The 131,049-nt window shown below is 37.1% G+C and overlaps 5 protein-coding genes and 2 long non-coding RNA genes across 9 annotated transcripts in view; 3 read left to right on the top strand and 4 right to left on the bottom strand.

The window, feature by feature from the left end:
- Window positions 1-18,297: 18,297 nt before the first annotated feature.
- Window positions 18,298-33,756, bottom strand: klhl20 (kelch-like family member 20). The gene is made up of 14 exons (XM_077724325.1): window positions 33,615-33,756; window positions 32,810-32,873; window positions 29,837-30,094; window positions 29,579-29,687; window positions 29,247-29,453; window positions 26,994-27,152; window positions 26,804-26,898; window positions 26,407-26,522; window positions 25,977-26,160; window positions 24,866-25,009; window positions 24,256-24,389; window positions 22,650-22,858; window positions 21,939-22,045; window positions 18,298-21,634 (listed from the first exon to the last, which is right to left on the bottom strand). Exons 2-14 carry the CDS (start codon window positions 32,830-32,832, stop codon window positions 21,550-21,552), a joined length of 1,830 nt encoding a protein of 609 aa, XP_077580451.1. The 5' UTR covers window positions 32,833-32,873; window positions 33,615-33,756; the 3' UTR covers window positions 18,298-21,549.
- Window positions 33,757-34,946: 1,190 nt separating this feature from the next.
- LOC144201557 (LIM/homeobox protein Lhx8-like) lies at window positions 34,947-41,197 on the bottom strand. Of its 2 annotated transcripts, none has more exons than XM_077724286.1 (8): window positions 41,012-41,197; window positions 39,718-39,867; window positions 39,129-39,250; window positions 38,461-38,681; window positions 36,735-36,838; window positions 36,486-36,581; window positions 36,216-36,393; window positions 34,947-35,681 (listed from the first exon to the last, which is right to left on the bottom strand). In XM_077724286.1, the coding sequence occupies exons 1-8, from the start codon at window positions 41,036-41,038 to the stop codon at window positions 35,605-35,607; spliced, it is 975 nt and encodes a 324-aa protein (XP_077580412.1). In that variant the 5' UTR covers window positions 41,039-41,197; the 3' UTR covers window positions 34,947-35,604. The 2 variants fall into 2 exon arrangements, with proteins under 2 accessions (XP_077580412.1, XP_077580411.1); XM_077724285.1 differs by lacking the exon at window positions 41,012-41,197 and adding an exon at window positions 40,154-40,490.
- Window positions 39,769-42,040, top strand: LOC144202205 (uncharacterized). Of its 2 annotated transcripts, none has more exons than XR_013327483.1 (3): window positions 39,769-39,891; window positions 40,166-40,292; window positions 41,445-42,040. It is a non-coding gene; the product is annotated as an uncharacterized LOC144202205 (long non-coding RNA). The 2 variants fall into 2 exon arrangements; XR_013327484.1 differs by having other exon boundaries at window positions 41,449-42,040.
- A 7,010-nt stretch (window positions 42,041-49,050) lies between these two features.
- LOC144201668 (uncharacterized) lies at window positions 49,051-100,770 on the top strand. The gene is made up of 18 exons (XM_077724417.1): window positions 49,051-49,202; window positions 59,386-59,585; window positions 63,531-63,617; window positions 65,429-65,506; window positions 66,066-66,305; window positions 67,719-68,915; window positions 76,044-77,513; window positions 81,007-81,362; window positions 82,512-82,700; window positions 84,673-84,787; window positions 85,562-85,621; window positions 85,741-85,982; window positions 88,647-88,703; window positions 91,953-92,045; window positions 93,085-93,166; window positions 93,268-93,377; window positions 94,099-94,291; window positions 95,682-100,770. Exons 2-18 carry the CDS (start codon window positions 59,396-59,398, stop codon window positions 95,684-95,686), a joined length of 4,764 nt encoding a protein of 1,587 aa, XP_077580543.1. The 5' UTR covers window positions 49,051-49,202; window positions 59,386-59,395; the 3' UTR covers window positions 95,687-100,770.
- A 4,226-nt stretch (window positions 100,771-104,996) lies between these two features.
- On the bottom strand, window positions 104,997-118,153 carry LOC144201669 (myosin-7-like). Its single transcript, XM_077724418.1, has 38 exons — window positions 117,953-118,153; window positions 117,716-117,859; window positions 117,478-117,634; window positions 117,375-117,402; window positions 117,200-117,308; window positions 116,809-116,901; window positions 116,657-116,720; window positions 115,804-115,902; window positions 115,588-115,691; window positions 115,373-115,511; window positions 114,513-114,631; window positions 114,300-114,449; window positions 114,013-114,183; window positions 113,640-113,949; window positions 113,480-113,556; window positions 112,743-112,948; window positions 112,527-112,650; window positions 112,321-112,457; window positions 111,933-112,188; window positions 111,591-111,833; window positions 111,139-111,315; window positions 110,923-111,068; window positions 110,769-110,859; window positions 110,183-110,572; window positions 109,559-109,685; window positions 109,162-109,280; window positions 108,877-109,073; window positions 108,623-108,806; window positions 108,364-108,529; window positions 108,160-108,284; window positions 107,784-108,092; window positions 107,507-107,710; window positions 106,576-106,872; window positions 105,977-106,081; window positions 105,799-105,894; window positions 105,544-105,678; window positions 105,217-105,225; window positions 104,997-105,017 (listed from the first exon to the last, which is right to left on the bottom strand). The coding sequence occupies exons 1-38, from the start codon at window positions 118,151-118,153 to the stop codon at window positions 104,997-104,999; spliced, it is 5,829 nt and encodes a 1,942-aa protein (XP_077580544.1).
- Window positions 118,154-123,056: 4,903 nt separating this feature from the next.
- LOC144201959 (uncharacterized) overlaps window positions 123,057-131,049 on the top strand; it is an 18,309-nt gene continuing 10,316 nt past the window's right edge. The window contains exons 1-3 of the long non-coding RNA XR_013327431.1: window positions 123,057-123,118; window positions 123,205-123,300; window positions 127,764-127,839. This is a non-coding gene — a long non-coding RNA (uncharacterized LOC144201959). The remainder of the gene's footprint in view (window positions 123,119-123,204; window positions 123,301-127,763; window positions 127,840-131,049) is intronic.
- The window catches only part of LOC144201958 (myosin-7-like), an 11,839-nt gene continuing 7,574 nt past the window's right edge, over window positions 126,785-131,049 (bottom strand). The window contains exons 26-38 of the mRNA XM_077724830.1: window positions 130,931-131,049; window positions 130,735-130,853; window positions 130,462-130,658; window positions 130,074-130,257; window positions 129,581-129,746; window positions 129,347-129,471; window positions 128,962-129,270; window positions 128,680-128,883; window positions 128,272-128,568; window positions 128,050-128,154; window positions 127,725-127,820; window positions 127,204-127,338; window positions 126,785-126,880 (exon numbers count right to left, since the gene is read on the bottom strand). The exon at window positions 130,931-131,049 is cut by the window's right edge and continues 8 nt beyond it. Of these exons, the coding sequence (XP_077580956.1) occupies window positions 126,860-126,880; window positions 127,204-127,338; window positions 127,725-127,820; window positions 128,050-128,154; window positions 128,272-128,568; window positions 128,680-128,883; window positions 128,962-129,270; window positions 129,347-129,471; window positions 129,581-129,746; window positions 130,074-130,257; window positions 130,462-130,658; window positions 130,735-130,853; window positions 130,931-131,049 (2,077 nt within the window). The 3' untranslated portion in view covers window positions 126,785-126,859. The remainder of the gene's footprint in view (window positions 126,881-127,203; window positions 127,339-127,724; window positions 127,821-128,049; window positions 128,155-128,271; window positions 128,569-128,679; window positions 128,884-128,961; window positions 129,271-129,346; window positions 129,472-129,580; window positions 129,747-130,073; window positions 130,258-130,461; window positions 130,659-130,734; window positions 130,854-130,930) is intronic.

Genomic DNA, 131,049 nt, shown 5'->3' on the forward strand with positions numbered 1-131,049 from the left:
AGGTACCCCTGTATCTGCATTCTCACCCTCTTGCTACTGTGACAACTAAATTTGCCAAATACGGGATGAATAAAGTTATCCAATCCAACTCGATATAGTTATTTTATACTAAGTATATTGTATTTCTGTAACAAAAAAAAGTTGTACATTTTCGCCAGGGCGAGATGGCTCAAGTGGTATAATGTCCTTCATTTCGATTTTAAACCCACAATTCCCAAAGATGCAAATGCAATACAAGTGTATGCCCTTTCATTTTGTTGTTTCTACGTAGTTGTGGAAATTAATCTATAGAACATAGTAATTTCCACTGTGTCTTGGTGAATAAATAAACATTGCTTGTGAAAACAGGTTTCCCATGTTTATGCAGTACACAAAGATTTCCTTTTCAGCAAAGCAATAGCGATCTTGACAAGACAAGACACAGCGCACAAAAAACAACACGTGCGTTCAATAAAAGCTGACATGCTTGTATATTATTGACTTTACATCCTTGCTAAATCCTGGTTCCATCGTAATACTTTTAGAGAGATGAGAGAGATGTTTTTCTCATTATCTAATAAGATTATTCCCCAAATGTTGAACTTCCCATATTTGCAGAGAGCACAGAACTGCCCTCTTGTAATTTTCATAACTATAATGTATTCATTTATTCTACTTGTGAAAATGAAGGAAGCTTGAAATCAAACTGAAGACTTTTTTTGAGTTTGCATTTCAATCATTGATCTGCAAGGGCCATGAAGAGACATTCTTAACAACACATCACTCCAGGATGAAAGAAAGAGATTATCACCTCTTATTTAAAGTAAGATGTTGAGGTCTTCAATTATTAGGGAACCAATTTGGTCGAGTTATTCTTGAGATGGCGGCGAATATTTTAAGATGTACAAAGCCAAACAGCCATTATTCTGATTAAAGGTTATAATGTCTGTGTCCCTCTTTAGAGAATAAATAAACATTGAGACACTTGTTTATCAACAGCGCTGTTCGTGACTTACGTAAGAACTTCTACTACTATGGTCCGCAATTGCTTTATCACCAGTTTCACGTATGAAAACCCTACGGCGAGCCAGTTAGAAGCACAGGTGTTAAATTGAGCAAAATGTCCTAGTTGTCATCTGCCTGAATTGCATAGCACGGTGAATCATTTCTCCTCTCTAACAACCATGCCTCAATGTCTTTTGCTATACCATAACTTCTTGTTAGTAACCAAAAGGGGGATGTTTGCTGTCGGTTTCATCACACGTTAAAAGGTTCTCGTCAAATGTTCCTCATAGCAGGTACAATGAGTTCTTCGCCAACAGTAAATCACTTTTCAGCTTTACCAATGCATTCTGCATCAAAGAACGATACTTTCGGGGCAGACACGTTTGTCCAAGTGATTGCTTTAATGAATTCTACTGGTCCATCAAGTTGTGTTTTTTTTCTCTACAAAAAAAGTCAAGGGCTTTTATTTCAAATGAGGGTTTTTTTAAGGGTCTCATGGCATAGTGCACGTGTCAAACCGATTCCGCCGAGGGCCGCAGTGGGTCCTGGTCTTTGTTCCAACCGATCCAGTGCCGACATTTTAACCAATCAGGTGTCTTCTACAATAAGTAGAACCTGACTTTATTTAACCGATTACACTTACAAAAGGAATCCTCTTGTTGATTTGGAATGAAAACCTGCACCCACTGCGGCTCTTTGAGGACCGGTTTGACACCCCTGGCATAGTAGATTAGCTGTTCACCTTAAATAACTACTATGAAGACCCGAATAATCATATGCCTACGATTATTTTTTCACCTCAAATTTTCGCATGCCTACGATTCTTATTCGGGTGCCTACAATTATTAATTTTTGCCTGAATTAAGTCCGTGCAGCAGCAACATTGTTCTATGTCATTAACTTTCTACGTGTAAAGCACACCTGCTGTTTTTACTAACGTACTAGTACTAGTGAGAACGTGCAATTGCCACTTGTAGAGTTGCAATATACATAATTACAATGTATTGGTAGGCCTAATATATACGAGAGTTACGTTATACGCAATTCATTGCAGCAATTATTTGCAACTGTAATACAACTTTGCAACACGATTATCCGTCACTAATTATCTCATGCCTACTAATATTCATTATTTTTGGAATTTTCCACTGCCTACTATTATTCCGGTGGCTACTATTATTAATTCATTTGGAATTTTCCACTCCCTACTATTATTCCAGTGCCTACTATCATTCGGGACTTCATAGTAATAGCTGTTGTGGCTCGTGTGTATCAATTTACTTTACTACTTTTTGGGCGACCCCGTGGATTGAGTGGTTAGCACATCGGCCTCACCTTTATGGAGTTTGCATGTTCTTCCTGGGCCTGTGTGGGTTTTCTCTGGGTAATCCAGTCACTCTAAAATTGGCCTTAGGAAAACACTGTATATGCCACCACAGTGTCGTAAAAAGTCCTCAGCAGTGTCCTACACACTCCAAAGGACCGTAGACTCCTCACTAGGTAGAGGCGGCTCTGGCCTCTTTTATACAGGGCATATATGTTTGTGGACAACTCTAGTTTGTTGTCGAGGTGAACACCCAGGTACTTAAAATTCTCCATGATTTCAATGTCTGTACCCTGGATGTCCATCTGAGTGGTCTGTTGAGGATTCCTCTGAAAATCGATGGCCATTTCCTTTGTCTTACTGGAGTTGATGTAGAGGTGGTTTTGCCCACACTAGTCAACTAAGGCTGTGATGACTCTCCTGTACTCTAGGTTGTTCCCGTCCATCACTCGTCCAACAATGGCAGTGTCGTCAGAGAACTTCTGGAGGTGACAGGTGTCTGTATTATGTTTGAAGTCTGATGTGTAGAGGGAGAAGAGGAGTGGGGAGAGCGCTGTGCCTTGTGAGGCCCCCGTGCTGCATGCTACTACATCAGACATATAGTCCTGGAGTCTCACACATTGTGGTCTGTCAGTGAGGAAGTCGATGATCCGTGCGGCTAGGTAGTTCCTTACTCCAGCCTCTTCCAGTTTCCCTCTCAGTAGGACCGGCTGAATGGTGTTGAATGCACTGGAGAGGTAAAAAAAAAAACATCAATCTCACCATGCTTCCTGTGTTCTCCAGGTGTGAAAGAGACCTGTGCATCTGGTAGGTAGTAGCATCTTCCACACCAATGCCTAGAATCCCTAGATGATAGGCGAACTGCAGAGGGTCCAGCTCTGCATTCATCAGGGGGCTGAGGTGATTGATGATGATTCTCTCCAATGTCTTGATCAGGTGACGGGTTAATGCTACCGGCCTGAAGTGGTTTGACTCCCTAGGGTTCACAGTCTTTGGAACTGGGACCACACGGGAAGTTTTCCAAAAGGTGGGGACCTTCTGCAGACTGAGGCTGAGGTTGAAAATATGCAGAATCAAGCTGTGCCAAGCTGAGCCGCACACTCTCTCAGTAGACTGGAGCTGAGGCTCTCTGGACCGGTAGCCTTCCTTGCCTCGACCTTCTTTAGCTGTTTTATCACCTGATCAACAGTAATGCAGAGACCAGTGGAAAAGAAGGAGGAAGAGGAGGAGGAGAAAGATGGATGAGGGGGGGTGCTTCTGGTCTGGAAGGGTCAGGGGAGTGAGGGTATGGCTGAATCTGTTAAAGCACTGATTCAGTTCATTGGCCCACTCCCTGTCTCCGGACTCCGGGTCTCTCTCACTGTTGCCTCCATGGCCCGAAATGGTCCTCAAGCTCCTCCAGACCTCACATAGTCTTTCACTTCCTTATCTCTCTCATCAGCTCCTTCTGGACCATTTTCAGACTCTCTTTCTCCCCAGACCTAAACCTATACACTTTATTTGAATGCTTCTTGTGACAGTGTTATAAGACATTCCATGAATATGAGAGAATGTTTACATGTTTAGTGAATTCAGTCTTTTTTGGTGATGTTTACACTGTTTAAACCTTTTAAGGTTAGAGTTTAGGAACTATGCTAGAGATAGGACACTTAATGACATCAGCAATTACCCACGTTTATGATAGGTGTCATAGTCTTATGAAGCTTTGAGCGAAAGGTTTCAGAACAACAGATTTGTTGAAATTATGACGGTAAGATATAGCCGTTCATTTTGCGTGGATAGCCGAAAATGCTTTCATCTACAAAAACAGGTTAGTTTTGTTGTAAAGGTGCAACAGATTAATTTCACGCCAGCTTAGCATGGGAGAAAGCAACGCAGACAAAATTCTTAGGCGCGTTTCTCCCGACTCAAAATTTAAAAGGAAAAATCTCTTGTGACAGAATAGATGTCACCGTCCTCACATTCTGCTTTTTAGATCAGAAAACAGTGGAAATGGTACTAAAATATTTACACAGCATCACATTCCTGTTTATTGGAGCTGACACATGCGGCAAAGGAAATGAGAATGTGCTCTCCTGCTTTTCTCCATCTGAGAAAATTAAACAGGCTTGTACCACATATTTGAAGATGAAAGTAGATCAGCACCGCTATCACATGCATCAATATGATTTTCTTTGACAGTGATCTTAAAATAGACTATTTGTTATTTGACCCACATAGTTCCTGTATATTTTGACACAAATGTAATAAGGCTGGTTCCTTTAGCAGTATGATGAGACAACAGAGGGTTTAAAAAGCAAAGAAAAACAGCGTCCTAACTCTCTTATTTGGAGGAATATGATAACATTTAATGTTGCATCATTTTGCATTTGTGTCCTATTGTATCAATTGAAGTTTATTCTTAGTAAGATATTTGCAGTAAGATTAAAACATGCAATCAATCATTCATCAATAACTTTTGCTTTCTCTGTCATTATCGTGTTTAGACAGTTTCTGCATGTTGCTTTTATACGTGTGTGTGTGTGTGTGTGTGTGTGTGTGTGTGTGTGTGTGTGTGTGTGTGTGTGTGTGTGTGTGTGTTTCATGGGTGTTTGGTAATTATTAAGGCATGTTCTATTTTTTCCCCTACCTTAGGCTTTGGATGGCCTGTTCTAAAATGCCTGCTAGAGAGCGTGGGAGGGGTCCTTCAGGATTCAATGCATGCATCTTCATCACCAGTGAATTTTCTTCTTTGATCTGCCTAAGGGTTCATCTATCCTCCCCTTACTTGTCTCACATTTAGTTTAAATATTAGCAACGCCTATCAAAAGAGCCCATTGAGCAGATGTTTGCAATTTGTTACAAATCCAGTTTAATCAGGTCAGAGATGGCATCAGAGGGCATAACCCAAACCACCCAGATCAAACAGCCTCATCATTTTATTTGACTTATCTGTATCCAAAATTCCTCCTAACAATTTTTTTTTAGTTTTCCAATATTTTAATGTGGAAAAAAGGAAGAAACCATAAAAAAGACGATTCAATTAACAATAAAATAACATAAAAAGGATTTTACTTTAACTGTTAACTGACTGACTGGCGACTAGTCTTGGGTGCAGTCTCCCTTTCGCCTGAACGGATGCGTTATGCTCCGACAAATTCGAGAATAGGCGGTATGGAAGATGAATGAATGAATAACTGTGAACTGCTATAGAGAGTTGTACTTTTTTTCTTTAAATATAGTAATGTCACGGTTTGAAAATTGCATATATTCTGCACTATAAGTGCCTCTTGAGTTTAGCCACTAGTCAAGAACGTTTCAAGAAAATCCCAAAACATAAAAAAATCGAACAGGACATTAAGTCACATTTTTTGGATAAAAATATATTTCATTTGCCATTTGTCTTTGCCAACCAGTTAACAGTCACCAGTGTTTCTTCAACAATATGGTATCAACACCACCTTCACGCCAGCCACATTGCACAGTCATGCCCCATGCATTGCTAGGTCTAACATAAGCTTCCTTTTGCTTAGCAATCTACAATCTTTCAGTTGCACCCCATTTTTTAGCACACATACACCATTTTACTCATGGTTTTGAATACTAATACTCATAAATAGTCATGTTAGTGGAGGTTACATAATTATCCATCAATCCGTTTCAACTTTTCTAATTTAAAGCAATTATGCTTGTTTAATTTGATAAATTATTGCAGTGGAATATTTATTCTACAGCACTGACGAACCCAAGAGGCTAATGGGAATTGTGCTGTCACCCAACACAACTGTTTATCATCCCCATTTGGCAAGTTGACATGTACCAATATCAAAACAAACCCGTGCTTCTAGTGAGGCCATACAAAAATTGGGAGTAATCATAAGTTAACTAGAAAAAAATCAAGATCATGTTTATGTCAAGTTACTGACAATGTAGTGGTTCAGCCAACTGACTTCTGTGAAGGCGGATGGATTTCTTTCACAGCAGTGATGGCGTGACTGTGAGAGTGAAAGAGTGTTGTTTATTATATGTACCTTAGCCCCTGTGACTGAGTGGTGTCCAGTCTAGGGTGCAACCTGTAATCAGTTAAAGATAGGCTTGGAGTCCTGGAAGTATAGAAAATTGACAGGTTTTAGACGTATATTGATTTTGTTTTTAATAAAGTTAGCCACTGACAGCGTGTCATCGATCTTCTTTGACACAACATCGCGGGATCTTTCCTCACTCAGTGAGTGTGTATTTGAGTACAAATTTTGTCCGTCCCTGTGCTCTGCAACTGATTGGCGAACTCATTTCTCATCAGATTTTTTGAACTGCTAGGGTTTGCGCGGGGTGCTGGAGCCTATCCCAGCTGACTTTGGGCCAGAGGCAGTGTACACCCTGAACTGGTAGCCAGCCAATCGCAGGGCACTAGGAAACAAACAGCTAATCACACTCACACTCATATCTAGGAGCAATTTAGAGTGTCCAATCAGCCTACGAGGCCGACGCGCTAACTGCTCATCCATCGGGCCGTGATTGGCGAATTGATCGCACAAATTCACAATGCTGCTTTAAAGCATTAAAATACTTGGAATTCAAGATCAGAACAAAATTCTCAACTTTCCAAAAGGTACTATCAGTGGGAAGTTTTAAATGGGAAAAAAATGCATGTATAAATGTGTAAAAAAAAGTACAAAACATGGCCAAGGTAAAACCACAAATAACTTTGCAGACAGCAAGTGTAAGGGCTCAATTGGCTTGGGAAGCAGATGTTGTGTTGTTGCCTCAGGCTTGACTTTTCCTTCTCCTCTGTCAACCTCTTAATGAAGCTCAGGCAACGCAAGGCACCTGTTCATGCAGTTACGTCCTCTTGGCTCCTGCCAGTACTTGCTGGGGGTGAAAAGTGCCCTTCCTGCATATGTTTGTAGGGATTTAACTAATCGTTCAACCCCACTAAATGACGCTCTTTTGTCCTTTTGTCCTTGCCAAGCTAAAATTGCAAAAGGGTCATGCCAGTGACATGTGGTGGGGTCTCAACACAGGTAGATTGGTGAACAGCACGTCCTTTTCTGTCTTTAAATTGCCTTTTGGAGTTAATGGGCATTAAAAGAGCGATCTTATTTTTATCAGTCACTCACAGACAAAAGCATTGGTATTTTATCATGCTTTAATAATCTTTATTTCATTCATTTTCTCCTCTGAGTTGAAGAATTTATTACCCTGAGGGGTTGTGTTTATTTTATAGCACTGTTTTTAGTTAAGTAAATGCTTTGCTTCAGTCTATTTGAAAGGGTATTAAGAGTTTTGCTAGCTGTGATGTTTTCATTTTGTTAAGTGGTGCCTTTCGGGAGTCATTTGCTCCATGGGATTACACCATTTTGTTTACTTTGAAAGTGCAGAGGAGAATGTTTCAAACCATGGGTGGGAGAAGTGCTGCCGACAGCTTCAGTCTTCTTCGAATACCAAAGAAGTTAATATTCATGAATTTTAGACAATTTTGTTAATATGGTAGAAACTTAGGGAGGATTTGGACGATATTGCCTCATGCTGGTTTTGAAGTAATGCGTTTAAAGTATTTTTTCATGGATGTGGTTTGTTTTCTTTCTTTTCTATGCCCTTGTCGCATTAGTCATCTTGCTATGTTTGTACATTTCAGGTGGTTGGTCTTCTTTTTTTTTTGCAAAGGTGGAATTTAACCTCTACTCGATGTAAGGAAAGTTGGCCAGTCACTATAAAAACCCTAGACAGACAGATTGACTGAAATTGTTAGTTTACCATTTTCTTTTATACACAGCCTTTTTCCCACCATTAAATTGCTTCCAAATTACCACCAGACACAATTATTGCTGTGCTACTACCATTGTGATCCTACCTCTTTTATTGTCATCGCTTAAAGTAATATGATAGTGTAGCCTGCTTTTCTAGTTCACAACCCATAGGGTTTTATATGCTTTCCTGCATTGAGTCAAATGTCTGAATGATTTATTTAATGGTACCACAGCAAGTGAGGTATACCAATTAACATTTGCATTTTTCAGATTGTTGTTTGTCTAATAATTTATACTAAACCACTTAAGAAGCTATCATTATATTCACATTTAATTACTATGCCATTAAGATAGAGGCTGTACATGAAATTCCTTTCCGAAAGGATTTCATGAAAGGTTAAAAAAAAATACCATGACAACATTGCACTTAGTTGTTATATAACGACAGAATTGTGATTAGATACAAAGACACTAAAAGAAATGAAGGTTTTGCGTAATCATCCTGTGTGCGGTTGAAATTTCATTTGAATTAAGTGACGGCGATTGACTGGACATTGATTTTGGGTGTGGACGTGATTTTCTGTTATTTTTCCCACCTTGTATCTCTCATGGTTAAGGTTTACCAATGTTGACAATTACAGGCCTCTCTAATCTTTTCAAGTCGGAGAACTTGCACAATTGGTGGTTGATTAAATACTGATTTGCCCCACTGTATATCTATATAGTAGGTGTGGAGTTTATGTCCACACATACCTTCTCGTCCCGTCTGCTCAACCACATTTACATATACTTACATGTAAAGCACGTACTTTTCAATTGACTGGAGATGTGATCTATTCCGTGTGCAACCCAAGCCCATCACCGTTGTGCAAGCGTATGAGAGAGAGACAGGTTAGCCCTGCAACGCAAACATACGTACATCCTCCTCCCCCTGGCCCAATGATGCTGAGCAATATGAACAATGGTTATATGAAAGTCAATGTGATTATTATTCAGAGAACAGCATCCAAGGGTGGCAAATGTTTAAAGACATAATATCCCACGTGTTTGGAATCTGAGCATCTTCTGATGGATCCTCAAGAGCCTCCCTTTATAAGTATAAAGCCACTGAAAACAAATTATAAATAGTTTTGTTTTTTCTTCCTCTGCAATTAGTGAAAAGTATCTTGTGTGAATTCACTGTACTCAGGAGCTTTGTGGATTAAATAATGTAGTATGCTAAATTGGATATTGTAAATATAAAAATGTATTTATTAACTGCATAATGGCCTGAGCTTTTGACTTTAGTTAAGTATACATACCTTGTGGCTTAATATTCGTAGCAAAATGTTTATTGTGCCATACATGTTCTATTTCTTTGTATAATGCGTATAAATAACAAAATAAAATAATTTAATACGGTTGCTTTTTAGTGTTTTAGTCATACTGAGAACTGGAATATAATCAGGAGACTGAAATAACAGAATGTGATTGTGTAGTAAGTAATGCTTATCGCTCTTTTTGTGATTATATTTGCCAACAACAACTTTTGTTTTTTGGTATTTGCAGCAAACAATTATCTACTGTATCCTTGGAGTCAATCTGACCCCATGGGCGGCAGTGGGAAAACTGCATTTGAAGAGTTAACCAAGTCAAGTCTGACAGCAGACAAGAGCTTTGGCACATCACACAGCAAATAACTATCAATAGCAACATCCACCTTCGCACGGCTGTACGCTTTGTAGGTAGACGAGAGGTGCGCTACCATGCCAGCAAAGGTCCTTGCCTGATACTTGTGCTGCATCACCCTCATTTTTCCTCTGTATAACCTCCAAACACCTGCAAGAAAACAATGAACTCCAGCCCTCACGCACCGAGCTGAGTTGTTGGCGGCAAATGAATTCATGCTTATTTAAGAAGAAACAATAAGAAATATCTAACAACAAATTTGCTTTCTGATACGCTCTGCGATCAACTGGCCAATGATGTCAACTGGGATATGCTCCAGCACCCTTGTGGGGTTAAAGTGTTTCAGAAAATGAATGACTAATTAGAAATATGGCTCTCTGAAAATGTTAAATTGGCAAATGGCACCCAGCATTTCAAAAAGAATACTTTTTGTGCCACATTAGTAACATTTACATGCACAAGGATAACATTTTTTCCAAGCATTTTTAAAAATGTCTAAAAAAAAATATTATGTATATTTTTGAGTCACCATTCCCCTTTCTACCACCCCATGTAATGGCTGAAAAATGTTTGTACATTTTACAAACGTAATCTATGGACATCTGATCAGGATCTAATGGGGCATATTTGTTATCCAGTTATCCAGTTTCACCAAGACAATGAATTGATTGAGCTCATTGTAAGCCATGCTACCATCAAAATGAATTTTATGAATGTGTAACCTCAAAAAGTACAGCATTGTCGCAGAGGTTTTCTGGCCTACTTGAGTATTCAGATCTTTGTAGTACAATCATAGGGCGCTTGTCTTGCCATGCTGTTGTGAATTCAGTGCGAGCTTTCATGAGAGGAAAAAGGCCCAAGTTGATCGTGACAAAGCTTGACAGTGAGGAAGTAAAACCATGGCCATTAGGCTCAAGAAGCCTCCCGAAATATCATCTCTAAGTATTCAGCAGTAAGTGTTATAAATATAAAAGATTCCATTTGCAGGCGAGATTTTTCTGCTTTCACCAGCATTTCTGCACCACATTCTTTGCGACATGTGCAGTATGTCCGCAGTGCTTTGTATTCTTCACCTTTGAGATTCCCGCTGTGGAGGCCTTCTAAGTTAACATCAATGTTTCTCCAGAGCACTCCGGTCTCTAAACATTCTCTGAACTTTGACAGATGTAGCTTTTTGCAGGTGTATGCGATAAAGCATCTGACACACGCTTGCTAGAAACTTGAGCTGCAAGCCTCACTTTCATCCTCTGTTATTCCCACAGAGTTATTTTCAACTTGTTCTCGGTTTTACTGAAGTTAGTTTCACTCCTGGAAATGCCGGTAACTTATTTTTGTCTGATGGGCTTTAGGAAGCCCTTCACTCAACTTGTAGCTCTGCAGGGACCATTGTTGGAATTAATTCCACTGTTAAACAAGGCCGTTCGTTATTCATCTGTGCTTGCTCATGCGATTCCAGTCTTTAAAATGTGAAAGAATGGCCGAACAATAATGATGACTCTGCAATTTACAGAATCTGCACATCATGAAATGAATAACATTTGTTTACATACCTAGAAATAATTATTTGGAATTGTCATTTTCATATGGGGGCCTGGGGAGTGAGTGGTAATCACGTCATCCTTACAGTTCTGGGGTCATGGGTTTGAATCCAGGTCAGTCCACCTTTGTGGCATTTGATTGTTCTCTCCTGGCCTGCGTGGGTTTTCTCCAGGTACTCCAGTTTGCTCCCACATTCCAAAAACATGCATGGTAGGCTATTTGAATTCTCTAAATTGCACCTATGTATGAATGTGTGCATGTATGGTTGTTTTTCTCTGTGTGATCTGTGATTTGCTGGACACTGATTCAGGTTGTCCCTGCCTCGTGCCTAAAGTCAGCTGGGGTATGCTCCAGCACCCCATACAACCCTTGTAAAGCCGTTCAGAAAATCAATAATTGAATGTAATTTTCATCTGATTTAAAGTTTTAATTCCACAACTACTTATTTGGATGAAACTATATTAGCATTAGATAGACAAATATCCTTAAATAAGTTATTTTCATTATTTTGATTTTATTATTTTTGCTTTGTGAAAAGAAACAAATAGATAAATATTGAGTTACCTTCACAAAAGTTCCTCCAGGAAATGATGGACTAAATGTTCAACTAGTTCTTGAAATAGATCATTGTATCGTCTAAAAAAAACATAGTTTTAGAATCCTTCCATTTAACCTAATTTTTTTGTTTTTGTTTAATTCATAATTTGTGTTGTAACTATTTCAGAATGTACTATGGCCCTCCGGCTCTCTCTACTGGCTCAATGGGAACCTACAGCCAACAATTAGTTTATAGACCTTATAAATCAAGCCTGTGATGAAAAACAATCTGAAATTGGTTTTGAGACTCCATGTGTATACATCCCTAGTCGGCCAAATTTTACTCATACTACTGCTTAAATAACTAAAAAGTTGCAATTATAATTCAGCAATTATTTTATCCAGTTTATTAGCCCAGTAACTCAAAATTGAGTTTTAGGATCAATTTGTATACACTCCTAAAATATTTTTACCAAATTTAATTCTGATCCCCCCCCCCACAATTGTTTGAGTGCCAAGTTAAATTTAGCAATTAATTAATAAGCCCGAGACAAAAAACTATTTAAAAAAAAACTCTGAGGATTGGTGTATTTATTCCTACACTACCCCTTCCAAATTGCATTCAGATTATTTGAGAAATAATAGAATGGAAATTTTATTTACACAACTAATTAAAGTAATTAGTCACCCTAAGACAAAAAAGTTAAATCGGGCTGAATTATTATTTGTATACATCCTGGAATAAACGTATACCTCATTTGAAATTTCATTCTGATCCATCCGCAAATAACAGAAGAAAGCTAGCTTAGTTAATGTCCCAAGAATGAAAGAAGACCCATGTTCGAATTTGATACCCGAAAACAAAACAACATACATTGGCGTGCAGGTATATATATATATATACATATATCAGCGCACGAAGCCAGGGGGTTCCATCTTTTGTTGCAATTTCACATTGAGAGGAAGGGGTGATTTAGTGATAGCATTTTCCAATCCCCCAATAAATGGTAAGGCAGAGAAGAACTGATTCCATTGCACCGACTACACCATTAATGGCTTTTGTTCATATATATAGACCTGTGATGTTTAATGTGCTATTACATATCTAAGTTGAGTGTGTCCTCATTACAACCGGCTAAAAGCCATCTCTTATCATCCTCCTACAGCAAGAGGCCTTGATAATGAATAGCAGATGCAGATGTCTCCTAAAATGCCACCGAACGATCACCATGGAGACTAAGTAAACTGATTGCAGAACAAGCAGCCTAAACAAATGCAATATAGAACACATCAGATTGCTTTTGCTTTTTATAAGAGTAGTTGACATAAGCAGAAAGGAAGGAATTTTCTTGTATTCTACAAAGTTTTTATACTTCTGTGAAAGCTAAATGTCAGTGTTCCTCAGAAGGTGCCAGAGAACTCAGCTGGGCAGTAGGTAGGGTACACTTTGAATTGGTTGATAAACAATCGCAGGACTCAAGGTACAAAAATAAAGATGAACCAATAAGCTGACAGGTGGTAATAAACCTTGAGCAATAGGCTGGAGACAGGCAAGTAGGTATTGGCTAGCCTGTTGGGAGGATTTTTAAACTCAAATATATTTTATCAACAAATAGTCCAATAAATTAAGTCCAGGCAATAGGACGGACAGATTGGTTGTAAAGCGATCTGATCCTACGTTGATCCATGTTGTTGTTACTGTACTGTATCATAAAGTTTTTCATGTTTTTATTTAGAACAGACGTTATCGTAAGATTGCGCCTATTAAATTACACCACAAGTAGCTGTGACGAGTAGCAGGGCTATTGAGGTGAACATCAATCTGTTACCTTATTGAGCAATTAAATAATTCCAAATTGTCTGTTAGCTTCCTTTCATTGCTTTTCCCCCTGGTTGCACAGCTTCCAGAGGTGTGTTTTCATATTGAAGCATTTAACCAATCTCATTTCAGCCATTATTTTTTGCCAGGGTCAAAAATCTGCCTTAAGGCCTTCACAATCAGTTCTGCAGGCTCTGCTGCATTAAACAAGTGTTGATAAGACTGTTGCCTTTACCAATCAGATTTCGAGTTGGCAACACCACAATAGCAAGGATTAGCCAGAGCTACCAAACTGTATCTGGAGCGAGCTACACAAGCAAATTTATTGTTGTGTTGATTTAAAGCTATTTTCAAGACGGACTTTTCAAGAACAAAAATCTGGGCATCATTAAGAAAGATCAGACAACTCCAAAGCAGGCAAGTCTGTCACAACCGGACAGGAACATTTTCAGCACTAAATCGAAAAAAAAAACATGACAGAAAGACAGGACAGGCTCAACTTTCAGCATTAGCTTTGATGGCGATAGAGAAGAAGGAAGAAAGAGGGGAGGATGGATATTGTGGATTTTAAAAAGGATTTTGGTGAGTAAAATATAGCTATATTCCTAAATAATATTATAATTGTACGAGGTTATTATTGATTATTTTTATGTGTCGCAGCTGTAGCTGCAATAGAGGTTTTATGGCCATAAAATGGTTTTGAGGGTTGGATTGATTCAGACATAGTTGAAGGCGTCGCTAGAAAGGTCATGGACCGACACTGTGTTTAGCAAATTATCTTAATCATGTTATATCATGACTTAAATGCTGAGTAACATTCTGTTTAGCCATTGTGGATGACTGTAGCCTGAAGCTTAGGCCAGCCATTTTTAGTGCTTATATGGAATTCATGGAAATGATTGAATAAATGGGACATGCTAGTTTGGGAGCCCAGTTTCTTACCACAGGGAATAGTGGTAAGGTCTTTCCAAATAGACTATGCTTTTCCTTTCGTAAGTTTACATGAATACGCTTTCTATGTTTAGAAAGAAAAAAAAGATGGAATTGAAAAAAATCTGGAAACCTGCTAGGCTAGTGGTTCTTGTGCCTAACTTTAGTGCGGGGAGTCAGAGTTCGATTCCCACTCATTGACGGTGTGATTGTGGGCATGAAGGATTGTCTGTTTCATTGTACACTGCAATTGGCTGGCGACCAATTCAGGGTTGGCTGGGATATGCTCCAGCACCCCTCGTTACCCTTGAGAATAAGTGGGATGAAAATGAAAGAATGAAAAAAAAGAGCATTTTACTTTTTGCCTCTATATTCAGAATAGCAGCTGTGAATAATTTCAGGTATTCCATTCAAAATAGTACAGCTCAAATTTATTCCCTCGAGCCCACCCACTCTATGTGAAGCTCCAGGGCTGCCAGCACCATAGCGGATGATTGTGACAATCCTGTTGAGCTGCAGGCCTACATTATTTTCATTATTTTTAAGTCTCTGTGACACTTGGAGCTTTTTTTAAACTGTCAAATTGGAATGACATGAACTCATATGACCTTCATGGGAGCTTTTCCACAATTAGCATGTTCTTCTGTAAATACTTGTACGAATGGGATTACAATATGGGAGAACAGTCTTTTTTTACCTATTCTGACGATTTGGGATTTTTTTTTTCCTAATGAACACGCTGCTTTGCTGTTGTAATCACTTTAGAGACAAGAAAACCTCGTGGTCTGGTATAATTTGTGTATATTAGTATCTATACATGCAATGCATTTTTGGAGTATTCCATATCCCTTTATTTCTGTACAATAGTGCACATTCATTATAATGTGTAATCATGCTGTTTCCCACTGCCAAATACAAGTCAAAAAAGATTTTCTGGTCTATAATTGAGGCTTGTTAGAGAGGCATTTAGCTCAGTCATTGCCACATGACTGCTTCAGCAATCGATCTTAATCACCAGTGACACTTCTGTCCGTTTCATCAATCAAATGGAGCTAAGTCAAAAGGAACTGAATTTTGGCATTATGTAGTTAGATGTCAAGCAAATCTGAAACACAGATGACCTCGGTATGTTCACATTACAGATCACAGTACAAGATAGCTACAATATGTGCCAACCTAAAATAAAAGCACCATTTTAACTAAAAACGAATTATTTCATCTGAATTGATATTTATTCATATTATTCTAGATTATACATGGAATTAGTTGAAGTGATTTTGTTAGGCAATTTGTGAACACGGTAAGATTTCGACATACGAATCCTGCGAGATACGAGCAATTTGAGATACGAGTAAAATTGAGCAAATATTCATCTTGAAATACATGACAAATTTTGATATACAAGCATACAGCGGACGGATGTGCGAGGCTGCTCATAGGAAAATCATGGGCACTGTCTTTCTGGTCGCAACTCCCTCGTGTAATGTCTCTACAAGCACTGGGCGGAGAAGTAGCATTTTTTCACTGTTTTTTTTTCCAGTTAGTCTGTGCGAATGGCGGAGCTTGTTCACGAATACGAGAGGAGTACTGCAAAAGTTGACAAGTGGTCGTGTGTTATTGTGAGGACATTTGTGTGCATCACTTTGAGAATGTTTTGAAAGGAAGACAAAAGCAAACAACCCTCGATAGGTTGCATTTGAAAGTCAAGGTGTAGGCGGGGCAAGTAGAGCCAACCCGGGGGAAGAAAAGTATAAAAAATTAAAACAAAATTAGAATTAAGTATAGTATAAGGTTAGATCAAATTTATTTTTGAGTGTCTGCATCGTAATCTAAATTCATTTAGATTTGTTTAAGTTGTTACGTGCACATTGCCATGCACAGTCTCTCTTTTTCTCCCCCGTCCCAGTCTCTATCCCTTCTGCGAGATCTGTCTAATTTTAGTACATTAAACACATTTTAGTAATATTAAACCACTAGTTATTTGTTACTTTGTTAATAGATGGCGAATTAGAACAAATAAAAATGTTTTTCCAATCCAATAACCTGTTTTTGGTGTTTTTTCAGAGGTTCGGAACAAATTAATGTGTTTTTAGTTCATTTATATGGGAAACGTTCATTTAACTTACGATTAAATCGACATACGGAGCTCAGTCCCTGAACGCTTTAAGCTCGTATTTCGAGGTACCACTGTATAGAATATCAGAACTTACTCAACAGTTTTATTTTCCCACTCAATGTTTCAACGAAAGTAATTAATATGGGGGATTAGTCTCTATCTTATTAATACTACCATCCTCCAAGGTACAGTTTCTTTTCTTTGCACAGTTTTTACATAGTGTAGCCAGTTGGGATCCACTTACAAAATATGTTGTGAAGACTTAATCTCATTTTCCCCACACAATTATGAGAACTAGGCTAATACCTAAAATCTTGAGGCTAATATTTGACAAAGAACTAATAGAATTAGCGTTAGTCAATATATCATTCCAACGAATGTGTAGATATTTGAGGTGTTGGTTAAAGCTGCCATTCCCTTAAGAAGTTGGTCTCTAAAGGGCAAAAGAAAAACATTATGATAGCAACACTACTTAAATTTTTTTCACAATGTTTTATGTGTCACTTATTTTTTTGTTTCTAAGCCCTAAACCCATTTTTCGTCCAGATGCAGTTTCTGAAGCAAACAAAAATGCATAAAAAGAAATAAGAAGCCCTGAACACAGCTATGGTGATGAATGTTGAAAAATATTCCCAGTGTTTTATTTCTTTTTTGATATGAGCTAGACATAAAAGTTAATGCTAGTGGTGATGCTAACCAGTACAGACTGTGTCTAAAAAAGAAAATAAAACAATCACAGATGAATGGCTTATTTTTATACATGTTTTTTTTATTATTATTATTATTGCATCCTAGCTGTTGCAGCAAAAACTGTTTTGATGGGTGTGGAGTGGGGTGTGGGGCTTAAAATGTGATCAATCTTATATTTAGCATTAAAGAGTTTGTTATCAGTAGTTTCTTTTTTTCTAGGCAAATTTAACACAACAGCTCAAGAGAAATAAGTAAATTAACAACTAGATGACTTCAAAAGAAGAAAATGGTTGCCCAATTACCTCAAATGAGTTGCATGGGTTTATCCTCAAAATAACCTTTCACACCAGATAGTTTTATGAAACTCAATGGTAAAACAAAAAAAACAAAAAAATCTGGTTGTGTCTGGAAATTTTAGGGAAAGATTACTGCTGCCTAAAGGTGCCTTAAACTCAATTAAATCCAAAGGAGCAATGATTTTTTTAGAACATGCTGGTCACAATTTTTATAGATTGCATCCATACAAACCATTATTACTAGTTTATTTATACTGTATTTATTATTACCGTTTATATCGGGCACCCGTGTAACCGCACACCCATAATTTGTGACTAAAAAATGTATTAATTTTTTTCCACTTTTTCTCAGCTCACACCAAGGATTGCACCAGTACTACTGGTAACTGGCAAATGCTGAACACAATATTTATTCACAACAAATTGTATGGAAAGCTGGTAAAACAAACTTCTACCAATATGAACACAATTCTCAAATGGAATTTACCATTGTAAGTCTTTAAGTCTAATTCATCATCATAATACTTAAACATTTTCTAATTCTACATGTCAAAAATGAAAAAAACACACACATACATACATACAAACACCCACACATACAACATGACTTCAGGTAATGTGGATTCTCAAAAGTTAATAGCCCTCATAATTGAATACAATGTAGGCACTTCACCAAAACACATTTTATTCTTTTCATAGAGAACATTTTGGGTGTTCTGACACTAGCTTAAAAATGAAGCTGTGTTAGGAATCTGTTTAGGTCACATGTAAAACAATTTACATTGGTCACTCCAAACAATATGAAAAAGTTCCAACTAATCATTTCAAGAGCTAACTAGCCCCAGGTATCTCCCCTCTCTAGATAGGCCAGTCTGCATGTTAGTTATTTAAAAATTTAAAAAAAAACACACAAAAACTCACGGTGGCCAAGAAAATATTTAAATTAAGGCGGTTTGATGGAAGAAAACAAGTACAAACGCTGCTCAAAAATAAAACTGTGAAGGGAAAAAAAATGATATACTGAATAATTTAGTTTTACTTCATGAGCATCTTTACTCCTTTCACTGTAACATAGCATTTTTGTTGGGTACAATGAAAAATAGAAATTCATTTTCATGGAAATAAAGAGATTAAAACTACATAATGGCAGCGAAAGTGGCATTTCTAAATGCATTACTGAATCAAGAAAAAAGGTTTTCTTCAGCATAAACATTTCCTTTTTCAAAAGCTAGGCGTAACCTTGCATGCCAGTAACATTTTCAAAAAAAAAAATCAAATTGGTTGAAGTACAGCTATTGTGACATATGCATTAGTAGGTAGGCAACAAGACTTGCATAACTATGTAAATAATAGCATGTAGCCTGGATCTTAAATCAAAAGTAAAGTTTCTTGAAAATTAATCCTTGAGTACACCCGTTCCTTCATGAAATGATGAAATCAGATCTCAGCTGCCTTTTAAGATTTAATCAATGTTATGAATTGAAGAACAGAAACAATTCATATCAAGCCAGCATATGTTTCGCACGAATGCAATTAAGAGTTAAGATGTCTGCTCAAAAAAAGGGGACTTAAAAAATATATATTTTGTTGAAAGTTAAAAAAAAAAAGCGTAAACCGTAAGTAAAGAAAGTACGTTGTAAAATCGCAATACATTCAGAGTAGCCAATCTGGGGTTGCCACTAACCGTTTTGGGAAAAATGATGCAATGATTACAAAGGAACAGCTGCACTGTTTCACAGAATCCAGCCTGTGGCACTATTGCACCACAGTGCTTGCCACAATCACTATCACAGAGGGAACAAATGCAGAATTTAATAATAAAATGAGTTTAGATTTAAGTGTATGCATCCGTAGATAAAAAAAAAAAAATACTAAGTTATTTGCATATTCTACTCAAATAGATAAACGGTGTAAAATATTATTAAAAGTACCCAGTGACATCTTGATTTCTGATTTTTTTTTCATTTTAGTTTGCTGAATGGTGCTAATTTAATATCCACATTCTCGCTATGGGGTTGATCTTAACTGATTCACGAGGTTAAGCTGACAATACAAATTCAAAGATGTATTATTCCTTTACTAAAATGAAAATAAATTGCTCCATACCATATATATTAACTCTACTTTAAGATCCAGTTGGTCATAATACCAATTATTCAATCATTCATCGTCCATGCCTCAGACCCTCACGCATAGGGCCAAGATCGAAGGAACCCTGGATCCTATCCCAACTAAGTATGAGGAGTAGGCAGTGTACACCCTGAATTGGTCAGAAACCAATTCTAGGCTACTAATTCATACAGCTTTATATAAAAAAATAATAATAATTAAAAAAAAAATGTTTTTACTTAATGTGCTTGCAAAAACCAAACTAGTATTTTCTGAGGGCCATTAGAATATTTGTCAGCACTGTTCTGTATAATTCCTAAGGCCCCTATTCGTTAGTTATTATTAAGAAAATCTCATATCTCAATTTCTGAACCACTATATCCTCATTAGAGTCACAGGGGGTGCTGGAGCCTATCCCAGCTGACTCTGGGCCAGAGGAGGGGGACACCCTGGATCGGTGGCCGCCAATCGCAGGGCACATGGAGGCCGACAGCCATGCACTCTCAAACTCATACCTAGGGGCAATTTAGAGTGTCCAATCAGCCTAACATGCATGTTTTTGGAATGTGGGAGGAAACCAGAGTAACTGGAAGATAATCCACGCAGGCCCGGGGAGAACATGCAAACTTCACACAGGTGGACATGATCTGGATTTGAGCCCAGGACCCAAGAGCTGTGAGGCCGTAGTGCTAACCGCTCGCACCATCAGGCCGCTATTAAGAAAATCTTGCAAATAATAGAAAAAGAGCAGCATTAATTTTCTCTTGCTTGAAAGCTTTTAATCATTTTGTTATAAATGGTTTGATATTTCAAAGGTTTAAAGTGAGAAAATAAATAATTTATCATGCCGATTGGGTATTTCGCTGAGAAGAAGACGCCTAAGGGATATGCCAAAAATCAGTCATTATTAAATTACAGATATGTTTTTCCGATATCTTCTGAAAAGTCAGAATAAGAGCAAATAATCTGTGAAGGTCACAAAAGGGTTATTTTAAAAAAGTTTTACAAATTTTGTTTACTGCAGCAGTGTAATTAACATCACTAAACTTAAAAGTGATAAAACGCATGTGCAAAATGCAGCTTGTTTAATGTGATTTCATTTTTTTTCCAACTTGATCCGTTTTACTATGTTGGCAAGTATCAAGATGATAAAACGACCTTTAGCTACCGAGAGTTGAGTCTGAGCAATTTCTATGCCTAAAATACACATGAACCCTAAGTGAAATAGTTTAAAGTCTAAAGCTAAGTAGAAACGTGAGTTGAGCAGGTCATGAGCACTCTTTATCAGCTAGCCAGCCAGCCATTTTAAAGAAAGTGGAAAAAAATGATAGCTTGTTTGCTTAGACGGTGTTTTATTTTCTAATGTTTTAGGCCAGTTTTGGAAAAGACCCAAGATCTCATCTTGTATGTTTAACCTTTTGACTTCTTTAAGGTACTGCCAAACCCACATCAACATGTTCGAACATCTGTTTTAAAGATTTAAGCATGGAGGGGAACAGCAAGATGAAGTGAATGATCAAGGTCCTATTAACTGCTTCTCCATTCTTGACCATCCCACGTGTTCTCTCACTGTAAGAATGTTCAATCACTAAGAACAATAGTTTTAAATGATAATTACCTTCCTGAGAGAATGGAGAGGAAGGAAATGCTTTTTTTCCCGTGAGGTGTCCAAACATTTTGCTCGTCCTCACGTAAGCTCTTTTTTCCCGTGTTTTTTTTCCAAATATTTTGCTCGTCCTTCCATGATCAACAGTTCTGGGGGGTATGAGTGTTGCTGACCTTCATTTCGGAATATGCGAATATGGTGACCACTACCATATGTGGGATTCACAGTGAGTCATTTTAATCACGCCAACTCCACCACCTAGTCGTCGGTAATTCATTCCCCCGTACAACCTGTAAAAAAGTTACATGCATTTGAGAGCGTTCTAGATAAAATAAAGAGTTTGAAAATAAATGCATTTCATGTTTTGAATGATGAATCAATTTGTAGGTTAAAACACTAAAGAAAAAATATTTAAAAAATGCCTCTATCCATCAAAACTGCATTATGAACATCTAAAAAAGCCATGTGCGTTGAACAGAGTCAAATATTTTTATAATTAATGGCACATCGCACACAGCAATATATTGAAGAGCACAGGAAATAACTTTGTTGTGATAAACTTTATGCAGAGAGAGACAATAAAAAGGTACTTACCGCCATGTATTGGCATCAGGGTCATAAACTTCTATAGTTTTCAAATAAGTGGTCCCATCAAATCCTCCAACTGCCATCAATTGCCCATTGACCACAGCTAGTCCCACCTAAAGATGGAGTAAAGTTAATATACAAACAAATATTTAAATGCAATTTAATAAAAATAATTCAAAACAAAATTCAAAACCTATACATGCATGCTTTTGCACACCTGTCTTCGCTACCAAAGAACAAAAAAAAAAACATTTTCATGATGCTTGTCTTTATTTTGGAAGTTTTGTGTTCATGTAAAATATATAACGCAATATTCTGTGTCGCTTGAAAGATCACTCGAAATACAGCAATATAAATATATAAAAATGTGTATATATATGTTTATATATACACACAATATAAAATAAATTTCGTGGACAAATATACCAAAAACGCTGGCCACCACAGCAATGAACTAAGCAGATGAGGGCACAGCAGGCTAGGAAGCCTAATTTCTGTTAGCGATTCTGGCCAAGAGCGAAATAAGATTAAAACTATGTTTTGCGCTTTTTGATTTATACAAAGAAAGTGACTAATACAGGTTAAGGCACAGTGGAGGCCAATCTATCGAATTCAGTAAAGTACTCGGACGTGATAGTGGTACTTTATCCAAAGCTAGGTTTTAATAGATCCAAGCGCAACCTGTGCCAGTTGCTTGACATAATTATGATAACATACCCCACTCCGCCTGGATGTCATAGCAACTACAGGAGACCATTGGTTGGTCCTAGGATTGTAACGCTCCGCACTGCTCAGCTCTGTTGTGTCATCCCGGCCTCCAACTGAATAGATCATGTCTTGGTAGACTGCACAGCCAAGGTGTTTTCGTCGTGTACCCATTGGAGATACCGTGTGCCATCGGTTCTCCTGTGGATTGTAACGCTCAACTAAGGAAGAGAAGCAGAAAGCAGAAATGAACAAAATAATAAGAAAAAAATATTTCTAGATGAATACAGTGTTCCCTCGCTTATCGCGGTTAATGGGGACTGGGACCACCCGCAATAAGTGCATTTCCGCAAAGTAGGGATTCCCCTTCAAAAATGCTTAATTTGAATTTAATTCCAAAAAAATATATATATATTTTATTTTTTTATATTTATTCATTTTTACCCCCCTGTATACGGTACACAATATAGAATACAGGTAGAGAGTGAAATTCATGTTATAACAAAAAAACGGTAAAATATGCTGTTTCAATGTAATATTTGTATTATTTTTTTCCCAAAACAAATCTGTGAAGCCCCGAGTCCGCGATAGCTGAACCGCGAAGTAGCGGGGGAACACTGTACTATAATTTGTTGATGTTTAAAACAATACTCATTATGCAGATAAATGATACTATCTAAATTGCAGACACAAAATCAGTTTGTTACATGAGCATAAAAGGTAAGTTATTTTGGAGATGCTGCGACAGCAATCTGCAACAATTTTGTTGCGAATTGGGCTCAAAATTTTGACAGAAAACAAAGACAATTTCTAATGATGGGACCACTTAAGTGCAGAACATAGTAATGGTATGTAGTCAGGACAAGAGGACATTTGATATTGTTTTGCAATATAGAAGCCCAATTAATCATCAGTTCATTAGTTAGCAGTTTCAAAATTGCAACATAAACTGAGGTAAGTGTGATAACTGAGCAATACCTGAAATCAAGGCAGGTTTAATTAATCATTATACATATTTTTACCATCACCACACAGCCCTGTTTTTTACTCCCTGAAAGAGAAAATAACTTCATACTCTTTTCCTAGGTTCGGTGTGATTTATTTGTACGAACACAGAACACAATTTGTACCCCTTCCCCATGTTGACTACTTCTTATTAATTATGCTGACCACTTATCTATCACTACTTATTGATAGTTTATTCATCATTACTATATATTGATTCTCTATGTGTTTGTTGTTTGTTGTCGAGTCCATAGACTCAGCGAGTGGTGCCCTGCCAACAACTTGGCGCTGAATGTCTCCAAAACCATGCTGATCTCACTTGGACTACTTATTTATTCATTTCTTATTTATCTTCGCGGACCAATACCACCCCATTACGATTACAATTGATTATTTAATTTGTCTGATTGTTTGTTGTCGATAGTTGTCCACTACGTGGTGAAAGCTTTAAATCTCATTATACTTGTATAATGACAAATAAAAACATTCAATTCATTGGTTCTTTCAATAATGTAAATGAGAATGCGTTAAAAATGCCTGGCAATTAGCTGATCTGACTTTTTAGCTATTGAGTTACATAAGACTCAGACATTTACATAATTTATAGCAATACCTGTATTTAATGGGGATGTCCCATCAGACCCTCCTACCGCATACAGAAAACCCCCTAGGACAGCAACAGCCACACCCAGTCGTCTGGTGCTCATGGAAGCTACACGAGTCCATTTGTTCTCCTTTGGATCATACCTGCACAGAAAGTGGGTTTTACTCAAAACATCTCAAATTCAGAGGTTCGCAGGCCGCATTAGCGTAAACTTGATTTCACGTGGGCCGGGCCATTTTAGATATAATATTTAGATATTTTTTGTTAATATATGGATTAAAATAACTGGATTAAAAGCCTTGAATATTCAGTTTTTATAGATCTAAAACATTGTTTGGTTTAGCTTTGTTTTTTAAAAAATTTGATTTTACAAAATTATTTTTCAACTAAAAACAGAAAAAAAATGATTAAAAAATTACAATTATTGATTAAGAAGAGGGGAAATCAGAAAATGTAATATACATCTATGCTCTTCCTTTTAATTTCATGATTTACTTTCCCGGGCCACACAAAATGATCCGGTTGGCCAGATTTGGCCCCCGGGCCGCCACTTTGACACGGGATCTAAATACTTTTAATTAGTACCTCACTGGGCGAAAAAAGGGAGGACAATTTGTACCTTTCAACAATGTTAAGACATGATACACCATCCTGTCCTCCTACAGCATACAAATAACCGCCAAGAACAGCCACGCCAACACTGGTCCGACAAGTGCTAGTTGGGGCCACATCACTACTCCACTGGTTGGTCTTTGGATCATATCTGAAAGAAACAAAATGGAAAGTTCCACAGAAAAATGTTGAAAAGAACATAAACATAAAGAAATTAAAAAACAACAAGCCTGGTAGAGTTGGGACTGTGAGGAATTTGTTTATGCGTGTGCCTTCTTAAGATAAATGGAAAAAAAAATGATGATAGTAGGAGTATCAGTGTGATCCTGCAGAATTAACGAATATACAGTACATATGACATATTTTTTGTTTTTTGCTTAGATGGATGAAGGTGTCATGATAGATGTAGAAGTATGTCAATTGAAAATTATTACTATATTGTGTCCTTTTTATGGGGATAAGTTGCACAGATGAGAGATGGTTGGGTGGTTTACATAGAACATATAAAATTTGTAGATGCACTGGGTGCTCAAAGTTGAAAATATGAAACCCCTAATTGTATTGTTAAAATTACACTCGTTTTGTTACGATTTCCTGATTTTGGACAGAAAAGAGACAATTTATGTGAATGTCTCAATTGTAATTATTCAAGAAAAATAATGGGCATCAAAGTGAATTTTTATCTAACTTATCAGGCCATAAATTATACAGGTCGGGTAAAGTTAAGATAGAATTGCCCGAGATGTCCCTGACTTAAATGAGTTTGAGATCTCAAATTTCACATTAAATTGAGACTTCTGTAAAATTTTCTGGATTAATTAAGTCTTCAAACAAATAAATAATTAGAATGTAGTCATTACAGTGGTTGAAAATTAATGTAAAGGTAGACATAGAGGTTGTAAATGTAAATGTATGGAACAAACCCAATGGATAAGATCAATTTGAAAGAAAAGAAAATAAGACATAACGTAATGAATAAGAACATAATATCAACGGATGTTAAAATAAGTTAAGGCATTATTGGTAAGCAGTGGGTTGAAAGAAATGAGTAGAAAATCATAGCATGACAACTGGAGTAGAATAGACCAGAGACAATTGAAACCAATATTTTTGCACACCTTTCTACTGAGTTGAGGTAAGAGGAGCCATCATGACCTCCAACGGCATACAGCAAGTCATCCAGGACACTGACACCCACTCCACAACGCCGTTTACTCATTGATGCCACCATCCGCCACTCGTTGGTTTGAGGATCATAACGTTCCACACTGGATATGGCATCCCCACTGCACCAACCCCCAACTAGCAAAAAAAAGGAAAAAAGATCATAATTTTCTTCAGGAACAGGGTGAATGCTAGGATCTGAATCTATATGTGAAAACGACAAGGCATTTGCAAATGATAGTAGAAATTGGCCATATGTATAAAAAAAATCAACTTTAACCTTCCATTACTTTGGCTATATTTACAATTTAAGCTGTTCAAGTTTTTCTTACATGGTATAAAAATGGTAAATTGTGTTTTTATAAAGGAATTGAAATCACTGACCAGCAAAAAGGACTTCTCCACATCGTATCGGTTTCCTTGGGCGGGTTCTTGGGCCCTGCATTAGTGGCCTCTCTTGTGGCAGCAGCAAGTAGTTCTTGGCCTCATCAACGAGGTCTCTAACAGACACAGAAAACAGTTAACGGCATAAACATTTCTGTGTAAATAACTTGGATTGGATAACTTTATTCATCCCGTATTTGGGAAATTTCCATGTCACAGTAGCAAGAGGGTGAGAATGCAGATACAGGAAAATACATTTTGGACACAAATAGGTAATAGATAAGTTAAAAGGTAAATACATAAATATATAAATAAATAAATAAACAAGTATGTTACTGAGATATATACATTTACACATATTTGTTTGATGAGGATTGAGCCCTATCATTTGAATTACCTGCACTCTTCATCACTCTTGATGAGTGGGTCTGACCCAACAGTGCCCACCAAAAATTTTGGGCTGAGGAGGGGTAGTCTGACATGTTGCAGAACCTATAACACAATGAAATTCAGCATTTCATATACATTTTAAAAATTCACTATAAGGACCAATAATAGTTTAAATGATTTTGGAATCACAAACAAACCTGGGGTAGTTGTGGTCTGCGTTCTTGAATGCTATATTTTACCCAGGCCATCACGGCATTAAAAACTTGCTCCTCACTTCGCACATTAAGTTCATCACTGGAAATTATATCAATCAACTGATTGGCAGGTAGGAGCATAAACTCCTCACTCTCCATTACCTGAGAAGACAACACAACAGAGCACAAGGGAAAACCAAGGAAATCACTTTTAGGATGAATAATATTTTCACAACCCCTTTCAGAACATGCTGGTTTACAATTGGCATAGTAAAATTTTGAAAATCCATATGCATTTTATACCACAATATCGATATGCCACGGTATATTACATTTTTATTCATAAGATTATAAATTATGCAAGAATTGTGACAATTATCCCATTAAAGTAACATTTTTTAAGGGGTGAGCAATTGGAGAAAGGTTAACGCGTTGGCCTCACAATTCCCGTGTTGAGTGTTCAATCTCAGGTCAGTTCTCCTGTGTGGATTTGCATGATCTCTCTGGCCACGCGTGGGTTTCTCCGGGTACTCCAGTTTCCTCCCACATTCCCAAAAAATGCATGCTATGTTGGTTGAATAATCTAAATTGGCTCTAGGTATGAGAGTGAGCATGAATGTTTGTCTCCTTGTGCCCAGCGATTGGCTGGCCACCAATTCTGCGTGACCGGACGTTTGGTCGTTAGTCTTTTGGTCGCCGGTCTTTTGCTCGCCGGTCTTTTGCTCGCCGGTCTTTTGGTCGCCGATCTTTTGGTCGCCGATCTTTTGGTCTCCGATCTTTTGGTCGCCGATCTTTTGGTCGGCGATCTTTTGGTCGCCGATCTTTTGGTCGCCGATCAAATGGTGACAGAGATTTTACTAGTGAAGCCAGCTCCCAAAATTATATTCATTGTAAAATAATATCTAAGAGAGAGAGTGTAATATCTAAGTACCGTTTCATATCTAAGTACCCTTTAATATCTAAGTACCCTTTAATATCTATGTACCCTTTAATATCTAAGTACCCTTTAATATCTAAGTACCCTTTAATATCTAAGTACCCTTTAATATCTAAGTACCCTTTAATATCTAAGTAACGTTTAATATTTAAGTACCGTTTAATATCTAAGTACATTTAACAGGCGACCAAAGGGGACCAAAAGACCGGCGACCAAACGACCGGGGACCAAAAGACCGGCGACCAAAAGACCGGCGACCAAAAGACCGGCGACCAAAAGACCGGCGACCAAAAGACCGGCGACCAAAAGACCGGCGACCAAAAGACCGGCGACCAAAAGATCGGCGACCAAAAGATCGGCGACCAAAAGACCAGCGACCAAAAGACCAGCGACCAAACGTCCGTGCACCCCAATTCAGCGTGTCCCCCGCCTCTGGTCCAAAGTCAGCTGGGATAGGCTCTAACACCCAGTGTGACCCTTTTGGGGATAAGCGGTTCATAAAACGAATGAATAAATTAATTTTTGATTGCATTTTGTGCATTACTCACAAACGATTGGAAGAACGAGGTAATTGGCGAAGTATCGAGTAGAGATGGGAAAATCTCAAAGCTAATTGGGGGTACAAAATGGCAGGTGTCGTGAACGTATGGTTGGCAACCCAAATGCGGCTCTCCGCCGACTCAGCTTGCACTGTCCCGGCTGACATGAACTAGCTGTGGCAGGCTGCTTTTCTTTTTTAATAAATTGATCTTCAAAACATTTATACGCCGCAATAACATGCTATGTAAATTGCACTAAGACAGGCTTTAAGCTCCACTTTCCGAGACCTGGAGCTGTTTAGTGAATGAGCTTGTTAGCCTTTGCATTGATGGTGGCAGGAATGCCCTTTATAACTTAGTGGGAATTTGAGTGTTTTAAAATGTGTGGGGGAGAAAATTAAAGCACAAAAATGTATTGTGGTCCTCCAAATCACATGCGCACAAGAATGCCCAGCGACAGTTTAACTTTTATCAGACAAGACTTTCTGGGATGTCAACTTGCTTCTGGGAGAGGGAGGCAATAAAATGACACATATCTCGTTTACCGACCCGTGTAGTATGACATGAAATCCCAATTATGTTGCAAGTTAACACAAATTGGACATCATCTGCTGGCTAAAATGTGCATTGCAGACAATGGCTGTAATTGTGATACACAGTTACACATTGTTTTGGCGATGTACATATATTCAAATAGTACAGCGTCAATTGGAGCAAATAAAAAGTTAAAGCTTTCTGAATTATTTTAAGAAGGGGTACACGTATAATTCAAAATAGTACCTCTTGAAAATTGTGTTGAGTGAATTTGTCGGCAATGCGAAGCAGCTCCCGGCACGAGTGAGTGTCTGCAAATGCTCTGATACCAAGACAGTTGGAAGGATCCAGCTGCCTCTTGAGGAACTCGCAGCAAGCTTCCTGGATCTCTGCAAGCTGAAGCAGACAGGCTGCGGGAAGCAGAGTCTGAACGTTGCCCTCCTCTACCGTCACCTACAAAAATATGAAGGGGTCAACTAATTTAACTTTTTGGACATTAATATACATACACAGAGTACATATTCTGCAAGCAATTCACAGCCAATCACAGCAAAAAAAAATATTGAAGGCATTATTACCTGTGAAGTGTAAGCAAAGTCGATCAACAGTTCCATTGCTCTCTCATCAATGTCTCGGATAACTACTTCTGTCTGCCTACTTTCAGCAAGCTCCCCAGTAAACATTGCTCTGAAAAGACCAGAAACAAACATTTTGGGTTAAATGTATTTTTACAATTAGCAGCAGAGCAGCCGTGTATAGCGGTAAATCAAACTGATTTACTTTTGAGTTTGGCAAAACTAGCTTTTTATACTAAATTATGCTGTCAACTCTTTTACCTGAAATAGGGGCTGCAGGCTGAAAGGATGACACGATGTGCATATATTTTCTTGGCACCCACCACAAGCACCACGTCACAGAGCTCACGGTGCTTTCTTAGAAGGTTGATCACTTCCAAGGTCTGCCGCGGGTGTTTGTCTGACACATAGGGCATGCGTGCAGGCTGGGGGACGCCTTCGGGAAGTTTGTTAGGGTCCCCCAGAGTACAGCGGCTAGTGATGTCCATTCCAGTTGCGTCTTGCCGTGCACTAGTGGCCCTAGCAATGAACCATAGCATGTTAAACAAGAAGTGGACAAACCCTTGGTGGCAACATCACCCATCATATTAACTTGTCTCTCCACTTTATACTGTTGAGGGGTCCAGCATGGTTTGTCCCACTTTTTACACCCACATTCTGTGAAACTCCAAAGTGGAATATATAACCAAAGGTTTCTGTGCAATATTAAATAAATAAAATAATCAAATTGAAGACATCATCATTAGAAAGCAGACTATTTTCAGTCTCGTGAAAATAAACGATATAAATTCACCTCACATGGCAAATAAATTAAAAACATTTTCATAACATTTGCATAAAACGGGGAAACTCCTTGATTTTAAGTAAGAAAAGAATTACAGGCTGTCTGCAAATGGGAATAGTGGGTTAAAATGGTTTAACACATTTTTAAATCTGGTTGCTGTTTGCGCACTGGTATTTAAGTGGCATTTAAAAAATATAAAAATAAAAGTAAATAAAGAAGAAAAAGAAACCCCTTCCATGTCTTTGTATAGAAGAGGATATGTTGTGGAGGAATGTTGGGGCTCATAAGTACAGAAACAGTACCCAAAAGGGCAACTTCACTTGTATCTTTTGGTGGGTAGGCTTGATGTTGTCCTGCATCACATAATTACAGATTCCTGCTGTGTTACAGATATTTCACTTTCATGCTTTGTGTGCACCCCTATATTACTAATGCTGCTTCTAAATGTTTAGCTGTTCCTCACCATCTTTGTCTACTAATCGTTGGTCTGAAAAAAACATTCATGTACCATCAGCACCCCCGTACTTTGTGGTGTACTCCTGGTTTAATAGCTGTTTAATTTAGTATATAATTTCATCAAAAGTTTTTATGGTTATTGTTGCCAAAGGTTATTTGCTGATAGGCTCCACCACTTTCGGCGACCCTTGTGAGGATAGGTGCCTCAGAAAATGAATTAATAAATGATTTTATGCTTTCAAACTGCTTCAAAGACCATGAGTTGGGACTTTGAATGTCTGACCGTCCCAAGTGAGAGGCCAGACAGAATGAATGAGGACACAGAAAGTTAATTTGGTCAACAATTGAATTATTTATCAAATCAAAACGTTTCTATGTAATCTTTTCCTACATTGAGCATTTAGTCAGGTGTGGGCAGTGGCGGGCCGTCAGGGCCTTCAAGGCCTTCTCAGCTGGCCTAAGAAATATCTGAATCATATGTCATATGTTGTCCATCAAAAAATGTCTGTTAGCTTCCTTTCATTGCTTCTGCCCCTGGTTGCACTGCTTCCAGATGCGCGTTTTCATATTGAAGCATTTAACCAATCACATTTCACCCATTATTTGTTGCCAGGGTCAGAAATCTGCCTCAAGGCCTTCACAATCAGTTCTGCGGGCTCTGCTGCATTAAACAAGCGTTGATAAGACTGTTGCTTTAACCAATCAGAATTCGATTTGGTGACACCAAGGCCATTTCGCAGGCATAGGGATACGTCATTGCTTTCACCAACAATGATTGGCTAGTAGGCGGGCCAAAGTGAGCCAGCCAGAGATCGCAAACTCCTCCCACAATGGCCGACGGAGGAAAACAAATGAATTTGGTTGCAGATTTACTCTCAAAGCTATCTTCCAGACTGACTTTTCCAGAAAAAAATGGACATCATTAAGAAAGAGCGGTCAACTCCGAAGCTAGCAAGCCGGTACAGCCGGGAAAAGGGTATGTCCGCTACTTTCAGTGCGCTAACTGAGAGAGCTACCAAACTGTATGTGGAGCGAGCTGCACAAGTGAATATGTTGTTGTGTTGATGTAAAGCCATTTTCAAGACGGACTATGCCAGAAATACGACAGGACAGGCTCGACTTTCATCATTAGCTTCGAAGGCGATAGAAAAGAAGGAAGAAAGAAAGTTAAAAAGGATTTTTTAATGAGTAAAATTTGGCAGTATTCCTAAATACTAATTCAATTGTGGGTCCGGTTCTGATATCTGAAGAGCTCCAGTGTTTGTATTTAATCACTAAATGCTGCTAGGAAGTGGATTTTACCCAATTTTAGTGCAATTTTTGCCATTTCGCCATTGACGTCCATTCCTTCCCGGGGAAATCACCCCGTATACGTATAAGGACGTATCAACAACGTTCATCGCTGTCTTTTTCCCGGGGAAATGATTCTCCGAGCCTGGTTTTGATTCCTAAAAAGCTCCAGTATTTGTATTTAATCAATAATTGCTGTTTTCGGCTGGCTTTTACCCCATTTTCGGGCAATGACGCCATTGACGTTCACTGCTGTCTTTTCCTGGGAAAATCAGCCCCCTGGCCCGGTTGTAATAGCTGAAAAGCTCCAGTATTTGTATTTAATCATTTAATGCTTCTAGGAAGTGGATTTTACCCCATTTTATGTGTCGCAGCTGTAACTGCAGTAGAGGTTTTATAGCCATAAAATAGTTTTTGAGGGTTGGATTGATTCGTTGAAGGCGCTACGAGAAAATGCACGGACCGCCACTGGGTGTGGGTTAGGGATAGAGTTATACATATGGATTTCTTCTTAAATTGGGAGAGTTAGATAGTGTGGCTTATAGTCAGGTACCCTATATATTGTGAAAATTACAGTAATTATATGTAACACGTGGTAACTGCAGTCCTATTTTTACAGATTTTAAGGTATATCATAATAAAACACCATGTAATTCTAAGGAGTATATCATGCATCCTAAATTCATATCGATTTTACAACATACCTGCGCATCAGTTTTGGGTCCATGCAAGATTGAACAGTGTATAAAAGTACCAAACTTTGAAAGCCTGCAAGAGAAAGAGAGATTAGCGTACAGTAACTAAGACTATGTATGATTAAAATGAACTTTGCGGGGAAATATAAAATACTAAATTCTTTTTAGAATGAATAAACCAGCATTAAGAGATATGTTGCGATTCTGATGAGTCTTACTCTCAATCCACCTGTAACGTTTGAGCTATACTGAAATTTTGAGACCTTCCTCACAATATATTATTACATACTTCTGGCAATTTTTACTTAACTGAAGCGGTCTTAATCGGACAGTCAAAATAGAGGTCGTATCCTTTGAACTCTTTTTAATTGTAACAAATAGATACACATTTAGATATGATCGCCACTGTCAGATGTTTTTTCAACAGGGCAATGGTTTTTCAAAACTATCATGAAAACGATTATCAAAAAAATTAGATTGCTTTGAAGACAACTTGAAATTGGTAAAGAAACTTTCATGTCATCAGTATCTGACTGTCAGGAACCGCTAATAATAGAGCCTCAAAGAGCTTGTTAATACCAAGAAAACCAAAAATAATTGAAAATAATAATCACTGAGCGCATTTAAAAGAGAATTAAGTTTGAAGAAAAAATACGGGATGATAATTCATCGCATTCGCCCATGAAGAAAATTGCTATAATCAGAATGCCATGCTAACTTAAACCATGTTACCAGCTAACATAAACGATCATCGTCGTTATTCAATAATGTTTAAATTAAAAAAGACAATATATTTGTCGTACTGTAATCTTACCTATTTATACATGCCCGAATCAGACGTAGAAACACATTGTCATCTTGGGTGGCTAATGTTTACAAGTTTAAGCGAAGCTTTTCCTCATTGCTGTGATGTGCGCATGTCAAATGCCGTGGATTACATCCGGAGATCGGTGCTTTCAAAATAAAGTAATAGAAACACGTCATCGAGTTAAACGCGCTTGATTTACCCCAATTCAGTAAATATTGCAAAATAATAATAACGTTAGTCAAACGTCAAAGTCTAATATAATATAAAATAATTAATATCATATCATATAATATATAATATAATATGATCTAATAAATATCCTATCCTATCAAAACATATCATATATCATATAAAAAATGATTTATATACACTAATGAGAGTGAGCATCCTTATTGGTTCAAATCCAGGTCAGTCCACCTGTGTGGTTTTTGGGTCTTTTCCCCGGGCCTGCTTGGGTTTTCTCCGGGAACTCCGATTTCCTGCCACATTTCAAAGACGTATGGTAGGCTGATTGGACACTCCAAATTACCCCAAGGTATGAGTGTGAGTGCAAATGGTTGTTTTTCTCCTTATGTCCTGCGAACGGCTGGCCACTAATCCAGGGTGTCCCCCGCCTCTGGCCCGAAGTCAGCTGAGTTGGGTTCCAGCACCCACCCCCTGAGACTCTAGTGAGGATAAAGCGGTTCAGAAAATGAGATGAGAATTTTTTTTCATTGTCTGCAAAAAACAAATTTAAGTTAAAGTTTAAGTTGGAAGATCTAAATCACTTCAAGTTAAATAGTCCAGATTCAGTCTCTAATCGCATAAATATTAACCCTTATGTTCTGTTCGCAATTGATAAAAAGAATCTGTAAAATTTAAAACAATATATTTCATGTGGTATCGGCACAGTTTTGTTATCAGATGATACCATAGCTTTGTGTTAGAATCGATATCAGAAAAAAATGGCACGAAACAACACAAGTTTCGACTGCTGAGCTCAAAACTCCATCTCACTTCAGCAGAACATAAATTGAACTCAAACCCCCCAAGCAGTGAATGTTGAATAATCTCTTCATAATTCGCCAAGGACCGATAAAAACTGAGGCAAGCGCCACAGTTTTTCCATGGGCCAAAATTTGGACACACCTGGAATGACCATTCTCGCTGTTATCGGATCAAATTTCCACAGTAGAAAGAATTGTTTAGCTTACCGCAAAACACAGATTCATAAATTAATAGGTGATGAATTGTTGAGCAGCCTAAATGCTAAATGTACATCACAAACTAAACATAAATGAAGATATTTCAAGCGAGATTATTAAACAACTGAGGTCAAAGGGACAGGGCAAAACCAAATGTTCTGCTTTGAACTTTAATCAGGATACATTTTATTCTCCCTAAAAGAGTACAATTTTTGGTTCCTGCATTCCATCTTTTGAATTTGAAGCTATGTTTGCATTGTTTTACATCTTGTTAAGGCATCCTTGTGAATACATGCAAAATTCATTATTGCAAGCAAGCAATTTCATTTTGCTTAATGATAATTTTTCTCACTAGTGAATTCAGTGGAGGCAAAGAAAACTACTGTTCCCAGTATTCATTCACAGCTAACTCATTTTCATCTCAAGGAGGCATAATTTTACATCCCATAAATATAAATGTGATGACTGATATGTCATAGTATTAAATTCAACTTAAATCATCTATTTTCTTGTTCGTTTTTCCATCATACGTTCCAAATAAATACATGTGTAACATCCATTTCCAACATAGAATTCCACTAAACTAATACAAACACCTGACATTTCCTAAACCCCCAATTTAATAAGTGTATGGCCATTCACCGTGAGCAAAAATTATTCTTGGTGTGTGGTGACTCTGTGATTGACTGGAGACAAGGCCATTTTATTACCCGCCTCTTGCCCAAAGTCAGCTGGCATAGGCTCCAATTCAACGGCCTCCCAAATATGGACACGTTGTGTGTGGTGAGCTTCTCCGGAGTTAGATGGCTTTCTTAAGCATGGCTTACTGGCAGCTGTGTCAGCGGATGGGATATGATCGGCTGAAGCAGAAGGGAGTCTGGAGGTTGCACTGTAAATTTTACAAATAGTATAAGTAAAACCATAATCTGCAAATAGTATAAGTAAAACCATAATCTGCAAATAGTTTTGTAAATTGTCATAAATGACCTTTAAAGTGCATACTAGTAAATGTTACATTGTCGACATCTACGGGTGAAATAGAGTATAGCAAGTCTTGTGCGCATATATGCCGTAACCTTGATTCAGTCATCATTTTTACAAATACGGCTTGTATTCGAGAAAATACAGTAAATGTAGTTGCAACAAGTAGCTTCTGACAAAGCATGTGTCTTAATCTGTCATTCATTCATTCATTTTCTGAACCGCTTTATCCTCACTCGGGTCGCTGGGGATGCTGGAGCCTATCCCAGCTGAATTGGGGCCAGAGGCGAGGGACACCATGGATCGGTGGCAAGCCAATCGCAGGGCACAAGGAGACGGACAACCATGCACTTTCACACTCATACCTATGGGCAATTTAGAGTGTCCAATGCCTTAATCTTTTTTTATTGGATTTTTCTTTTTTTAAACGAGGGTTCTTTACCATTCATATAGGTCATTGTAGTGAGAAGAGGTACATCAGAGTTGATAAAGGCTGTGTAATGCAAATCATCCATCAGTGGTGGCGTCAGTTGACCAGTAGGAAGTGGCCTCATCGTTTTGGGGATAGAATTTGGGTTGATGTGTTTTTTTTGACGAGCTCTGCAGTTCTGAAACCAAACCTGCAGTTGAAAGACAGTGAAAAGAAAAATAAAGAAGATATTCAACCACAGTAAAATTGCAGTAGTGGAGATTTATCTATGAGTTGGTCCACCTGAATAACCCTGCGGCTTAGACCAGTCCTCTCAGACAGTTTCTGGAGGGTCTGAGCATCTGGGTTGTTGTCCTGGGAAAACTGGGTTTGCATTACCTGAAAAAAGAGTTAAGTCCATGAAGGCACATTTAATCAAGATCTCTGAATAACTACCCCTTCTTGACCCACATTTTATTACTATATGTAAACATTCTACAGTCAAAGTAAAACTTTAGTCTAATGGCTTGAGATGTCAAACAGATGCAATACCTGTAATTGGTCAAGAGTAAAACTGGTTCTGGCCCTCTTAGAAGGTCTGGATGTACTGCTGGCGCCATCTTTCTCTGTTTGCTCTCTACTCATTTTGGATTGCTCTACAGACACAACACACTATGTCAGTCTTTTAGACTCCGTAAGAACAAACTGGGAACTGATGAGTGAACTGATGTCACTCTTTTTCCTCTCATCTTTCCTGGGGCCCATATTTGGGAACTCAAATGTGCTGACAATATAAAGATTCACAGAGATACTCAAAATGCTCGTGGCCCAAGCCACCTCGTTTACTTTTTTTTGCAATACAGATTCCATTTTAGTAATACTGGGAACAAAATTAACCCCATTAGAGATAAGAAGTATAGTTCAGTAATCCTCACGATAAATTGACCTTGATAACGAAAAATGATGATAAATTCGCTTAAGTAAATAATTTAAAAATCCAAATAAATGCATGAAAGACAAAAGCTTTTCCCCTTAATTTATTTACCAGCTGTCAGCTTAACATTTAAAAAAAAAAGTACATTCAGTGTAATCATTGTAGTATATGAAAGTATAAAAATCTCTGGTAAACTAGTGCTCCCCAGGTTTATCTTAGCACAGACACGTAAAGCTCTTCATATTTTCTCACGGACGTATATAGACAAAAGCGGGGGCCCTCGATGATGGGTAAAGACAAAAAGCGGGAGCTGCATGAAAGCTAAACACAGAGGTCAGGAACCGAACATTACAGCCGAAGCATCAAGTCCCAATCACAATTGCATTTATTTTTCACAGTTTTACAAGAAATATTCTACTTCTGTAAATTCAAGTGGGACAGCAGATTGAAATGTCTTTACTCGTAGTTTGGCAAAAACATTGCGTGAAGCCGACTTTTCAGGGATCCTAAAGTTTGGGAAACCTCAAGAAAACGCATATATGTAATGGCCCGACTGACCTACAGATTAAATGGGTTTCTGTGCTAAAAAGTTGCACTGGTGTAGCCTAAAAGTAAGGTGCCACATCCAGCAGAAGCAAGGCAGCTTATTGGATTCGGCAGTGGGCTGGCTGTTTACCGGCTGACGCCAGGAGTCGGCAACCTTGTCCTCGGCCGTGCCAGTAGGCACCACCCGGGGAACAACGACCGCGATACTCTGGCCCAGTACCTCATTAGCGTCTCAGTGGCGCTGGATCTCAGTGCCCGCTCCCCCCCCCCCCCGCGCATGGCCGAGAAAGCTTTTGATTCAGTCACCACTAAGTGCAGCTACGAGGGTGACTCGGACCTTGAGGAGGACCAGCTGAGGTGGGAGGACATTGAGCAGCAACACCCCAAAATCTCGACAGTGTACCATTTTTCTTTTATAACGAATGAATGAGTATGCATGTGCGTAGCTGCATTAGTGTAGATAGATTGGACAATATAGCCCTTGATGCCAACGTTCTTCTGTTTGTTTGATTTTCTGATAGCCACGTGACTTCACATATAAGCCCATTGCTGTCCCTTCTTAAAGTGGGATTAGCATATCCTAACAACCCACAGTCAAAGTGGGACTTTTTAAAGTTTGAACAGACTTATTTTGTGGGTGAAAATCAGGCAGTGGAGTGTCAATGTAATGCAATGTATTTATTCCAGCGAATAGATCCATTGCCTGTCAAATTGTCATATCTTTAATAACAATGTTGGAAAACATAAATCTCTGAGCCTCTGATTTATATTTACATTATATCTTTATGGTTTACTCACCATCCTCTTTGGATCGTTTGATAGCTTCCATCACAATATCATAGTGGGGTCGGCAGAAGACTCTGCTTTCAAATAGTCCGCATTCTTCCCCAGTGGACAGCACTCGCTTACAGGTAGCACAGGAGAAACAAGCCAGGTGGAAAGTGTTGCCTTTTGCCTGTCGGACCCACTCACTGGAGTGGATGGTACGGCCACAACGAGCACAGCGGGTCCCATACTTCCTGATACAGAATTTAAAAAAAAAAGTTGGTCCAATTAGTACTATTTTGTGCCATGCTTCTTTGTGTTTTTTATAGTCAACAACTGATCTACCAACATATAACAAAAGCATGAATCATCACATTTTCCCAAAATATTTGATAATGCAAACGTCAAAGTGAGACTTCAGTTTTTTGCAAACGAGGAAAGACATGGCTTTAAGAATTTCAAGTCAATACATTTTCTTTTTTCATGCTTACCTTACCAAATTTGCAAATTCAGTGTTTATTCATCACCTCTGAATGATGAGTGAGGTTTAGTTTAGTAGTCTGAAGAAATGTTTATTTTGTTGAAACCTCTGAAAATCGATGTAGTTGCCTAGTGGTAACTTTCCTTCTCAGAGTTCATACAATACAGTAAGTATTCGAAAGTACACCACCAATTTTCTGATGATAAAAAAACAGACTAACCTGAAGTAGTCCAGTTTGCAGAAAACTTGTCTCTCTTTTATATAGCAGCTCACGTGTCTCCCTAAAGATGTCTTGCACACACAACATGACAGGCAGTGGACATGCCAGCACACATTGTTCACCTAAAGCAGGGGTGGCAAACAAGTTAGACACAAAGAGCCAAGATTTTAAACAAAAAGAGAGTCCAAGAGCCACCACAGTTTAAATCAGAAGCAGCCTAAAAAAAATCAGTCTGCAAAATTATTTTAAAATATAATTTATTATTTGTTTTTGATGGGGGCTGATGCATTTGATTGTGTTTTAAGAGAGAATAAAATAAGAGCAACATGAAACGAGGCAAAGAGCCACCGTAGATACAAAAATATGACAAGAAGCAAAGAGCAGGGAGACACATGTGGCTCGAGAGCCACATGTTCGTCACCCCTGACCTAAGGGGAGAACATATTTTAAAATGTAATAGTATTTCAAATGACCACAGAACTCTTCCACTGATCCTCTTCATTAAATACTGGAGGACTAGCAATATTCATTTCTGCCTGACATTGAGGTAAACCCTAAATATGATTTAAATGCCATTATAAAACCATACCTTAAGGAGATATCGGTCCACTATCTCCATAGAGCAGGAGGAGCAGAAGACTTTTCCCTGCTGAGAGGCTACAGAGAGGTTGGAGGTAGAGGACGACAGATTGCATGGGGAATGGGAGTCCTCTATAATGTCTTCAGAGCCGGAGGAACTCTGCCATAAGAAGAAATTGCATAAGTAACAACTGATTGTTTCCAAAACTTATCGCGCTTAATTCAACTATGCGTTTATGTCATCGTAGTTAAATACAATTTGACCCCCCAAAAAAAATATTTCATCATTTGCGCCGCGAGCACAATACTTTTTGGCGTTTGATACGGCGGCACTTTGATGTGCGCGCTTATTCACTAGAGCGCATTTTTCGGCGTTTCAACAATTCACTTCTTGTATTTAGGTGACATAACCCGGAAATTGATTATTGAATTAAGTAACTACTTACAATGTCCACTAGAACATTTCCTTGTTGGACAAAAGTGACCGGAGGTCCTACGTCTGTCTCCGTCATGTTTCCGTCCCAAATATACTGACCGATTGACGGACGCTCACTCCAGTGACAAGCCCAAGTTCACATTACCATGGTAACCAGTTTCATTACTTTACGGAACAAAACTTATATTTATGTCTTCATTTGAAACAAGTGACGTACGGTTATCCTCACATATCTACTGAATAATCGGGTATAGATGTTATTGTTACTATAATTATTATTTTAAACAAGGTGATCTCATAGATCCAAAGCAATTGTCATGCAGACGCTTGCACAGCTGAACGCAATCCTGCATTACGGCTTCACAGGTGCACTTAATAGATAAGCGGCTGCTCCATATAATACCACTCAATTTTGTTGAAAATCGAACTATCCAGCTATTTGTTGCAATATAATGATTTTGCACAAAAGCAAAAAAAATCGATGAATTTTCTTATGAAATGTTATATCTAGAAAATTATTTACATTGTTTGGTTTACTATGTTAAATTAATCGATAAAGCAAAAACTGCATAGATGTTTGGTTTGCTTTCTCTTTAGAAAAACCTGCATGTCCATTCTATGCGCAAGAATTACCTATAAGAATAACTATTACATCCTAAAACACTGCCCTAAAAATGAAAGAAAACTAATTCTTCAGCCAAATCTTAACTTGAATTCAATTAAAAACTAATTAGTTCATCCAAATGTATATTAGTGAAATTCTGCATTTAATCGTTATTATTATTTAAAAAACTTTATTTCAAGTTTTACATCTTTCAAAGACATCTGTCTAATGTGGGTAGCATTTGGCCATACGAGTGGAACTTACCACACTCTTGGAGATAGAGTTGAACATTTCCTCTCAAAATCATCTGACAGCTCCAGTTTCCCCTTTCACCACTTGATTTTCCCAGTGTTTCTTGTCAACCAACTTCTTTCAATACTTGTTTCAATATGCTACTCAGTTATCTGCTTGGGGAAAAAAAATCACCTCCCATTCTGCAATACGACCCGCCTGCTGTAGCATAATTAAAACAAATACCCCTCCCCACTATATATTATGTAAATGTATATGTATGCGAGGAAAAAAAAAGTTGAATGGGAAACTATTTCGCACCCTGACAGAGAGGGCCCGCAGATTGTCCAATATCTTGGAAGACTGTGATTTAAAGTTCAATTTATGTTATAAATATATTTATTCATTCATCTTCTGTAACCCAATCAACCATCCTACCATGCATGTTTTTTTTGGGATGTGGAAGGAAGCTGGAGTACCCGGAGAAGACACATTCAAGTCCAGGGAGAATATGCAAACATCACACAGGAACGTCGGACCCCACCAGCGATTGAACCCTCACCCTCAGAACTCTATTGCAGATGTTTTAACCAGTTTACACCAAGTCGCAAGTCGTAATTTATGTCAACAATTACTTGTAGGTCCCATTTTATTTGAAATGGAAAAACATTTTTTAAATGACTTTTAATCAGGCTTTTAACACCCCTAACACACACCCTACACCTCCACTCAATATCATGTATAAATCTCATTTAGGATAAAGTTTGGTAGGACACTCAGTGTGAAAAATATATGATGAGATTATGTCCGTTCCTTATGATCACAATGGTTGTCATCTTTTTCCTTCTTCATCAGTCTTGTAGGAGATGACTGTTTGTCTGTCACTCAGTGGGTTTGGCTTCCCCTCTTCGACTGAAAACAACTTGGCATCTCATAAACATTGAGTTGTTATGTTTTTCGGCAAGAGTTGCTCGTGGTTTTAAATGTGTTATTGTTAGTACAGTGGTACCTCGAAATACGAGCAGTTCTACCTATGGGATGCTCGAGATACGAGGAAAAGTTCTATCAAATAATTTTCCCTAGATACGAGACAAAATTCGAGATGCAAGAAAGCCAGGTGGCAATGACATGAATGGCTGTTTATCATTGTAGCACACTGTCTTTTTTACCGCATCTCTTTCGTGTATAACAGATATCTATGAGCACTGAACGATTTATTCAGACGAGTTTCTGCTACACCTGGAGGAAATCCACGCAGGCCCCGGGAGAACATGCAGGACCAACGAGCTGTGAGGCCGACACGCTAACCACTCACTCAACCAGGCCGCCACTGTCAGTACATTTTAGCAGTAAATTATAACTCCGTCCACTCTTGCTCGTTTTGTGTTTTTGCTGCTTTCTGTCTTGATGATTTGATTTGGTAATTCTCGGTGATTCCATTTACTATGATTTGCTTTGTCCTTTTGCAACAATGAAATTTTCCGAATACGGGATGAATAAAGTTATCGAATCCAATCCAATCCAAAAATTGCTGCCCATTATTGTAATGTCTATTTCTGAACTGCTTTATCCTCACTAGGGTCGCGGGGAGTGCTGGAGCCCATCCTAGTTAATTTAGGGCCAGAGGCAGGGGACATCCTGAATTTTAGAGTGTCCAATCATCTTACCATGCATGTCTTTGGGATGTGGGAGGAAGCTGGAATACCCAGAGAAAACCCACAAAGGCCCGGGGAGAACTCCACACAGGTGAACCAACCTGGATTTGAACCCAGACCCCCCCCCCCCCCCCCCCCCCCCCATTGTGAGGCCAACACGCTAACCACTGGCTTCACCGGGCCTCCCTATTGTAGTGTTCAAATTTACACTTAATTTTAGAACGAATCATTTGTTTCATGAGATGGATCAGAGTCCCAGCAGTTTACGTCGGTCAACTGAAGAACATGAAACCAAAAGATTTGAGCTTGTTTTGTTATTATGTAGGTTTCAACACTTAATCTGTATGCTCACACACACGCACACACCAAACACAATTGTTTACCCAATTGCATGATAAGCAGGTCTATAAATGAATTTCAAAGGTAAAGTTGGAATATTTTTGATGTTTTTAATTTTCTTTTGTCCTGCCTTCATGAATGGACTTTCCTTCCTCTTGATATTTCTTTTTGCTTGTTTTGCTCTTTTTTCCCATCAAACACATTTGCCAACCCTACTTCAATTCCTTTTACCCTTCCGCCTTCCTTCTTGTATCGCTCCTCCATCTCTCCTACTTTTCCCTGACATGTATCTTAAGTTTCCTGTTCTTTGTGAAACCCACTTCACAGTCACATCTTGTTATTCTGCTTCTATCCTGTTTTAATTGAGTTCCCGCCCCCAGATATAGTGGAGTCACGCTACTGGAGGAAATGGGTGAACAGTGGCTGTAGAGTGACAGGTTATTCTGGGCAATGTGTGGAGATAAACATAGATGGGTAATGGAGGTAAATGTCTGTTCTGCTGGATGGGTGTTATGAAAACAATGAACCGGTAGGATCTGATATGAAGGGAACAAAACTCATTGTAGCCCACTGTGGTATGGTATCAGTAGTCCTGCAAACCTCCATAATAGTTAACAGTTTATTCTAAATGAATTTGATTAAGTTGTAAAACTAGGTAATTGTGCTCGTAAAATGACTCTAGCACTTCAAGGTTGAATGCCCACGGATATAATCCAGAGACAATGCAGCAGATTATCACAGGATATAAATTGCTGGTCGAAAAAGTAAAATTGAGCGGGTTTGAGGTCCCTGTGTCTTCTAAACTTTCAAAGAAGGGTTAAGAAAAATACAGAGCAATAAAAAATGTTATACATAAAATAGTGATACAATTTAAAGTCTTATAAATTAAAATTAATAACACCTGTGTCTAAGTGGCGGGCCCGGGCCCGAATCTGGCCCGTCCCATCATTTTCGGTGGCCCAGCAAAGTAAATGATAAGTGCCGACTTTCTGTTTTAGGATCAAATTACGATGAAAAGTACAGATGTATATTAAATTTCCTGATTTTCCCCCTTTTAAATCAATAATTGTAATTTTTAATCAATTTTTTTCTCAGTTTTTAGTTAAAAATGTATATATAAAATATATATTTTTAAAAAAAGCTAAAATAAACATTGTTTTAGATCTATAAAAAAATTCACCACTACATTGCAATTGTTTCTTCCAAACAGGTATAATGTTCTTTCAAGATAAAACAACTTCAAACTGTAATAAAATAACTGTGACAAAAGATCACATTAAAAACAATATTTTTAAACGGTGAAGTATATGATGCATTGTCATTTATGTATGTATTGTGTATCTGTGCTTTGTTTACTCCTGAAAAATATATCAAATAAAAGCAATGAGTTGCATTAATTTATTACTGTGGAAACATCCAATACTAGATATTTTTTGTGAAGAATTTAAATCGCTTTGGAAAAGATCCTATTAGAATCAGTTGCATCGTGTGGGAATGCAAAGTCATACAACTTGTGTCGTTTCTAATTTGTACAAACTCTTTTTGTCCACAAGAGGGTAGTAAGTATCTAAATTATTTTAAGAAGGGCTTCGTTTTTTGTTGTTGTTGTTGTTGTTGTTGTTGTTGTTGTTGTTGTTTTAGTTGGTCACAATAAATCTGATGCTTCACAAAATGCTTCACACGGAGAATTAGGTTCTAGATGTGTTTTATTTTATTTTATTTTTTTTTTATAAGAAAATTGCTGACGAGTAGATATCTAACTCGTTACAACTCAAAATGTTCATCATGACCTTTGGTAAAACGGCATTTTTTTTAATGATTACATAATTGCGAAAGAATTAATTGTTAAATAGTTTTATCACAAACAACTAAAGACACAAAAAGAAATCTCACACTTAAGCAAATTTTGTAAAGTTCGTAAAATTAAACAGACAAAGATTTCTTATTAAACACCTATTATTTTTAGTTATTTACCCCTCCTCCATGAATAAATAAAAAAATGAACAGAAAATGTTTGAACCTTTTGAGAGTTCTAACTTGAATAATGATATTCATCTGAAGGGCTAAGACTTCAATAAACCCTTCTGAGCCTGCTTGAGGTTCATTAACAGTGCATTTTTCATTATAAAAAGATCATTAGTCAGGTAAGATCTCTGACTACTTATTGATTAAATAATTAATTTTAACCGCTTCGTTAAGATATATAAAAAACAAAGTATTGTGATTTATTCGACTGTTTCAGTTTTTGATTCGCGATGATAGATTTACCAATAAGTACTCCCAAGTTCAACTTTCAATAATGGAGGCATCTGAGATCATATCCTTTTTTTCTTGCAAGAAGAGAATCCTTTAACACGCGCCTCCGGTCAGATGATTCTGAAGACACCGGTGTCACTTTTGCTAATATCTCAAAACTATTGTAGGTCTGTCGAATCTTCCCGAGAGAGAGATGATGCGGACCATCTTGAGAAGCCACGTTTCCCAAAACAAATCCACAGTTCCCAAGAGCTTGTTGTTGAACCATAGTCTCGAGAAGTCCAGGTTTGAAGGAGAAGTGACCTCCAAAGGTGTTTTGGTTAACTGCCTTGTATTAATGTCACATTTATAATAATGATGCCTAATAATCAAAGTGTTCATATATATAATATTTAATATCCAAAATAAGCAAAGCATATAGCGGACTCAGAGCTTCGCAGATTTTTTTTGGAAAAAAAATATACAAATATTACATTGAAACAACATATTTTACAGTTTTTTTGTTATAACATGAATTTTACTCTCCCTACCCGTATTTTATATAGTGTCCTGTATACAGGGGTTAAAAAAAAAAAAAATGGAATTAAATTCAAATTAAGCATTGGTGGTCCCTGTCCCCATTAACCGCGATAAGCGAGGGAACACTGTATATAATGATTATATTTCAAGCAAATTTATAATAATGATAAACACCCTAACACAAGAATTATTATTTAATATAATAACTGTAACTGAAGAATGCTTATATTACCCTTTCTTTACCATTAAATGATATCTTTTTATAAATATTTTGAAAAATTCCAATTCGTTACCAATGTCTCATCCTATAGCCTAGCCCAGACACCCCCTGCACAGCCTCGCTCTAAATCCCCCCCAAATTTCCACACTTTCCCCCCCAAATCTTTCCTTTAGCCAGACCCCCTGGGTTGCACAAACATCCAACATCACAAGGCACTTGAAAATCTCCCTATCCTTGTTAGATTTTTTTAACAGTTCTTATTTGGGCACACGTGATGGGAATATCATGGTATTTGTCTTTTACCTAAAAATGTGTTTGAACTCCCAGCCCCATACAATGACATATTTATTTTGAGGGGTGTTTGAGGGTTTTTCTATTTTTAAATTAAGAAACATGCTAAATAATTACTGTGTCAATCTCTAAACTAAGCTCCAGCACTGCAGGGGTTCATTCCTTATTTAGGTCATCATCACATGGATGAGGTCCACTGGAAACTCCCCTGAATTGGTTCACAGATTGCCAACATCTGGCCCCCGTGGCCCACTTTATATTATAATGTATGGTTTAACACAATACTTTAGGAAGTACACAAATGCAGTTAAAACACACTGATAAAATTATGGATGTCATTTTTAAAAATGAGCATCTAAACATCATTGAGATGAAACATAACACAATCCTTTCTTCATTACAATGTCAAGGATGAGGTTACATCTTGTAGGAAATTATAAATATTGTTATTTGTAAAATATATTTTGAGGATTTTTGCAAACCACAATTAAATAGCATGTTGTAGAGCATTTGTCTTTTTGGCAAGTCAACAATCGGGGTCAATTTTGACCAAACAATTGTTATGTAAACTGTTCATTGTCCATGGCCAAAATGCTAAGTTACAGCCAGACAACTAAACAATGAGCTCATTACATACCCTTTGTGACTCATTGCAAAATGTACTAAAGCAGTAGGAGACAGTAGAGAGAGAGATACTACTCAGTTTACGTAATAGATATTGAGTCCCCCCCAAAAATTATATTTATATTCGTTTTTCCAAAGTCTCTGCTTCAAGTGGTCATTCATTCATTCATTCCCTCGCTCGTTCAGTCATACATTGATTAATTTTGCGAGCTTCTTATCCTCATGATGGTTTACAGTGTTCCCTCAGTTATCGCGGTTAATGGGGACCGGAACCACCCGCGATAAGTGAATTTTCGTGAAGTAGGGATGCCCCTTCAAAAATGCTAATTTAAATTATTATTATTTTTTTAATTTATTTATTTTTATTTTATTTTTTACCCCCTTGTATACAGTACACCATATAGAATGCGGGTAGAGAGAGTGAAATTCATGTTATAACAAAAAAAATGGAAAATATGTTGTCTCAATGTAATATTTGTATTTTTATTTATTTTTTCTCCAAAAAGCAAACTGCGAAGCTCTGAATCCGCAGTGGCTGAACCGCGAAGTAGCGAGGGAACACTGTACTTTTTTTTAATTTTTTGGTACTTTTGGAAGGTGAAGATGTTTGTTCATCAAATCTGAAATCAATGTGTACATTTTTCCCCATTTGCCTGCCTGGTGTTTATTAGTTCCCAGTAAATCATAAATAAAAAAATCAATACAATTAAAAGAATATTAATAAAAATATTTGCACTTAGTATGTCGATGTAAAATAGTGTTGAAAAATATCACGGAAATACATTTATGGCTTGATGAGAGATGGGAGACTGTCAGCAGAATTATGTCAGATATGGCTTTATGAACACCATACTAGTATTAATACTGTGACTATTTGCTTTGTGAACATCCTTTCCTCCTGTAGAAAATGTGCTCGAGCATGTGAGAGATCGCAATGTCACCTCCGTAATCCTAGATAATCCTATAGAAAGATTCTCCTCTATAAAAAACTCTCATGAATCAGCACGGAGTCTGTTACGTGCTTAAAATATATGTAGTACAATGATTACCTGTTGTCATATGTTAGGCTGCAATGAGAGTTAATTTCAGAAAAATGATTTTGATGATAAACTACATCAGGTCGTTCACTAATACAAGTCATTTTTCACAATAGCTCTGAACATGATTTGCAGCTCTCAGAGCGGCTTTGTGTTTTTATTAAAACAATACATTATAACCTCAGCGCTTAAACCAGGGTGTCAAACCATATCTGCAACGGGCCTATAGTGGGTCCTGGTCTTTGTTCCAACTGATCCAATCCCGACAATTTAACCAAGGAGGTGTTTTCTAAAATAATTAGCATCTGACTGCAATCAACTGATTTCTCCTCTTGTTTTGAAGGTTTTCCAGTTTGGACACCCTTGTACATTAGTTTTGATAATAACATTATCGGAAATAATGTTTCAAAATCCTACCGTTTTGACCAAAACCAATGTACTTTTGCTAGTGTATCCAAGTGACCATTGTGATAGTTACTATTAGATGTTTGGACAGATGATGAAATGGTGTAGGAGAACCTTAATTTTGCAGACCAGTGCAACCTCGGTAAGGTCGCATTTTCTGTCTACGCATACATGCTGTCATGTCAAATTTATTCATATCATACTTAGAACAGTAAGATTTTCAAAGGGGTTCACAGTTCTACAGTTGACAGAATACAATGACATGCCTACATCGACTATGGGGTGGTGTTTGTAAAGATTTTCTCATATTTAACAACAGACAATGTTTCAAATATGGCGTGAAAATTCTTCCTCACAAGGTTCACAGGGGGGCGTGGACTGGGGGCCCTAAATGAGATTGCACCACAAGAGTAATCAGAACTTATTTATAAAAGAGTTATCTTTTAAAATATGTTTTAAGTGAATAAAGATGGGGGGTGAAGCTTTAAAAAGTCCTTGTTTCTTTGTGTAAGAGATATTATACATTTTAAATGTGGTATACTTTATCTATGGGTTTTGTTCAACAAAAGGCATTTTTTCCCATTTAAATTGTGTTTTATTTGATTAAAAAACATAGATTTTAGACATTTCATAAATTATTGTCCTATACATTTGGGGAAATTGCCGTCTTTCCGATAGCACGTGAAGGCAACAGTACCCGAAGAGCCTGCAGACGAGCTTCCTCTTCGATGCTTTTCATTGGCTTAACCGGCCACTGTGGGAGTGTCTAATTTCTGAGTCTTCGCACCAGTTTTTTCCCCCCAGAGAAAGGTACAGAGATATTTTAATTCTATTCTGACTGACAGCCACATTTACAGAAAACAAGACACACCTGCACCGTGAGTGATTTAATTTCTACAATTTACACCAGCCGTGCTGTTACGTCATTGTGTGCGAAAGCTTGTTTTGCGGCTCCGCTGTGCACCATCATTTGAAACGTAGGATGAAATGCGTGTCCCATTGATGGCAACACAGTAAGTAGGTCTGGTGCTTTAGGAATGGATGTGGCCTATTTCTTTTTTTTACCTCATTACGAGTTGGAGTCTTAATATGTAATTGTAGTATACAGTTTTACTCCGTCCACAATGGCAGTGGGAGGTGGGCGTGTAGTGGGGGGTGGGAGGTTCTGTCTGTCTCCTGCAGAGATCCGTGTATTCGTGCCTCTTTGTTACTGTGATGCCGCAATCTCACATGGTGAAAATGACCAGGCCGTGGAGCTTCTCATCTATTTTCTAATATCCGTGGACCCAAACTACCTAAATAATTATAAAATTGCTTTACATACGTGTATGGGCCAGATACCAAACCTTAACATGAAAGATACTTGACTGCATTTCTATTTTTCTTTTGTGGACATAACGCTTCTAAAAGAAGGCAGGCTGAAAGGCCTTGTTATATAAAACGCAATTTTCTGGTCCTGTAGAGGTTGAGTGTGTGCTATAGTCAATTAATCTAAATTTTGCTTTTATACAATAATATACACACAAAGACATGCAGTCAAATCCTGTATCCCTTTTTGTGAGGATTAGTAGGTTTTCAATTGCATGACTGATGTCCCATTAAGAGACATTGTGAGCTTTGGTACAGTTGATCCAATATTGCCTTGTTTAATGAATAAAAATGAAGCTTTTAGCGTACGCATCATTTTCACACTGCAATTACTACATGGATGCTGGAAAAAAAGGTTGGACCAAATGGCCATACAAATTATCAATGGAGACAAAGTCGTGTACCTTCCATCTAACACTGGGGATAAGAATGTGTTCAGAATTAAACACCACCCTGATTATGTCATTTAAAATTCGAGTATGGTAAACAATGTAGTTGTGTAATGATTCATTCACTAAATTATAATGATGATCAGTACGTTAGCCATCATGAACAACATCCATTTGAAATTCTCATCTCATCTCATTTTCTGAACCGCTTTATCCTCACTAAGATTGCTGAGGGTGCTGGAAGCTATCCCAGCTGATTTTGGGCCAGAGGCGGGGGACAACGCTTAATTGATGGCCAGTCATTCGAAGGGCACGAGAAGATTGACAACCATTCAATCTCACAATCATACCTAGGGGGAATTTAGTGTCCAATCAGCCTACCATGCATGTCTTTGGAATGTGGGAGGAAACTGGAGTACCCGGAGAAAACCCACACAGGCCTGGGTAGAACATGCAAACGCCTTACAGGTGAACGGACCCAGATTTGAACCCAGCACCCCAGAGCTGTGGGGCCAACAAGCCAATTGTTTTCACAAACAATCACTGGATTGCATCGGTTGCATGAAAATTTCCAAAGCAAATAATACATTGGGTGCAAGTGCAAGGATTTTATATTGAGTTGGTCATGTGTTATATTTTCCAACAAACACACTTTTAATTCCTTTTATTTAGCTTTAGGCTTCCTTGTAAATTCTATAGTCTGAGCCATAGCTTCTTCTGTTTATGGACTGATATACTACACTACAGTATGTGGGTGTAGACACCCTTTTGATTTCATGTATAATTGACTTCCCAGCAGGCTGCTAAAAAGTAAATAAAAATATATTTGTTGATTAATGCCTCAATTATTACAACAGCATAATGTTTGAGTGAGGCACATGACTTTCAACTTCCAGTATTGTTGCATATGATTTTTGATATTATATGACCAGAGAAACTAACAAAAAAGAACAGAGGTATAACAGCAAAAACTGAGCTTATGAATATCTCATCTCATTTTCTTAACCGCTTTATCCTCAGTAGAATTGCAGGGGTGTGCTGGAGCCTATCCCAGCTGACTACAGGCCAGAGGCCCTGTATTGGTTGCCAGCCGATCGGATGGCAAAAGTAGACAGACGGACAACCATCCACATTCACATCCATACATAGGGGCAATTTAGATTGTCCAGCCTACCATGCATGTTTTTGGAATGTGGGTGGAAACTGGAGTATCCGGAGGAAACCCACGTAGGCCCGTGGACGACATGCAAACTCCACACAGGTGGATGTGACCTGATTTGAACCCAGGACCCTAGAGCTGTGTGGCTGACGTGCTAACCACTGGGTTCACCGGGCCGGGAGTAACTTTTGAAAAGTCTTATTCAATTAATTGTTTTATAATCTTTATCATTTGATACTCTTACTGTTTTAAAATGTGTCAATATACTTTTTGTATGAGACTGTTTTTCATATTTTTTATTTTTATTTTGGATGCTGAGTAACTGGACTGCAATATTTTTCATTTAACAAAATGAAAATGCAAAAGTGTTTCCAGGAGTTTATTGTGTAGTATACTTGTACAAATTAGCATTCCGACTTTTCAAAAATTACTAGAAAGAAGAATGAAAAAAACCCTATTTGGAATCCAGTTAAGTGAACAGATTCTGTGGGATTTTTATTGTTGGAAAAAAAATTGTCAGTAATATTCGTTAAGATGATGGTTGTTTCTTCATTCTTTTATTCATTCTTTTATTTATTTTCAACATTGCTTATTCTTGTCAGAGAGCCAATCCCAGAGGAATTTTAGCAAAGGCGGACTACACCATAAACTCAGAAGTCTTGTTTATTTATTTACAAAACCATTAAGTAATTTTACTGATGCTCCGTATTGGCGTCATGAATTTATGATCGAAGCATCGCTACATTAAATGGCTATAATCGGTAGGTCTCATCTTTTATGTTTCCACCATCCACTAGAAGTGAAACAAACAACATAATGTAATGCAATTGTAATGTTATTTAATGTATTTATTTTTTGATAGCAAACTTTCTATAAACATAAAATCATCAAATTTCACTTTTCAAATGCATGTTTTTAATGATATATGATTTTGTACTGTGGGGATTGGTGAGATTACATTCAATCCCTCTCAGATTACCATTTAAGCGGGTAGGCTGCTAGGTTTGGGGTCACAGAGTACAGCTGGAACAAGCCACAATTTCTGACCATCCATAGATTCTGAGTCATGTATACCGTTAACCGTTGTCTGGTACAAAGGCAGTAGGTCTATAGTTTAGCATTTTAAGATAAAGGCTGCTTTGTCTGTTTTACTAGGCTCTTTATTCAGTACAGCAGTGTATCAGGTAGGGACAGGCAGTACAACAGGGATGCGACCAAACAGCCGTATTGTCCTTGCAAGTCAATTTCTATTCTCCAATGGTAGCTGGTAAAAAAAAAAACAACCAATATGCTCATCAAATAACCATTCATCAAAAATAACTATCACAACAAAATCTCATTTTATCTAATTTTCTGAACAGCTTTATCGTCATTAAGGTCGCGGAGGGTGCTAGAGCCTATCCCAGCTGACTGCGGGCCAGAGGCGGGGAACACCCTGAATCGGTGGCCAGCCAATCACAGAGCACAAGGAGACGGACAACCATGCACACTCACACCCATACATCGGGGCAATTAGGTCCAAACAGCCTACCATGCATGTTTTTGTAATGTGTGTGTGTGTGTGGGGAGGGGGGGGGGGTCCTGAGTACCCAGAGGAAACCCACATAGGCCCGGGGAAAACATACAAACTCCACACAGGTGGACCGACCTGGATTTGAACCCAGGTCCCCCACTGTGAGGCTGCTTATAACTCGCTCTACCGGGCGCCCTGAAAAGTAGACCATGAAGCAAAATAGTTTGAACACCTGTGCAGTAAATCATGTCTGATACCTTTCCACAAATGTGGTGTGTTAGAAGTGCAAATAGTGGATTGTATCCAGGTCCTTCTCATTTGAACACAACCCTCATTGGTTGAAGTGTCTGTGGAACAAAAAGCTGCACCCGCAGCGACCCTCCAGGACCACTTTGCCCACCCCTGGAATTCAACCCTAACAACAAAGTAAATCACTGGAGGGTGGCACATTGAAAAGTTGATCTTGGAGCATAGAAAAGCGAACGCCCCTTCACGAAAAGATCCAAGTGAATTATCCCTGGCATTTTCTTTCTTTCTTTTTTAATGCCTCGTAAATAAATACTTATACACAAAGAGCAGCCGTATTGAAAATGTATTTTACCCGCTGTCCTCTTTTGAGGACATGCTGTAATATTTTCTTATGTGAATGGTCTGAGAACGTTTTTAGATCTAAAACGTGTTATCTTTGGTTAAAATAGTTCATCGAAACTTTTTAATTCTATTTTTTTGTAAATGGCCACATGTAAAATAAATGTACAGTTTATTTTTCTGAGGGTGAAAATAGTTGTAAAAATAATGACCCCTGTCAAAGTTTTATTCTTTACTTTTCATAATGAAAGGACGGAGTTGTTATTGCTTAACAGAACAACAAAAATACTTTTAAAAATCATATTTCATCATCTCTTTTCTTATAATGTAAGTTAAAATAGTTACTTTTATATTTGAATGAGGAGGAAAATAATTTACTTACTTATTCACAAAGTTTTAAACTAAAAAAATGATAGTTATTTTGATAATTATCCATATCGACTGATAATTTCTTTTATCGTGATAACAATTTTCGACATATAGCCCAGCTCTAGTTAGACTAATTAGGATACCTTTATTATTGAACCTTTTCACTCCTTATGGATTTTATCGAAGATATTGCCATTTTAAAATAGATTGTAGTATTTTATAGCACTGTAAAATAGTTTTGGAAAATTGATCGTGTGCATCGCTGTCTGTTGTTTTAGCCACATAAAAATATATCAGGAAAAAAATTGCTAGAAAACTTTAAAAATGCTGGTTTCTAATTTTGTTGATGGCACAGCTGTATGTGTGCATTTGTCTAAGGTGACAGTGTGTTGTCAGCACGAATCAAAAATTCTGCTCTTCAGAAGCACATACTTTTTGTGTGGCGGTGTGCGTGCGACCGTGTGTGCGTGTCTCAAAGCTTTTGCCTGTCAAAAGGACACCATGATGAGCTGCTGAGTCACCCTGGTAACTGACTGCCTGCACACTCATGCACAGTTTTGTTGAACTCATTCAATGCACTAGCGTTGAAAAAGTTGGACTGTCCCCTTTGTCCGTACATTTCAATTGATTGTTTTCAATGTCAGAATCAAAGGACTTATCATAGGACTCAACACCACAAAAAAAACATAGAGAGAGAAAGGTGGAAAGAAGTCATTATGCTACAAGGCCATTAGCTTTGTTGTTTAAGAAATCTGTATCACATTTTAGTAGGGGTGGCCCGGTGGAGCAGGTGGTTAGCATGTTGGCTTCATAGTTCTGGGGTCCTGGGTTCGAATCCAGTTACCGTCCGTCTACGTGGAGTTTGCATGTGGTTCCTGGGCCTGTGTGGGTTTCTTCTGGGTACTCTGGTTTCTTACGACGTTCCAAAAACGTACAGGGTAGGCTAATTGGACACTCTAAATTGCTCCTAGGTATGGGTGTGAGTGTGCATGGTTGTCTGTCTGCCCTGCATTTGGATGTTTCCCTGAGAGTCAGCTGGGATAGGCTCCAACCCTACAACCCTAATAAGGATAAAGTGGTTCAGAAAATGAGATAAAACATTTTATCAAGCGATTTGTTCATTCATTCATTTTGAACATTGTTTATACTGGTCGGCGCCACAGGGCGCTAGAGCCTATCCCAGATAACTTCGTGCGAAAGGCGGACAAAACTCTAGACTGGTAGGCAATATATTGTCCGACAAATTATTGCACACAAACACAAATAATATCAATAAATACGTACATATTTTTAAATGACAATGCATTACTTTTGTCGCATCATTTGGAAGCAACCCTAGAGAGGAATAAGAAATAAGGGAGAAACCCTACGCTATTTTTGTTCTCTGTCAATAAAATTTGATTTGATTGTCATCAAAGTGCTCTTATTTTCTCATTTTCTGAACCGCTTTATCCTCACTAGGGTCGCGGGTGGGTGCTGGAGCCTTTCCCAGCTGACTTCGGGCTAGAGGCGAGGGACACCCTAAATTGGTGTCCATCCAATCGCAGGGTACTTCAGCAGTGAGTTGTCTAACATAAATTAAATACGGCTCATCATTAGTATTAGTGACATGGTTCTTTATTGCCCTTGAAAGAAATATACGTAATCCTATGAAAGCAGGAAAGAGTTTTCCTCAGGGTCACTAGATTCTCCATTCATGGCTCTTATGTCATTCATTGCACCCAGTGATGTTGTGCAATGACTCATCACTAAGTCTTCCTAACTTATGGTGAGTCTGTTTTCATACATAAGGTGCCAAACATAATGCTGTCAGGATATATGATATTTTTTGTGTGTACTGAAACTGTCATCAAATGAATGAAAAAATACAAATTCAGAAGAAAAAAATGTCCCTTTTGTTTTATTATAACAGTGGAATATTTTCTCCTGTAAAGCTTGTAGGCTGTGTTTGTTTAAGAGAGCTTGTGCGTAGTTAGCGTGAGAGCTCTCGGTGCATTGGAGGTTGAGATTATTACGTAGCCAGCGGATGGATTCAGAAAAGGATAGGTGGCGAATGCTGGAAGCCAGGGATTGTCAATGCAGAGATGGTTTTTAATCTCTCAGAGCTCAACAGCTGTACCACAAAACCCTGCCCCCCTCTTTAATAGACATGCAGAGGTTTTGCTTGCCACCAGTTACATCATAATGCTGTGTCCTAAAGGGAGCAACTATTATAACTTGGCTTGGTAATATAGACAGACACGGTAGAATAATGTAATATAAATAATTTGCTTATAACACAACCTTGTGACATTATATTTACTCTTACATAGGTGCTTGTCCACAAGTTTATCAGTAATTGGGTTTTCTGGCTGTTAGTCTGTATTTATTTGTGAGTGGAATCAGTCAAATAAATTCACATTTGGCTCTGATTCAGAATGTTGCACCAATTAAAGGTGTTGGATGCCAAAAATAAGGAGCAAAAGAATTTGGAAGGAATGGTTTTTAACTTATTAATTATTAATTTTTCTGACAATACACTTGAGAGTGGCAGTGGTGCACATCATATCTTCTTTTAAACAAAGACACGAAATGGATTTCATTTTCTATTTTTATTTCTAAATGCCTCTTAAATACCTGTGCAAAATAGTAGCCTTATTGAAAATGTCATTAACCCATTTTAATTCTTGCTTAATACCAAGTTTTACCCATTTTACACAAATCTTTTGAAAACGTTGCCAAGATCTAAAACTTGTTAACTTGGGTTAAAATGGACTAAGTTCGTCCAACTTTAAAAAAAATAATAAATAATAGCCACATGTGAGGTAAATTTACATAGTTTCGTTTTGTGAGGTTGAAAATAAATTATTTTATACATTTCTTATTGCACAGCAACATCTGGTTTGAAGGCAAATGTATAAAAATAGTGATGCTTTATTTATGCAGGGTTTATTATTTATTACTTTTCAAAGTTTAAGAAGGGAGTTTATTTTTGTAATACTTTATTGCACAATAGAAAACAGAGACACTTTTTGAAATCATATTTTATATTTTCTTTTCTTTGAACTAAGGTGACATAGTAGTTACTTTTATAATTGAATAAAGATGAAAATAATTTATTTTGTATTCACAGAAGTTTAAAGTTTCAAATTTGAAAGACATAGGTGTGATAGTAATTGTGATGGGGTTAGGGTTAGGGTATATAGACGGATATATATTTTATCGTGATAACAATTTTTGTCATAAAGCCATGCCTTAAACTTGCTACTCTTATCTGGCGGTCATTGAACAAGTAATGCTGTTCTCAAGGCCACAAACATGTGTACATTGAATCAACAACCCCACCCCTGGCTACAGACAAACATCAAACTATCAAAAATATAATAAAAAGTAATTTATTCACTGAGTAATAACAACAATACCATTTTTTTAAAGTCAGAATTTGAGTTGCTGTTTCTTTTTATTTGACCCAGAATGTGCTGAGTACCTAAATGTTAAGATTAAAAAGTCAGTTATTACTTATGGTTCTACAGTATAGATACAGTCGTAAGTATTTACGTTAATATTTTCCCAAGATTAACGTGATGTGTGAGGTAGGAAACATCAGAGGCTAAAAGCCATACATGTTATTTTTCACCTTTCTTCCACTATGAGTAAATGTCCTAAAATCTTATTTTTTATTAACATAACACACACGCAAATTTCACTTGTACTATTTTTTCGTTGCTGTGGAAAAAACCTGCAAAATAGATGAGAGAGAGAGAGGTCCACATTCAGGCCAATGAATATTTTGGCTTATGAAACTGTTCCAACGGGCTGATGCATTATTAGAGATTAATGCAGTGAAAGCGTTAGGGGGTTTGGAACAGTCTATTCAGGGCTACCTCCTTTAGATGTTAGAATAATGAAATGGTTTACTGAGCAATTAATTCATTCTTTGCTGAAGAAGACTAAAGGGGTGGAAAGGATCAATTGAAAAATTGTCTCCACAGAAATGCACTATTTCCCTGAAACAATGGCTTACAGTTCCCTGCTTACACTACTCCATGCACTCTGGCTGCTAGCCATTGTGTGTCTTTGGTAGTCAAGACAATAACAACTTGTTGTGCTTGGAGGCTAGGCATGAAACAAAAACAGAAGTTTGAAAGAATTAGGAGTTTCTACTGAGGTCATCGTGTCAAATTGTCAGAGCACCAGTTATACACAATTTATCCATTCATTCATTTTCATCACCGCATATTCTCTTCCGGGTCATGGGGTGTTGGAGCTTATCCAATCTGACTTTGGCTAAAAGGCAAACTACACCCTAAACTGGTCACCAGTGACTCATTAGGCGATCTGTTTTAGCTCTCCATCTTTATACATTACACTCTGTGACACCATATTTCACAGCCGTCTTGCAATTGTTTGAAGACTGTCTCATTTTTCTCCATTATCTTGCATCATAACTTCTCAGCTGCCGGTTTACCTGCCCGATCTTAGACCCACTTCTCTCCTGATTGTCGCTACATTTCACCATATATCTCTTCTCTTATTTTTCTCTCTTTTCTTTCTTACTGCGATTTTGCATTGTTTTTCTTTGTGCTACCACTCTCTTTATTTTTCTTCTTCGTGATGGGTTTGATCTTGCCTTGAGAGTTAAGTTCAGCTTTGCCTTTAAAGACATCTACCCCATCTAGTGCTGTGAATGAGTGTGATGTCTAGACCCCGGAAATAGAAAAAAAGCCCACTTTTTCAGCTGTACTGCAATGCAATAATCATCATCTTAAAATTAGGCCAATACGGTAATAACCGTTTATATAGATTACTTTGTGCTGAGAAGAATTATACCAAAATACACTAAGGCAAGGGTGTCAGACTCGGGTTGGTTCGCGGGCCGCTTTAACGTCAACTTGATTTCTTGTGGGCCGGACCATTTTAGATATACTATTTAGATTTTTTTTTTATATAAATGGATTAAAAGAACTGGATTAAAATCCCTGAATATTCACTTTTTTATAGATCAAAAACAATGTTTATTTTAGCTTTTTATATATATATATATTATATATATATTTTTATATATTTAGATTTTTAAAAAATGAACTAAAAACAAACAGAAATTGATTAAAAAATTACAATAATCGATTTAAAAGGGGAAAAATCGGGAAATATACACACATCTATACTCTTGATTTTAATTTGATCCTAAAACAGAAAGTCGGCAGTCATGATTTACTTTACCGGGCCACACAAAATAATGCGGTAGGCCAGATTTGGCCCCCGGGCCGCCACTTTCACACGAGTCCTAAGGCAGTTAAGCATATTTACATGCTGAGTAAAGAAAAGAAAATGTAATGATAAAAAACTGACAAAAACACCAATTTCGTTATACGCAGCTGTGTAAGATGACAACAAAGGCTTTTGATGATTTGATGATAATGATAAAGCTTATGTCTGAACAAAGCCAAAAACCATAGAAAAATGTATGTAGTCTATTACAATTAAAACCAATGACCAATTTTGAAGTCAAATTGAAATTTTTGTCAATCGGATTTTTCATGTGAAAGCTATTTTAGAGTAGAATCTGAAATATGTAGGAGAAACAGCAGACATCTGTACTTCTGTCAAACAAGATTTGCAACATTTTATGACTGAAAAAGAATGTAACATAATTCTGAGTGATAAAAACGTGTGTTTCTATGTTATTTCTCCAGTTAGGAGACTATGGACCTGAGCCTGCGAGATGCTCTGGGTGGGGGTGGAGGCGGAGTCCCAGGTGGGGCCCCTGCTGAGGCTCTTATGAAGAGAGACTTCATGAGTGCACTGGAGAAAGAAAGCTATGACGACAAGGTGGGAGAGACAATGACCAAGAGTGATTACCGACCTTTACTGGATGGCAAAGATGCTAAAAGTGGTGAGTCACTGCAAATATTTCATTCTAAGACTCAAACAGGAAGTTGTGTTTTTGTTTTGGTCAATAATTCCTGACAGTTTATGCTGGCACCTTTTCTTTAATTGATTTTCCCAAAAAATCATAGCACTGACAAGCGTAAACAAGAGGCTTTAGTAAATGTATCACCATGTTTTGGGGGATGTCATGTGGGATTTTGAGGACAGTGTCGTTGTGTTGTCATTTTCAGTCCACGGCTTTACGACTTATCTACGTGGGCTCATGTTTTTTTTCTTCGACCTATTTTAATGCCCTAAAGTGTATCTTGGTGATGTTCATCCCTCAGCACAACTACAAATTTAACAATAAAAAAGGTAGAAAGCAATATACAGCATTAAATTGGTAACATAAAGTTTATTTTTTATTTGTATTTCAGTGAATAGGAAAAACATAGAAATTAATGACCAATAAATCAGATTGACTGTATGCACTATTACCCTTGATGCGTGGAAGCATAAAAGCACATTTTTGATTACTCCAAAGACTTTTCAAACAATTATATTAACGTAGCTCATTTTCAAGAAATAACCTTGCATTGTTCTGATTGTTTTTTTAAATGGTGTTTGAAATGGTGAGGAAATGTACTTATCCACAACTGATAAACACGCAGTCTTCTTTGGCGTTCTGAAAGTCTGGATTGGGGTATTTTTAATTTTTTTTTTAATTTTTGAGCTTGTAAACCGCCCACCCTTACTTCAACATCAGCACTCTCACATCAAGGCTGACTTTGTTTGGTCACCCACTCAAACACATCCCAGCACACACAGGCATATACACACCTTGTCCTTAACTGTCAAAGCTCATAACTTAGATGGCTCTGAAAATGTGCAGAGTCCAGCAGATGTGTTAAGGTGACTATGATGCACTTTAAATGAACCTTTTAACCATGGGCGGGTTTCAAATTCTCTACCAATGAGGCTTATGATAGGTTAAACCTAACTCCACAAAACTCCCACATCTGAAGAATTTTTGTAAATAAATTTAAGTTGGGCATAAAGATAAGAAATCCCGGGGGGGTTACTTGCTGGCGCTTTGGCCTCACAGTGGGGGACTTGGGTTCAAATCCAGGTCGGTCCACCTGTGTGGAGTTTACTTGCCTATGTGGGTTTTCACCGGGTGCTTCCTCCCACATTCAAAAGACATGCGTGGTAGGCTGATTGGACACTAAATTGCCTCTAGGTATAGGTGTGGGCGTGAATTGTTGTTTGTCGTGCCCTGTGATTGACTGGCCACCAATTCAGGGTGTCCCACGCCTCTGACTCAAAGTCAGCTGGAATAGGGTCCAGCACCCCCAGCAACTCTGGTGAGGATGATGCGGTTCAGAAAATTAGATGAGATGACTTGAAACAATTAAAGAAGCATGCTCCACTTTTCTGAAATGTTCCAAAAATATAGTGTATAAATTGACCAATCTAATTGTACTATTGGTGTTGTACATGCACGTGCATCATTTAATCATATAGATACTATGACTTGTATTCTGCGACAGCGCCGTGTGTGACAGGGACACCTGGCGTGACTCGGTTTGTATTTTTTCCACAATAGCTGACTTCCAGGCTCTTTGAGAAGTACATATATGTGTACCTGCACAATAAACTTAACAAGAAAATTTCATCTTACTGTGTTATGAAATACTGCAGTATATGAAGTTGACTTTGAAGCACTCAATCTCATGCAGTAGGTGTCTATTTTTGTGGTGGTACCCCACTTTGGAAGCTTTTACTTGCATGACAAATGTAGGGACAGCTTTCAGTTTAGTGATGCAGAAATTCTGTTTGGCTCTGGAGAAGAGGTTTGACCTTGTGCCTTCAGAATGACTACAGGCCTTGGGGCCTGACAAGATTTAAGCTGTTCTGGCTTCACATTCAATGTTTGTGCACTGTGTGATGTGAGTAGGAAAACATCAGCTTTGGATTCCATATTACAAAATTTTCATAAGTAGAGGTTTACTTTATATGTAAATTCTATCATTTGTTTCACGGTCCTCACACAACTACCAACTAAACCTTTTTAAAATTGGTCAGTGTCCCAATTTTGTATGAAAGTTGTGGAAACACAAAAAAAGTTGTTGTGAGACAGCCAATTGAATTGAATGCTTTTATTGTAATTATTTGAGATAGAATGAAAATGGTGAAATGAGAGCACAGTAGAGGGTAGCAATGTTCTATAGTCAGAAAAATAACGGATAAGGAAATGCATTTACTTTTGGAGGGATTTCGTGTAGTGGATCTTTTTTGTATCTCGAGTCACTCATTTCCATATAAAACAGATTCATAACCTGAAACTTTCGTACCTAGAGGCATTTGTATGTAGAGGTATGAGTGTATTTGTGCAACAGTGTGCGTGACCACAGTGTGAGTGTTAAGTGTATAACCTCTTATAGCACAGATACTAAATCTGTAAATAGGATCGTTTCTAAGACCGTACTGCCAAGAGCAAGTGTGGTTGATGCAGCCGCAGATGCTTTCATCTTCTTCTGGTGCAACCATGGCAATAGATAGACCCTTCAGCGACATGTTTTGTCTGCATGTATCATTGTCAAAGATGCGCAAATACTTGCACACTTTGAGATAGAAAGATCTGTTTGCTGGTGCAGTTTTGGAAATGTTTCAAGTGCAAGCAGTAGATTGACAACAGGGATAAAAAGTATTTGAGGATTGCATTCATGTACAGTATCCCTCAACCCCAATAATCTTAACATAAATGACGTAAACACAATAGATGGTATTTATTCCCCTTCTCATTTCTGGAGTTACTCACAAAATAAACAAAACAAGCTCCATAAATAGAGAATACTATAAGCAACAAGAAATGAGGATGCTGACAACATTGAGAATAATTTTATGGTGAACCATACTTTAAAAATTTGTATAATGTAAAACACAAATATTAATTTAAAAACTGATTACCCTATTATCGATAAACTAGTAATCTTTGCCCACAGTAATTTAAGAAATGATCAAAGAAATTACTGCTGCAATAATTTTGAAAGGCTTGTGTTTGTTTGTTGTTGTTTTTTTTTGATAGACCGTGGACTGTGCTAATGAGTGATGGGGTGACTTTAAGTTTAGACAGAAATGCTTTTCCCTTCAATTATTTTTTGTTTCCTAGTTCATAATCTGTAACGGGTTGTGCTCTATTCATTATGGGCTTCCCATGTTCAACAAAATACAAATTTAAGAAAATACAAATATCACGCGTAATACTCAGAGACTTGAAACCTGGTTGTATTAACTGATGGTCACTGCAGGTGAATGAAAAAAACACAAATATATCACAAAAGTATTAATTAAAAAAATAGAACAAAACATTAGATGACATCTGTGTTTAGCCCCTATAAGTTGAGACTTTGCATTGGCAGAGGCCTGGCATCGTGTCTTCATTGGAGCACACCTCAGTCCCTCTGTTTTTGTAAACTGAAAGGTTAGTCAAAATGTGTATAAATTCCACTTGCAATTGTTACATATGGTGGTAGTATTTCCATGGCAAAAACATTTCTCCAATGCAAATAAAATGGTAAAAATAGGGTAATTGGTGGTCAGACTGCATGAGAATGATGATTCTATTTTGGTCAATCAACCAAAGGCCTGTTTAGGTCAAAGGCATGGTCTCAAGTTGGCCCTTATGAAAAAAACATGGATGAACAGTAGATGAAAAATGCTCATAGTTAAAATCCACAACTTAGCAATGGAAATGTTTCAAGTGTTAATGTTATATTCTGTATTTCCGCTGAAAACAGGGAGAAATAATCACGATAGTGATTTGTTGTTCTTTCCTCAATGCCTTTTCCCTATCTGAACATGTTAACATGTCACATTATACTGTCTTGCAACAAGGCAATTTGGTACTATGACTGACTTTTTTGCTCATAATTTGATTTTAATTTGTTTTTTTCTTCTCGTCTGGCAGGACTTGGAATTACTCCATCAGTGATGTTATCAGGTGGACGCCAAGACCCACCAGGACAACACACATTCACTTCTGACTACTTGTCTGGTAAAAGTTTATATGTGGAAAGTATTAATGAATGACTGTTTTCTTTAAATTAAGTTTATACATACACCAATTTAGCTCCGACTTTGTAGTTTCATTCTAAAGTAGTTTTGGTTAGTCAGCGTCACTAAAAATCACTAGATGCTCAAATATTGGATTATTATGCTCATCAAATTTCCTGTATACTGTTTGGCAGTGATTTCCTGATGTTAAAATGGATTTATTTTGTGTTCGAATAATTAGGTTTAACGTACAAAATAACAAACTCATTCTTCACCCTTGGTTGTAAGTGTCCAGCAATGCTTCGGTGTCGCGTTGCTGACTTGGTTAGACAAGTCAAATGTACAACGGCAGTATTTCTCCAAACACCATGTCAATCTGTAGCAAATAATCCACTTTTCCCACTAATACAATGAGCCTGTGAGCTAGGGATACCGCTCCGTAGTTAGTGAACTGAAAGTGGCGGACAAATACTTTTCCTGGTTGTGACAAGCTTTTTCGATTCGGAGGTTTTCTATAGCTGCTCTTAAGTAGTCCGTCTTGAGAATGACTTTGATAGTAAATCTGCAAACCAATTCTATTTCATCTCTTCCTTCAGCCATTGTGGGTCAACAAAACCACTCTTAAATCAACACAATAATATATTTGCTCGCAACAGATGAAGTTTGCTTGTACTAAAATCTCTCACTATCCCATCACAGGTTGTAAAAACGCTGAATGTTTACACACACCTTCTAGAACAGTGTTTCTGTTTTTTTGAGGTGCAGGACACTTTTTACATTGAAAAAATCTCAAGGGATGCCACCATCTGATAGTCTTGATTTAAAACGTTGTCGCCTATATTAAAAATAGTCATTCTCATCAAAGTTTTATCTGCAGGAATCACATAAACCTCCAAAATTATCCCAAAATCTAATTTTTCACACCAAAAGTTGATGTCTGCGGACCGTGATCTAGTTCCGGTTCTATTGATGCAAAAATAAGTAATGTACTGTTTTAATTGCATAACTTTATGACTTTTCTCCAGACATTACTTGAATCTTCTCATATTACACAAAAAAAATTGTGCTCACACTGACTTTACGTCGCCAAAAGTTAATGCCCTCGAAACCAAACAACTTCCGGTTCATGTTAGAGAAAAATAAGCAACAAAAGGACGGTTTCACAATTTGAATCTTGTAATAGTATAATATATATTTTAACGTTCATCATGTTTTGATTTTGACCTTGTTCAATTTTAATCTCATTATGTCCATATGAATTTTTCTCTCTGTATATTACATTGTATGACTTCTTGTAATTTCACGTGGCACACCTGACCATTGCTCATGGCACACCAGTGTGCCGCATCACAGTGGTTGGGAAACACTGTTCTTGAAGGCCTTGGTGTCATTAACTCGAATTCTGATAGGTTAAAGCAACTACCTGACGGACACTCATTCGATGGGACGGGGCTCGCAGATCTCGATATGAAGGCCTCCAGGTAGATTTCTGACCCTGGTAACAAATAATGGCTGAAATTTAATTGGTTAAATGCTGAAATATAAAATCACATTCTGGAAGCAGCGCAACCAGGAGAAAAGCAATGAACGGAAGCTGACGGATAATTCAGAATTATTTAATAATTATTCAGGATCATAATATAATCAGCATCAGTTTATGATTTATAAATTGTTTTAGCCCAGCAGAGAAGGCCTTGCAGGCCATGACAGTCCATCACTACTGTATGTTGTGATTTCAAGAATTGCAAACCACAAATCCATGAGTGTGCACTGCATTGTTAATGACTGTCTACCTCACTTCTGATTTCCAAGGTCCAATGATGAGTGGAATGAACGACCAGTGGAGCCAAAATAAAGCAAAGGACACCAGCATGCCTGATTCTTTTCTAGGTTCTCTTATTTGTATCCTTTTTGTATACAGTAACTTCATTTTGTTGGTATATATATATATATATATATATATATATATATATATATATATATATATATATATATATATATATATATATATATATATATATATATATATATATATATATATATATATATATATATATATATATATATATATATATATATATATATATATATATATATATATATATATATATATATATATATATATATATATATATATATATATATATATATATATGTATATGTATATGTATATGTATATATATATATATATATATATATATATATATATATATATATATATATATATATATATATATATATATATATTTTTTTTTTTTTCATTTTTTATTTTGTTGGTATACATTATAAAGGCAGTTGTTTTGTACCAGATATTATCTCATGGGAGTAAGATCCCAAACTTCAATTGCCAATATATAGATATTTAAGATATTGTTAATTTGGTATTTCAAGTAATGATTTAAGGAAGTTAAGCTGGGCACCTAATATACTTGCTTTTTTTTTTATTCAGGATTCTCGCAGTCTGGAATGAGTGGAAATGTGGGGTCCAGCATGCCACCAATGCAGACCAACCTGAATTCCAATTTAAGCCAAATGGGGGTTGGAAAAGCTACAGAAGCACAGAAAGGTTCCAGTCTCTTTGGTTCAGAACCCCACACCATCAGTAACACAAGTGGAAGCAACCCATTCAAACCAAGTGATCCATTTTCTTCTGGTGGTCCTGGAATCCCAACCTTGGATCGCAGTCCAGGTAACAAAGTGGCTTGATGGCATGTGTGATATGATTATATGGTTGTATTCAAATGCATGCGCTCTATAAATTTTTCCTTAAATGTGCCTAGCCGGGAATTCTTTTACAAAGAATCAAATTAAAAATAAAAATTACATATATAATGGCCTCTTGTGGTGTTGAAGACCCACTGTGTTCTGAGTTATAATGAAAGGGACGTACTTTCAGCAGTAGAGGGCAGCCTTTTCGTGCGACTGAGCAGTTTGAGTGCTGTTAATGTCACATAAGCTCTCATCTTTAGTTTCCCTAAATCTTATTTATTCATTGGAACTACACAACCCAGTAGTTTCCCATAGGCTAAGGAATAGAAGAAAATAAACACGATACAAACAAGCTGGCCTGTTTATATTAGATTCACAGAATGTTGGCACAATTCTTATTTCCACCTGAATAATATTATAAAAATATAATATATTACTGCGCAATATTTTGATGGACCGTGTGTTTGGTCAAAAATACATCCATTGATACTGTGCCAAACTCCTGTTTCAGCTCGTCTTAACAGAAGAATTGCACGCTACCGGATAATAAACAGTATCAACTAAACAGTATTTATAGTGAAAAGAAAAAGTAGACTTAGACTGACTGCAATGTACCATTTCCTAGATTTAGACATACTCAAAATGAACATAAGGAGACCAGGTTATGGATTCATTTTTTTTCATTGGTTTATACTGACAGGTAGATACAATATGTATGAAAAATAACAGAAAAAAAATGATTGCCTCATTTGACTGTTATATAGATCATTGTTTAATTTTCTAATACTTTGCATGCAGTTTGTTGTGTTCTTTTTCTTTGTATCATTGTTGGTGCATGCCTAGCAATGTCTTTATATTTTTCCCAACATGCCTGAATCTGTTGTGAATCATGCATCTAATACTGTATATACAGTGCACGGTGTTAATTATTTTATATGGTGGTCAGTGTTTTTGTATGTTAAATTGTCTTTTACTGTGTTTTATGCACCCGCTTCATAAAAACACAATCAGATTTAAATCAAATTGTAATTCAACGTCTTCCTTAATGAATAGGCTATTGAAATGTGCTTTGTAGGTCATTTTAAAATGGCATACACACATTTTTCTGCATATTTGGTCCAGCATTCTCTTTCTTAGCAAGTTTACCACAAATCCCCAATAAGACCAAATGGCCAAATTACTAATTGGCTAGGGAAAAGTGTCTTGTCGTATAAAGGAGACATATCTTCTGAAATTGATTTTGAAACCTCAATTGTCCTGCCACACTGATATTAGAAACAACACATAACAATATTCTAAAGAATACATCCCAGAAAGGTTCATCAGTGGTTGATTTTCTGAGACACTATGTAACTGGTTCCTCCTCTTATAAAATATTCCCCCCCCTCGGCAGCTCCTACCCTCTCTCCTAGCGGCTCAGTGGATGACAGCAGCCCTACCTCCTCCACTTCTGAACCACTCAGTCCTGAGCGATCGCAGTGTGAGGCTGGCAAGCAACAACAGAGAAGGAAGAAGAAGAAGAGAAAGGGGCGTGATGAAGTGTACAACTTTTTGGATAGCCAGGAGCGCAATGGCAATGCCCACAAACATGACTTGCAAGTTAAGGGTGCAGTGGAGGTAGAAGATGATGAGGACGAAGACAATTGGGAGTGGGAAATCAGAGAAAGTGGCGCAGGAGGAAGAGTAAAAGGCAAGAAGATGAAAAGTCGGGCAAGACTTCCAGAAGAGTGGGGAGCCCCTCAGCAACCAGTGTCCCCGATCCCGGCAGAAGTTGCTCCGACCTTGGCGTCAGCACCAAATTTTGACCATTTCAACTCAAACTCTCTAAAATCCAACCCAACTCAAGGGGTACCGACAAGTTTGACCGATGGCTCCCACGATAGACTTTCAGCAGATTCATCACCTCAATATATTAGCTCAACCATCAACACTAACAACAAGAGTAGTGCAGTTGGAAGTATGACAGGGAATTTCGGATTGACGACAGGAGATAACCTGAGCCCAGTGTCTCAGACATTCTCTTTTTTGGATTCAGTCCTACAGACGCCACCAGGTTCTACTCCTGACTCTCAGAGCGCCACTCCTATTACGAACACAACGTCACTAGCCTCAGATGCCTTTCCCACACCAGCAGATGTAATTACCCCTTCTTTGCAAACCTCATCTGGCTACTCCCCCTCTGAGACCTATTCAGGTGTCCCTCTAACCTTTGCTGTATCTTCAAAGCCCTCGCCCTCATCTGTAAAAGAAACCCAATATCCGAAAACAGTTCTTGAATCAGTCCTCAACGTTGACGCTAAGCCCTTTGTACCTTTGGCCTCACGTGTGGCCCCCACAATTGCACCCAGTCCAAATGCCCCCATTGCTGTTTTCAAAGCAGCAACAACCCCCTCCGAAATACTTGGTGGCGCTGTAGTCATACAACCTGACTGTCCTCCATCCAACATCAGTGAAGTTGTAAAGCCAGCATCGGCAAACACCAAAGCTGCAGCCACCCCCACTCTTTTCACCACACCTGCAGTCCATACCTCTCTCTTTACACACTCAGAGCACCAGAAGTCCCCATCGCCACTGCTACCCCCACTGGAAGGTTGGTGAACTACAGGAAAGAGTATAACTAACTTGGGTGCTAACCATCTAAAATATTTCTTGCTTGTATAGCAGAAAGCTGCTAATATTTGTATTGTGCTATGCATGCCTTTTTGATTGTGGGTTAGGTACCAAGCTTGCTTGGTCCTAAATCCATAATTTCGATTACCAGGTGACCAGAAAAAGCCACTCAAACCAATAATTTTAAAGAAACTACATTAGTCAAATGCTTATGAGCAGGAATACTTATTCCTGTATGCGTGCTCAGATGCAGCATATTTTATTTCATAATTTGTTTCAGTTTCATTTAAAATTGGTGGTTCCACTTGGCTTTGCTGCTTTATATATACGTGCAACCTGATCCATAACTTCTCTATTACTAAATCAGAATGCTGAATTGCTTTCTCATTGTCCTTCCTCATAAGGCCAGCTGGCTGAATAACTTTCTACTGTGCCCTCTAACCATAAACTCAGTGACATTACCACAGTCTTTGCAGCCTGAAGCAAACTGGTAGTAAAATGTCACTGTCAAAGTCTCCACACTGAATTGTTTTGATGTTGTTGGAATTCGATATAACTGCAATTAAAATACAAATCCTATTAAAACACGTGTTACTACAGTTGAAATAAAAAAAAATATACTTCTTTCAAGTTCCAGGTTTTTGTCAAATAGAAAAAGTAAATCGAGACGGTTTTACCGGCATCAAGTTAAAAAAATAAAAATAAAATATGTTTTAAAAAACTAAGGTAATGTAGCGCACCTTTTTCTGAGGTGTCTATGATTTATTCCAATTAATGCACAATTATTCAAGTAGCCTTTTCCTGACAGTTTCTGTATATTTTCCAGCACATGCCTCATAAAAAAAGCCATTGTAACAGGGGTGTGAATACTTTCACATGTATGTATATGCTGCACTTCTTATATGCATATATATTGATAATTTGTATACTTGCCCCACTCTAATTTTATGACCTTTGACAAGTAATGATAATATTTAGTATAGCTCGGTCTTTGAATAAACTGTCATGTTTTCTCATTTATTTTTTACCTTATTTATTTATATAATGTATTGGATCTGTACATATGCTGGCTAGATCTGCCAGCATTATCACCAACCAAGGTTTTATTGTACGTATTCACTCATATAATGCTGCTGTTTTTAACTTTCGCTATGTTTTTTTGTGTTCATGAAGCCATATTTTATGATATACTGCACTGTATATTTTTTATCTTGATAACTTAACCAGTAAGTGGCAGCATGTGTTTAAATTTTTAGCTGTGCTAAAGCTATTTTCCCTCAATCAAATTAGACATGAAAAATATTCTAAATTCATGTAGCATTGCTGTCTATTTATGCTATATTTTTTAAAACAAAATAGGCTTGGAGTGTAATTGGGTCCAATTTGAATGCTGCACTGGTAAACTGCAACATCTTACTGGACATGTTTTTGGACTTCCTTAAAAATGTATGTATATATTGTTGCAAGAGCTTGTTTTAACAGTTAACATTTAATTATATATACAAATTATTTTATAATAGTTTTGTTTTAAGAATGACTTTTAATCATGTCTTTCTCTTTTCTTCTTTCTCTTGCTACCACAATGCTGTTGAAAAAGTAGCATCAGGTAAGTCCTTTTTCATTATCATTATCATATTTGTGCCATGCTCCTATCATGCTTTCACCTATGAAGCAAAGAAAAGAAAAAAATCCCCAAATATTGTTTTCAGATCTAAAGTCACAGTCTATTCATTCAACCAGCCATCATTTTGTTGTTATTTGACTTGCAAAGAACTATTCAGCCACAGAAATAGCAGAAGTAGTTTACATGTGTATTATTTATCTTAACTATGCTCACTTTTTTTTTTGTAGTGGCAAGTTTTTGGAAATGTTTTCCATGGCAGTTTCAGAAGGGTTTATTGTGTTGGTGTTTTAGCAGATGTGCCAATGTGCCCCAAAAATATTTAACTTTAATCAAAAAACCCAACACAATATTTGGCAAACCTTACTTTTTGAATCGTGCCTTTAGATGTCTTCTTTATCATCATTCAATGTGCCCTCACAGCCTTGTCTTACATATTAAATGTGAACATTTTGCCCCGGTCTTGCGTGGGTTTTCCGGGTACTACGTTTCCTCCCACATTCCTAAAACACGATTGGACACTCTAAATTGCCCCTAGGTATGGGTGTGAGTGTGCATCGTTGTCTGTCTCCTTGTGCCCTGTGATTGTCTGGCCACCGATTCAGGGTGTCCCCTGCCTCTGGCCTTAAGTCAGCTGGGATAGGCTACGGCACCCCCCACGATCTTAGTGAGGATGAAGCGGTTCTGAAAATGAGATGAGATGAGACCTTGTCCATCTGCAGTCACTACAAATTTAGGCGCTCTAACTCTTCCAGAAAATTGCAATAAATTAAAATTCCAGATTCATTGGTCAGTTTTTTACAGTCTATCCGGTATTTTTCATGTGACATTTTATTCCATATGGTCTATATTCACTCATCCAGCAATAATTCCACACTGTACTTTTATACTTTATGTAATCTAGAAGGCCATGGGAAAACAAATCTTCAAATGTTGTCTGCAGATGCTGTTGATCAGTTGTTTTCAAAATGTGTTATATTTCCCATGACTGCCATCAGGTGCACTCGTTACAAAACCCTTTTGATATTTGTACTAGTAGGAACAACACATTATTCCCTAGTCCATAGGCCTTTTTTTGTTTTGAACTTAGGAGAGAAAAAATGAACTGCTAAAGAGAAGATTAAAATGTATTTCTGCATTTAACAAAAGACTGATGATTGGTTGAAATTGTCAAATTGAAATTTTGTCATGTTAATACAATCACAGCCAAGTGGTCAAGTTATTTGATTACGCCCAGAACATGCAATTAGCTGCCAACATCAGCTAAAAACTGACTAATTAAACTAACCTTGCAAAATGTTGTTTGAAAAAATAATTGCTCAACAGTTCTCTCCAGGTATGTGGGTTGTCTACCAAAAACCCAAAACATTCATTTTAGGTCAGTCTAAATTGTCTCTTGGTGTGAACAGGAGTGTGAACGGTAGTCTCTGTGCTCTGTGATTGGCTGGCAACAAGTTTTTCCATGATTGATGCAACATTGCGTACATTACAATGTGGTAAACAGACATATATTGTATTTTGAGCTTGTCTTCTGTTTGCGTGCAATCTGGCTGCTTCACTCTGTCCACAATGTGCCTCATTACTTTGATTGGTCTGTCTGCTGAATATACTCATCAGATCAAAGGTCAGTAGCTGTTTTGTGGAATCTGACATCTAGTAGCATATAATCATTCTTTCCATTGATATTACTCTATTTTAGCCTCTATTTCAGCACTGCTTTTGTTAATAGTATTCACAGTTATCTCACGTCTGCTCTCTTCTGCATATTGAGAAAATCATTCCTGCCCAGGACATCCAGAAGCCTGGGCAGCAATAGAGACAGTCCATGAGGAATGACCCTTTTAATTGGCTTTGCTCCTAATAGTGTGGTTTACTCTTGAGTCATTTTTTTCAATTAGAGCCATTATGTATAAACTATAATTCTACAGCACAGAAGGGAAGGGCATAGTTGATTTTTGGATTACAATGGCATGATGATGTAACAACTTTGTTAATATTTGGTAGTTTCTTCAATCTTTTTAATTGAAGTGTTGTAATGAGTTCTTAATGTGAGCTGTGCTGGAGGATATGGTAATTGCTTATTTTATACAACACCAGCAACTTTTTTAAGGGAGCTATCTGGGCATAGTGATGTTTTTAATCACTCTAGTTGTTTGTGACTGCTAGTTTGTGTTCAAACAAGTGAGAATAAAGGAGAGAGTCTAAATATTTTTGTTTACAATGATCAATGTGCACCTCAACATTGCAAGTTTGTTTAATAGTTTAATAGAACAAATAGAAGGCATGTAGTGTACCTAGCTGTTACATGCCCCTTGCTTGTGGAAGACTTGTACTCTGTAAAAGTTTATTGAATGTGTAAATTTATTGTAATCCATTGTTTTTAAATCTACTACAGTAATCTATTTGAAGATCATTTCCCATGTTGTTTGATTTTTTTTAAACATGATTTAAATACACATCTTTAAATCCACACAAATTCATATCTAAATACAAAATAATCTGATCACTCTTCAGCCTAATTTCTATTTTTTAAATTTAATTGTTGTCCTTCCTCGATTGAATTTTTTGCATGATTTGTCCATCCTTTTTTCCATTTGGTCCACATTTGCCTTTTTCGTCCTTCTGTGTCTTTTCATTTTTCTCTTTCTCTCCCAATCACCAAATCCTGGCTTTCCATTGGCTGCCCAGATTCTCTCTCTCGTACAATCTAATAATCATTGCATCTGCACTGCAGGGGTGGGGTGGGCAATTTAGGCCACTGGTGGAGAGAGGAAGGCGTTGTCGGGGAGATGTGGGAGGCGGTTGTCATAGTAACTAAGCCTCTCTGAAAGTGAGGGATGGAGGAGGAATAGAGGAGGAGTGGACTGGGCGTGACAGTCAGTAAGGTTGAAGATTAAAAATAGAATTGCTGTGACAAGATCCCCAACCCTCTATCTTGCCTACACCCCCCATTATGTTTCTTCCCATCACTACAGGCAGGCAGCTGTATTATCCTCAGTTTTTTGGCTTCTTTGTCTTCAGCTATTCACAGTTATCTGACCTTCAGAGCTCAACCATTTACAATAACCTTTATGAGTCGGCCTGCATAAAAAAACAATCTAAAAATCAAAATAAAACCAACTTTCCAATCTGATCTGAAAATGATCTTTAAATTAATTATTTAAAAATAATTAATTCAAAGACTGGACCATATGTCAGTCTAGTCAAGTGCAGTGACATGGTGAGACAGTAACAGCACATGCAAAATGATAATAATAGACTGAGGATGATAATAGAGTCAGGAGACATTTGGAAAGGCAGTTGCACAAAATGAGGAAGTCACTCGAAACAAGCGTGGACACTGTCTCCTTTACTGGAACATGTCTTACTGCAAGACTTATTAAACCATGCAGTGGTGTTTACAATAACATTTTAACACTCCAACGACATTAAGAGCATTGAAGATACCAACACTTCACTGGAATCAACAACTAGTTAGTCAATGTTGCAAATTTGCTGTGGTGCATGAAAATGTACAATGACATTTTACACCAGTTGTGTAGTCAGTCACATGCATGCCCATTTGAAAAGGAAAAGCCTCACAGCTGTCGGGTCCTGGGTTCAAATCCAGGTCGGCGCACCTGTGTGGAATTTGCATGTTCTCCCCGGGCCTCCGTGGGTTTCCTCCGGGTACTCCGGTTTCCTCCCACATTCCAAAGACATGTGTGGTAGGCTGATTGGACACTCTAAATTGCTCCTTGGTATGGGCATGAGTGTGAATGGTTGTCCGTCTCCTCGTCCCCTGCGATTGGGTGGCCACCAATTAGATTATGGGTGTCCCCCAACTCTGGCCCGAAGTCAGCTGGGTTAGGCTCTAGCACCCTCCTTGACCCTAGTTAGGATAAAGCAGTTCAGAAAATGAATGAATGAATAGCTGACTCACAGCTGATAAAATGAAATTCATACAAAAGACAGCAGAAAATATAGTGTTGCGTCCTATAGACCTGTCACTCCATTTTTCTCCCTGCTTTGCTAATTTGTACTGTACATGTGCAGGCACAAAAAAGATTTGTATTATAAGCATTGTAGTTTGGGAATATGTATACTTTTTCAACTAGGTAAATGTCATTCCAATAAACAATAAACACAAATAAAGCATACCGTATTTTAACACCTATAGGGCCCACATCCCAAAAAATATGCAGGCTAGTCTCCCTATTGCGTTGGCCTTACAATGGGGGACCTGGGTTCAAGTACAGGCCGGTCCACCTGTGTGGAGTTTGCCTAATCTCACCAGGCCTGCGCAGGTTTTCTCCAGATACTCCAATTTCCTCCCACATTCCAAAAACATGCACGGTAGGCTGATTGGACACTTTAAATTGCCCCTAAAAATGAGCGTGATCGTGAATGGTTGTCTGTCTCCTTGTACCCTGCGATTGGCTGGCCACCAATTCAGGCTGTCTCCCGCCTAGTGCCCGTAGTTAGCTGGGAAAGGCTCAGCACCCCTGGCCTCCCTTGTAAGCATAAGCAATTCGAAAGATGAATGAATAAATGAATACATTAATATATTTAAACATCTATAGATCGTGCCGCGAAAGTATTTGGCTTGTTGCAGCAGCCTTATCCAGAACCAGAAAGTGGCTTGTACAGATACTTGCGTAAATAAATTTCAAATCTGGTTATTTGCAAGACGATAGCAATTTAAAGAAAATCACAGCTGACATAAGTGATCTACATTACACACTGATTTTCATCTATATTATGCAGTAGACGTCAAGGAAAAAAAGAAACATTTGATCCGCTTGTCAGGTGAATGGCAGGTTTAAAGGCTTTACGTTAGTCAGATATGTTTTCACCTCCGTTGCCAATTGAAGAAGAGAAACGTCCTCATCAAACTTGTCAGGGTAAATGCACTGTTGGCTATGCCTGCATCTTCCAGTTTTAACCATCAAGTAAATGCCATTTGTCATATACAAGCTGTACAATCATGATATCCAATTATCTATATTTGAACATGGATGAATAGTAGATGAGACTGTAGGTGTTTGTGGTCTTACGTATGCTTGTGTATGTTTGTCGCTAGGGACTTGAGAAATTTGGCATCAGCGAATGAGGCAATATTTCTGGTTGTCATGTGACCGTGTGATGTCAGGAGAGAGAGAGTAAGGGAGAGCGAGATAGCAAGGTGTAATTTATCCCCACAGCTGATCTGTGCAGTGTTCAGAGAGGACGCAAGACAAACAGATGCACGTTTGCCCTTAAAGGAGTCATCTTGGCTCACTGGTTAAGATATGCACATACATTAGCTGGGCACATTTCCGCACAAAAGCCCACAGAAACTTCTTCAAGGAATCATAAGGATGTTTTTTTCCTCTTCTTTATGCTCTAAGACGTAGAGCATTTCTCTTCAATGGATACAACCGTGATGACCTTATCTGGATACTAAAACGGAAGAAGACGCAGAGAAAGAAGTTTAGAAAAACTGAAAAGAACCGGACGGATTAAAAGGTGTTAAAAAGCAAAACTGGACATTTATAACAACAGAAAATTTTCAAAAAATGTCATTTTTGTCTGGCTCTCAGTGGCAGCAGCCAGCCATTCTTGCTGGCAACAATGGGTGCAGACAACCTTCCAGTGGGCATCAGACGCCACAACAGAAACCGGCAGTTACCCTCTCAGCTATAAACAGCTCTGCCATCTCGGCCTCTGCCCATCGTAGTGGTTTGCATGACTCAGGCCAGATGCCAACTAACGGGAAGGTTGCTACCTTTCCAGAGGGGATGTTAAATGTGAGTTTAACAGAAGAGGAATTACATTTAAAGTGTGTCACAACATCCGCAGAAATTACACCAGAAGGCGTGGGTTTAAATATGCCGTTGCTGAAGGTAGATGGAAACAAACCAACGGGTGGGAGCAAAAGGGAAGGGGTTTCACTCGGGAGTGCTGGACAAACTTCCAGTAGCTCCTCTTTGGCCAATTCCTCCCTTTCCTCTTCATTAACATCTCGCTCCATCTCACCGGTGAAATTTATCAACACTGTACTTGAACCCAAGACTGGATCAAATGTTAACTTTGGACCAATCCTTTTAGAGCAAAATTGTAACTGGTCTCCTCTAAGCAGTGATGACCATTACATTCAAGCCCAAGATGTTAAGAAAGCATATGGCACACCTATTTCTCCTAATCATGGTTCTATGTTTGAGGAAGCAAGAACCAGTTTATGCTCAGGGGACAACATTAATCAGGGGAATACTGCTTCCTCTGCTTCATTTAAACACCTTGTTGGAGTAAAAAGTACTGGTTGCCTAGGTGGAGATTCAGGTCTCAAGCCACATTTAAGAGTGGAAAATCATGATAAACAACCTTATGCTGACTCCACATCTCAACTAACAGCATTTCCAATGCTCCCTGGAGTCGCTGCTTCATCTAATGAGGTCAACATCACCAGTGAGGCTATTGTGATGGGAAAAGGAAATATAGACAATACTGAAAAGGTGAGGTTGTGTGCCCCACCTTGCTCAAGTGGAACAGAAAGTAAGAATCTAATGTCAAATTGCAATGAAGACTGGAAAGTGGCATCAGGTGTTACTGTAAATAGTGGAACAAAAAATGGTCACGCCAGCGAGTTGTCTCAGCGAAGTGTGGTCAGACGAGCAATGTCTGATTGCTCTCACCTATCTGTTCCTACTTTAAATGACGAAATGTATCACAACAGTACGGGAGATTCATCAGTGACAACACCTCATTTTACCAACTTTACCATGATGGGGACAGCATGTCCAAACAGAGCGCCCTATCCGCACATGGGGGTCCGTCGCTCGCTCACAGTGACAGATGCCACGGAAGCCTCAGCTGCAATGGCCTCAATATCATCATCTCCATTTATGACATCGCATGTGTTGCCATCATCTCCCCCACCTAAGAGACATCATGGGAGTTGTGAGACCAATCTTTTAATTTCTGTGCCAACCCAAGCTGGTACGTATGTACACCAAATCAACATTTATTGGAAACATACATGCTATATAGTGTTATTCACATTTTTACAAACAGAAAGTTTGCCTTTTGAAAATCTATTAATCTCTCAATGATGATATTGTTTCTGTTATAAACATCAACTCAACTAAACATAATATTTATATAGTACAAAACTGCGTTTCCCAACCAGTGTGCCCTGAGCGATGCTCAGGTGTGCCGTGGGAAATTACAAGAAGTCATACATCGTAATAATCCAAGAGAGAAATCTAAATATTAAGAGATTAAAATTGTTATGGTTAAGGAAGTAGAGGAGGGAGATATGTAAAACAGACTTGGTGACCCCTGTTTTAGATGGTTAGCATAGAGAATAGCTGCTCGGGAACCAAAATAACAAAGCTTTGGGCCGCCGAAAACACACCAGTACAAAGATATCTGGTTTTATTTTACATTATAAACTATTATATTTTTAATCACCAGGTTTGCTTGCAAATTCGGGCGTTGTAAATCTAAGATATTTAAACTCTGTGAATGGAGCCTAGCATGAATCCCTCTGACTGTGTCTTTCCCTTTCTGAATCAGAAGCTAATGTCAGAGTGCTTCAGCATCCAGTTTGAACTGATTTGGTAGAATTTCATGTTCCTCTGAACTTATGCCAAACTTTCAATGTTGGATTCCATTATAAAACCAAGTTTAGCGACAAACTCTGTTTATGTTGAGACATATTTTTGACAGGATTATATGACTTAATTGGTGCATAAAAATCTGTTATTTAAACAATTTTTTAACTTTTTGAAATTCCTCATTGAGTAATTCTTGGAGCATTTATACATTTTTATGGGATACAAACAGAAAAAAATGGTCTTAAGCATTTATCTAGAAAAGATAAGTCATTAAAATATATAATGAAGGCAGAGGTCCCAGAATTGTTCCTTGGGCGAGTATAGATCAGAAAGTTTTTATTTTATTTTAAGTTTACAGTATGTTCAAGATAATCTAGACCAGGGGTGTCAAACATGCGGCCCGCTGGCCGGATCCGGCCCATCTGGTGGTTTGGTACGGCCCAGGGAAGAAAGCTGCATTGTATAAAAAAATATATATTATTTTTCTTTAAAATGTGTAGTTCTTGTATTATCCGTTAGGGGACGCAGTGTTTTAGTACATGCAGACAACATGAATTGACATTTATTTATGTTCTTATGTTATTCGCTTGTTCATAATATATTGTTCATAATGTAAAAGAAACATTCTGTTAATACACATTTTGATAATTTACTCATTCTTTGCACTAATTATTAGTATTAGTGACTAATACAAAGGAAAAAAGTGGGCTTATTATTAGTTCTATGTAATTTTGCAATGAGTTTACTGGTCCGGCCCGCTTGATCTCAAATTAAGCTGTATTCGGCCCGCAGACCGAAGGGAGTTTGACACCCCTGATCTAGACAGTATTTTCTAATTGTTAAAAAAAAAAATACTGACTCCTTTTGAGCCGGTCATCTCATTCAACAGTGGTGAAGTTTCCCCAATAATAGAAAGGGCTAGCTGCACCACATCATTACCTTCATCTGTAGTTTCGTGATGTTTTTCTACTAAGTTTTTGATTGCCATATACTATATGTGCTTTTTCTGCAAGCCTGTCACGAGCTAATGAGCCCTGTCATTTCTGGATTATAAGGCATATCTGACAATGAGATTCACCCAAGCAATTTTACAAGAAAACTATGTGTTCAAATATTAATTTTAATTCAGGCCTGCCTGCTGCCCGTACTTGACTGGGATAGGTCATAGCACCTCCATAAACTTTGTGAGGATAAGCACGATGGAAAATGAATGACTGAATTATATACAATTATATTTGATTTTGAGATAATCCGTACATGCATGCTTATTTCCTCATTTTTTGTTTTTGCCATTACTCTGATTTTAAATAGAATAGAGTTGTCCGTTCTGTTAGGAGAGTAATTATCTTCGAAAACCTAGAACATTGATTAGACACTGATTGCACTCATTCAGATGTAGAGCAGTTTTTTTTTGTGCTGTGTCTGTGCTTGAACACACACACTGATAGAGACAAGGTGCAGTATGTGTATCAAAATGAAGAGCTTTTAATTATGTGATCTTCATGTTTTTAAAGATGCAGTGGCATAGACAGCAGGCACTCTACTTTTGACTTTTAGAGGAGCATTTGAGCTAATAAGGTTTTCACCATTCTCACTAATAATAACATAATGATGCTGATCTTTTTTGTTGTTGTGAATGTTTGACGTACTTGAAGGTCTTCATCTTAATAAAAAACGAACATGAATATAATTGCTTGCTAATGAATTTTGTTCAAGATTTGTGAATTGAATACATTTAATTTGGGGATTTTTTTAAAATATCACTCTTTTCTTTCACACATTTATATTTTTATCATCAGTGACGTGTTCAGCTTCCCGTTATGTTTTTACTTCCCTTGTTATATTCAACTTTTGAATGGTATTACTCTTTGAATTTTTAATGACATCAAGAATTTTATTACATGCTCCATGTCCCTCCAACAACAGTGCAGCAGTGTTCAGCTAACATCGACTGGAATTTAAAAATCTTTCAGCTGGCATAGGCTCCAGCACCACCCACGACCCTTGTCAGGATAAAGTGATTCAGAAAATGAATGAATGAATGAATCAAAAACATTCAAGTTAATTTTAAGAATGTGGCTAACAATTCACATTTTCTCAAATTTTCTGGCCACTAATTCACCAATTTGCTGGGATAGCCTCCAGCACTCTTGTGAGGATAAGCGGGACAGAAAATGAATGAATGATGCCATAAGCAGAGAGCCAGGCTCCTTCTGTCTAAGTAGGTATGATTAGTATAATAGCACAGATGTCAAGTAAATGTGTATGAAATGTAAATATTCCCGATTAGTCTTACAGTTGTATTTAAAAATGTACATCATTTTCTCCACATTATTTTCTATTTCAGAACATTGTTCAAACTTCTGCACCAATTACTTTATATATTTTTTTTAGAATATCTTTGTGTTTTCCTTATGTGTGAAGTGTATCTTAGAAAAAGAATGCTTAAAGTCATAAAAACTTGAATTCAAAGAACATTTTTATCAAAGTGAACATAAATGTATTTTCCATTATCATTACAAAATTTTGACCGGGCCAATTAATGACTTCCAAGAACAAAATAATTGTTTATTATTGAGAATAGCCCTTCTATTCAATCATTCATTATCTTTACCATTGGTTGCGTGGGTTGCTGGAGACTATCCTAGCTCTCTTCGGTGAAAGGCAGACTAAGCCCTAGACTGGTCACCAGTCAACCGTAGGTAACAAAGAGAGACAAACAACCATCTGCACTCACAATCATACTGTCACCGAGCAATCCCACGCTTAAATGCACCGGAGTCAGTCAAGCCCTTTCTATGTATGTGTAAATTCTGTCTTTAGAAATAGAGTAAAATAGACTGACACTAATTTTATTGTCCTTACTGTCTCAGTGAAATCTGACAAGGACAAGCAAGAGAAGACAGACATCTCACCCAGCAAGACAGAAAAGATAGAAGCCTTTGACAAGAAGGGGACAACCGAAAAGCAGAACAAAGACAGCTGCCCTGATAAGAACCAGAAGTCTGAAAAGATTCTCAAAGATGAGGAAAAGACAGACAAGAAGAATTCTGACAAAAACAACAAGATCGTTGAGAAGACAGAGAAGACAGATAAGCCAGAGAAGATAAACAAAGAAGATGAAAAGAAGTCGAGTGAGAAGAAGGATGACAAAGGAGGAAAAGAAGTGGGAAAATCTCCAACGGGTAATGGCAATAAGACGCTGCCAAGCCCGGACAACAAGAGCAAGGTAGATCTTACACAAACATAAGAAGCACAGCATTTTCTTACAAGGGTGTCATATCTTGAAATAGAAAGATACAAACACTTGTTTTCACACAAATACACACTTGACCTGATTTACATCTAATTGCTAGTCCCTCAAGAAGGTGAAGATAAAAACGTTTAAATCTAAGACACCTTTACAAAATCATGAAACATGTTACATATTATATCTAAGACTCTACTCATATAGAGCCAATTAAATGGAAGTACATTGTAATGCTAATGGAATCAAACATACACATATAATTATAATTGTTAAAAGGACTACAACATTTCTTTCAATGGTTAAATCATATAGGTTTTTTTTTTTTTTCAAAATAAGGGCTATGACTCCATAAATTGTTAAACATGAAAGCTAATAGAAACAGTAGACAGAGCTTTGATTCTCCCCTTGATTCCTCTGTCACATTTTTTATTAAACTTGTACCCAAGTACCTTACATATCCACAATTAAGAATTTTTTTTTTAAATAAAGAAATCCTCATCACTGCTTTTAAATTTTAGAAGAGGAAGATTACATGTCCATTCTTCATAAAAAAGATTGGAAAACCCCTTAGGCCCCCTTCCTTCTCTAGAGATCATGAATTGTTAGTTAAAATAAAATGAATAACAATAAGAAGAAATACATCAAAACCTCATTATAACAATCTTTTAAAAGTTACTTAGATGAAATATTTAAAAACATATTTACTTAACTGCCAACTCCACTTTGACCTGACTAAATACAATCTTCAAAACTGTTCATGACTATTAGCCCTACATTTTCTAATTGGAATTAACACAATGTAGTTGATGAACTTATCAACAACAATATACCAACAATAGAGTTATATATAATTTGCTACACATCAATTCATACAAGTACTGTAGGGACTGTTTAATTCGCTTTGGTTGTGGTTGGTTGTGGACCGACCTCTTTGTTAAATCAATATAAAAGATTGATAGACTATTTAGTTTTAATGTGCTACCTGTGCTATGACATTGCTAACTCCATTTCTGCTTGTTCTTTTTCTCTCCTTGTTTTACTTGATCCAAAATTATTTATTTCTTCCCTTTATCTTTTTCCCCTTTCATTTAATATTATGTTTTGTTATTACGTTAATTGAACCATTAGACTGAGGTGGTTTCGACCAAAACAAACTCATCCAAATCTCGCCCATCCACCCTTCATACCAATGGCGAAGCCACTTCAGTCAAACGCCATTCCCCAACTACGGCCCAAGCTAATAAAAAAAGCCCTCTGCCTAAGGCAGCAACGCCCACTGCTGCTAAGAGGCCGCCACTGGCACCTGGATCTGCAAAAGTAAGAACGAAATAAATATTTCGAGTGTCGTAATATTTACCGTGGATCAGAAAAGCATTTACAAGGCAGTACTTCACACTGTTACAGCTTTATTCCAAAATGCAATTCCCCTTGCCCTGGAAAACTTTGACAGACAACAGAAATAGTTTCAGATTTGACTATGCAGCTTCTGTTAAGATCAAAAAGGTTAGACTTGGAGCAACAAATTTCAGCTATTTTTTTAGATCTGTTAAAAATATTTAATTATGACAAGATTCTAGAAGTACATTCACAATGTTGTCCTGAAGCTACTTTCTTTAAAGTGTTTTTTCTCCAAATTGATGAACCGTTACATCGGCGTGAGTGAAGGAAGCCTTTGGAGCAGCTTTTACTGTTGTCTATTGTCTTCATCGCATGATGCTGCCACCACAAGGTTTAGCTCTTGAAATGGTATTAGCCAGGTGTTGTCCTTTCCCCTCCTGAATATGATGTTGGAAAAACGTTAAAAACAAAAGTTTCTAATTTCTTCAAATAAGGGGAATACCAATGCTGTGGTTTAGGAGTCCTTCAGCTAGCTGCCTATGAACATATGCAATTCAGGTTCCTGGGATGGTTGTCCTACTGAAAGGTTTTGTACTCAATCTGATAGAATCAATCAGAATCGATGAGGACCCTCCTTCCCTCATTGCTCAGTTTAGACAGGTGATCTGCTCTAAGATTTCCGGTGGTTTCAGACATCTTACTCCATTATAGACCAACCAAACTATAAAAATCAGGGATGCTTCTATCTGGGTTTTGTGCTGGCGATCTATGAGTGAGTGGCGTCTGCTGATCAAAAGGATTAAATAACCATAGTTCTTTTTATTTGAAATTTTCCAATTATGCATGCTGGTAGTGGAATAAAAAAATTGAATCACTTGAACCAACACAAAAAGAATTTAAAACAGAAGTTACTTGCATTCCAGTATGAACGGGTACCGTGGGTATGCGCAAGGCAGCGGGCATAGCCACACCGAGCAAGTAGGACCGCTATCATCTCATGCACAATGGCATGCATTTGTCTTTGTTGCACAAGAAAGACATGTTTTTTTTCTTATTTTAATGAGGAAAGGGAGGTTATAGGGCTAGCTAAGGCAAGACAGTGGAAAAGTATAAGGTCATTATCATCGCGCAAACCAGCATTCCTGTCACAAGACCATCCGCCATAGTTAGGTATCTTCGAGGGTGTACGTACATATAAATGTAATGCCAGGTTATCATGTTTTGGAGAAATACAATCAAAAATTGCATAGTGAATGGATCCAAATTGCACAAATGATGACATCTCTGTACAATGGGCCAAATGGCTAGTAGCAAATGACCTGTTAGATTAAAAGAATTTACTAAAGTGTCATCTAAATTAGAATAACTCAAGTCGACTATCAAAAGGCAAAGTAGGAAAGTGATTCAAGGGCATAGTAACACTGAACAGTCTTGTTCGTTCTGTAGCAGCCGTTATTTATTTTGATCAACAGAAAAGCTGGGGATTGGCGATTACCAATCAGACGGAAATGGACTCATTCTGAACTGTGGTTGATTATTAAAATAGTATGCAAAATCCTCCTAGAAATAAATTGTAATTTTGGCGGGGTCTGTGGAATAATCGATTCACTCTACTTTGGATTACTTGCTGTAACATACAACTGCCTATTATTCTTTTGTAAAATTGCATGCATAATTATGAGTTGGAAACAATTTTCAAATATTTCTGTTTTCTGGTGGTTTTCTTTGCTTTATGTCTGCAAACATTGCTTGGAGGCACATTTTTTCTCGCCACCTGAGTCCTTTTTCCACCTCCAGTCAGCACACTTTTTCTCTTTACCATCCTTCTGTGCGCACGGATGACTTTTGAAAATAAAGCTGCGCACATACTGACTTTTTTAATCCTTTTAGACAGACCTGACATACATACAGCCACACACATGAATTTTCATTATGTTGGTTTGGCTTTCAGACTCCAGAAAGTGGCGCAGCAGAGAAACGCCCAACTGTACAAAAGACTACTCCCACATCTCGTTCAGTTGCCAATAAGAACGATTCCTCTACTTCTACTGGGACCAAAATTATGGGTAAATCAAACCATTTGTAGTTAATTAACAGAAAAAAATATAATGTGTAAAGGTTTTTGGCTCCATAACGTGACTCACGAGCCATCTATTTTGCTTTTATTTGTATCTATTCAGTAAGATTCAGTAAGGACTTAATGCTTTTTCAGTCAATATGCTAAAAAGAAAAAAAACAATAGCCTCCTTTATCCCACCGCTCTTGTTAAGAGCAGCTTATCTACAAGGTATCTTAATGACAGTTTTACATTACAATTTTAACTATTTGTGCTAGGGTGGAGGGTTAATTTGGGAAAAAACAGCTGTTTTCTCACCAAACCTCAGACTAGTGCTGTCCTAGCTAAGCTTTGCTTTATGAACCAATTTTTAGATGAAAGACAAAAACTTATTAAACAGCAAGAACAGTCCAATGTGATCAATTCAATGCATTGAGAATAGAATCATGATACATGTGTTCTCATCTTGAGAACAACCATGAAACGACTGGTGTTTTTTTTTAGGTAACATCGAGAACATACCTGGGTGAATATGTGGCCCCTTTTTCTTTATGGCGCCAGCATTCAACTTACAGAGTGTACTGAAAACAAATAGACTGAAATTAATCCTATTATTATGTTTTATTAAGCAGTGTAACAATGCACAAGCTTTAGCCTCCGAGTTTGAATTATGAGTGTCAGATCACATGCGACTGAGTGAAGATAAGCTCTATAACCCTCAACATTTTAAAAGGTTATCCTTTGTCAAAATTCTGTTGTGAGTCTGTTACTTTCTTTCCTACAGCAAACAAGAATGACAAAAATGAGAACAAGTCTGGGGAAACCAAGAAGACTAAGCCGATTGGTAAGAAAATCCAATTCTACGAATACAAAACCAAATATAAACATCCTGTGGACGGTCCGTTACTAGTTTCAAATGTATCCACAATGGATGAATAAATTTTTATATTTGTGTCTCTGCAGCTCGTCCACGTCCAACCTCCACCACCACTAATACAACCAATGGTGAAGCAGCTACGGCTCAACGCCGCCGAGTCATAACCAAGCCTCCTGTACCTAAGCAAAGCACTCTGGAAAAGAAGCCAGCAGTGCCCCGTGCTCCTCGGACCCTGCGACCCATCAACGCGCCAACACCAGACTTGAAGAATGTCCGTTCTAAGATTGGGTCCACTGACAATATTAAGTACCAGCCTGGCAGAGGGAAGGTAAGATTAACAGAGGTGCTCCATTTTTGTTCTTTGAAAAATCATTACGCTGATTTGTTCTCAAATTGATCATCAAAAGATGTGTTTCTCATTTGGCCCCAAATCTGCTGATATTCTTAAAATGGGAAAGCTCTTTGCGAGTGTGTGTCCTGCACTTTTTTAATTTTTAAGATAAGATTTTATCAGTTAGGTCTGTAGATTTGAATACTTCAATTTCGACAGGAAAAAGCTTAATGGGGTTAAAATACGGTAAGCTCCCATTTAGTACACCTTTCTTACATTTTTTTCAACATACAGAATCTGAAGTTCATTCATAATTGTCATATTTGCAATCTTTTCTGGTCTCAACTTCTTAATTGTAATGTTGTCGCACTGTTGAGTCATCAAACTTAACCTTCTTTGTGCAGTTTTACCCATCATCGTGTAAGTTGCGCTTTACATTATCACACCTTCAGTAGCACTTTCACTCATTTTCTATGCATGTATGCTATTTTTACATTGAAAATTTGGCACTGCTATTCCACTGTGAACATGCTTCCTGCACACCTTGTTTTGTGTTGTTTCTTGGGAACATATTGGTAGTTTCTTTCTTTTTATCATGCCCTTCCCATCACATTTTACATATAGATCGCCAGAATTGATTACCACAGATATTTGTGCAGCTGGTAATGTTTTAGGCCTTATTTTTTCTCATTTTTAGTTCAGGTAGACAGGAAGTTGTTCTAAAACACAATGACTGACTAAATATCAGTTTTGGGTGTATGTATGTAGTCTGTATGATGAATATGTAAAGGATGTTCTTATATTTGAGTATTATGTTTATACTGAATTTCTGCACAAAACAACAATTCCCCAATTATAATTTTATTTTAATATTGCCCCTCCAAACAAAATTGTAATTGTCAATATTTTCCAAAACATTTTGGTCAAATTTCAATCAAATTCAGTTATTTCAACAAATGTGAAACTGGGAATCCAACTTGCATGATTAGGTTAAAATTAGATAACGTTTTATATTAATTTATGCCAAATCTTCACCAACAAGCAATTGGACTCTATTGGTGTTGGTAATGTAGCAGTGGAATATTTGGCTTTAACATCTATTTGACTTTTTTCATTAATATACATTTCCTGATATCAGTGTTTTGAAACACTGACTTCATGATTGCCATGATTTTAAAATGAAACAATGACATCTATTAACATCTATTTGACTTTTTTCGTTAATATACTTTTCCTGATATCCGTGTTTTGAAACACTGACTTCATGATCTCCATGATTTTAAAATGAAACAATGGCAATTTGTCTTTGTTTTATGTGACAAAAATACATTTCATTTACTTCGAGGTCAATAAAAAGGAGAACATTCTGACATTTATACAGTGAGTTGAGCTGGCGTTTTGTTTGATTTGAGATACGAGTAAATTGACGTACCAGCTTGGTACCGGAACGCATTAAGCTCATATCTCAAAGTATTACTGTAGTCAAAATGGGAACTGTGTGCCTGTCCACAGTTGAATGTCTCTTTATGTGGGAGTGGGAGTGTTAGGGTTGTGTTTGTTTCAAATATTGGGATTATCATGTTGGTGCAAAGAGGCAGTATTTTGTATTGCTTTTGCCATGATCATTCACCTATTTATTTCTAGCCAATGAGCAGTCCCCTTCACCTTCCCTTTACACTCGGAGAGCGCTTTGCAAGTCTTTGACATGATGGGTTAAAAAAATGAATAAATCCGGGAGGGCAAACACAAAAAGTATGAGAAACACCAAGCAGGCTTTCACAGTAGGATCGTGTGTAATTTACTGGAGGATATGAGAAATTTAGTGAGTGTGGACCCTTAGAGTTTTGCCTTCTTCCTGGTTGATCATGTTTGTTTGAAAACCCCATCCACACCTTATCCAGCAATCTACCATAATTTAAAAAGTTCAATGTACATCGTTCACAAATCCGTTTATCTTCCATACCCTGTATCCTTGTAACGGTTGCGGGTGTTGCTGGAGACTATCCTAGCTGCCATCGAGTGAAAGGCAGACTACACCCTAGACTGGTCACCAGTCAGCCAGAGGGAAAACAGAGAGACAAACGACCATTCTCACTCACAATCATACCGCCACCAGCGGGAGTTGAGCACATGCCTGCCCAAAACCGTTAGGCGAGGAAACCACTACACCATCAGGCAGCTTTGATCACAAAATCATGAATAAAATCTGCCTCAAACGTCAGGGGGACTCGTGTTTCTGTTTTCATTGTGTTTCAACCCACCAAAATTGTGTTTGATGTTGGTTACCCAGCACCAAAACCAATGGGAGTTTGAAGAGGCATAAATTCGGACCAACTGTCAGATGTCAAATTGTCAGTAATATAGAGCATTTTCATGGAAAGTTTGGTGTATTTTTTTCTGCCAAAGGATATTAATGGCACAAATCAAGATGTGCTGGTTTTCACAATTGAACTTTGATGTCAACAAAAATAGAACCCAATAATTCTGTAGTTGCTGTTGTTTTTGTTAAAAAGGTATAACTGTTGAATGAGTTTTTGAATGTATTTAAAAAATGCCGCAAAACGGCTGACCATTTTTATAATTAAGATAAACGTCCTATGGTCTAAATACCTACAATAGAAATTATGCCATTTATTGACCAGGTTGTGGGTGTCTCCCCAGGTTTCTTCCATACAGAACAACAAGACAACAGACCCCTCCAATCCTTCCAAGGCAAGAGTGAGTCCCCGCCAAGCCACATATTCATTTATACATGTCAATAATCCCCTCCTACTACTTTTTTTCAATGCTAACATAAAAAGAAGCAGTAAGGTAGAGCACTGCTTAAGAAACACTGCATTGAAAGAATACGAGTCTTGACACATTGTGCAGTGTTGCAAATGAAGCAAGAAAGATTTCTTGAAAATGTCTAACCACTATTCCTCTCACTACAATGAAGTGTTTGTGGCACCTATTAGGAGTTTTCAGGAACAAGTTGCTTATCGGTTTTAGCATAAAAGGCATCATGTTTTATTTAGCCCGAAAATAGTGTTAAATCAACAGTGCAACTGCCAGTCAAAACTTAAAGGGATAGACACATGATCATGTGCATCCCAGCACAAAGAGCCTTGTAAAAAGATACAGAATTTCATTGTTCTAATATGTTACAATGGATAAAAAAACATGAATAAAAGCCAATTCTACCCGGAAGTTAGGTATGTCAAAATGCAAGTAGTATTTTAACCAATCAAGTCAGTCTATCTCAGATTTTCCTGCCTATTTGATACCCATTGTCCATCCGCTATGCCACACATTGTTATTGGGACACAAGCTTTTATGGACCGAGAGACGGAAGCGGACTTTGTCTGAGTGAAATTAGAATGACAGCAACATACTGGTACAGAAACTATAAAAGGTGTGCACCTAATTTCTTAGCTATTTTTCTGCTATTTCGAGTATCAACGTTTTGGTGCTATACAGATGAGGAGTGACGGACGTCACTTTCGTCGCACATTGGCTGAACAGATGACATATTTTAAGTCTTTTTTTTATTAGACTGGTCACCAAAGCCATAACCCAAATTGTTGTTTTATTTTTCTGGAACTATTTGAATATTCGTGGGTAAAGGTGCCAGTCAGTGTTAACACCATGTAGTATGTACTCTGCTTACATAGTTGTTTGTGTTTATTGTCTTTCACCGTTATGACAGAATAACATGTAGCTTTATTTAATACTATCTTTCATAACTAGAACATATAATGTTTACTGTGTGGATAACATAACATTCATTCTTTCAATTTTCAACCCACAGATTCTCTCTAAAGCCGCGGGGATAACATAATAAAAGAGAATTAATTTACAGATCCCAATTGATTATCTTAGACAGTCTACTTTTAGGCCAAACCCGGTTAACTCACGATGGGCCATGTGGTTAAGTGGAAGCGTAATTGGTTCCCAACCTGAAGTTTGCAGACCCCATTCCTCGCCCAGGTGACATTTTTGAGTGAGATAGTGAACCCTAAAAGGTGTGTTTTCAGTAAGTGAATGACGACATAGTGTCAAAGTGCTTTAAGTCCGATAAAGGTGGAAAGGTACTACCTGAAAGTCTATTTACCACTAATACATTTGGTTGACCATTTCACTTTTTTTAAACATGATTGGTTAAAGGATTGGATGTTTATGAGTGGCCTTTTCAAATTAAGATGGATATTAGTATTAGTGGTGAGGAGTTGTATTGTCCGTGAACTAAATAGAGCGTTGGTAAAGGGAATTCCGTACAATAATTAACCAATATTGTTCCATATATAAGACTCATTGGATTATAAAGCCCACGGCCAGCTTTTGAGGAAATTTAAGTCTTTTAGTTGTGCCTTATAGTGCAGAGAATACGGCATATTGGTAGATGAAATCCAACAATTGTCGGAAGGTTGAAGTAGAAATACCTGGTTAAATTGATCATTTGCATTTAAATGGAGGAATGAAGCCAAAAAAAAAAAACATAGGTAAATATGTGTGGGGAAACTGCACCTTACCTTTAATTGCAACCAGCATGGAGAGTTACAGGTAGTAGTATGTTTGATGGCTCTTTTGGAGAATATTTAATACTCTGACCTCAGCTATAGGTTTTTAATTTTAGTGAGAAATGAGAGTCTGTGGGGGCATGCGTGTGATTGGGTTAACAGTGAGTCATGCTTTGATGTTGCCACGCCACTCGTGGCAGCATTCCAGTTTATTTCTAGTGAAAGAGATGAAGACAGAGAATGAGAGCAGGCATTTCATGCCTGCCTGCCTGCATTGGTGCTCTAAAGATAACTATAGCTATTGTGAATGTGGGTTTTACGGAGACACTCATTAGAGGTCAAGTAAAAGTCAATGGATTTTCTTGTATAGTTGCTTCTAAGACCCAGAAAAGACTGAGTATTCAGTTCAGTTCTCATAAAAGCAACTCAAATCATCTGGGTTTTTTTTTTAGGTTTCATGAATGTATTTTCTTTTTTAAGTCCCCTATCAAAAGGTGACTAAGCACCATCATATACAGCAGACCACAGCTGATACCCAGCCCTAAATGCAGGTCACTTATGAATAATAATAATGAATAATCAGACATAGGATTTGTCGTCATCATCAACAACAAAAGCCTAATTGTCATCATACCCAGAAACTGTGTATGACGAAACTGGTAGTGCTTCTCCATAATGTGCGTTTTCTCGGCAAAAGACCCAAAATAGGGGATAATTTCGGTTTCGTAATTTTGCATTCTGCCGTTATGAATACATTGCATCACCCCCCGAGCGTATCAATTACCTCACTGTCTTTCACTTACCTTCAGTCAGACGCCAGTAGGAAGGAGCTCACTGCCCAACGTCATTTCATATTATCTGACCCCGAAGTTATTACACAGAAGGGATTGTGTGTTGTGTTACCGCAAGTTTAGAGCAGGGGTTAGCTTCAATGTTGGTGGGGGATCTGCGCTTAATCAAAAATGGTGGTATTTTCCTCACAAACCTGGTGAAAGTATTTGTTGTTGTTTTCTATGTAGATTGGAATTTGTTGACACAACCCCCCTGAATGTGTTGTGCAGTACAGTATTGTGTTGCATGTGCTCTGTCTCACCTGTCTTTTGCTACCTTTATCTTATGCTGTCAATGGAAGCACTCTGTTATTAAGTAATCTTATCAGATTTTGACATGTTATCCAGATGTCAAAATTCTTATTTTTTTGTCTATTCTATTCTATTCAATTTAAAACGTCTCGTGGATTAGCTCCATTTGTCTGATATTCCAACACCGAGCTAATTTTACAGAAAGCATTTGACATGACAGAAACACTTCCATAACAGTGCAAGTTTCCCGTGAACTTAAAGCTGCCAGCTCATCTGCTCTTTTCTGCTGCTCTCATCTCTTTCTTATTCTATTCTCTCTTCCTCACACCTCTATCTGATACCTCTCCTTTTCTTGCTTGCCTATGTGTCTCCCTGCTTGTCTTTAGGTTCAGATAGTGCACAAAAAGCTGGACTTCAGCCATGTCACGTCTCGCTGTGGCTCCAAGGACAATATCAAACATGTCCCTGGAGGTGGCAATGTAAGTAAAGCTGCTGATGCTGGTGAGAGTAGACTGTTTTGGCATGAGACTTAAGTAACAATTAGAAAAATTCCAAATTGTTTTGAACATCTATTTCATCTTGGAGCAGCTACAAATAAATCTACATTCTTTCTTCTTCAGAAAAAATGTGATAGCAGTGTAAGTTTTATAATGCAATATGACTGCAAGCAAATTTGATTGTGTAGACCTGACTGGGCTGTATTTACACCAAAATTATGCACTTCAAAAGACAAATCTTCACCTTAGTGTATAGCATCAAGGTATGTTTTCTGTCATTGCTTATGGTTGTTCTGCCTTTCACTCCTAGTGATGAATGTGGACATTTAACATTCATCTTTAATCAGTACTTTAACTCTAATGCATGTCCAGAAGCATGATTTGTACTTTTTCAACTAGTTTTCAACCAATACTTGCAACAACAATGTTTACCAGTCTGATATATATATATATATATATATATATATATATATATATATATATATATATATATATATATATATATATATATATATATATATATATATATATATATATATATATATATATATATATATATATATATATATATATATATATATATATATATATATATATATATATATATATATATATATATATAAGAGAGAGAGAGAGAGTTCTCTTCTCTCATTTTCTGAACCGCTCTATCCTCAATGGTGTCGCGAGGGGTGCTGGAGCAAATCCCAGCTGTCTCCAGGTCGGAGGCGGCCGACGTGCTATCCACTCAATCCACCGGGCCGCCTACCTTATAGCTAAGAAATGAAAAGAGGTCAACCAATATCTTTTTACGCAGTTGACCACACGGATGATGCTTGTCGACGCTATCCACTCAGGTAGACATTACACTTTAACAGACTGATTCTTATGACAATCATAAGACTGTCATAATTTCGTGACATCTGTCGTGAATATGAATGAATACGGTGTCATGGTCCGCAGGAAGAGGCGTTTGGTCGGAGTACAGGTGGAATTTCCATTCATTTCTTTCTCTGCTTAGCAGGTGCAGATCCTGAACAAGAAGGTCGACTTGAGCAAGGTCACATCTAAGTGTGGCTCCAAGGACAATATCAAGCACAAGCCAGGTTGTCCTTCTTTCCTGCGTGTGTGCATGCATGTGTGACTACCAACCAATCAAACTACATTTTTGTTTTGAGATTGTCTCAAATTAACACATTTGAAACAGGTGGTGGGGATGTCAAGATTGAGTCTCATAAAATTAACATTAAGGCAAAATCTAAAATTGGCTCACTGGACAACGTGGGACAAGGCAATGGACAGACAAATGGACACAAGGTACAATTTTCATTTGATGTATTCTCAGTAAATGTAGAATAAAATCCTATTAGGGTAATTGTAAACAAAGTTGCCACATTGACCACAAAATGAAGTCAATTATGTGAATGCATATGGTTATTCATTTAATTGGTTTTTGGTATAAACTAGATCACATGTGTAAAAGTGGCGGCCCGGGGGCCAAATCTGGCCCGCCGCATCATTTTGTGTGTCCCGGGAAAGTAAATCATAAGTGCCAACTTTCTGTTTTAGGATCACATTAAAATGGAGATCATAGATGTATATTAAATTTCGTGATTTTCCCCCTTTTAAATCAATAATTGTCATTTTTAATCAATTTGTTCTGTTCTTAGTTCAAAAATCATTTTGTAAAATCGAAAAATATATTTAAAAAAAGCTAAAATAAACCTTGTTTTAGATTATTCGAATATTCAGGGCTTTTAATCCAGTTCTTTTAATCCATTTATTTAAAAAAATATAAATATATCTAAAATCGTCCGGCCCATGTGAAATCAAGTTGTCGTTAAAGTGGACCGCGAACCAACCCGAGTGTGACACCCCTAAACTAGACCCTGGTTGGATACGCCTGTTATTCTTCTACTGATTCAATTTGCTTTTATTTCATCACCATTAGGTGGAGTAGTTGCATGATTTGTTACATGGAGTTAAACATGTCATGTTTATGTTTGTGTCCTTACCTGCCATGTATATTGGGCAACAGGAGGAGAGAGGAGAGGAAAAGACACCCTCACCCCCAAACAGCACTCCAAGCACTGGCCCAGCAAGTGTTGCCAAGGCAACAGCACCAGCGGGTGCTGCAAAGGAAAACGGGGTTAAACAGCCCACGCCTACCCCTTTTGGAAGGGACGGCTTGTGGGAACCCCTGAGTATGGACAAGCCCATTGCTGAGAAAAGTAACTATAAACTCATATCATAGCATAGAAAATCGTCCTATTTTCAGATAATTAGTGTGCCTTTCTTTGTGCTCTTTTTATGGTGTCCTTTAAAGGTCTGAAAAAGGTCATTTAGGTCTAAAAGATGTCATTTAGGCAAAGGAATGCTATTTTGTTGATTTCTATTGCTGCCTGGATTGCACTATACTTACTATACATTTCAAAAGATATAAGATTTTACAAAAGTGGTGTGTATATTCTTATATATATATATATATATATATATATATATATATATATATATATATATATATATATATATATATATATATATATATATATATATATATATATATATATATATATATATATATATATATATATATATATATATATATATATATATATATATATATATATATATATATATATATATATATATATATATATATATATACATAATTTTTGTAAAATTATGAATTAATAAATCAATTGACGCATCTAATCTAGTACAAAAACTAGATAGTTCATGTATATAGAGAAAAATGATTTTATTAAATCTATTTTAATTTATTATTTTTCTAACTGTATATATAATTTTTTTTATCTTGTTTTATTTATTTATATATTTATATATTCATAGCATATTCCAGCTACTTACAGGGACCACGTGGCATCACCCTGAATTGGTGATCAACCAATTGCAGGGCACAAGGAGACGGAGTACTATTCGTGCTCACACCCTTATATCGGGGCAATGTAGGCGACATACAAACTCCCCAATGTAAGGACTGACCTGGAATTGAACCCTTGACTCCAGAACAGTGAAGCGTCCGTACAATTATTAAATATTTTTTAAACTTAATCCTTACAAGACATTCCTAAAAACCTGTCGAAAGTTGCTAAAAATAAAAAAATCTGATTAGAACATACCATAAAAGAACAAATTGACTGATGCGACTAAAAAAAGGGGTTTAAAAACATGAACACATAGTTGCTAAAACAAAAATGAAAAAAATATTTCTTTTATTCATTATTGTTCATAAAATCCTCAAAAATTGCATATAGGCGACATGGTTAAATTACGACATTAATTTTATAAAGACACGGGGGTCATGAACACTTTAGAAAAACATTTCTGGTCAACAGAGTCAATCTCGAAATGCAAATTAAAAATCTCTACTCTGGAGTGCAAAATCTATAGGTCAGAATCACGTCTCATCATGCTGTATCATTTGCATTTCATGGGTACTAAAAATTGAACCGTATTCTTTTTATTGTCAATATACAACTATGATAAGCTTTAAAGCTTCGCCACGCAGTGCACAAATTAGTTATTTATTAAATACTGTATGTCTGAAAGGTTTATGGACTGTATAACAACTTCAATATTGATTCTTCTTTCTCACAGATTGAATCTCAGCAGGGAATGCTTGGTGTGATGCGCCTAGCGCTCACCGGCTCACCAACCAACCTTCCATGGTCACTTCCTTTTGGCCCTGTCCTTCACGTCTTGCAACACCAAACTCAACGTCCGCCTCTTAATGTCTCTCTGGGCTTCACTGCCTGTCAGTTCTCCAACCCTGACCTCTGATGCTAGTCGGGTGACGTCTGCCTCTCCCCCTATAGAGAAGAGCACTTGTTGTTTGTCTGTGAAACTTCTGTCTTATAGTACTCCTTATGAGCACTGGCATAGAGGATGTAAATGCAAATCTAAAATCCCATTACTCTTCACCCAAACACATACTGAAACTATATTTAATTGAACATTTTTTCTCTATAAAGTAACTTTACCTACTTTAGTTACTTACTCACGATCCCACTAATGCTCCAACATGTAGCAAACAGCTTCATCTGCATCTCCATTTCTACAGTAATCCCACGTCTACTTTAAATGCACTTGTCTTTTTATCCAATTTTTTTTATGTTCATGGTAATTACAGCACAGCACTGTTTCATTATAGGTAAATAGAGCTTGTTTAGCATTGTCTCCTATGGATCCTTTAGATCTGCAATTGCTCATTAGTAGCAGTATCATGGTAATGAGAACTAGGGTCAATGATAAGGAAGATGATTGAACTAGTTTTTAAAATTCAGAAGTCGTCACAGGGTGGAGGTGATAAAGCAATAGTTAAGTCTCTTTTCAAATGTCTTTGGTCATTATGCTTTTTACGTTTCAAAATTGTATCAGACCTTGGTCTTTAAAAATTCAACCTGACTTCTGTGTCTCCCGACTTCAAATGGCTTTTGACTGATCTTTAACCTCGGAGTTGAACTGCTAGTTTTCCCAGCTTTTAGAATTCCGTTACGTAAATCGCAGCGTGGGAACCATTGATATTCATTAAGCTGTATGTGACAATTGTCTACCATTAGACAGACAAACCATTCTGTAGACAGCTTTGGTGTTTGGCAAGTGTGTCAGAACGGTTAAGTTTGTGATCATATGTACTCGAAACGTGTTAGGAACACATGGACTCTGTGCTCATGTGGTTTTGACGAACGTTTTTGTGACCTGGCAGGAATGTTTAGCTCAGTGCTCGTTCAAAGATTTTTTTTTGTTGGTCTAAATTCTCCTCTGGACCAGATAAAGCTATTAAGGGTAAAACAGATTTGGCATAGATTCATTCTTTAAATTTCCATATTGCACATCCTGCTTTTGATCTCAATCACTTAATCAACTATTTTTACAAGTGATTGACCAACAACGGTTGTTTTGCACTTTGAGGACCCCACACATGGCCGTGACACAAAACGACTTCAGTCCTTCAAAATATTTAACATTTTTAATGTATTTCACAGGGGCAAAGTGAGACACAGATTGCTTACCAGCTAAGTTGTGTTAGATTTGAACACATAATTTCAAGATTTTTCAGCCATCAAACTGAAATTTCCATTATGCATGTGCAAGTAGCTTAACAGGAATGGTTAAAGACAAACTTTGAACTAAAAATATTTTTATTGTAGTCGTAAATTGTAATGATTTGATGATAATGAGTATTATTATTATAATACAGGAGAGTTTACTCCGTTGGAAACCTCAAAACCCAATATAGGTTCACAGTTTTTCCATTGCTACAATAAAGTAGACGTGCACTAACTTTAATTTTTACGCTTTGGCCCTTTAGGGATGAAACGTAAAAGGAAACCTATTGCTGGTTTGAAAAATTGGCTTTTGGAACCACTTAAATTGATTTATTCATTTATGAAGCACAGTATTCCAAGTATACATGCAAGCACACTCACACAAATAAAAATACCCACACATCACTGCCAAAGAACATATTCGTTTAAGCAAGTGTCAAATAATAACAAAATTACATTGCACAGGCACAAAGGCTGATTTTTGCAGGGTTACAGGAATGTTCATTCTTAACTGTTATTACAGTTAAAACAAAAAATACTAGAAAAAGAAGACATATGGATTCTATTTTGCTAGTTCAAAACTCTGAAAAATATCCATACAAAGAGATTCAATACATATTACCAATTGAGCTCAAATCTAATTCATTTACTTTACTTTCACCTAGATTTATATTGTAAATACAAGGAAGTTGGTAGGTTGTTGTTTTTTTGTAGGTGCTTTTTTCAAACATTCTTCTCAACTTTGCGTAGTCATCGTTTGTGTAGCTCGTTAAAACACATCAGACATTAATTTTAATATTTTCTTTTATTACTACTAAAAGTACTATTATGAAATCACTGACAACTACTATAGTTGACTCCACTGGACTGCACATTATGAATGCCATCAATGCAGCAGTATTCCAGCATTTGGGCAGTTTCAAATAAGATCAGAATATTAATTCTATGATATACTCAGTAGAGGTATTAAGGGAATAAAACACATTTTTGATGAAGCATTATATATATGTGCTGAACCTTAAGAGTTGCCTCTATTGGCAACCTTATATTTGCATTTTACACTGTGATGTACCCATTTCCAAACAGAATGTTTTGTTTGAGATTCAAGAATGGTCCTATAGTTCACAAATGTCCACTCATATGACCTGTTCTTTAACGTGGAAGGTTCTGTAAGGTCATTGTGGCAGTGAACGTCAGATGTGTGAAGTGTTGCTGCCACGCCCATCTTGTAGAGTGCTGCTTAGCCTCTGAAACACTGATAGTCTGGCTCGGAAATCTTAAGGCTGAGCTATGTCTCGTGCTATTTATAGTTGTGATGCTCGCAACATTTGCCTATCTGGAACAATACATAGGGTACTAAAGAATTCATATTCATTGTGTACAGCTCTCACCAAAATCCCAAACCTCTTGTGCACATTGAACACAGTCCTGTTCATCTCTTGATAGCAAATTTGTTTAACAGTATATGGGTAACGTGTACTCTGCATCTGTGCTAACAAGTCTTGTTAGTTAGATTTATGATCATCAAAGTAACAAGAAAAATTAGACAATAAAAGCACCGTTAAATCATATTTGATATTGTACTGTACCCTGCAGTCATATCCATGAGATGCCTATAAGTACAATACTGTATGTGCGTTAAACATGCGTAAAAACTAAATTGTAGCTGTCAATCACAAACTGAAGAATGGGATATAAGCACTTTGACGTGAATAGTAAGTTGTTCATGTTTATGACAATATGAACTTGTTGTAGTTTTAATGTGTTGATTTTGAGTGAAGAAAATGTGAACATGGCTTTGAGCTGTATATTGGAGACACCGTCTGGTGAAATGTTGGTCATTGGTGTTGTGCTACTGGTCCTAACAACTTTTTAAAAACAGCGCTGCAGTGTGCCGTCACCTAATCTCTATTTCGGTGATTATCTTTTTTTCCTATCTTTCACCATATGTATGATTTCCAAACATTATCTAATAATAGAATCCTCATTTGAAGGACCATGATTTATATTACATATTTTCAGCCTTGAAATGATAAAGCCAACTGCAAGATTATTTTACAGTCCTACAAATTATTATTAACACCAGATTGTCATCATAAGCATCCAGTTATAATAAACATAATGATGATTATGACATTTTAAGAAGCAAAGTTTTGACTTTCGGCTCGACTCTCCCCAGCTAAGTTTTAGAGGCCTTGTGGATCTCAGTCAACATCAACTATAAGATCTCTGACCACTAGGTTGCAGTAAATTGTATAATGGCAGCATTAATTTACAGGCAAGGTACACAAAATTGTTTCAGAGTTCAGGAACAAAAGTTGTTGGTCCCTCAACAGACAAGGCATTGTCCAGTAAAAGGAGCTTAACCAATAGTAAAGTACAACAGTCGCTTACCTCTTAACAAGAGATTCTACAAAGAATATATGATTTAACAATAATTTTTGCTATGGGGAATCAGGAGTTGTTTCATTTGAGGTGGACAAAGTTAGTGTTGTAGCACGACAACTTGCTCGATAATTATATTTATGACACACTACTGGATAATAAATGTTTCCAATGATATTACTGCAAAGCTACCTTTCGTGCTAGGATTTCACTATCCCCTGTATATACATTATATATAGTGACACATTTTTATCACACCTGATGTAATATTAAAAATAACAATAATAATAAATCATATCGCTTCACATGATGCTGTGGATGGTGATTGATAACGTTCATAAACCTAGGACAACTACTAATGGTATTGTTATTAAATAAGGCGAGAAAGGAAACCTTACTTCTTGTTTTCAGAGTCCATATTCTGGGTTTTCTGATATTTGAAGAATGTTTTAAAATGTAAGCTTCAGAATTCATGTGTGACATTTGTTCTTGTTGTGGCCTAGAAGGTAGATGAAAATATTTAATTGAATGACATGTTGAAAGGGCAGAGAAGTCTGGTGTTTTACATGATGTAATTAACTTAGAACAAGATGTGAAATAATTTGAACCTGTAATCAAAGTTATCTTGAACATGTTTTCTATATGTTAGCCGACATTTTGTCATTTTGTGCAGGAAACTATGGCATATAATTCCCTTAAGTAAACTCGGAATGAAGTAATTAAAAGTTTTGCTCTTTATTAAACCTGTAAAAACGGGAATATCAAAATACTCAATTAGGAAAAATAGTAGCACACAACCTAGATATCGGATTGTTTTGGACCAATTTCTACTATTTGGTAAATGAAAAACTTCTCAGCACTGAATTGTAGTTTTTGAATTCCAATCAGATAAAAGCAAGTGTTATTTAAAACTACGAAAAGTGCGGCAAATTCACTGACACCTTTCCATATCTTATGTAATGATATAGTGTATCAGTGGTCAATTGTGTGCAAGATTCATGAGAAACTATTTTTCAGTGCTGTCAAGTGGGCCCACTGTAGTGTCTGCAGTTATTTTGTAAGCAGGACACAACACCAGAGCAAGCGCATGCAGAAGATCACAAAGTAACTACGGGTTGTCATAGAAATCTATCTTTTAGCTAGCGCTCATCATCCCTCTGCAATTCTGAATATTTGGTATGAAAGAGATGTTCTTTGTGTTTGTCAACCAGTGATGTGAATATTCATGAAATAAAAAGATGAAGAAAAAAGCAGATGTCAAAGCAATGCTCTTTTCATTGTCAACCTTTTCGGTAACATTCATGGCCTGAAATATATTTTATGTAGAAGATGAGCTAAAATATTCATTATATTTTACATTGTCAATTGTGCACACAAAACGAGACATTTTGGTGGGCTAGGTATTCAAATTCAAGGAGAACACAGTTCTTGTTCAACCTTTATCAGTTGTTTTATCCTAAATTTGGCATGCCCAGTTACCATATGTAACTCTGGGAAAACTCTATTTTCAGAACCCGGCTAGTGCACGGAAGCTAGTATACCCACGGCCATAAATAGAAATCAAGATGTGGTTTTATTGGCTTCATCAAGCCGTGATCTTCAACTCTTCATTTTATTTATTCATTTATTCGTTAATTTGTTTTTCATCATTTGTTTAGTTATTTGTAATCATTTATTTATTCATTTATTTATTTTCTTCATTCATTTGTTTTCTTCATTCATTTATTCATTTTTTCATTCATTTATTTATTTATTATTTTATTATCTATTTATTTATTTATTATTTTATTATCTATTTATTTATTTATTTATTTATTTATTATTTTATTATCTATTTATTTATTATTTTATTATCTATTCATTTATTTATTTATTATTTTATTATCTATTCATGTATTTATTTTTTTATTTTATTATCTATTCATTTATTTATTTATAATTTTATTATCTATTCATGTATTTATTTTTTTATTTTATTATCTATTCATTTATTTATTTTTTATTTTATTATCTATTCATTTATTTATTTTTTATTTATTTATTACCTATTTATTTATGTCTGAAATGTCTTTCCCTGTGTCTGTATTCTCACCCTCTTGCTACTGTGACAGTGACATTTCCCCAAAACGGGCTAAATAAAGTTATCTAATCTAATCTGATCTAATCTCATGGGAGCAGTTCAAAGGCAAGTGTGAAGAAGACGGCAAGAGAATCAGGACTTCAAAATTTTGGACTGATGCTCAGAGAAGGAGGAATAGCTACTCCTCAATCAATTACTTCCGCAAGTGGAGTATTTCAAGTGTCTTGGGATCTCGTGTACCATAATGGGCCAAGAGCTTGACTGGCAAATTAGTGCAATGTTCTCAATGATATGGACTTGGGGTCGCTCTAATGTGATAAAGAAGGAACCTAACCGATATGCGTAGCTCTTAATTTGAGAGTCGATCCAGAACATAGATAGGCAAAACTGCCAACCACTCTGGAATTTCAGGAGTCTACCCGGAAAAGGCAAACTCCGGTACTCAGGACAACCTCCCTAAACTAAAATGCCTCGAAATTCACACCATCGCTACAGCTTCCGCCATCTTGATTCAACTGCACTGTAAACCGGAAGATTTCGGTCACAAGAGTGCATTGTAAATCATCCGAGTTACAAGTTCTGACGAATTCGTCTTGTGCGACTTCAGCGCATATTGATTTTGCGTGTATCGCATTCACTCCGGACAAACTCCGGAAATGGGACTAAGTTACTCCTGAAATGGTTGGCAGCTCTGTATAAGTTAGCAACTTATCAGTTACAATCACATCTATGGCAGAATTTTGAGTGTTCACTCAACCTACCATGTATGTTGAAAAGAAGTAAACTGGAGTGCGTGATGAACATGCAAACCAAAAAGTATTATTGTATTATTGTTGTTCTTGTTCAGCATTTATATGTGCTAGACTTCTTAGTTTCTGAACTCCATTACTTATTCGTATTCTAAACCCGGCATCAAGTAAAAGAATGAACTCTAAGCCGCTAATTAAATGTGGCATTCTCAGCTGTCCATAGTCCTTGTATCTTTCCCTTTGCACAAAGGAAACGAGTGAGGAACCATGTGTGTCTTAATTTCAAACGTCAGATGAGGATGGTGCTATTGTTAGAATGCTTATTTACAGATGGTCACTTGAGGAGGTGTTGAGTACAGGACCTTGGCACCATATGTATTTCTTGTCTTGTCCTTCCTTAGGACAATTTATTTGGACCCAGATCTTAAAACACTCAGAACAACTCTGCAGTAGCACTGGACGTTGCATCAGATGGGGAGAGAACATGAAGGTAAGGCATTGCTGTTTTTTTCTGCATGGTTATACAGAAAGAAAGCATGCTCCAAAATATTTTAGATCACAAATCATCCTTATTGTATCTTCATAAAAAAGCATTTTATTGCTTTAAAAATATCTGAAAAATATAAAGTATTTGTGAAATATACTCAATGTAATAATAAAATAATATAGTCAAGTTGTATACTTGGTAAATATAATTGGAATATTTATTCATCAATAACTCCAACAGAAGACGTCGTACATACATACACTAAACAACTTTCTTTTTTTAAATAAATTAATAAAGATTATGGCAACCTCATGGTGTAGAGCACAAGTGTGAAGTTGGCGGCCCGGGGGCCAAATCTGGCCGAGGCATCATTTTGTGTGGCCCGGCAAAGTAAATGATGAATGCCGACTTTCTGGTTCAGGATCAAATTAAAATGAAGAGTATAGATGTTTTTAGTTCAAAAATCTTTTTGTTAAATATAAAAATATATATAAAAAGCTCAAATAAACATTGTTTTAGATCTAAAAAAAAAACTAAATATTCAGGGCTTTTAATCCTGTTCTTTAAATCCATTTATTTAAAAAAAATCTAAATATTATATCTAAAATGATCCGGCTCATGTGAAATCAAGTAAACATTAAAGCGGCCCGCGAACCAACCCGAGTCTGACACCCTTGATGTAGAGGTTCACTTGCCTGACTTCAGTGGGGGCAGGCGCGAACTCGATTCCTGCTAATGATGGTGTGATGGGGAGTGCGGAGTGGGAGTCGTTTCTCTCTCTGTGTGCCCTATAACCGATCGGCGACCAGTCTAGGGTGTACTCTGCCTTTCGCCCGACGACAGCTGGTTTAAGATCCAGCAACCCCCGCCGCAACCCATTCGAGGATGGGCGGTATGGAAGATGAATGAATGAATAAATAAAATGTACATACATTTTCAAATGCGATGCAATGGTGAACCATTGCTATAGCTGTGTTCATTAATGTAATTTCCCGTTTTATTGTGGTGAGTTCCTGTCTTACAGTGCTCACTCTTCTAATCAACTGAGTGTCTACACTTGTGTGTAATTAACCTTGCTCTCACCGTGACCGTTCGTCAGTTTTTGTTGGAAGATAAGCCATCATTATCATCTTTGTTTCATGTTTTTGCGTTTACTGCCCAGTCCATGTATTGGAACTATGGTGTTTTGTGTTGTTTCCTTGAGCTGGCCTGTGTTTATCTCCGGGTGTTTTCCTGTGTCTGTATTCTCCCCCTCTTGCTACTATGACAGTGAAATTTCCCAAATACGGGATGAATAAAGTACCATATATTCACGACTATAAGGCGCACTTAAAAGTTTTAAATTTTCTCCAAAATAGACAGTGCGCCTTATATATGGAAAAAACAGAAAACCAAAAACGAAAACCACCACTGTCCGATATTAAAAAAACACAAACGCCTGAACTGAAACAATACTGTTAAATATGCAGATGCCATCTTAGTTTACAAAATCTTCCATCATATAGCTCCTCCCACACTGCAAGATTTTATACAAAAAAATCCAAAACGTCAACAATGGCTGGCTCTAGAGGTGACTGTGCTTCAAACCTGGAAGTCAATAGCAATTACCGTATTTTTACGACTATAAGGCGCACTTAAGTCTTAAATTTTCTCCAAAATAGACAGTGCGCCTTGAAATACAGTGCGCCTTATATATGTAAAAAAATGTAATTCATTGAGGGTGCGCCTTATAATGCGGGGCGCCTTATAGTCGTGAAAATACGGTAAATAAATCTAATCTAATCTAAATATGTTGCAACCAAATTAAAATGGGCTGAACAGTCCCTTAAATTAAGCTGTTTTATACAGTTTTATGGAGTTGTGGTTGACACCCTTTTGCGTTTTCTATTATAGAATTTTTAAGCTACAGTACACATGTAGTATGTCATATGTGTTTTGTGCATGTTTTTTTTTATTGGAGTTTACTATGCTGAGTCTTATATTGAAGTGGTACTATTGTTAGTATTGCTCTAATAGTTTATGATACAGTACTAAAGCCAAAGAATTTTTGTGGAGTTTAGAAGAAAATAAAAGACACAGAGTGAATATGCAGATACTTTTATTCTACTGAACACACTTAAGGAATCACGAGTGACTCAGAAAAAGGAAGATGACATAGGGGCTTCATTCTTCATTCTGTCCTTTCTACAGAAAAAAGAAAATCAAATTATTCAATCATTTAGGTATTCATTTTCTGCACTGTCAATGCTCATTAGGGTCACGGGGTCCTGTAGCCTATCCTAACTTATTTAGGCCAAAAGGGCTAAACAGGCTAAACTGGTCATTGGGAACATATAGAGACCATTCGCGCTCACAATCCCAAGCCACTGAATGGAACTCAAACCTGAGCAGTCTTTATCATAGACAAGAGAAAGATTCACTGCAGAATGGTGACTGTTCCAACTATATCCTTCAAATTATTATTATTATTTAACCTATCCGTTTCATTTGGTCAAGAATGATCTTTAAAATTCTTACTGTAATAGTCAAACTTAACACAGCGTTTAATAGATTAAAATGTATTTCCCACTATTAAGAAATGTTTTTTAATCTTATAAAAGCAACAATGGGAATTTAGTCAAATGTTTGTCCTATTTTCGAGGATAAGGGAGTTTTCATTATTTAACAAAACATTAACCATTTTTGTTTTTTATAAAAGCCAAAAACTGACCTTTGGCCCGACATCACGACTCTTGGCACGCAGCTTGTTGACTTGAGTCTCAGCGATGTCCGCTCTTTCCTCTGCCTCGTCAAGATCATGCTGAATCTTGCGGAACTTTACCATATTATTGTTGGCTTGTTCCTCCTACAAGACACGATCAATGTATTTTGACACTACTTTTTTTAAGTGCCTCTCTAGCATGATATTAGCTCAATCTGATTATGTTAATCAATAAGATTTCACGATAGAATAGCAAATACTTACAGCTTCCTCAGCACTTCTTTTGTAGGATTTTACTTTTAATTGAAGTTTATCCACCAAGTCTTGAAGACGGGCTAGATTCTTACGATCTTCCTCGGTCTGAAATGTTTGTTTTTAATGAAATGAATCAACCCATCTTTCTCATATCATAATTGACCCTTTTATAACATGGATTTCTTACTTGGTAAGATAGCTCCTTGACACGTCGCTCATACTTTCGCACCCCTTTGACGGCATCACTAGATTTTCTTTGTTCGATTTCCACTTCACTCTCCAGCTCTTTGATCTGTTCAACGATAACGTGAGAAACTGTAATAATTAATGTATATTTAAGTCAATCAAAGGTATGTTGAAGTTGTCACAGAGAAGTCCATCAATGACATATACTGTATATATAGGAAGAACATGGAACAACACTAAATAATCTTAATTGTTTGTCTTAAAGGTCACAAAAAAATCAGGTTGTTGTTTCTTTAAAAAAATAAGATAATCTAAGTGTTTTTATAGGCCGTACAGTTTTAATAATGTGCCACATGAGAGTTTCGTGTATCCCGGTTGTGGTCATTAATATTGTTTTGTTCATTCGGAAAAGGCAGCAGACAGAAAATTGTGTTCTAGCAGAAAGAGAAAGGAAGAACAAACAGGAAGAAAAGAATAACAACCAACAGAAACAAAGAAAAATATATCATTACATACACATGCTGCCTGTTGGATGTAGCGGTGCTATTGCAATGTGAATGTATTGGCTTTGTCAATGAATATCATTTCATTATAACTTACCCTGCCCTCTAGCTTCTGCACTTGCTTTTTTCCCCCTTTCATCGCTATTTGTTCAGCTTCATCCAGACGGTGCTGCAGGTCTTTGATGGTTTGATCCATGTTCTTCTTCATACGCTCCAAGTGAGCACTGGTGTCTTGCTCTTTTTTTAGCTCTTCTGCCATCATAGCAGCATCGGTAATTGCCTTTTTGGCCTTCTCTTCGGCGTTTCTGCACTCTTGGACTGCATCTTCTACCTCACTTTGAAGCTGGGAAGTATCAGCTTCAAGTTTCTTCTTTTGGTTTAGCAAGCTGGTGTTCTAATTAAATGGGTGAAATAAGAAAACTGTGACCAGGTGAGTGATAATTTCAAAATATCTGGTAAATAGATGCATCATTTCAAAGAGCTGTGTCCAGATCACTCCACAAAATGATTAGTGAAAAGTGATGACTACTTCACAGCCACCATGCAAAAACAACAATGGCCTGTTACATTCATAAATGAGAAAAGAAAATCCAAGGAACCACAAAAGTAAAACATTTAAAAACCACAAAATTAACTCATTATCAATATGAACTGGAACACTGTTGAAATTCATGTCAGGAGGAAAGAAAATGGAACTATGACTGCCCTATGTGCAAAAATGTACTGTAGGAGCAAAATCTTAATCGACTATGACCTGGCGTCCACATGTGTGGACATCACATTTTTGGTTGCCAAAGACTACAATGTTCAATGTTGGACTACAGAAGCCTGGCGTCCACTTAACGATGCGGACATCATTTTTCTCCGAAAATAGATTATGTAAAAAGATAATTCTTTGGTTGTTTTTTTTTACACTCATCAAGTCCCAATTAGCCTCAATATATAAGAGAAAATTAAAATGCACGATTTGCAAGAGTTTGAGTTCTTTGGAGGTCAGTAAGTTACAACTGCCATTTCTGCAATCTTACCTGTGAGTGCAGTAGCTGCACCCTCTCACTAACATCAAGCAACTCTTGCTCAGCCAGTTTACGTCCTCTCTCAGTTTGTTCAAGAGCTGACCGAAGTTCTTCCAGTTCAGCCTGAATGAGGTTGTTACGTCTCTCCACAATGGCAATGTTCTCTTTGAGCTCATCGTTAGCACGGAGAGACTCATCAAGATGGAGTTGGGAATCCTTGAAAATGAAAACCCAAATGTTAAAAGTTAATTTCTTTGTGTCTTTATTTTCCAATAATTTCATACAGTACCTTCAAAATTGCATGAAGAGATTTGAGTTGCTTCTGCGCCTCAGCTGCCTGCCTGTTGGACTGACTTAGCTGAATCTCCATTTCGTTGAGGTCTCCCTCCATTTTCTTCTTCAAACGAAGGGCCTCATTTCTACTTCGGGTCTCAGCCTCAAGTGAGCTCTGAAGGTTGTCCACAATTCGCTGTTGGTTTCTCTTGGCTTGTTCCAGCTCTTCATCTTTTTCAGCAAGCTTGCGTTCAATGTCAGCCTTCACCTGACTGAACTCAAGCTGTGCTCTTAGAATCTTTCCTTCCTCGTGCTCTAGGGTGGCCTATAAATATGAAATAAGTTAATTTTATACTTGTTAAAGTCTGAATTAATTTATTAAGATAATTTACCTCTGCCTCTTCCAGAGCAGTTTGAATGTCGGACTTCTCCTGTTCCAACTGCTTTCGTACTTTCTCGAGTTCATGGATACTCTTTCCACTCTCACTGATTTGTTCAGTAAGGTCAGAGATTTCCTCTTTGCAATGAAAGGAACCATATTGAAAATATACCAATGTTTTTACATTGAAATCCATTTTTTTAAGTGCTAAACTGACCTTGTAAATTCTTGTTTTCTCTTTTCATAGTCTCCAAGTGATCTAGAGACTCTTCATAGGAGTTCTTCAGTTTAAAAAGCTCTGTGCTCAAAGTCCTTGCCTCTTTTTGAGAGCTTTCCAACTCTACTTGAGACTCCTCATATTTCTGCTTCCACTCTGCTAAGACCTAAAAGACATTCCATACTTGGTGTATTTCTTAAACCTGTGCCGGCAGTAAGATAACAGGCGCCGCCGACCTTCCGTATATAATTATTCAAACCTTGTCAAAGTTTCTTTGTTTCTTGTCTAGGACAGCAGCGGCGGCATTTGACCTCTCAACATCCACCATGAGATCCTCAATCTCATTTTGCAGTCTGTGCTTAGTCTTTTCCAGTGAGGAACATTTAGCATTCACTGCTTCCACAGCTTCCTCAGCATCCTGTAGACGCTGAGCCAGTTTCTTCCTGAATTATGATCCAAGAGCTTTAGTTTAGTCGGATATTACCAGTGTATCATTCTGTGCAGTTTCCTCACTTGGCATCCTCCAATTCTTCCGTCCTCTGGATGGCATCAGTTTCATACTTAGTTCTCCACTGAGCCACCTCAGAATTGGCCTTGGACATACCACGCTGCAGTTCAGCCTTGGCCTCCTGTTCCTCCTCATACTGCTCTCTAAGCAGGTCACAGTCGTGACGAGAAGATTGCACAGCATGTGCTAATGCGTTTTTGGCCTAAAAGATATTTGAATTAAAATGACTGTTCCACTTGTTGCAATAAGACATGTGTGTTTAGGATTTTCAGAACAAGGACATGTGCAACCTTAATTTCCTCTTCCAGTTGCCTCTTGAGGTCTTCAACTTGTTGAGTGTATGATTGTTTTCCTCTTGTGAGTTGTGACACTAGGGAATCCTTCTCCTCAAGTTGCCTTGTGAGTTCACCTAATTATTTTCAGAGAGATCTTATATATATATATATACATATATATACATATATATATATATATATATATATATATATATATATATATATATATATATATATATATATATATATATATATATATATATATATATATATATATATATATATATATATATATATATATATATATATATATATATATATATATATATATATATATATATATATATATATATATATATATATATATATATATATATATATATATATATAAGGAGAGAGAAATTAAGCATACCATTTTCAGTTTGAAGTTTTGCTTTGTGAGTGGTGAAGTCACTGATCGTACGCTGTCCCTCTTCTGCCTTTGTTCTATATTCAGCCATCTGGTCTTCCAGTGTTCGGCACATTTTCTCCAAATGAGTCTGTATAGAAAAAAAAACGCCACAGATACAGGCATTCATTATCTGTACTGTTTAAGGGAGGGTAATATGGTTGGGCAGAATCAAAATGTATAATTTTTATTTCCTTTTTTGGAAAAAACAACAAGCAAGCAAGAAAGAAAACTTATATATTTAATATACCATCATCCCTTGTTCTTTTATTCTTGTGTTAATCTCTATATTATATATTTATATATATTTGAGGATATTCAAGTCATGTTGATTGTAAGGAGGTAAGCCGAGCTTTGAGATTCTTATAAGCTAGGTTTGATATTACATTGGGCAAAGTACTAAATGGATGAATCTGTGCATACTGGATCACTCATGGAAAGCTATGATAAAAAAAGAAGAATACAAGTGTAAAAGTGAATAATAAATGTACTGAAATGGCATTGATGCCGACAAAAAATACATTATTTAGTGTTATTTATTTTGGAAATATTGGAAATACTATGTCTGTGATGTATAGTGTTCATTACCTTTGACTTAACAATATGTTCCATATTGGAAACGACATCATCCAGTTCTAGTCGGAGTTCGCTCTTCTCCTTCTCCAGTTTCTGCTTGACTCTCTGCAGGTTGTCAATCTGCTCCCCCAGGTCAGCAACACTGTCGGCTTGTTTCTTTCTCAGTGTGGCCGCGGTGGCTTCATGCTGCAGGGTGGCCTCCTCCAGATCTCTGCGGAGTTTCTGGAACTCAGCCTCCCTCTTCTTGTTCATCTCAATCTGGACAGATGTGGCTCCACCTGCCTCCTCCAGCCTCTCACTGATCTCCTCCAGCTCTCTGGCCAAGTCTGCTCTCTGCTTTTCCACCTTGGCTCGGCCAGCTCTTTCTGCCTCAAGCTCTTCCTCCAACTCCTCAATCCTAGCCTATATCCATGTCAAATAAAATCTCAAAATATTCCACACAAAAATTCCCCCCAAAAATGTAACGCTATACAATTCGTCTTCTGGGAATACAGACAACGATTATTCGTAGAATAGCCACCATGATTTAAACTGCAGTAACTGTATTAATTAAGTTTCAACTTGTGAATGAAATGGAGTTTTCAGAGAATTGTATTACCTGTAACTCCTTCAATTTTTTCTGGAGCTGTGCATTGATGGCTTGCTCATCCTCTATTTTGCTCAAAAGCTGGTTCATTTCAAAATCTTTCCTGTGGATGAACAGAAGTATTTGTCTCCTGAAACCATTCCAAAAAAGATTAGGAATCTCTTACTTTTTTAGCCTCTCTTCAAGTTGTTGCTTGTCATTTTCCAGGTCCATAAGACTCTCTTGAGCTAACTTCAAGTCTCCTTCAAGCTTTCGCTTTGCCCGTTCAAGGTCCATTCGCACTTTTTTCTCCTGTTCCAGGGATCCTTCCAGCTATTGGGTATCACACACAACATTAGTTATCATTGATGTTTGGCAAATTGTCATTCATCTTAAATCTCACATCGTCCACTTGCTGCTCCAGTTTGGATTTGGCCTTTGTCAGAGTGTTGACTTTGTCTTCTTCACTCTGAAGGTCGTCCAGCGTTTGCTGATGAGCTTCTTGCAAGGCTTTCTTCTCCTTGGTTAGTTTGGCTATGATTTCATCCAAAGCTCCCATTTCCTCGGTCAAGTTCTTGACCTATTCCCAAACAATTTTCATTCGAAGCTCATGAATGAAGGTCTTAAGTATTCAAGGGTCTATGTGAAGTTGCGTAAAACAGGAGTCACAATAACATGTACATTTCAAAGGACATACTAAGATGTATTGCATTGTTCTATGACAAATTTGCATCCCAAACTTTCCCAACCGCGGTTATATTAAAACGCAGCACAGTCTCTTGCCTCGTTATCCCTTTTTGCACGGTTAGGACCTATGGGGATCTGTAACTTCAGACCCAACAGTCTATGTTGTACCTTGTTTTCAGTGGCATGTTTCTCCTTCTCCACTTTCGCCAGGGTTAATTCCAAGTCGTCAATGTCTTTCTTTAGCTCAGAGCACTCATCCTCTAGTTTTCTTTTCTTAGCTGTTAGCTCAGCATTCATCTCTTCCTCATCCTCGAGTCTTTCAGTTAACTCTTTGGTCTTGGCTTCCATCTGGATTTTGTTTTTAATCAGTCCCTCACATCTTTCTTCTGCATCACAAAGATTATCCTGCTCCTGTTGTTACAAAGATATAGTTTATGTAAAGCTGAGTGGCCACTATTTTATTCATGTTAAACAATAGATATTGAGAAGTGTTAGGGATGGTAGACATACCGACTGAACTTGAAGCTGCAAGTCATTTTTCTCTTGGAGAAGTGTGACCATTTTTTCTTCCAGTTCCTTCTTGCGGGCTTCTGATTTTGCAAAAGCCTCTTTTAGTTTGGTAAACTCTTCCTTCATGTTGGCCATTTCCTTTTCAGTCTCTGCTGACTTTAGCAGAGGTTTGATCTTGAAGTACATCTTCATCCAGGGCCAATTCTTAACTCCCATGAAGGCACGGATGTTCCACTGGATTACAAGTAATGCATCCCTGTCCACAATAAACGGTGATTGATTTTGGGGTACAAACATTATTTTCGTACATCCAAATTTCTTAATTCAATTTCAAACGCTCATCATATTGGGTAAGTGGAAGTTTCTCTTTAATGATTGACTTTTTTACCTCCGTTCAACAATCTTTTGGAATTCAATTCTTGCAAGAAGACCCCTTGACCGAGATTGGATGCCAGTAATGATCAGCGCTAATCGGTCATCTCGCATCTCTTCAAGCTGACCAAGCAGTCCTGCTTTGAAGAACACCTGTTGGGACACATTAATTATAATACACACAAATAATAATAAATAGACTCTCCTTCATAAAATTCTCACCTTAGTGTGCCCAAGTTTGTACTGGTTGTGGTCAATATCCAGAGAACCTAACAGTTTCTCTGCAGCCTTCTTGTTGTCAATGAACTGTCCTTCAGGAATTGCATTCGGATTCAGAATACGATATCTTTAATGGGAATTGAAAATAATATCATTTAAAATGATCTAAATGATAATGTCTACATGTGTATAAATTGATTAATTTTCCCAGAACAAAACCTCTGTTTAAAATCTCCATAAAGGATCCTGTTGGGGAAGCCTTTTCTGCAGATTCGGATCCCTTCCAGCACACCATTACAGCGCAGCTGGTGCATCACCAAAGGGTTCTCCATGGCACCAGGGGTCTTGGTCTCATTGGGGATGATGCAGCGGACAAAGTGGGGGTGAGTAGACCTCAGGTTGGTCATTAGCTTGTTCAGATTTTCCTGCAAGGTTTGACAACTTTGTTTCCTTAGTTTATGTAAATGTTATAAACCATTACCCTATTTTGAAAGAATTTAGTTTTATGGGTGACAAAAGACTATTTTTTTGAGTATTAGTTTATATTGTTATTGGACAATATTCATTTTCTGACCCTAGGTAGCTAAGAGGCACCAGGCGGGGGACACCCTGAATTGGTGGCCAACCAATCGGATTCTAGGGGCCCCATTTTTGTTTAAAAAAAAGAATCACAGCAATGTTGAAACCCGAGCTGTGTGTATGTAGTAACAACATAGTAAATGGGTCAGGTGTGGAGATAAAAATAAATTGACGTGATGAAGAAAAACTGAGAACTTTAGCATGCAGTATTACCAGATATACAAACATGCCTATATGGTTCTTCAGGAAAATCTAGTACTATAGTTCTCCTTCCACAACCACTCCAAATGTCTTTGGACTGAGTATCCTGAACAATGAGTCTGTTGCTATATTCAGTGAAAGTTGCACAACTCTTCCGGAAAGAAATAATTTCTTACCCTGTGTAAAGCAGAGACAGTTTGGAAGGATGACCCTTTCTTCTTAGCACCTTTCGCCTTGCCTCCAGACTCTTGAGCTAAATGAAAGCAATCACATCTAAAGATTTAATTTCTGACACGTTTATTTCATTACCGTGGTTATTCTTAGAAATCAACATACCAGAATCAGCTCCTGCATACCCAGCAAAGAGAATTGATAATAGTTTAAGGTTAGACTTTTGGAAAAGTCCAACAACAGTCTCATTCAGAGGGTCCTTGTTCTTAACCAGCCAGTTGTTGATATTGTAGTCAACAGTTCCAGCGTAGTGAACTAGAGAAAAATGAGCCTCGGCTTTTCCCTTGACAATTCGGGGCTTCTGAAAGTTGTTAGATTTTCCCAAGTGGTTGTCATAAAGCTTAGCTTTAAAAGTTGAATCACTTGCTTTGGGGAACATGCACTCCTCTTCAAGGATGGACATGATACCCATGGGCTAAGGAGAACAGAAGATGGTGTAAGTGTGGAAAATCTGTCAGACATTTTAATTAACTCCCACCTTTTCAATCAGGTCAATGCAAGCTTGTAAATCCATGCCAAAATCTATAAATGTCCATTCGATGCCTTCCTTCTTGTACTCTTCTTGCTCCAGCACAAACATGTGATGGTTGAAAAACTGTTGCAGTTTTTCATTGGTGAAGTTGATGCACAGCTGCTCAAAGGTGTTGAACTGTAATGGAGGTTGGATAGAGAAAAGACCTCTTATTTTCAACTTTTCACCATTTTCCATCGTAAGTAAAAATGAGAAATATCCTTTTACTCCACCAATAAATAAACAGTGCTCACATCGAAGATCTCAAATCCAGCAATATCCAAAACCCCAATGAAGTATTGGCGAGCCTGCTTGGTGTCCAGTGACTGATTAATACGGACCACCATCCACAAAAACATCTTCTCATACACTGACTTGGCCAATGCACCAATCGCATAGTAAACCTGTAAAGGAGTCAATGAACTGAATCCCTCCATTTCCTCCAAGGATTCTCAAAAAATTCTTACCTGGGCAACATTTTGTCCCTTGGTAACCCACTCATTTCCTACTTTTACTCTTGGATGACAGAGACCTTTGCTGAGGTCAGCTGAGTTCAGGCCCATAAGATAAGCAACTTTGTCAGCATCTGAAGAGAGAATATTTGCAGAAAAGCTGTGTTTATTTACATTTTTATAGAATGTCTGAATATCTATAGTCAAATCAAATCAAATCAAAAGCCTTTATTGTCATTATACACGTCTGTGTATAATGAAATTGGTGGTAATAGTCCACAAAGTGCGTTTTCCCAGTAAAAACATAATAAGAAATATAAAAGTATAAAAAGTCACGTCCGGGCAAGGTAAATTCTAAAATATTGCACAATCTAAGATATTTCTTATTGCAGTTATTGATATTATTTTGTTAACAGCTAGAAAGGACAACAAAAAGGGACCCATCCCATTAATCTACCAATAGAACAATAGAACACCGGCCAAAATGAGTAAAAGTAACCAAGCACCAGGTGCTTGGGGACAGAGCATTTTAATAATAGAGACAACCCAACTTCTGCATGGACTGACTGGATTGAGTCCCAAAAAAATCTGACGACTGACATATGGATTTTCGTATGTCTTGAACTGTATAAGGTTGACAAGGACCTTCGTCCGGATCTTACTGGTCATCTGGATGACAACCCTAAAAACTGACCAATTGCCAAATCAACTTAAAATTCAGCGTGTCTCAAGAAGATATGCTACCACCTCTGTGACTATAGATAAAAATTCCAATTTGACACAGACCATCCAGTATGGGACATCAAAACTCCAAGAATAAGCAAACTAAATTGTCAATCCAGGATGTGCTATGCAAACACTCGAGGATTTCTTACCTTCCGTGCCATCGGTTTCTGCCTGTTCCTCTCGCTGCTTCTGCTTAAACTTCATGTTACCGTAGTGCATGATAGCACCTACTAATTTATAAATGCTATTCTTCTCTTCGTTAGTGAAGCCCAATACATCAAATGCCTCCTAGAAATAAAAAACAACAACACAAAAACAGGACTTGAGTTGTTGAATTAAAAACTTCAATTATTTTAAACCTTACATCAGTAGCCATAAGCTCCTCAGAGTCATTGATAGATGCTACAGTTGTCTCTCCTTGGGAGATGAAGGCGTAGTCATAGGGGTTGTTGGTGATGAGCATCATCTCTAAAATTATGTTATACATAAAATTACAAAGGACAGGGAACCATGATTACTTTCTTTGGGCAAGTATTACAGATTTCATTTTTATACCAGGAATCTAATGCTGTGTACTTACCAAGAAGTTCAGGTTTTGCCTGAGATAAGATTTGGTAGAAAATATGGTAGTCTCTCTCAGCTTTTAGCTGGAAGGTGACACGCGACTTTTCCAGAAGATCTGTTGAATGGATGGTCATGGAATATTGTGTTACAGTTTAAAAAGTATGTTCCCATTTTTTTTTGGTTACATAGGTGTGTAAATGAGATGAAAAGAACCAAATACAACAAGAATATGTCTATTTTTTGGGGAGAGTGGACAAATGGTTAGCACTTCTGCGTTGTTGTGTGTTCATGTTCTTTGGATCAAGTTTGTTTGGTCAATTACTTCAGTGGGCGCATTTTTAAAGTACCGATAAAATTTTGTCACTTAACTGCCTCTCTAGCATGGTAGTAGCTCAATCTGTAAATACTTGACGTTGGAGGACGCTGTTCTAGTCCCATCATGGACAGAACCATAAGTTGATGATGGGATAATGCTAGAAATGCAATTGACCGTTGTTGAGGTACTCTTAAAAACAGTATCCTCTCTACTGCAATTAGTACAGCACAGGTTGGGCTGAGTCGTAATCTTTTCTTGAATATGTTCATGTATTCATTCATTTTCCATACTGTTTATTCTTACAAGGATCTGAGGGGGTGCTGGAGCCTATCCCGGCCAACAATAGGCACCAGGTGGTGGACACTCTGAATTGCGGAATTGGTGCCTAGCCAATAAGACAGACAACCATACACTTCGACCCCACTGGCATTGTCCTGTGTGTTCTACTGAAAAGACCCACTCCCCGTACTTTCATATGTATATGTTTCAACACCCCACAAGCATTGAAAATGAGTAAAATTTAAACAAGGTGGTAAGAGAATTTTTTACTTACAGGTCTCAATATCAGCAGAAGATAATTTCCCTCGATTGTCGAAATGAATCCTGATAAATTTTCCCTAAGAACAAATGTGTTACACAGTTGTTATTCAATTGTTAGAAGAGAAATATGCTGAATGGTGACCTGAATTTAATGAATATACTCACAAATCTAGAAGAGTTGTCATTTCTGATAGTTTTGGCATTACCAAAAGCCTCTAGAGCGGGATTAGCCTGGATGATTTGATCTTCCAGAGTCCCCTGCAGACAAAAATATCGGAGTTAGGGTTATATATATATATATATATATATATATATATATATATATATATATATATATATATATATATATATATATATATATATATATATATATATATATATATATATATATATATATATATATATATATATATATATATATATATATATATATATATATATATATATATATATATATATATATATATATATATATATATATATATATATATATATATATATATATATATATATATTCATATTCCATATTTATAGTCCCATTGCATTGAAGTGACACCTTCTTTTCAACAGCTTGATCTTTTTTTCCACTCGGAACAGCAGCGATGCTCGCAAAGTATTGAATGACCCGCTTGGTGTTGACAGTCTTCCCAGCACCAGATTCTCCACTGTGTTTAAAATAAGATAATTGTTGTATTGACAATAACATCAAGTGGTCATGAGTGTTTTCTTACGTGATGAGAATGGACTGATTTTCTCGATCTGTAAATCAAATGAAGCTCTCATTAGTTGCAGGTTTTGTATTTGAACAGCATAACATTTGACTGAACTTTGTACCTGCCAGCATGTATTGGTAAGCATTGTCAGAAATGGAGAAGATGTGAGGGGGTGCTTCACTCCTTTTTTTACCCCTGTAGGCAACAACCACCTCTTGGTTGTAGACTGGTAGCCCCTTGTAGGGGTTGACAGTGACACAGAAGAGCCCAGAGTAGGTCTGGCATAATAACAATTCAAATAAAAAACAATATTCTAAAAAAAAATCAAACAAGACAGGAAATTACAATTAATTTCTTACATAGATCATCCATGCTGCATAGCGTTCTTTGAGGTTGAACAGCACAGCAGGTTCATGAAGGAAAGTGAACATGGCCATGTCTTCAATTTTATCAAACTTTGGTGGGTTCTGAGGATGCACATCGCAGTCCTTCACTGTTACTGTCTGTAGAAATAAAATGATTGATTATTCAAGATGAAAATTTGAACATGATTGTAGGGTTTCAAACAAGTAACTATCATAAGAGTGGTAGACTACCTTTCCAAACTCAGTGTTGACAGTGACTTTGTCACCTTCACGATTAGTGACTGTTGCCTTCACGTACTCAACTTCAGCATCTGGAACAAAGCACTCCTTCTTCATGTCAAATATCCGCGTTTGGGCTTCCAATCGCTCCTTATCTGACTTCCTAAGAAAAGGAGCAGCTGGTCCAAACTCTGCCATTGCTGCGTCACCCATTTTGCTTCTTTTTTCCTGAAAAGAGACAATATAATGTCTGTAGACAAATTTATGTTCCACTTCCTTTTCATCCCACAATTTTTCAAAAAATGATGCCCCAAAATTTGACAAAATGTACTAAATCTGAACATATGAGACATAAAAAGGTATATGAAAAAAATGATACTTTTGTTTAGTTGCTACGTGACAGAAACAAGTATTTCTAACACATAATACAGAATTAAAAGTAAATATGGTCAAAAAGAAATATTTCAAGTCTCAATGGTAAATATGGATCTTAGTGTTATGCTTACCTTAAATTGTCAACCTCTGACAAGCAACAAGACCAGAGATTGCGGATGCCTGATTTCCTCTCCTTTAATACAGGTTGTTACTCCGCCAAATAAGGTGATTGGTGCGACAGAAATGGCATCCCATTTGCATATCAAAAAAAGGAAATCTTCCAAATTGGGTAGAGTCTAGTGCTGCTATTTGTTGCTTTCACCTTGTGCATAACAGAACAATAACATAGCTTGGGCATGACATGGTGAAGGTATGAGATGGGGCGGGGCAAAACTCTCCATCAATTGCAGTGCTATTATGGAAGCAACTTATAATTATCACTGCTTTTCGACTACAGGTTGCAAAGTTGAAGATTTTTTTTTTTACATGCAATATGTGAATAGGAATTTATATGAATATATAATTTCACCTTATATTTTAAATATTGCTAGGTCTCGGAAAATCCCAAAGGAAAACAGCAGGAATATATTTAAAAGTACAAATGTTTTTGTATTATAAAATAATTTCAGAATGAGTTGAATCGACCGACATTGCTACTGTTCCTATTCTAAATTAAGTACTATTGTGAGCTTGTATGCATTGAAACTTATGATACCCCAAACGCAATGAGATTAACAATAGTCTGTTAAGTGATATGGTGTAAAATACATTTGAAGAGGGACGTATAAGAGTTGCAGCTGCTGTCTACAAAGAAACAAGACAAGGCCAAGGTCGCAGCTGTGGCACCTCTTTGTGATCACTCATCACTGTTTACAATTACGATCGATATCTTTGATGCTATGGCTTTTAAAATTGTTCCGCCTGCATGCATTGTATTGCAGGTAAAAGACATTCTTGCGTCATTACGTTTTCTAAAGACAGATAAAAATTTTATATTTGGAAAGTCAAAAAAATTAGTATATTTAACCTTGACTGATCACTCATTTTTTTCAATTTGTTATCTCTTGTGTCATGTTTATTGTTTGTTATATTACTCGGAGCTTCATATATTTTGTCAGGAATGTCCATTTGAACCGAAAAAATGTCCTAAAGACAGATCAATTTTTGTATTTGGACAGACAGGCTTGCACAAAATAGTATTTTTAACCTTAGCTAAACACTCATTTTTTTCAATTTGTTAACTCTTGTGTCAAGTTTATTGTTTGTTATATTACTCGGAGTTTCATATATTTTGTCAGGTATGTCCATTTGAACCCAAAATATGTCCTGTGTTGGAATACTGTGTAATATTATTGTTTTCAAAATCTATTTAGAAAAAATAATCATTTTCCGTTTTTGTTTTCCATGAAAAAAATTGAAATACATTTGAATACTTAAAAAAAAATCTAAATTAAATAATAATTACTACTAAGAGGCCAAGAGGGAAATTATGTAAATCTAAGTAGTATCTAAATGAACGATTAATTGCCAATTAAAATATATTGTCAATTTACTTGATAATGGAATCCAGATTAATTGATAAAAATATTCTCAAAAGAAAAAATGCCTTTAAACAAAATGCTTGTTTTCAAAATATTTGACAAGTTTAACCAGGCTTAATATTAAAACCTATTATCATGTGTAAGCAATATTATTTACTTAACAATGGAGAAAAATGAAATGGTTTAACAGTTAGGAGATTAGAACCTCAGTTAAAAAAAATATGAGAGTGTGCTTCTCTTGTTAAATATGTTATGAATTGTGCATAAGAGGAAAATCTGTTTGTATTTCACCATTTTTTTGGTTACTCTATTGAAAACACTGCACTAGGGCACCTGTGTCAAAGTGGTGGCCCGAGGCCCAAATCTGGCCCACCGCATAATTTTGTGTGGCCTGGGAAAGTAAATCATAAGAGCCGACCTTCTGTTTTTATTAAATTAAAATGAAGTGAATAGATGTGTTTTAAATTTCTTGATTTTCCCGCTTTTAAATCAATAATTGTAATTTTTAATCCATTTTTTCTGTGTTTTTAGTTCAAAAATACTTTTGTAAAATCTAAAAATATATTTTAAAAAAGCTAAAATAAACATTGTTTTATCAATAAATAATCTGAATATTCAGGGCTTTTAATCCAGTTCTTTTAATCCATTTATTTAAAAAAAATCTAAATATTATATATAAAATGGTCCGGCCCATGTGAAATCAAGTTGATGTTAAAGCGGCCCGCGAACCAACCCGAGTCTGATACCCTTGCACTACATAAAAAGCCATTTACACTCTTGTTTTTCAAATATATTTTAATGGGGTTGGAAAGGCTTGCTGATTGATTTCAAGTCATGTTTCCAAATCAGTGTTATACGGTGCAAAATAATTCCACCGAAACTGGAAATTGCAAACGGTTTGACACTGAATTAATGTCAAATGATCACATGATTCACCATAATTTACTACTGCTCCAACAGTAATTGTTTCCATTACAAAAAAATAAATACCATTGTTCAACCTCATTGAATCAAATTTAACAACCAACGTGAGAACCTATTAAAAAGATGGCTTGGTTTTTGGTAACCCTAACTTTAGGCCATTGTTGTCTCCAATGTAACCTTTAATAAAAGGTACTTGTTAAATTCCTTAGTGTTCCCCTGAGACTTTGCTAGCGCACAGTAGTGCTTTTGGATGGAGGTTGCCAGGATATATTTTAATATCTCAATTGATTAACAGTGACAGGTGTCGCAATGAGCAAACAACAATGCACATCGTACATGATCTGACAATATGTTGCAAACCTAAAGATATATCTTGTCAATATTATACATAGCGATTCCAAACAAATGAATTGTTTAAATTGAAACCATGATGCAAAATTTACACACTGAAACGGTGAAACCTTCAAATCTTGATTGGTTTTTTTTGTCTCTATCTTTGTATCCTGAGAGGATGGAAGCATTAATTTCTCATCTCATCTCATTTTCTGAACCACTTTTATCCTCACTAGGGTCACGGGGTGCTGGAGCCTATCCCAGCCGACTTCGGGACAAAGGCGGAGGACACCCTGAATCAGTGATCAGCCAATCGCAGGGGACTCACGCTCAAATTCATAGCTAGGGGCAATTTAGAGTGTCCAATCAGCCTACCATGCATGTCTTTGGAATGTGGGAGGAAACTGGAGTACCTGGAGAAAACCCACGCAGGCCCGGGGAGAACATGTAAACTCCACACTGGTGGACCGACCTGGATTTTATCCCAGGTCCCCTCACTGTGCGGCTGACGCGCTAACCACTCAGGCTGCCTAGCATTAACTTTTCTTTTTTTCAAATTATAATTTTTCCCCAACTCTGTTATTCTGATTACCCTATTTACTCACATATAATCTGCACCCTTAAAATTGCCTTAAAATCGTTGAATTTTACAATTTCTTGCTTGAGAGCCGCCCCGTGATTCACAATTTCCATCTCCATATTCATGGATTTAATAGGGAGTACACATGTTTTACTTTGAAGGCAAAATCTTGAGAAAAATCCTCGCACGTGGTATTTCTGGGATGCTGTATGAATCAAAAGCACATTATTAGGGTCAATATCATAAGGGAAAAAAACATCCAGTAATGGTTGTTTTCTTATTATTAAACAGAAAATAACAAACATACTAAATGTTACTTTGCCGACACCTACAGGTGAAAAAAGTATAGCAAGTCTTGTAAACAAGCAGTGCCCTTGATTCAGTCATCACTTTTTTGAGTTACCAATGTAGCTTATATGCGAGAAGATACCGTAATGATTTTTCTTCATCAATGGACCCCAGTAACTGAGGCCAACGCGTTAACCACTCATCCCACCAGGCCGCTATGGTCATTATCATAAGGAATTAATTCATCCAGTAATGGTTGTTTTCTGCAAAACAGAAAATAACCAACAAATAGTAATTGTTACTTGGCTGCCATTCATTGGTTAAAAAGAGTATTCCAAGTCTTGTGTACTCTGAATTCAGTCATCATTTTTAGGTACAGATATGGCTTAAAAGCAAGTAAATACGGTAAAAAAAATAGGCTTGTGTTTTGAATTATTTTGTTTTTGTTATTAGTATTTTATTTAGAGTATTTTTTTAAAATATTTTTGAAATCCAATTTTTTGAGTAATTTATTTTGAAAGTTATTTTTTGAATTATTTTCTCCCATTTGTGGCCAGGCTCAGCAAAAAAATAAAGAAATAAAAAATAACCTCGGGAAAAAAAATTCAAAAAATTCAAAAAACAACCTAAATTACTCAGAAAAATCAAAGTTAATAATTAAAAAAACAGAAATAAATTAAACAGATAAATAGAGTAGGGCTAAAAAATAATTCATAAAACAACCTCTGAAAATAAATTATTTAGAAAAACCATCGGTGTTTTTTATTTTATTTTTAAAGTCAATGCAATACACTTCTTTTTCAAAGCACTACATTTGACCAGCTTTGTAATAAAAAGTATAGCAGCATTGCTTATATCAGAATTTAGCTGAAGGTCTCATACTGTCAAGTCAGATTTTTAAAATAACACCATAAAGCAAAATGTGGGGCACCTTCCCTCACTTGACCATGAAACTTTAGACGACAAGACATTAATAGTATCTGCTCTTCACAATTATGAAAAGTCATTCAAGGGTGTGTTGAAATCAGGTGTAGGCTCGCTGCAGTTGATTGGTCTTTTGACTTGTCTTTTTCTTCTCACTCACTCAGTGTGTGGACGTCGGTACAGAGACATGCGTCAAGGACAGGAGAGCACAAAGTAAGATCATGTATTATTTTATTATCATGTGTATTATAGTGATAATAACTTTTCCAGTGTTGTATTGTTTGTTATTGTTTTAACAGACAAATCATCGGATTTGATATGATGCACCTGCTGTTGCAAGCTGTCTGGTCCTTTTTGCACAACCGAGATAAGCAAAGATACAAAAAAAGGACTCTGTAAGTACACAAAATTATCCCCAATTTTATCTCTTTTATTTTTATCTTAGTTAAGCGGTATAGAAAATTGATGTATGAATTAAACAATTATTTTGCACACTTCAACGTGTTTTAAGCATATCAAGTTAGCAACTGCCCCCTGCTGCTTAGATTTTGCAACTTCACAATTACTAATTCAATATTTATGAAGATATATATATATATATATATATATATATATATATATATATATATATATATATATATATATATATATATATATATATATATATATATATATATATATATATATATATATATATATATATATATATATATATATATATATATATATATATATATATATATATATATATATATATATATATATATATATATATATATATATATATCAATGTGTAAATGTGTATATATATATATATATATATATATATATATATATATATATATATATATATATATATATATATATATATATATATATATATATATATATATATATATATATATATATATATATATATATTTCAATATATATAAATAAATATAACAACCATTCACGCTAAATATTTACATTTAAACTAATGCTTGTTTTAAAAAATATATTAAAAAAGCATAATTGAGGATTTTTCCTTTGTATTGATTGAAAAATCTGAATTTTGTTTCAACCAACAACTATTTATAATAAATCATTTTTTGTTTTACAATTTCATAGTGCAGCATGATACAATGTAGCCTACTGTACATTGAAATACTGCAGTAAAATAAAATCTACATTTTATAACAAACTGTAATAAAATACAAAAATTTTGCTACGACAGGGGAAAAGAAACCGTAAAAAGCATAAACAAAATAGACATTAGGTGTGTTTTGATAGTGTCATCCAGTCTTATCAGATGGAAGTCTGATAACCGATAAGAAAAAAAAAGTTATTTGTATTTGCATCTCAATAATTATAGATTTTGTCAGTGAAAATAATAATTTCATACTAATTGTTAAGGTAAACTGGAAGTGTAACAAAATGTTGTAATTATTGCAGCCTTATAAGATGCATAAATGGTATTATAAGTATATGCACACAAACACATGAAATTCTATCAATATTACAATCAACTTCAACTGGATGTACAATTTGGGAATACGTTTTAACCATAACACTATTTTCCTGAGAAAATATATTTCTAACGGCTGTTCTTGACCTCACTATTTTGACAAAAACAGCAAAATGGCATGTCAATAGCACCTTAAGAGAATATTTTCTGAGGAAAATGTTCATATAAATGTTCACTTAATATATATGAGAAGGTGGGGACAACAAATTTGTTTGCGACCCACATTTTGAGACTGAATTATTGCAGCTGTTGTTGAATGACAACTGTTGGATTCACTTGACTGACGCAACTGCGGATCCCCTCGAGGTCTACGGCCTTTGTCTCGTGTTGTCGTCATTGCATTGTTCTCTTTCCTTTGGCCCTGACGACAAAGATAACAGTGTGAAATTCTTGTCTGGATTGTTTCTTCCCAATTCCAAAGCCAAGCAGCTGTCAGACCTCATGATGGAAAAGGATTAACAGGTGGAAAGCATTCTAAAAAGACTGGTGCATCTCATAATAAAAAGCACCCTTTCCCCTTTTTAAGGCACTATCTTTAGTTAATGACCATGCACACCATATTATTACATTCTACTGAAGTATTCTACTCTGTGTCTTCCTTTTATAGGTGGCATAATATTTCCACCATCAGCTATGCTGATTTCTCACCTTCAATCTTTAGTAATTCATTTCTGTTCCTGGCTCACTAGTAACTGAAATCGGCCAACTCCTTGTTTTTTGAAAATAGAAAATGGAGGATACAAATATATTTTATGTAATTTAATGTATATTTTGGTTTTAATATGGTCTCTGGGGTGGCCCGCTGGATGAGTGGCAATCGTGTTGGCCTCACAGTGGGGGACCTAGGTTCAAGTACAGGTCGGTCTACCTGTGTGGAGTTTGCATAATCACCCCCAGGCCTGGGTCGGTTATCTCTGGGTACTCCAGTTTGCTCCCACATTACAAAAACAAGCATTGTAGGCTGATTGGACACTAAATTGCCCCTAGGAATGAATGTGAGTGTGACTAGTTGTTCTGTTTCTCGTGCCCTGTGATTGGCTGACGACCAATTCAGAGTGTCCCCCACCTTTGGACCGAAGTCAGCTGGGATAGGGACCAGCACCCCCGCGACCCTGGTCAGGATAAAGCAGTTCAGAACATAAATGAATGAATAATTTAATCAAATCAATGAAACAAGTCATTATTAATGTAATGAATTTAAACTTCATGCAGAATCGTAAAACAGATTATGATGTATTTGTAGCCGACTAATATATAGATGCATGTACCATGTGTCGCTTTAATTACAAGGTGTTTATAAGGTTCTTTTTTTTAGTTTCCTGACATATGATATGTCAAATATGGCATATTTCTTTTTTGATCCAATATAAGTTTTTCGGTTGCTGACTTTAACGTGGGCCTAATTAAAGTGAAATAATCGGTTGAAATAAGTTATTGTCAAAATTAATCATATGTTATACTCTTATATAACATGGACAACCATTACTACCACATGGTAGATTCTTGCATATCTTTAATTCCATAATTCACGGAAAGATCCCCAAATGACGTCACAAAAAAGTAGTTCACAATAAAATAAATAATAAATATGCAGTTGCCGGCCTGGGAGATAACTGGGTGTCGGCCTGACGTTGTGGGTTTGATCCTAGCTTGGTCTGCACTGTGTGGGGTTTGCATGTTCTCTCCGTGCTTGAGTGGATTTTCTCCGGGTAATCCGGTTTCCTTCCATATCCCAAAAACATGCATAGTAGGCTGGTTAAACATTTTAAATTGCTCCTAGTTATTAGTGTGAGCGTGAATGGTTTTCCATCTCTTGTGCTCTGCGATTGGCCGGCCACCGATTCAGGGTGCCCTCTGCCTGGTGCCCGTAGTTGGCCAAGATAAGAAAATGAATGAATGTACAAGCAATTCTCAAATTATTTTCCCTATACATGCGCCTGATGCTCTAGTAACTTATCTACAATGTAGGATAGTATAATTCTTTATTTATTGTTTATGCTCTGTTGTTTCCTGCAATTATTGTCGTGAAATGCATCAATGTCTAGTTGTTGCATCTAAAAAATAATAGATTTTGTCAGTGAAAATATTTGAGATTAATTTTACATTAATTGTTAAGGTAAAAAAAAATGTTGCACAATTCACAGAGAAAGGGAGAGATTTGTAGATAAAATGATGAAAGGATGTATGGCTCCAATCCTTTACTTCTATTTTTGCCCTGTATCATATCAGTAAGTCTAAATTCAATATGAAGTTCACAGTGGTAGTTCTATGTTGCTATGAATTTTCCAACATCTACATTCAGTTTTTTCAGAACCTTCAGAATATTAGTTTTTTCGCTTGAAAAGAAAAAAAAAAGAAACCAAATTTATTTTTCCCATTTGCTTTATTCTACGGATACTTTGGAGTCAGCTACAGTTCCAAGTTCTTACATGGCTGTCTGTAGTTTTTCACTCCTCGTCGAGCCCTTTCTGTAGTGAAGAGTAGAGAATCACATGTCATTTGATCATCAATAACAAAACGGAAATCAATAATTTAGAGTTGCAAAGTGTTGAGAGTGTAGTACATTTTGGCAAATATTTTGTCATGTGAAAAAATGTAACAAAAAACAAAATGATTTGGACATTGTAACACATTAACATGTTAATTTAACCTCAAACTTACTCCTATGTAGGTTTTTTTTTATGTCGTGGGTATTGATGAGTATCAGCTAATCATTTGCAATTAATTAAAGGAAGTTCTCCATGGCATGTCAAGTTTACAATCATCATACAAAAGTAGTAGCATTAATTACCTTGGCGCCAACATCACGGCTTTTAGCACGCATCTTGTTGACCTGAGATTCTGCAATATCAGCTCGTTCTTCAGCCTCATCTAGTTCATGCTGCAGTTTACGGAACTTGCCCAGATGAGTATTTGCCTGTTCTTCCTTCAGGAATCAGTATGGAAAACCAAACATGTTAAATTAGACAAAGAGCAAGATGAATGAAAACAACATAAATTAGACAAAGGGCATGATGAATGAAAACAACATAAGTTAGACAAAGGGCATTATGAATGAAACATAGTTGTTGTTGTGGGTTTTTTCTGTATAGTTGAATAAAGCCAAATAAATAACAAATAATGTATACGTTAAATGGGAAATGGGTCTCTAGAAGGGCTTATATTAAAAAAATCTCGGGGGTAGAGAGGAGGTTAATTCGGAACGAGTGTATTCCATACTGTTGTTTTAAAGTTACTCATAAATCGGGTTAGTTAAGAAACACATTTTAAGTAAGCAGGTCTGTTTGTCTACATTGTGGAAAAAGTACTTACAGCCTCCTCAGAAGCTCTTTTGTATGCTTTGACTTTCAGTTGCAGTTTATCGACCAAATCCTGGAGGCGCACAACATTCTTGCGATCTTCTTCAGTCTGTTATTAAAAGGACAAGGTAAAACACACAATGTCAGGAAAAATATTTTCTTAAATCTTTCATTTCAACAACTTATGAGAACAAACATTGAAAGCTGTGTGTGGCTTGAATCAATAATATATTTTTTGTATTAGTAATCAATTAATTAATGGAGTGTGTAGAAAGTATACATTAGATATGTATTCATAAAATTGCTGCAGTATGGGTAAAAAAAAAGTAAATCAGCACCTGATAGGTGAGTTCCTTGATGCGCCTCTCGTATTTACGTATTCCCTTTATTGCTTCACTGCTTTTCTTTTGCTCCGACTCCACCTCGTTTTCAAGCTCCTTGACCTGAGAGCAAATATATAGATATCATTTTTACTTTATATATTTTTTCTCACATTGTGGAGAGTTAAAATGAACAGGTGCAATCTTGTTCAACAGATACACTAGAATTTGAACGCTTACCCTGGCCTCGAGCTTCTGCACCTGCTTCTTGCCTCCCTTCATTGCAATTTGTTCTGCTTCATCCAGACGGTGCTGCAGGTCTTTGATGGTTTGATCCATGTTCTTCTTCATGCGCTCCAGGTGAGCACTGGTGTCTTGCTCTTTTTTCAGCTCTTCTGCCATCATGGCAGCATCAGTAATGGCCTTTTTGGCCTTCTCCTCAGCATTCCTGCATTCCTGGACTGCTTCTTCAACTTCATTCTGGAGCTGAGATGCGTCGGATTCAAGTTTCTTCTTCTGATTAATCAGCCCGGTATTCTGTATTTTTTTTGGGATGTGAGATTTCACAAAGTAAGAGAGTGCTGAAGCCTGAAAAGCATTTGCTAGCATATTTGATTCATGGGTAAAACTAATGCAGTAGTCTTTCACCTGTGAGTGCAGTAGCTGCACCCTCTCGCTAACATCCAGCAACTCTTGCTCAGCAAGTTTGCGACTTCTTTCCGTTTGTTCGAGAGCAGCCCTCAGTTCTTCCAACTCAGCCTGAATGAGGTTGTTACGTCTCTCCACAATGGCAATGTTCTCTTTAAGATCATCATTGGCACGAACAGATTCATCCAGTTGAATTTGGCAATCCTTTACGGAACGACATCAACCATAATGATGCTGGTAATCAAAGTAATGTCTTGTCGAAATGGTCTGCTAATACTTTACCTTGAGATGTGCATGAACAGATTTGAGTTGCTTCTGCGCCTCAGCTGCCTGCCTGTTGGCCTGACTAAGCTGAATCTCCATTTCATTAAGGTCTCCCTCCATCTTTTTCTTTAAACGGAGAGCTTCGTTCCTGCTTCGACACTCAGCTTCCAGGGAACTCTGCAGCGTTTCAATAGTCCTCTGCATGTTCCTTTTGCATTGTTCCATCTCCTCGTCTTTCTCAGCCAATTTACGTTCCATGTCAGCTTTGATCTGGTTGAATTCCAACTGGGCTCTTAGAATCTTGCCTTCTTCATGCTCTAAGGAAGCCTGTTCAACACAAGGATTTGTTGAGCCATTTAAAATGTATGATCATGTCTTTCTTCACGTGCAATGTTTTTACAACCTCTGCTTCCTCGAGAGCAGACTGGATCTCAGTCTTCTCCTGGTCCAATTGTTTTCTTATTTTTTCCAGCTCATGAATATTTTTTCCACTCTCACCGAGTTGCTCAGTGAGATCAGAAACTTCTTCTGTAAACAGTAAGTACAACTATGTGTGAGGATGATGACAGTAAATGCTATCAATTAAGGTGTTTTAATAAAATTGGTCCTCTAGACACAAATCTGCCTTCAAGCATACCTTGTAAGTTCTTGTTTTCTCTTTTCATGGTCTCCAAATGATCCAGAGACTCTTCATAGCAGTTTTTCAATTTGAAAAGTTCGGTGCTCAGAGCTCTGGCTTCCTTCTGCGAGCCCTCCAGCTCACATTGAGACTCCTCATACTTCTGTTTCCACTCAGACAAGACCTATCAGGGATAAAAATGAATAAATCTTTGAATAATAGCTACACACAGCTCAGATCTACAAAGAATAATGATTGTTAGGTTTGGTTAGAACTTCATTTGATCTGGTATTTGGGAAATCTCTTGGTTGCAGTTGCAAGACAGACACAAGACATTGTAGACCTAGGTAAAAAACTGGAGCCACACACAGGAAGTCCACAAGGATAATGACTGTCCCCGCGTAAGTTAACTTTCTGGTCACCATTTTTGAACACCGACCTAAATTTAGATGAGCAGTGATCTGCGCCAAGGAAAGAGGCGCTTAAGACAAAGTTTGCGTAAAAATTTTACCTTATCAAAGTTCCTTTGCTTCTTGTCCAGAGCAGCAGCAGCACTATTTGCCCTCTCCACATCCACCATGAGGTCTTCGATCTCATTCTGAAGTCTGTGTTTAGTCTTCTCTAAAGATGAACATTTAGCATTGACTGCTTCCACAGCCTCTTCAGCATCCTGTAGACGCTGAGCCAGCTTCTTCCTATAGAAACCATTATTTGGACATTTTAATGCTATAAAATTTTCTTTTCACACCAACTACTAGTCAATAAATAGTTTCAAATTTATTCATAAACAGGTTTATAGTTATCTTATATTTTAGCTGTTCCAAATATACACAAAGAGTAAAGCTGAGCTGACGGACAAAAACATTTCAATTCGTCATAGTGAATTATGGAACTCTTACTTAGCCTCTTCCAGTTCTTCAGTCCTCTGAATGGCATCAGTTTCGTACTTAGTCCTCCACTGAGCCACTTCAGAGTTAGCCTTGGACATGCCACGCTGCAGTTCTGCTTTGGCTTCTTGCTCCTCCTCATACTGCTCTCTGAGCAGGTCACAGTCATGGCGAGAGGACTGCACAGCATGAGCTAATGCATTCTTGGCCTATCAATGTGGAATACAAAATGCACTTAACACAAAAGTGCAAATGATGCGGAGTGGAAAACAGAGTTAATCTTACTTTGGTCTCTTCTTCCAGTTGTCGTTTCAGATCTTCAATTTGCTGAGTATATGACATTTTTCCTCTGGTTAGTTGTGACACCAAAGATTCCTTCTCGTCAACCTGTCTCGAGAGCTCGCCTAGCATTTCAGGAAGCGTTTGTTATTGTCTGAACATAGTCGTGGTGAATTTTTTACTGAAGCAATGGGTTTCATACCATTTTCAGTTTGAAGCTTTGCTCTCTGCATATTGAAATCATTGATGCAGCGTTGAGCTTCTTCAAACTTAGTCTTGTATTCATTCATCTGATCTTCTACAGTTCTACATGTCTTCTCA

This window comes from Stigmatopora nigra, chromosome 9 (assembly GCF_051989575.1).
Source record: "Stigmatopora nigra isolate UIUO_SnigA chromosome 9, RoL_Snig_1.1, whole genome shotgun sequence".
Taxonomy (NCBI): Eukaryota; Metazoa; Chordata; class Actinopteri; order Syngnathiformes; family Syngnathidae; genus Stigmatopora; species Stigmatopora nigra.

Bases quoted from the DNA above. Each gene is read 5' to 3' on its own strand.
- klhl20 (XM_077724325.1), bottom strand. From the start codon at position 32,832: ATGGACCCAAAACTGATGCGCAG. The intron at 29,454-29,578 runs GTAATAATGCCT...ATATTTTTGTAG, and splicing joins ACTTTGCTTACACTTCACAG to GTGACGGTAGAGGAGGGCAA. The intron at 26,899-26,993 runs GTTTGTTTGTGA...ATTGTGTTATAG, and splicing joins GCAGACCACAACTACCCCAG to GTTCTGCAACATGTCAGACT.
- LOC144201557 (XM_077724285.1), bottom strand. From the start codon at position 40,219: ATGACGGAGACAGACGTAGGACCTCCGGTCACTTTTGTCCAACAAGGA. The intron at 36,582-36,734 runs GTATTGCATCTG...CTCTTTTTTCAG, and splicing joins TTACTCTTGACCAATTACAG to GTAATGCAAACCCAGTTTTC. The intron at 36,394-36,485 runs GTGGACCAACTC...TTTCAACTGCAG, and splicing joins TAAGCCGCAGGGTTATTCAG to GTTTGGTTTCAGAACTGCAG.
- LOC144201668 (XM_077724417.1), top strand. From the start codon at position 59,396: ATGGACCTGAGCCTGCGAGATGCTCTGGGTGGGGGTGGAGGCGGAGTC. The intron at 84,788-85,561 runs GTAAATCAAACC...TCTTTCCTACAG, and splicing joins TACTGGGACCAAAATTATGG to CAAACAAGAATGACAAAAAT. The intron at 92,046-93,084 runs GTAAGTAAAGCT...TCTGCTTAGCAG, and splicing joins ATGTCCCTGGAGGTGGCAAT to GTGCAGATCCTGAACAAGAA.
- LOC144201669 (XM_077724418.1), bottom strand. From the start codon at position 118,153: ATGGGTGACGCAGCAATGGCAGAGTTTGGACCAGCTGCTCCTTTTCTT. The intron at 111,834-111,932 runs GTATGTCTACCA...TTGTAACAACAG, and splicing joins TGCAGCTTCAAGTTCAGTCG to GAGCAGGATAATCTTTGTGA. The intron at 111,316-111,590 runs GTACAACATAGA...GTTTGGGAATAG, and splicing joins AACATGCCACTGAAAACAAG to GTCAAGAACTTGACCGAGGA.